General features: G+C 39.8%; 3 protein-coding genes, 1 long non-coding RNA gene and 3 other non-coding genes across 7 annotated transcripts; 3 read left to right on the top strand and 4 right to left on the bottom strand.

Annotated features, from left to right (window-relative positions):
• The first annotated feature begins 19,350 nt into the window (after positions 1–19,350).
• LOC140814925 (small nucleolar RNA R71) lies at positions 19,351–19,456 on the top strand. The gene has a single exon (XR_012114208.1). It is a non-coding gene; the product is annotated as a small nucleolar RNA R71 (small nucleolar RNA).
• A 19,965-nt stretch (positions 19,457–39,421) lies between these two features.
• LOC140814918 (small nucleolar RNA R71) lies at positions 39,422–39,527 on the top strand. Its single transcript, XR_012114206.1, has one exon. It is a non-coding gene; the product is annotated as a small nucleolar RNA R71 (small nucleolar RNA).
• Positions 39,528–47,074: 7,547 nt separating this feature from the next.
• On the bottom strand, positions 47,075–48,433 carry LOC140811951 (uncharacterized). The gene is made up of 3 exons (XR_012113572.1): positions 48,299–48,433; positions 47,846–47,979; positions 47,075–47,249 (listed from the first exon to the last, which is right to left on the bottom strand). It is a non-coding gene; the product is annotated as an uncharacterized lncRNA (long non-coding RNA).
• Positions 48,434–59,480: 11,047 nt separating this feature from the next.
• LOC140815029 (small nucleolar RNA R71) lies at positions 59,481–59,586 on the top strand. The gene has a single exon (XR_012114242.1). It is a non-coding gene; the product is annotated as a small nucleolar RNA R71 (small nucleolar RNA).
• Positions 59,587–67,180: 7,594 nt separating this feature from the next.
• On the bottom strand, positions 67,181–82,295 carry LOC140811936 (uncharacterized). The gene is made up of 2 exons (XM_073170069.1): positions 81,133–82,295; positions 67,181–67,307 (listed from the first exon to the last, which is right to left on the bottom strand). Exon 1 carries the CDS (start codon positions 82,148–82,150, stop codon positions 81,362–81,364), a length of 789 nt encoding a protein of 262 aa, XP_073026170.1. The 5' UTR covers positions 82,151–82,295; the 3' UTR covers positions 67,181–67,307; positions 81,133–81,361.
• Positions 80,431–81,351, bottom strand: LOC140811943 (uncharacterized). The gene is made up of 2 exons (XM_073170081.1): positions 80,673–81,351; positions 80,431–80,601 (listed from the first exon to the last, which is right to left on the bottom strand). Exons 1-2 carry the CDS (start codon positions 81,092–81,094, stop codon positions 80,577–80,579), a joined length of 447 nt encoding a protein of 148 aa, XP_073026182.1. The 5' UTR covers positions 81,095–81,351; the 3' UTR covers positions 80,431–80,576.
• Positions 82,296–134,305: 52,010 nt separating the features above from the next.
• Positions 134,306–138,671, bottom strand: LOC140806306 (uncharacterized). Its single transcript, XM_073162889.1, has 6 exons — positions 138,644–138,671; positions 138,391–138,535; positions 136,928–137,021; positions 134,721–134,957; positions 134,561–134,630; positions 134,306–134,463 (listed from the first exon to the last, which is right to left on the bottom strand). The coding sequence occupies exons 1-5, from the start codon at positions 138,669–138,671 to the stop codon at positions 134,601–134,603; spliced, it is 534 nt and encodes a 177-aa protein (XP_073018990.1). The 3' UTR covers positions 134,306–134,463; positions 134,561–134,600.
• Between the last annotated feature and the right edge of the window lie 5,508 nt (positions 138,672–144,179).

Raw genomic sequence — 144,179 nt, 5'->3', positions numbered from 1 at the left:
TAAAAATTGAGTGAGTTATGGCGTTTTTCGTGGGACTGCTCAAACTACGTTATCAGAAAATTATGCGTTGATGTGTTCTTGAAATTTTATGGTTGCAGGCTTCGTTGGAGATCGACGGGTGATCGTTGCTGCGTCTAGGTATGCTTAGTATGATGTTGGGATGTTATTTGATATGTCGTTTAGTGTCGATAGGCACTCGAATGCATTAGAGGTCGTGGGAAACGAGTTGGTGTCAATTGCCACGTTTTTGAATTGTATGTGTTGTAGGGCAGACGTCGTTGATTTGGGTATTGTGCGAAGTTGGTTTGATGTTATGGCATGCTAGGATGGGTCTCGGGGTGTCGGTTCATGGCCCGTACAATTGAGTCTAGAATGATAAGTATTGCATATATTGAAATTTCGTGAGTTTGCACTTCCCGCAAGTACACGGACCCGGACATGGACCTTGGCATGGGGTCCGTGCCTTCGTCTTCTCCTTGGTGCCATTTTTGCGATCCTACACGGACCCTCACACGGACTAAGGCACGGGGTCCGTGCCTTTCCCCTTCTACGCGACAAATTTTACCGAATCTACACGGACCCGGAGCCAGACCTGGGCACGGGGTTCGTGTCCCTTGTTCTTCCCGAGTATTCCTTTTTGCGCACCTACACGGACCCCTACCCGGACCCATGCACGGGGTTCCTGTACTCCATATTTTTGGGAAAATCTTATAGAATGTCTTAAGTTATTTATTGAATTCGGTGGTGAGTACGAATACCTACGTCTAAGTTATGCAAGTTAAGTGTTGAATTCATGATTAATATGTTGCAGCAGCAACCCAAGCGAAATCCAACGAATCTCTCAACGCCAAGTAAGTATGTTGACGTGCAAAAAGAAAATATTTCAAGTTTTTGAGGTATGCAAATTGTCTTGTGACCAAAATACGAATGGGTTTGGAAGTCGGTGAACGTGGCCGAGGACCTCTCCACCCCTTTAAATTATGAACGGGTTTAGATCAGGATTGGAAAGCATTAAATTATGAACGGGGACCAATCCGCCCGTTAAATTATGAAAGGGGATCTCATGTATGTGGCAGTAGATACGTCCCTGTCAGCCAGTTCTGTGGTTTAGTCTGATCAGGAGAATTATGTTATGGGTCACTTGCTTTGAAACATCCTCTACGCAAAATAATGAAGCTATGTATAGTTAAGTATGTTCAAGTATGCAAGCACGTTTAAGAAAAGTTTATGTTGATGGCACGTCTAAGTGTGTATGTACGATGTTCAGTTTTAATATGCGAGTTCAAGTTTTAAGTATGTACGTTCTATTTTAAAGTTGTATATGGATTTTATTACGTAGTACTCGTTATCTCCAGTATACGTGTTGAGTCTTTAGACTCACTAGACTTGATCGATGCAAGTGAGGATGTTTATGAAGAGACAGGAGGTGGGGACCAAGGAGCAGGCTTGGACTGAGCGGAAGGCTAAACCCGAGGACCGCCATGTTTTTAAGTCTTTATGAAAATTTTCGAATACTTTTGCCAAACTCTATTTTAGATCTTTGTTGAGACGTACAGTTCATTTTATCGAATTTTGAATGCTCACGTTTTTATTTAAGAAAATTTTTAATTCTTCCGCAAATTTTAGTGGTAAAAAGTACGGTACGTTACAATCTCTATAGATCCTCTCTGTCCTTGAGCTATCCCATCAATGTCCCGGGTTGCTTGAGATCTGGGCTTCTATGCAGATCTTTGCCCTCTTGGCCCGGATTTATCCATGACACAGGCACTATGCATGGCCCGGAACATCCCGGGGTATCATCACTCGCTACTTAAATAGTCGGGCTAGAGTCATACTCACTGTCCCGATTAGTCTTGTGTGCCCGGTCATGGGACTTCAATAGAAAATTATCAATTCCAGGCTATAAAAGCATCGGTGGCTTCAAATATCCCAGAGATGGGATGAGTTGTCGGGGCCTTAAGTCTCCTGGGCTAGAGATAAATGTCGTGGCCTCATGTCTCTCAGACTTACTGGATGACTAGGGTACGGAGCCCTGGGTCTAATAAATGGTCGAGATGCGAAGCCTTGGGCCGGGAAGCATGTCCCTGGACTTGGGAATGGTCGAGGTGCGGAGCCCCGAGCCAGAGTGTAGTGCCCTAGGCTTAGATAATGGTCAAGGTGCGGAGCCCCGAGCCAGGGTACGGAGCCCTGGACCTATTGAATAACTAGGGTACGGAGCCCTGGGTCTTGGAGTGGTCGAGGTGCGGAGCTCCGAGCCAGGGTACGGGTCCTTGGACTTAGCAGATGACCGAGGTACGGGTCCCCGAGCCAGGGTACGGATCCCTGGACTTAGTGAATGGTCGAGGTGTAGAGCCCCGAGCCAGGGTACGGGTCACTGGACTTAGCAGATGGCCGAGGTACGCGTCCCCGGGCCAGGGTACGGATCCCTGGACTTAATGAGCAACCAGGGTACGGATCCTTGGGTCTTGTAGTGGTCGAGGTGCGGAGCCCTGAGCCAGGGTACGGATCCCTGGACTTAATGAGCAACCAAGGTAAGTGTGGGGACCCGGACTCTAATCATATTCTTAATCATCATTAGGACAATTTAATCAATTATAATAAACAGGGTCTAATTTTATTTTTAAAATACAAATGCGGAAACGTAATGTATTTGATCTAGTATGCATGTCAGTATTAAAGTACAAGTCTTGTACTATATACAATCATTCAAACTAAGGTTTAACAACTAAATATCAAGTATCCAAACCCTATATCTAATCAAGGTCCGTAGTCTCCACTATAATCACGATCTCTCTTCATCTTCTCGACCCCGGTCATGTCCCACCTGTTGCCATACACACATACAAACACGACAACAGCCGAATAACTCCGGTGAGAAATACATCCCGGTATAAATCAACGAAACATGCAATCATATAAACAATATAAAAGCATGTAACAGATATCAGTAACATATATAAAAATCTGAAACATAACCAATATAAAATCGTCAATCAGACTTGTGACTCCACGTCTCAGACTAAACTCAATCCTAGTCTAGGGATCCCGGTTTCCAGACGTTGGTATTCCATATCGAATATCATTGATAGAAGAAACTCCAATTCTATTGAACATCGATATAACCAAACATCCGGTGTCTTGACCTATCCGTCACAGACTCTGGCACTTTCGTCAATTCACTATCTTGTGACAATGTGCCAGTGATGATTCCATCACTATCGGCACTTTCTGTCACAAGATCACTCAACTAATACTCGTCTAATACATGCTTTCTATAAATCAATAGAACAAGCATATTAATTCAAATCAATGCACACAATAACAATAAGTATGTGATTTAGGGAAAGTCAAGTATATCATACTCGAGTCGTTCTCCCAGTACCACATTGACTTATACCTTTCTTTTATTGCAGTTCTGACGACGTTCCCGTCTGGAATTCAAAGTCTGTCAATACACAATCTGGCAATGACAATATCAAATACTACCATATCAATATACCGCTGAAATCAATACTGGATATAATCGAAACTAAATCAAATTCTGTTTCAACGGCATAACTGCACAATCTCAATATCCCCGTCAACTCAGACAACAATAGATATCAATTACAATCCATAACCAATATCCAATACAATCTGTAATCCGTCAATAATCCAAATCTGTCCAATATCAATCAATATAATCTAAAAAATAATAACAATTCCATAATCGATCTATTTCTCAATCTGACTTCGATTTTACGATGTCTAACATGTCAAGAACATCATATATGAATCATATCCTATTCTGGCAATATCATAATTTCAAATAATATCAAAACGTAGTAAAACTTACGTCCAGTTGAAGCCTTCGTCGATAGGAGCACAGTATTGAAGTCGGATTGAAATTCTGACGGACGGATCTTTCGTAAACTTCAAATTTCTAAAATAGAAGGCGTAATGATTTTTCACTTCCTTCCCTCGAAGCTTCTCTCGTTCTTTCTGAATTCTAAGGAGTAAAACGAGCTAATATATGTATACATTGCATGGCAAAGTACGGGTGGCTTCATTCTTTAAGCAACACGTCTCGCGCATATGCGCGACCTAAACTAGCGCATATGCGCGAGACTTACTGGTCTCCGCACCTCTCTTCTCAGCATCTTGCGCATATGCGCGCCCCATCGCCGCGCATATGCGCGAGGTCCTCTGGACATGGCACTATCCTTCTGCATATGCGTGCACACTCTCCGCGCATATGCGCGAGGCCCTCTGCCCATTTCGCGCATGTGCGCGCATCAGTGTCGCGCACATGCGCGAGGGGTACTGTTCCTCGCACACATTCCATGTATTTCCTCGTCTTTCCGGGGTCCGATCCTTTCCGTCCATAATTACAGAAAATTATAAATCAATAATCGCAAATTATCAAATAAAATCCCGGACATTACAGTACGGAGACCTGGGTCTTGGAGTGGTCGAGGTGCGGAGCGTCGAGTCAGGGTATGGGTCCTTGGACTTAGCAGATGGCAGAGGTACGGGTCCCCGGGCCAGGGTACGGATCCCTGGACTTAGTAGATGGCCGAGGTACGGGTCCTCGGGACAGGGTACGGATCCCTGGACTTAGATAATGTGCCGGAGCCTCCTGTCTCCCGGACTTAAGAGAATGTGTCGGGGCCTCGTGTCTCCCGGACGTTTATATAAGTTGCCGGAGCCTCATACCTCTCGGACTTTTATATAAGTTACCGGGGCCTCATACCTCCCGGACTTAAGAGAATGTGTCGGGGCCTCGTGTCTCCCGGACTTTAGAGAATGTGTCGAGGCCTCATGTTTCTCGGACTTAATAAGAATGTGTCGGGGCCTCATGTCTCCCGGACTTTTATATAAGTTTCCGGGGCCTCATACCTCCCGGACTTAAGAGAATGTGCCGGGACCTCATGTCTCCCGGACTTAATAAGAATGTGCTGGGGCCTCATGTCTCCCGGACTTTTATATAAGTTGTCGGGGCCTCATACCTGCCGGACTTAAGAGAATGTGCCCGGGCCTGGTTTCTCCCGGACTTTTATATAAGTTGTCGGGGCGTCATACCTCCCGGACTTAAGAGAATGTTCCGGGGCCTCGTGTCTCCTGGACTTGAGAGAATGTCCCAGGGCCTCCTGTCTCCCGGACTTAATAAGAATGTGCCGGGGCCTCATGTCTCCCGGAATTTAAAAGATTTTGACCTCCTGCTATATTTGTTTTATTAAAAACCAAATTACTAACCTGGAAATACTGAATCCGAATTCACATTTTTGTAGAGTGAAACTTCTCTGGTTGAGCTAAATTAGGTGACTAATATAGCTGTATACTCCTGAGTGCATAGCAAATGCTATTTTATTCCACGCCAATCTGAGATAGCTGTTGAGGTTTGAGCCCATATAAAATCCACATATAATATCTCAGTGCCGAGCTGGTCAGACTTACTTTCGAATGGAAACCGTATCTACGTCTTGAGCTCAATTTCCAACAGACGGCGCCAATGATGCGATCCAGGCAAAATGGATGACTAGGGTACAGGTCCCTGGACTTAATGAATCCCAAATGGAAAATAGAGAACCTGATATTTATAGTAGGAGAAGTAATGATGACCTCGTTCTTCGTAGCTGCCTACTAATTAAGTAGGGCGGCAAGATTGTACCCTATATCGTGATACATCAAATCCTATAGTAGTCACATCCCGCCTGTCTGATTTTGTCAACCATTTAGTGTCAGAGATAGGTCGGCCGCATGCACCCTACTTTGTTGGCGTAATTAAATGTAGCACTCATATCGAAGTGGCCCGGGTAGAATGCTTCTCGGGAATCTCTAAGAGAGCTCGGGAATCCATTAACCTGGTGAGGTTATGTTCCGGGTGTTTCAATGGCCCGGCCTTCTGATGAACCATTGTAAGGTCCAAAATTAAGACGACGTAATCCAACTGCATGCGAATCTAGGAAATTATGAAAAATGAGTAATTAATTGATTATGTGACATATTTGGTTATATGTTAAATGAGATTTTATCATGCATAAAATGGTATTTTTAGGAATATTCAAGTGATGATCGAGGGACGGGGACCGAGGGCTGAAAATGTAAAAAGTTTTTATTTAATAATTATTTTTAAATATTTAAATTACGGTCGATGCTTTTAAGTATTTTTGAAAATATAGGGTTTTGAGGTGATTTTATACGCCGGGATGTAAATTTTATCGGTGTTGGTTTTTCAACTAAAACGCGAGCTTTCACATTTTTAATTAAAGAAAACTTTGTTATTATTTTAATTAATCCTAAATAGACTAATGGGCCTAATTTAATGGCTTATTAGGCCTAAAGTCTAGATTAGGGATTAATTAGTATTTAAAGTGTAAATTAATGGCAAAACCTAGCCTACCTCACAATTAAAAAAAAATCGGCCACTCTCTCCAATATTCTGAAAAACGCTCCACAGCGGCACACCACACACACACCTCACGGCTGCACCTTTTTGGAAGGGTTTTTCGATAGTTTAGCATCAAGCCAAGCTTTTGTGGCGTCCCGTTATTCGTCGTCAACGTATATTCGAGCATACTATACGCAAAGGCACACCTTAATCTCCTTTTCTCATCCATCATATCATAATATTGTTTTAATATTTGCATGTGTGAAGAATACGAATTTCCTTTGCAAAATTTCAGTTTATGGCATGTGCATGAATAAACTCACGTTTCTATGATTCAAATTCGTGTTTTTATTGTAAGGGGCTGCCATGATGTTAAGACTTGATCAAGTGATGTTTTACACGTGGGTAAAGGGTTCTAGACACAGCCGAACACCACCAAAACAAGGAAACAAAGAAAACGAAGTAGAACCGATAATTTTTGCTGTCAAAGTCTTGGGTGATCGGGTTCCATGAAAAAGGGATTTGGCTTGGCCGTGGCTTGGGCCAGGGCGCGGATAGAGTCGGTTAGGGGTCAGGGCTAGAGTCATAACCAAGCTAGGACTCGAGTTAGAGGCTGGGGAAGAGTCCTAGCCTTGCTAGGACTCCACCCGAGAACCCTGCACAGATTAGTGCAGGGTTTGCGCTGCTTCCAGGCGCTTGTGGCTTGGTCTAGGGTTCAAGGGCCGGGTCCAGACATTGCACTAGAGTCCTAGGAAGGTGGATGTGTGATTGGTTCAGGGTCTGGGCTAACGGGAAGGAGACTGGATGCATAATGAGAGTCCTAGCTATAAGGGGAGCTCTCGGCCAGTACATGTGGGACTTGGGGTAGCTCGTTTTTGGCTTTAGGGTGGTTTTCTTGTCAAACTTAGGGACCAGTAGGCTAATCTAAGATGTTGGGCACGTTTTGGCTCGACATAGTTCGGGGGTAACTCGTAAAAAATTAAGAGATGGCTCGGGGTCGAAGTTTAGGTATCAAAGTGAGTTTTAAAATAAAGGAAATTTGGAAAACGGCTCACAGGGGTCGAGTCGTGATCCATAAGGGCTAAAATAATATAAAAAGACTAAATTTAGAATTTAGGAATTTTATATATTAAAGTTTGGTATTTTTCGGGATTAAAACACCGTTAAAACATTTAATTAAAGATAATTGAAAAATTCTAACATTTAAGCCAAATAAAATTATGGAAAAATTCACGTAAGCTTAAATAGTTATTTGGGACATGTTAGAGTCATGAAATCAAGAAAAATTCGAAAACGTAAAATGTCGAGTCCAGGGGTAAAACGGTCTTTTCACACCTAGAAATTTGTAAAGGTCATGGCAGTGCCCGAAATGCTGTTTTTATGAAAATATGATTATTGTTATATGTTTATGAATTTCCCATGATTTAAGTATGATTTTTAAATGTCTAAAGGATTTTACGATTTTAAGAAGACATTTAAAATACATATTGCATGTTTGGTTTCAAAATGAAAATGTAAATATTATTCATGATTTTTATAAAGTGGTGTGAATGAAAAACGTTGAAGGAAGTGAAGTGATTGTGACTAATTCGTTAATAATGGCGGCGTCGTGAGGGTTATGGTCCCAGTGGGAGCCCGACGATCGTGTTTCCATTATTGCAAAGATGAGGTTATGAGGTTTGAGGAAGAATGGGAATATCGTGAGGGGAGAAGGCCCCAGAGGGAGCCCATTTATGGGAGAAGGCCCCAGAGGGAGCCCCGACGATCGTATTTCTATTCAATCATGTTAGGCCAGGGCCCAGTTGACCGGTGAGAGTGTTGCTGGTGTCCCCCGCCGCCCAGTACTGAGGTTTCACGTAGATGTATCCATCGTCATGTCATGTCAGGAAAGTCACAATTAACGATCTGAATTCAACAACGGAAAAAGGAAAAATGTTTATGATCATGTTAAATGTTTATGTCATGTCATGTTGAGGAAAAATTTAAGGATTTATTTATGCATGTCATGAAAATGTTTATGTTTAAAGTTTTATGCATGATGAAAATGTTTACGAAAATGTTTATGTTTATGCATCTTCATGAAAACGATATTTTAAGTAAAATTATTTTTCACCGTTATATGTTGACTGTATTACGTATTACTCGTTATAAAGATTATGGTGTGTTGAGTCTTTAGACTCACTAGGTGTGATGGATGCAGGTGGTATTGAGGGAGGACTTGATGGGTGATACTACTGGACTGAAGGTACACACAACCCGAGGACCAGCGCTACATTTTCCGCATTATGCTTTATGTTTTAAGTTAAAGATTTTTAAGATTATTTATTTATGATTTTGAGAGATTTTTGAGAGGTTTAGTATGGGCTTTACTTTTCAAATTATTGCTTTTTAGGTTGAGCAAAACAGTTGACGATTTCATTTATGACTATTGCAATTGATTTTTAAAATGCTAGTTGGTTGGTATTTTATTTTAAAGGGATAAATATTTTATAAAAATATTTTCATGTGTTATATGTCATGGCCGAAAAAAAAAATTTCTAGTACTTTTAAAGAAATAAAAAAGGCAGACGTTTCAGTTGGTATCAGAGCAAAGGTCCTGTAAAGGGTTGTGCCACCATCAGCGCCAGGAAGATCAGTCATCAATCCTCCATTGTAAGTTTTTCAAGCTTTATGTGATTTAGTGTGTTATTACCTGCATGACGTTATGGATATCATGGTTATGCTACATGTTTATTAGCTTTTGAGTATTTTTGCTATGCTTGCTTAAATTGCTAATTGAGTTAGGATTTGTCACATGATTAGAGAACTTAGATTTAAATGCGTGTTGGTTACGTTATAATTTGGAAAACATTCAGATACAATTCCTCCTAGACGTGCACCCGTTCATGAGAATCAAGCTGAGAATAGTGTTAATCGTCGAGGGAACAGTCAAGGAAATGCACCACCGCCACCACCCCCACCTGGGGATCCTGCTACTCGTGCATTAGAGGGCATGGCTCGTCTTTTCGAGCAACAGTTACATCTGCAGTTACAGCAGATGCAGCAGCAGCCGCCACCTAGGCCACAGCAGGATATCTATGAGCAGTTCCGGAGGCTAGGGCCGAAGGAATTTTCTGGCACCACCGATCCATTTGCTGTTGAGAGTTAGATCCGTTCACTTGAGGTACATTTTCGCTATCTGGACATGGGAGATGCCGACAGGGTGAGGTGTATTACTTATCTCCTTAGGGACGACGCTTCTTTATGGTGAGAAGGAGCCGAGCATGGTGTTGACCTTGCTACACTCACTTGGGCACAGTTCAAGACGAAATTCTACGAGAAATATTTACTGCTGATGTCAGAAGCCGGATAAAGAGGGAATTTATGACTCTCCGTCAGGGAGACATATCTGTTGCTGACTTTGTGAAGAAGTTTGACAGGGGTTGCCACTTTGTGCCCCTTATTGCTGGAGACGCGGAAGAAAAGCTTAGGCATTTCATGGATGGCCTACGACCTACCGTTCGAGATAAAGTTATGATGATGCGCCCGGAGAATTATGCTATGGCAGTTACTTATGCATATCAGGCTGAGCAGTCCTTGAGGGACATTGACTTTGAGTTACAACGTAAGAGGCAACAACATCAGAATAATAATCAGCCTAACAAGAAGTCATATACGGGACCTCCTAGACCTAAAGGGCCTCAAAAGCCCCAAGGTCAAGGCAAGAAGCCAGTGCCACCAAAGCCACAGAATCCGGGAGCACCAAAGCCTGCTGAGAGGCAACCTTGCAAACAGTGCAACCGTTCTCATCTTGGCAAATGCGAATGGGGATCCATAAATGTTTCTTGATCGAGAAAAACTTGCACAGTGAAATCCCCAATAAAATATGATTTTGTATGCTCAAAAATTAATCGCAAGTGCACGATGTCAAGTAATAATATAGTGTACGTGAGTACGAGTATCGTTCCACTGAAGACTGTGTTTTACAATTGTTATTTTCAGTTTATTGAACATTTAGCAACGAAAAGTGGTTTGATTGTTTTATTACTACTAAAATCAAATAAGAATGCAAATAAAAAGATTCAAAATCAAGTAATGAGATATAATTTCTAAAATGGTTGAGTAAAATTCAATGAAAAATGGATTTGTTGGGAATCTCGGTTCACCTACCCCTCGTTAATTTATTAATTCGTTCGATCGTGATCTACGCTTCCGACAGGATTTCCCAATCTATTGAACACACTCTCTCGAGCTATGCCAAACTAATTTCACTCAATGAAGTAATTAAATATCTTTAATTATTTATCACGAGCGAATCACATTTCGATCTATAAAATCCCCTAGTTTTCGACCCTGAGGACTATGACTATCGACACGTATCCAATTTCATATATCTATGTAAATTGTAGATCCGCGGACTATACTACTCGATCCTATCACTCGTTATTCTCTCGAACTCACTCGTGATATGAAAACGTCGTTAAAGTTAGCTATTCTTTAATGACACGATAAAACAGTAGTAAAATCAAGAATAACGCACAATCAAAATATAAATTAATTCGATTCAACGTTCGGGGTAGGATCCCCTTTAATCCCAACAAATAATAAAATTAGCTACTAGAATTCATAGTAAAAATAAATGCAACAATGTTTAAAATGAAAGAAACTAGATTAGAAATACTAGGCGAGACGAAATCTGCGAAGAACGGTGCTCGGAAAACTTCAAATCTTCACTCCAAGCGCAACGTTCTCTCCAAAAGCTTGTGGCGGCTCCCAAAATCAAGTCTGAATATGTCTGAATGACTCCACAAACGTCTCACAGACCTTTCCATTCCAGCCATCCTCCCACTAAGGTAAGAAATCGAGCATGAAATCTTGCCAAAAATAGGTGGCGCTCGGGCGGTAGAAAAGTACCGCTCGAGCGCCACACCTTCTGTAAATCTCCTTGGGAAGTGCCGCATTCGCGCTCGGGCGGTAGAAAACTACCGCTCGAGCGCCGACTATTCTGTATTTTTTCTTTGGGGATCACTGCTCGCGCTCGGGCGGTAGAAAACTACCGTCCGAGCGCCAAACTCTCTGTAAATTTCCTCGGACTTTCAACTCCCGCGCTCGGGCGGTAGAAAACTACCGCTCGAGCGCCGACCTTGCTGCACTTCAGTTTCTTGACTTGGCACTTGGCTCCAATTTTTGGTTTTCCGGCCACTTTTCCTACAAATTCATCATGCCCGAGTGAGATAGGATAAAATGCAAATATTTACTCTAAAATGAACAGAATGTGATTGAAATAAACGATGCACAATGCAAAACACACACAGACTAATGCAATTTAACACGTAAAAACGACACATATCAACCCCCTCATACTAACCTTTTGCTCGCCCTCGAGTAAAATAGGTTAAAGCACGAGATACTAAACAAACTCAACAACCACAAAATTACTCAAACAAGAAATAACTAACACAAGTAAATGTCAATGGTGAGTTAACAACGTTTATGTTAATGCCTCAGTTTACTTTCCCACTACCAATCATAATCAAGTCAAATCGCAACCGAATACTCACTCTCATCTGCACATAAATCTCGACACTAATTTGAACGTGTGTGTGTGTGTCATGATGGGTCTAGTCATTCGTACTTCAAATAGATCAATTATCAAATCATGCGAGTCACTCAATTAACACTTCAATACAAGTCTCACTAGCATGCATCCCCGTGTCCATTTATCACTAGCCATAAATTGAACTTTATTCAACTTTTAAGTGCAGATAATGGTGTCGAAAAGAAGGAAAATAAGCTCAAGTGGCTAAAAGTTGGGAGTACACCGATCATTTTCATTGTGCAATCGTCAAGACTTTTCGTCTGACTTTCCTCGTCTCCTTACATCTCCAACTTTTAGTCTAGGAATAGAATTTCATTCCTTTTATTTTGGCTCCCACTCACCTTACATCTCCTTCTTTCTTCTCTTTTTCTTTTTTTTTTTATTTTTAAAATGCACAATTTTCACACATGTACTCCCTAGGCTAAGAATATAATACTTTGGATTACAGCTGGTTAGGAGTATGACATTTTAATTCAGTGCATTGGAAAGGAGGTAAATGTAAAGTTCAAGGCAAATCAAATTTTCTCAGTCAAGGTCCCAATTAGCAACTTATTTTCACGGGTTTACATGCTAAATCAACTCATAAATGGTGCCTTTCAAGTTAACCACACAAAACTTTCAAATTTCACCATTATTCCTACAAAATTCTAGTCCCCACACATATGTGCTCAAAAAGTTCAAATTTTGTACCAAAATTCATGCTTTAACAATCAAGAGTACCATTCACGAAGTGACCCAATCAATACTTTTGTAAACTATCAATTCAACATCATCATTGGCTCATAAACTATGTCTTCTCACCATAAACGACACCAAACAAAAGAAATGCAACGAAACTAAACCAATTAACTAAACAACCAAAACAATCTACCCCCCTCATACTAGAGTTGTGCAATGCCCTCAGTGCACAAAACGAAACAAACACTAAAAACCAAAAAAACTCATGAATGCAAATGCAACGACAGAATAAGCAAAAAGAATAAAAAGAAAGGGGAAACAGTAAACTCCCCTGGTCAAGAATCGTCGTCGTCGTCGTGCTCGGGTGGTGGCACTCCGGCAGCGTCCCCCTGCTGAGAATAATCATACTGGAACTGGAATGGGGGAGGAGGTAGCGGAGTCGGTGGAATGGTCGACGGGTCAACGCCCCCGTGCACAAGCAAAGAGCACATCATGGAGTCAATGTGCGATAAATGGTCCGTGACGTAAGAGTTGAACTGACTCTGATGCGCTTGGAAGGCGAGATTTTCATCCATCTTGTCATTCTGAGTTCGCCTGCGGGGTTGTGGTGTGCGGCGGCATGGGATGGCAGTGCTAGATCCACCGGCGTCCTCCTCCCGAGGGGGAAATTCACTGATTCGCTTAGCTCGTTTCCGCTGGAGGTCTTCGACACAAATAGGCTTCATGGGCTGCAACCACTCCTCATCATCGCGAAATACGACTCCCGCTCTGGCACACAACTCGGAGATAATGGTGGGGAAGAACAGGCCCACATGACTGTTGTGGGCACTCAGTGTGATTTGTGAATTGATAAGTGTGCCCACGTTGATGGCGTATCCCTCGGTCAAAGCATAAAGCAGCACCGCCCGCTCTTTCTGGACCTCGCTCTTATGCGAGACCGGCATCATTCTCCGAGCCACAAATAAATACCAAAGGGCAACTTCGGCTTTCAAATACTTCTCGTCAAAACAACTCGGTGAGCCGCCCAATGGTTTCCATATTGCTCCCGGATGGCACAATGTGGCGAGAATCGTATCATAATTCGGGTTGGCAACTAATGTCTGGAAGTGGGAGTCGTCAACCTCCGCTGTCCCTAACAGTGCATTTATCGTCACCGAATCATACGGTACATGTTTACCCCTAACAAACACCAAACCATTTCGCCCCTCCGCTGCATTGGCATAAAATTCGCGAACCACAGAGACTACCGCTTCCTTAGGTTGCTCACCAAATTTGTCCCATCCCATTCTTTCCAAACCAACAATAATATCCAAGTATCTGTCCTCCAACTGTCGCCGGACTCCCCTCTCGGCTATTGGGTTGCGGTGAATTTTGGCATGCTCGTATCGAGCCCTAGCCTCCATACTAACAAAACGTGCCCTATCAAATGAGGATGAAGAGGAGGAACCGGGGTTACCTTTTTGCTTCTTGGGGGCCATTGTGTTGGAAGAGTTGAAGGGGAGGACGATGGCCGGAGAAAAAGACCCGATTGATGGACTAGGCGTGTGTTCCTACGAAGAAGATTCGCCTTGCCGAGGTTTGGGGAAGAAATCGACCACCTGCACACAAAAATTGAAGGAGAGAGTGAGGGAGAGTTAGGGATTTTGGGGGTAGGGGCGTGCAGAAATGAAAGGGGGAAGGGGATTCGCGACTTAAAAAGCAGTCGCGCTCGAGCGGTAGAAAACTACCGCTCGAGCGCGAACCTCTCTGGAATTTATTTTCCAGAGTTAAGCGCTCGCGCTCGAGCAGTACAAAAATGCCGCTCGAGCGCCAACCTCTCGGGAAATATTATCCCGAGGTAAGCGTTCGCGCTCGAGCGGTAAAAACTTACCGCCCGAGCGCCGAGTTCTCGGGAAAATTCACTCTTTTTGTTTTCTTTTTTTTTTAAAAAAAAACAACAGTAAAATAAAACATGCTGACACGAAAGAAAAAGAAAATTAAATGAAATGCAAGAGAAGGGAAAGGAAAGTAAGTTCTCAATTTATGGTCGAGAGCTAGACTGTCGGTCTGTCTAGTTCGGCATGTCTTGGAACCGGGTGATTCCAAGTTGTGGCTCAATTGTGCCACCCATGTAGTGCTTCAGGCGCTGGGCATTGACCGTAAATGTCCCATCCTTCCCGTCTTTCAATTCTACAGCTCCCGATGGATATACTTTCGAAATCACAAATGGACCAGACCATCGTGATTTCAACTTTCCGTGAAAAAGTCGCAGCCGGGAGTTGTAGAGTAGGACACTTTCACCTTCTTTGAACTCTCTCGATGATCCGCTTGTCATGGGCCTTCTTCGTCTTTTCCTTGTAGGTTAGTGCGAGATCATATGCTAGATTTCGGAATTCCTCCAACTGATCTAGTTGAAGCAACCGTCGTTCACCTGCATCAGTAAAGTTAAAGTTTAGTGCTTTTGTTGCCCAATATGCGTGATGCTCTAACTCTACAGGTAAGTGACATGCTTTACCAAACAATAATCTGTACGGTGTCGTGCCTATTGGTGTTTTGAAAGCAGTCCTATATGCCCAAAGAGCATCATCTAATCTCACCGACCAATCCTTCCTACTGACACCTACCACTTTCTCCAAAATTCGCTTTATCTCTCGGTTAGACACCTCAACTTGCCCACTCGTCTGAGGGTGATAAGGGGTAGATATTTTATGTGTGACACCATATTTGCTCAAAAGTTTTTCAAAGAGTTTTTTGCAAAAATGCGTGCCACAATCACTAATGATTGCCCGGGGTGTTCCAAATCGGTTAAAAATGTTTTTCTTCAAAAATTTTAAGACCACTTGAGCATCATTAGTGGCGTACGCTTCCGCCTCTACCCACTTAGACACATAATCCACAGCAACCAAGATGTATTTTTTCGTGAAAGAACTAGGAAATGGTCCCATGAAGTCTATCCCCCACACATCAAAAACCTCACATTCAATGATATTATTTAACGGCATTTCATGACGGTTAGAGATGTTACATGACCGCTGGCATTTATCACAATGTAGCACATAAGAACGAGCATCTTTGAAAAGAGTTGGCCAATAAAAGCCACATTCAAGTACCTTGGATGCCGTCCTTGTTGGTCCGAAGTGACCACCTACCTCACGGTCATGGCAATGGTTGAGAATTTGATCAAACTCTTCCTCCGCAACACACCGTCTTATCATGGAATCTGCACAAATTTTAAACAAAAACGGTTCCTCCCAAAAATAGTATTTCACGTCAGAAAAGAATTTCTTTCGTTGATGAAACGATAGGTTTGGTGGAGGTGTGCCTGTGACAAGGAAGTTAGCGAAATTTGCATACCATGGACAATGTTTCATCTCAAACAATTGCTCGTCAGGAAACCAATCATTGATAGCACGATCGACAGAATCATCACAAATAAATTCTAATCTAGACAAGTGATCTGCTACCACATTCTCGACACCCTTCTTATCTCTTATTTCTAAATCAAATTCTTGTAACAATAAAATCCACCGAAGAAGGCGTGGCTTTGCATCTTTCTTAGCAAGCAAGTATTTAAGGGCATAATGATCAGTGAATACAATTACTTTGGACAAAACAAGGTATGAATGAAATTTGTCAAGTGCGAATACTACTGCAAGTAATTCCTTTTCAGTTGTTGCATAATTCAATTGAGCCTCATCTAAAGTCTTACTTGCATAGTAAATTGTGTGAAATACCTTGTTTCGCCGCTGGCCAAGTACGGTCCCTACTGCAGTGTCACTGGCGTCGCACATGATATCGAAGGGCAAGTCCCAATCCGGTGCCACCAAGACAGGAGCCGTCACCAAGCACTCCTTTAAATCCTCGTATGCCTGCAAACAGTTAGAATTAAAATCAAAGAGCATATCTTTCATAAGTAGAGAAGATAGAGGTTTGGCAACTTTAGAAAAATCTTTGATGAACCGCCGATAGAAACCGGCGTGGCCTAAAAAACTTCTAACTCCCTTTACTGAGGCTGGTGGTGGTAGGTTCTTTATGACTTCAATTTTTGCCTTGTCCACCTCAATTCCTTGCTCCTGAAACCTTGTGCCCTAAAACAATCCCCTCTTGTACCATGAAATGGCACTTTTCCCAATTGAGCACCAAGTTCGTCTCCTCACATCTTCTCACAAATGCTGTAAGCACTCATCAAACGTTGCACCAAAGATAGAAAAATCATCCATAAATATTTCAAGAAAGGTTTCAATCATATCATGGAATATAGCAGTCATACAGCGCTGAAATGTAGCAGGTGCATTACAAAGACCAAAAGGCATTCGGCGAAAAGCAAACGTGCCATAAGGACAAGTGAAAGTGGTTTTCTCTTGGTCCTCAGGTGCGATTGTGATTTGATTATATCCCGAATACCCATCTAGAAAGCAATAAAATTCATGCCCCGCTAATCTCTCCAACATTTGATCAATAAAGGGGAAAATGGTCCTTACGGGTGGCATCATTCAACTTCCTATAGTCAATACACACTCTCCACCCCGTAATAGTTCTCGTGGGAATAAGTTCATTCTTTTCATTTGTGATCACCGTAATCCCACCTTTCTTAGGCACACATTGAACCGGACTTACCCAAGCACTATCGGAAATAGGGTAGATAATACCTGAATCGAGAAGCTTAATAGTCTCCGCTTTCACTACCTCTTGCATATTTGGATTTAGTCGTCTTTGAGGTTGCACGAGAGGTGAGTACTTCTCTTCCATCAAGATTTTATGCATGCATATCGATGGACTGATTCCCTTGATGTCTGTCACCTTCAAAGCGAATGCCCTTTTGTGCTCTTTGAGAACTTGCAACAATTTTTCCTCCATAGCATCTGTCAAAACAGCGGAAATAATGACAGGCAATGTGTTATTCTCACCTAGGAATACGTACTTTAAGTGCGGAGGTAAGGGTTTGAGCTCAAGCGTCGGTGGCTCCTCGATGCTCGACTTTGGAGGGATCAAATCTCTGCGTTCTCCTAGGTCCTCCAGTCGCATCTTCATTGGCTTTTTCCATGGATGGTTGGCATTGAGATGTGCCACAATTTCAGTTTTTTCATCGTCCAATTCCTCTTCTCCCAACTCAGTAGTGATAGTGGCCTCCAAAGGGTCCCTAAAAGCATCCTGCAAATAGTGAGAAACAAGAGAATCAAAAGCATCAATTCTAAAACAGCTATCAGAATACAGTGTGTGCTTAAGTGCATTAAAGACATCAAAAGTAATCTCCTCCTCGCCCACTCGCAATCTCAACTTCCCTTCTTGAACATCAATCAGTGCCTTGCCGGTCGCAAGGAATGGTCTCCCCAAAATGAGAGGCATCTCGGTATCCTCCTCCATGTCGAGCACCACGAAATCGGCAGGAAAGATGAATTTGTCCACTTTCACTAGCACGTCCTCAATCACTCCGCGGGGGTACTTGACAGATCTGCCAGCCAGTTGCAAGGACATCCTCGTCGGCTTAGGCTCGCCCAACCCAAGTTTCCTAAACACAGAAAATGGCATCAGATTAATACTTGCACCAAGATCACATAATGCTTTATGAAAAACAACATCACCAATCATGCAAGGAATAGAAAAACTCCCTGGGTCTTTTAGCTTAGGTGGGATTTTGTTTTGCACCAAAGCGGAGCAATTTTCAGTTAAGTTGACTGTCATATGATCCTGCAACTTCCTCTTATTTGCTAAGATATCCTTCAAAAATTTAGCATAACTAGGCATTTGCATTAGAGCATCGACAAAGGGAATATTGATATGCAACTTTTTAAACACCTCGAGAAACTTACCAAATTGTGCATCTAGTTTTGCTTTTTTCAATGCAGCAGGAAAAGGAGGAGGTATAACAATTTTTGGTTGTGTAGTGGGTGCTAGTGTAGGGTTAGAAGACTTACCTTTAGATGTCGCAGTATGCTCGTCTATGGTTTGAGTTTTCTCCTTTTCCTTTGACTCCAAAACTTTCCCACTCTTCAACTCGATGGCCTTCACTTGCTCTCTTGGATTAGTCTCGGTATTACTGGGCAAGGTGCCTGGCTCTCTACTTGCTATCATCTTCGCTAATTGACCAATCTGATTTTCAAGTCCCTTAATCGACGCATCCTGATTTTGAAGTCTAGTTTCAGTGGATGAAATAAACTTAGACATCGTTTGCTCCAATTTGGACTTTTCTTCTCTAGGAGGATCGGATCTGTACATCGGTTGTTTGCCATATTGTTGTCCTCCTTGCGGTCTAGTCTAACTGTTTTGACCGCCCCATGAGAAGTTAGGATGTTGCCTCCACCCAGGATTGTATGTGTTCGAATAAGGGTCATGCCTTGGGCGGTTGTGGACTCCTACTTGATTCATTGGTGCCTCATTTTGCACATAGAATGGATTGTCGTCTTGACAATCCTTCGCATAATGTTCCCCTCCACACTTTTCACAGAATATCGCTTGGAGACGCATCGCCGTGCCACCCACATTCAAGCCGTCTATTTTCCTGTTTAAAGCATCAAGTTGTGCAGTAATAGCAGAAAAATCAGTTACCTGGTGCACTCCTGCACTTCTCCGCTGGTTGTTCCTGTCAGATTGAGGATGATAACTGCTAGCAGCCATCTCCTCCAACAACTCATATCCTTCTTCCGCAGTCTTCCTCAAAAGGTTCCCACACGCAGCAGCATCTATCATAGTACGGTTAGGAGTAAGCAAACCGTAATAAAATGTTTGAACGACTAACCCAAGTGGTAACTCGTGATGTGGGCATCTTCGTAGTAGGTCCTTGAAGCGTTCCCATGCCTCATATAAAGATTCCTGATCGAATTGAGCGAATGTTGTAATGTCTGCCCGCAGCTTCATGGTCTTGGAGGGAGGGAAGTATTTGATGAGGAAAGCTTTCGCCATGTCCTCCCATGTAGCGATCGAAGCTACAGGCAAATAATTTAACCACGCTTTAGCTTTATCACGTAAGGAGAAAGGAAATAAACGCAATCTAACAGCATCATCAGAAACTCCAGTGAATTTAAAAGTATCGCAGATTTCAAGAAAATCCGCGATGTGCGTGTTTGGATCATCCACTGCAGTTCCTTCGAATTGGACTGTGTTCTGAATCATCTGGATTATGGCTGGCTTGATTTCAAAGTGATTTGCCCGCACGATAAGTCTCACAATGCTAGGGCGTGCACCCTCCAAAGAAGGTTGGGCATACTCCAGCATCGGTATGCGGCGTGGAATCTCGACTTGTCTATTTTCACGCTGTTCTTCCTCACGTTCTGGCTCGTGTCTCTCCATCAGTTCTTTAAGCCTCTGTTGTTGTCTTCTCCTGCGGAAGGTTCTTTCAATTTCAGGATCAAACTCAAGCTCCACGTCAAGTGACTTTGGCATGCACTGGAAGAGATATCTTTAATAAAATATGAAGTGTTATCTCAAGAGAAATAAAATAATGCTAAAGAAAATAACTAAAAATAAAATTGTAGATTAACAGTCCCCGGCAACGGCGCCAAAAACTTGATCGAGCAAAACTTGAACAGTGAAATCCCCAATAAAATATGATTTTGTATGCTCAAAAATTAATCGCAAGTGCACGATGTCAAGTAATAATATAGTTTACGTGAGTACGAGTATCGTTCCACTGAAGACTGTGTTTTACAATTCTTATTTTCAGTTTATTGAACATTTAGCAACGAAAAGTGGTTTGATTGTTTTATTACTACTAAAATCAAATAAGAATGCAAATAAAAAGATTCAAAATCAAGTAATGAGATATAATTTCTAAATGGTTGAGTAAAATTCAATGAAAAATGGATTTGTTGGGAATCTCGGTTCACCTACCCCTCGTTAATTTATTAATTCGTTCGATCGTGATCTACGCTTCCGACAGGATTTCCCAATCTATTGAACACACTCTCTCGAGCTATGCCAAACTAATTCCACTCAATGAAGTAATTAAATATCTTTAATTATTTATCACGAGCGAATCGCATTTCGATCTATAAAATCCCTAGTTTTCGACCCTGGGGACTATGACTATCGGCACGTATCCAATTTCATATATCTATGTAAATTGTAGATCCGCGGACTATACTACTCGATCCTATCACTCGTTATTCTCTCGAACTCACTCGTGATATGAAAACGTCGTTAAAGTTAGCTATTCTTTAATGACACGATAAAACAGTAGTAAAATCAAGAATAACGCAAAATCAAAATATAAATTAATTCGATTCAACGTTCGGGGTAGGATCCCCTTTAATCCCAACAAGTAATAAAATTAGCTACTAGAATTCATAGTAAAAATAAATGCAACAATGTTTAAAATGAAAGAAACTAGATTAGAAATACTAGGCGAGACGAAATCTGCGAAGAACGGTGCTCGGAAAACATCAAATCTTCACTCCAAGCGCAACGTTCTCTCCAAAAGCTTGTGGCGGCTCCCAAAATCAAGTCTGAATATGTCTGAATGACTCCACAAACGTCTCACAGACCTTTCCATTCCAGCCATCCTCCCACTAAGGTAAGAAATCGAGCATGAAATCTTGCCAAAAATAGGTGGCGCTCGGGCGGTAGAAAAGTACCGCTCGAGCGCCACACCTTCTGTAAATCTCCTTGGGAAGTGCCGCATTCGCGCTCGGGCGGTAGAAAACTACTGCTCGAGCGCCGACTATTCTGTATTTTCTGGGGATCAGTGCTCGCGCTCGGGCGGTAGAAAACTACCGTCCGAGCGCTAAACTCTCTGTAAATTTCCTCGGACTTTCACCTCCCGCGCTCGGGCGGTAGAAAACTACCGCTCGAGCGCCGACCTTGCTGCACTTCAGTTTCTTGACTTGGCACTTGGCTCCAATTTTTGGTTTTCCGGACCACTTTTCCTGCAAATTCATCATGCCCGAGTGAGATAGGATAAAATGCAAATATTTACTCTAAAATGAACAGAATGTGATTGAAATAAACGATGCACAATGCAAAACACACACTAGACTAATGCAATAAAACATGTAAAAACGACACATATCATTTCTACTGCACGGAGGAGGGAGACATAGCCAATGACTGCCCAAAGAGGAAAGCAGCTACTACGGCCCGAGCTTATGTTATGAATGCCGAGGAAGCCGAGGAAGAGGCAGACACTACACTCATCACAGGTAACCTAGTCATTTAACATTTTTATATTTCTCACTATTGCATGAAATGTTAAATTGGTTATTAGTATGGATTTGGGATCAAGAATCAACCTAGAACAAATTAGGTTGAATGCTCTACTTAGTTGAGCTTAGGTGATGATTTTAGAAACCATAGAGAATGATTTGAATTTTGTGCCTTATTTTATTGTGAAGGATGAAATGATCCCAAAGAAAAATTTTAGGGCCAAAATTAAAGAAAATCATAAAGGGGATTTCGAATTATTGGGGGGCCATTATGCAATTTTCGAAAATTTAAGGGACTTGAATGCAAATATTCGAAATTTAGGAACCTAAGAGCAAATTTCTGAAATCTTAAGGATCAAAATGCAATTTTTGAAACATGAAGGGCTAAATCGGAATTTTGAATAATATAAGGACATAATTGCAATAATTCGAAAATCTTTGGGTCAATTTCGTAAATTTCAAAATTTGAGGGATTAAAGTGCAACTTTTCCCAGAAACGTTTAAGTTCAACACAAAACCTTCATATAATTTTGGGAATTAATGATCCTTAAGATTCAACACGAAAAGATTTAAAGACATTTTTCACCTGCAGGGAGGATCATCATTCTAGGTGTAGCTACCTATGCTTTGCTAGATTCAGGAGCTACACATTCTTTCATATCAGAAACCTTCATCAAAAGACTGAATATTACTCCTCAAGATATGGGTTTGGGTTTCAAAGTTACTATTCCTTCCGGTGATCAAATGCTCACGTCTAAGATTGTCAAGAATCTGGATCTTCGTTTATTCAGAGATGTAGTTCGGGCAGATCTTATTGTACTTCCTATGCCCGAATTTGATATTATACTTGGTATGGACTGGTTATCAGCAAATGGAGCTTCGATTGATTTTCTTCAGCGATCAGTATCTATTAAACCGCCTGGTGGTAAATCCTTTGTCTTTGAGGCGGCGAGAAACAAGCAAATGCCACATATTATCTCTTGTCTGTGTGCGAGGAATCTTATTAAGCGTGGATGCCAAGCATATCTAGCATGTGTCACTACTACGCATGCATCTACCAGTCAGATGTTAGAAGATGTTGATGTGGTGAGAGATTTTCCTAGCGTCTTTCCCGAGGACGTTTCTGGCATTCCACCCGATCGTGAAGTGGAATTCTCTATTGACCTTATGTCGGGCACTGTTCCTATATCTAAAGCACCATACCGTCTAGCACCTGCAGAATTGAAAGATCAAATTCAAGAATTGCTAGAGAAGGGTTTCATTCGCCCTAGTTACTCTCCATGGGGCGCTCCGGTTTTGTTTGTGAAAAAGAAAGATGGTAGCATGCGCCTTTGCATCGATTATCATGAGCTTAATCGGGTTACTATCAAAAATAAGTATCCACTACCAAGAATTGAAGATTTATTTGATCAGTTGCAAGGAGCATCGATATTCTCTAAGATTGATCTGCGATCGGGATACCATCAATTGAAAGTTAAGGAGTCTGATGTTCACAAGACGACATTTCGCACGAGATATGGGCACTATGAGTTTATGGTCATGACATTCGGGTTGACCAATGCGACAGCGATCTTCATGGATCTCATGAATCGCGTATTTCAGCCGTATCTAGATCAGTTTATTATTGTCTTCATTGATGACATTTTGATCTATTCCAAGAGCAGAGAGGAGCATAGTCGCCATTTGAGAACGGCACTGCAAGTACTGCAAGACAGAAAGATTTATGCAAAGTTCAGTAAGTGCGAGTTTTTGCTTGATAGAGTGGCATTCTTAGGCCACATCATTTCTAGTAGTGGGGTGGAAGTTGATCCAAGTAAAGTGGAAGCAGTGAAAGAGTGGCCAATACCGAAAAGTGTCACCGAGATTCGCAGTTTCTTGAGATTAACGGGCTACTATCGCAACTTTATTCAGGGGTTCTCATCTATAGCGGTACCCATGACCGCCTTGACAAAGATAAATGCAAAATTTATTTGGGGAGCCGAATGTCAAGATAGTTTTGACAAGTTGAAGCAAGCCTTGATATCAGCACCAGTGTTATCTACGCCATCAGGGCAAGGGGAGTATGTTCTTTATACCGACGCTTCTAAGCTTGGTTTGGGTGCCGTTCTGATGCAAAACGATCGAGTTATCGCCTATGCGTCAAGACAGTTGAAAATTCATGAAAAGAACAACCCTACTCATGATCTTGAGCTTGCAGCAGTAGTCTTTGCACTGAAGATTTGGAGACATTACCTTTATGGGGAGAAGTGAAAAATATTCACTGACCATAAAAGTTTGAAATACTTCTTCACCCAAAAGGATTTGAATATGAGACAGCGCAGATGGCTCGAATTGGTAAAAGACTATGATTGTGACATTAGCTACCATCCGGAGAAAGCTAATGTAGTGGCAGACGCATTGAGTAGAAAAGCATCAGTTATCACTCATTTATCACTCCAAAGACCGTTGAGTCCGAGATACAGCGGTTTGAGCTTTCAGTGTATGCTAGGGGCGAGGCCCCTAATCTTGACACATTATCAGTGCAGTCGACCTTGAGAGACAGAATCCGTGATGGGCAGTCTACTGATGAGCAGTTGCAAAAGTGGAGAGCTAGAGATGAAGCCAAGGGCTGGAATTCATATTCTGTGAGAGATGGTTTAGTCCGTTATCGAGACCGTCTATGGGTTCCTAGTGACGATTCTTTGAGAGACCTTATTATGAAGGAAGCCCATGACACACCATATTCCATTCACCCGGGCAGTACAAAGATGTATAGGGATTTACAGTTGTTGTATTGGTGGCCAGGCATGAAGAGAGACATTTTGAGATATGTATCCGAGTGCTTGACTTGTCAGCAAGTCAAGGCAGAGCATCAGCGACCAGCAGGAAAATTGAAGCCATTCCCTGTCCCCGAGTGGAAATGGGAGAACATCACTATGGACTTCGTTGTGGGATTGCCTAAGACTGCTAAAGGATCAAATGCCATTTGGGTGATAGTTGATCGTCTTACGAAATCAGCGCATTTTCTGCCTATTAAGACGACATTCACCATGGTTCAGTATGCTGACTTGTATATTCGGGAGATAGTTCGTCTGCATGGGATACCAGTGTCTATTGTTTCTGACAGAGACTCGCGATTCACTTCATCCTTTTGGAAGAGTCTGCATGCAGCAATGGGGACCAAGTTGTTATTCAGTACAACATTCCACCCTCAAAACGATGGTCAGTCAGAAAGAGTTATACAGATTTTGGAAGATCTACTGCGAGCATGTGTTATTGATTTCCAAGGCAGTTGGGAACCAAAGTTACCTCTAGTGGAGTTCAACTACAATAATAGTTTCCAATCATCAATCGGGATGGCTCCTTTTGAGGCACTCTATGGAAGAAAATGTAAATCTCCTATTCATTGGGACGAGGTTGGGGAAAGAAGGGATATTGGTCCAGATGTGAATGAAGAGACAGCTGAGCTTGTGGTAAAAATTCGTGATAGAATGAAGACTGCACAAAGCCGACAGAAGAGTTATGCGGACAAAAGGCGAAGGGACTTAGAGTTTGCAGTGGGTGACCACGTGTTTGTGAAAATAGCACCTATGAAGGGTGTTATGCGCTTTGGCAAGAAAGGCAAGCTTAGTCCGAGATTTATTGGTCCGTTCGAGATTTTGGAGAGGATTGGGACACTAGCTTATAGAGTGGCATTGCCACCCGCACTTTCTGGAGTTCACAATCTGTTCCACGTTTCGATGCTACGAAAGTACATGTCTAACCCGTCACATGTGCTTAATTATGAACCTCTTCAACTAACCCCACATATGACTTATGAGGAAAGACCCGTCCAGATTTTGGCTAAACAAGAAAGACGATTGCGTAATAAAGTCATTCCAATGGTCAAAGTCAAGTGGCTGAATCACTCGGAAGAGGAAGCTACTTGGGAAACCAAGAGAGACTTGAAGAGTCGCTACCCAGATCTATTCGGTAAGTTCTAATTTCGAGGACGAAATTTTATTTAAGGGGGGAGGAATTGTAAGGTCAAAAATTAAGACGACGTAATCCAACTGCATGCGAATCTAGGAAATTATGAAAAATGAGTAATTAATTGATTATGTGACATATTTGGTTATATGCTAAATGAGATTTTATGATGCTTAAAATGGTATTTTTAGAAATATTCAAGTGACGATCGAGGGACGGGGACCGAGGGCTGAAAATGTAAAAAAATTTTATTTATTAAATATTTTTAATTATTTAAATTACGGTCGATGATTTTAAGTATTTTTGTAAATATAGGGTTTTGAGGTGATTTTATACGCCGGGATGTAAATTTTATCGGTGTTGGTTTTTAAACTAAAATGCGAGCTTTTTAGTGACCCGGCTATTAAATTCACATTTTTAATTAAAGAAAACTTTGTTATTATTTTAATTAATCCTAAATAGACTAATGGGCCTAATTTAATGGCTTATTAGGCCTAAAGTCTATATTAGGGATTAATTAGTATTTAAAGTGTAAATTAATGGCAAAACCTTGCCTACCTCACAATTAAAAAAAAAATCGGCCACTCTCTCCAATATTCGGAAAAACACTCCACGGCGGCACACCACACACACACCTGACGGCTGCACCTTTTGGGAAGGGTTTTTCGATAGTTTAGCATCAAGCCAAGCTTTTGTGGCGTCCCGTTCTTCGTCATCAACGTATATTCGAGTTTACTATACGCAAAGGCACACCATAATCTCCTTTTCTCATCCATCATATCATAATATTGTTTTAATATTTGCATGTGTGAAGAATACGAATTTCCTTTGCAAAATTTCAGTTTATGGCATGTGCATGAATAAACTCACGTTTCTATGATTCAAATTCGTGTTTTTATTGTAAGGGGCTGCCATGATGTTAAGACTTGATCAAGTGATGTTTTACACGTGGGTAAAGGGTTCTAGACACAGCCGAACACCACCAAAACAAGGAAACAAAGAAAACGAAGGAGAACCGATAATTTTTGATGTCAAAGTCTTGGGTGATCGGGTTCCATGAAAAAGGGATTTGGATTGGCCGTGGCTTGGGCCAGGGCTCGGATAGAGTCGGTTAGGGGTCAGGGCTAGAGTCCTAACCAAGCTAGGACTCGAGTTAGAGGCTGGGGAAGATTCCTAGCCTTGCTAGGACTCCACCCGAGAACCCTGCTGTGGGGCCCCGGGTCCGATATCTAATACTAATAATTTTAAATGTATCAAACCAAACGATTTAATAAAATACATAATTTCTTGTTCGCAAACTGACATAAAACATCGTAAGAATAATTTAAATGTCTCAAATGTTTGAAATAAAATTTTCAACATGCCAAACTAAAGTAGTGAACCAAAGAAATTCAAACATCATCACATAGCTCCTAAGACCCGAGAATCCCACTCTAACTCGTATCTCCTCGCCTGGAGCTGGACTCTGGCATCCCAAGCCTCGCCTCACCTACCGTCAAGCACATGAAAACAAGAGGTAGCCGACATGCCGGTGAGTATAAACCCAGTATGATACAATCAATAACATATGAGAATTAAAATTTTAAATATCTCATATACAATTCATAAAGATGCAATATAATGCAATGCATGATCAGAAGCTGTGGGCTATCAATAAATCTCAAGATCAAGTGAATCATCTGGTCATAGGGTACCCAATGGAAGAGAATCCACCAACAACATCCACCGACTCATCCGCTCGAGGTGGTGTGTTGTGTTCTACAATCCCAAGACTATGGTGCGCCTATAGAGAGTGTTCAGGCCATAGCAGCGACCTCCGCATACACTATGCCAACTCAACTATAGCCCCATACGTCTAACAAATCAATATATCAAGGCGACTTCCGCCATATCAAATCTGAATCAAAAAGTGGCTCAATATGCAATGTAATTATGCAAATCAATAATCATCATTTCAATATCATAATCAACTCATCTCAATACAACAATCATCATCAAATCACCAATAGTTCATCGAGCCATAGAGTTTTCAATTTAAAATAAAAATGATACTTTTACCTCGTATATTACTGACCGTAACATACCTTTCGAATATGACCAACAAAAGATCAAAATATATTGTTGAGAAGTCTTGAACCCTTGCAGTCTACTCGATTTGCTATCAACCAACTTAGAGTAAATAATCTTGAGCCAACCCAAGTCAATACTTCAACCAAATCTTCAATACATAAATCAAGAATTCATATTACTTATCAATACATAGCACTTTTCGTACAAAATTCATAATTAATTCAATACGGCTTCAAATCAAGATCCGTAGATTTCTTAATCATAATATTCCATAAAAACATTCATTGGATCATTTCATCAAACACATGGAATGTGTGCTAAAAGGTTAGCTCCTCTTCAATTCCATTTTAAATTCAAACCAACACAATCACAACATCTCCAACATCTCTATATCTCAAATATCAATTCAAATATCAATTCTAAACTTCAACCCATTTCCAAACTTTAACAAAAATCGGAAAAACTTACATCCTTGTGAAGCCCGTGATGAGAGGATCACAAATCTAACTTCATTTCATAATTTCCTTCAACAAATCTCCCAATAATTGAAGAAGAAATTATAAGATGGAAGGAAGGAGAGAACCCTAGCTTCTAAACCAATGGAGAGAAAAGAATGAGAAGGAAAATGAGAAGAAAGAGCATCCCACTCGATTTTATGCCTTCCCAAACACCAAAACACGGTTTTTCAATTTGCTGGCCGCTAGGGCGAACCTCTTTTTCTGCTCGGGTGTGTAACTCTCGGCCAGAACACCAAAATTTTCGAACATGGCTCGCTAGGGCGGACATAAATTCCCGCTAGGGCGAGCACACTGCGCACAGGCACTACAAAGATCGCTTCCGAAACGCCTTTTCCCTTCAGAATTAGGAAAAGTGGTAAACTACAAAGTTGTAGCCCTGTGTCTTGGCTTTCATCTCCCAAACTTTCAGCTCATTTGGAGGTCTGAATAAAAAGTTATGCCAATTCTCCCAACATGTGTCATTGTAGGAACGACGGTACGCACAACACACTTCGGGGCGCTTTTGGCTCATCTTCCCCAATGATTTGAACAAAACTCAAAACTGGAAAGTTATAGCCTTATGTCTTATCTTTCTAATGGAAAAGGCCTCACATCAATTGGATCAATATACAAAACATTATGCTAAAAACAACAATGAGATCGCGTGTGAATTGATAATGTGCCAAGACAGTAGTATTGGCGCACAGGCGCGATGATATGCGCGCACATGCGCGAGGACTCCAGGAAGGGTGGCGCACATGCGCGGATTGAGCACGCGCACATACGCGCAGAGTCCAGAAGAGTTGGCGCACATGCGCCGAGTAAGTCGCGCACATGCGCGCAGCATCCAGAGGAGTTGGCGCACATGCGCCGAGGAATTCGCGCACATGCGCGAGCCTGCCGAGGAGTGATGTGCGATGACCAGTAGGTCTCGCGCATATGCGCCGGTAGTGTCGCGCATATGCGCGAGACATGCAGAAGGAAAAATCGACATTTGGCGTTTTCATGTACGTTGGTATATATATATATATATATACATGCAAACCGTACTCAGAAGAAAGAAAATCGAAAATAGAGAGAAACTTTTGATCTTTGAATTTAGAATTCGATTTGTGAGAAATCCGTCCGTTAGAATTTAAATCTGACTTCGGTACCGTGCTCTTAGCAACGCAGACTACAACTGGACGTAAGTTTTACTACGTTTTGACATGTTTTGAAATTATGATGTTGTTAGAATTGAGTACACGTCATATATGTTGTTCTTGACATGTTAGACAGCGTAGAATCGAAGTCAGATTAAGAAACGGACTGAATATGGAATTGTTATGAATTTCAGAATGAAATTGACTAGAATTGATATCAGATTGGTACAGTGGTTAATTGTAAATGATTGGAATTGATATAGACTGATATAATATTATCAGTATCGCGAGATTGTACTGTTGTACTGTCAGAATGTGATTAAACAGAGATGTTGTGATTTGATTAGAATATTGATACAGAATATTGATATTGTCATTGCCGGATAAAGAGGGAATTTATGACTCTCCGTCAGGGAGACATATCTGTTGCTGACTTTGTGAAGAAGTTTGACAGGGGTTGCCACTTTGTGCCCCTTATTGCTGGAGACGCGGAAGAAAAGCTTAGGCATTTCATGGATGGCCTACGACCTACCGTTCGAGATAAAGTTATGATGATGCGCCCGGAGAATTATGCTATGGCAGTTACTTATGCATATCAGGCTGAGCAGTCCTTGAGGGACATTGACTTTGAGTTACAACGTAACAGGCAACAACATCAGAATAATAATCAGCCTAACAAGAAGTCATATACGGGACCTCCTAGACCTAAAGGGCCTCAAAAGCCCCAAGGTCAAGGCAAGAAGCCAGTGCCACCAAAGCCACAGAATCCGGGAGCACCAAAGCCTGCTGAGAGGCAACCTTGCAAGCAGTGCAACCGTTCTCATCTTGGCAAATGCGAATGGGGATCCATAAATGTTTCTTGATCGAGAAAAACTTGCACAGTGAAATCCCCAATAAAAAATGATTTTGAATGCTCAAAAATTAATCACAAGTGCACGATGTCAAGTAATAATATAGTGTACGTGAGTACGAGTATCGTTCCACTGAAGACTGTGTTTCACAATTGTTATTTTCAGTTTATTGAACATTTAGCAACGAAAAGTGGTTTGATTGTTTTATTACTACTAAAATCAAATAAGAATGCAAATAAAAAGATTCAAAATCAAGTAATGAGATATAATTTCTAAAATGGTTGAGTAAAATTCAATGAAAAATGGATTTGTTGGGAATCTCGGTTCACCTACCCCTCGTTAATTTATTAATTCGTTCGATCGTGATCTACGCTTCCGACAGGATTTCCCAATCTATTGAACACACTCTCTCGAGCTATGCCAAACTAATTTCACTTAATGAAGTAATTAAATATCTTTAATTATTTATCACGAGCGAATCACATTTCGATCTATAAAATCCCCTAGTTTTCGACCTTGAGGACTATGACTATCGGCACGTATCCAATTTCATATATCTATGTAAATTGTAGATCCGCGGACTATACTACTCGATCCTATCACTCGTTATTCTCTCGAACTCACTCGTGATATGAAAACGTCGTTAAAGTTAGCTATTCTTTAATGACACGATAAAACAGTAGTAAAATCAAGAATAACGCACAATCAAAATATAAATTAATTCGATTCAACGTTCGGGGTAGGATCCCCTTTAATCCCAACAAATAATAAAATTAGCTACTAGAATTCATAGTAAAAATAAATGCAACAATGTTTAAAATGAAAGAAACTAGATTAGAAACACTAGGCGAGATGAAATCTGCGAAGAACGGTGCTCGGAAAACTTCAAATCTTCACTCCAAGCGCAACGTTCTCTCCAAAAGCTTGTGGCGGCTCCCAAAATCAAGTCTGAATATGTCTGAATGACTCCACAAACGTCTCACAGACCTTTCCATTCCAGCCATCCTCCCACTAAGGTAAGAAATCGAGCATGAAATCTTGCCAAAAATAGGTGGCGCTCGGGCGGTAGAAAAGTACCGCTCGAGCGCCACACCTTCTGTAAATCTCCTTGGGAAGTGCCGCATTCGCGCTCGGGCGGTAGAAAACTACCGCTCGAGCGCCGACTATTCTGTATTTTTTCTTTGGGGATCACTGCTCGCGCTCGGGCGGTAGAAAACTACCGTCCGAGCGCCAAACTCTCTGTAAATTTCCTCGAACTTTCAACTCCCGCGCTCGGGCGGTAGAAAACTACCGCTCGAGCGCCGACCTTGCTGCACTTCAGTTTCTTGACTTGGCACTTGGCTCCAATTTTTGGTTTTCCGGCCACTTTTCCTACAAATTCATCATGCCCGAGTGAGATAGGATAAAATGCAAATATTTACTCTAAAATGAACAGAATGTGATTGAAATAAACGATGCACAATGCAAAACACACACAGACTAATGCAATTTAACACGTAAAAACGACACATATCAACCCCCTCATACTAACCTTTTGCTCGCCCTCAAGTAAAATAGGTTAAAGCACGAGATACTAAACAAACTCAACAACCACAAAATTACTCAAACAAGAAATAACTAACACAAGTAAATGTCAATGGTGAGTTAACAACGTTTATGTTAATGCCTCAGTTTACTTTCCCACTACCAATCATAATCAAGTCAAATCGCAACCGAATACTCACTCTCATCTGCACATAAATCTCGACACTAATTTGAACGTGTGTGTGTGTCATGATGGGTCTAGTCATTCGTACTTCAAATAGATCAATTATCAAATCATGCGAGTCACTCAATTAACACTTCAATACAAGTCTCACTAGCATGCATCCCCGTGTCCATTTATCACTAGCCATAAATTGAACTTTATTCAACTTTTAAGTGCAGATAATGGTGTCGAAAAGAAGGAAAATAAGCTCAAGTGGCTAAAAGTTGGGAGTACACCGATCATTTTCATTGTGCAATCATCAAGACTTTTCGTCTGACTTTCCTCGTCTCCTTACATCTCCAACTTTTAGTCTAGGAATAGAATTTCATTCCTTTTATTTTGGCTCCCACTCACCTTACATCTCCTTCTTTATTCTCTTTTTCTTTTTTTTTATTTTTAAAATGCACAATTTTCACACATGTACTCCCTAGGCTAAGAATATAATACTTTGGATTACAGCTGGTTAGGAGTATGACATTTTAATTCAGTGCATTGGAAAGGAGGTAAATGTAAAGTTCAAGGCAAATCAAATTTTCTCAGTCAAGGTCCCAATTAGCAACTTATTTTCACGGGTTTACATGCTAAATCAACTCATAAATGGTGCCTTTCAAGTTAACCACACAAAACTTTCAAATTTCACCATTATTCCTACAAAATTCTAGTCCCCACACATATGTGCTCAAAAAGTTCAAATTTTGTACCAAAATTCATGCTTTAACAATCAAGAGTACCATTCACGAAGTGACCCAATCAATACTTTTGTAAACTATCAATTCAACATCATCATTGGCTCATAAACTATGTCTTCTCACCATAAACGACACCAAACAAAAGAAATGCAACGAAACTAAACCAATTAACTAAACAACCAAAACAATCTACCCCCCCTCATACTAGAGTTGTGCAATGCCCTCAGTGCACAAAACGAAACAAACACTAAAAACCAAAAAAACTCATGAATGCAAATGCAACGACAGAATAAGCAAAAAAATTAAAAACAAAGGAGAAACAGTAAACTCCCCTGGTCAAGAATCGTCGTCGTCGTCGTGCTCGGGTGGTGGCACTCCGGCAGCGTCCCCCTGCTGAGAATAATCATACTGGAACTGGAATGGGGGAGGAGGTAGCGGAGTCGGTGGAATGGTCGACGGGTCAACGCCTCCGTGCACAAGCAAAGAGCGCATCATGGAGTCAATGTGCGATAAATGGTCCGTGACGTAAGAGTTGAACTGACTCTGATGCGCTTGGAAGGCGAGATTTTCATCCATCTTGTCATTCTGAGTTCGCCTACGGGGTTGTGGTGGGCGGCGGCATGGGATGGCAGTGCTAGATCCACCGGCGTCCTCCTCCCGAGGGGGAAATTCACTGATTCGCTTAGCTCGTTTCCGCTGGAGGTCTTCGACACAAATAGGCTTCATGGGCTGCAACCACTCCTCATCATCGCGAAATACGACTCCCGCTCTGGCACACAACTCGGAGATAATGGTGGGGAAGAACAGGCCCACATGACTGTTGTGGGCACTCAGTGTGATTTGTGAATTGATAAGTGTGCCCACGTTGATGGCGTATCCCTCGGTCAAAGCATAAAGCAGCACCGCCCGCTCTTTCTGGACCTCGCTCTTATGCGAGACCGGCATCATTCTCCGAGCCACAAATAAATACCAAAGGGCAACTTCGGATTTCAAATACTTCTCGTCAAAACAACTCGGTGAGCCGCCCAATGGTTTCCATATTGCTCCCGGATGGCACAATGTGGCGAGAATCGTATCATAATTCGGGTTGGCAACTAATGTCTGGAAGTGGGAGTCGTCAACCTCCGCTGTCCCTAACAGTGCATTTATCGTCACCGAATCATACGGTACATGTTTACCCCTAACAAACACCAAACCATTTCGCCCTTCCGCTGCATTGGCATAAAATTCGCGAACCACAGAGACTACCGCCGCCTTAGGTTGCTCACCGAATTTGTCCCATCCCATTCTTTCCAAACCAACAATAATATCCAAGTATCTGTCCTCCAACTGTCGCCGGACTCCCCTCTCGGCTATTGGGTTGCGGTGAATTTTGGCATGCTCGTATCGAGCCCTAGCCTCCATACTAACAAAACGTGCCCTATCAAATGAGGATGAAGAGGAGGAACCGGGGTTACATTTTTGCTTCTTGGGGGCCATTGTGTTGGAAGAGTTGAAGGGGAGGACGATGGCCGGAGAAAAAGACCCGATTGATGGACTAGACGTGTGTTCCTATGAAGAAGATTCGCCTTGCCGAGGTTTGGGGAAGAAATCGACCACCTGCACACAAAAATTGAAGGAGAGAGTGAGGGAGAGTTAGGGATTTTGGGGGTAGGGGCGTGCAGAAATGAAAGGGGGAAGGGGATTCGCGACTTAAAAAGCAGTCGCGCTCGAGCGGTAGAAAACTACCGCTCGAGCGCGAACCTCTCTGGAATTTATTTTCCAGAGTTAAGCGCTCGCGCTCGAGCAGTACAAAAATGCCGCTCGAGCGCCAACCTCTCGGGAAATATTATCCCGAGGTAAGCGTTCGCGCTCGAGCGGTAAAAACTTACCGCCCGAGCGCCGAGTTCTCGGGAAAATTCACTCTTTTTGTTTTCTTTTTTTTTTTAAAAAAACAACAGTAAAATAAAACATGCTGACACGAAATAAAAAGAAAATTAAATGAAATGCAAGAGAAGGGAAAGGAAAGTAAGTTCTCAATTTATGGTCGAGAGCTAGACTGTCGGTCTGTTTAGTTCGGCATGTCTTGGAACCAGGTGATTCCAAGTTGTGGCTCAATTGTGCCACCCATGTAGTGCTTCAGGCGCTGGGCATTGACCGTAAATGTCCCATCCTTCCCATCTTTCAATTCTACAGCTCCCGATGGATATACTTTCGAAATCACAAATGGACCAGACCATCGTGATTTCAACTTTCCGTGAAAAAGTCGCAGCCGGGAGTTGTAGAGTAGGACACTTTCACCTTCTTTGAACTCTCTCTCGATGATCCGCTTGTCATGGGCCTTCTTCGTCTTTTCCTTGTAGGTTAGTGCGAGATCATATGCTAGATTTCGGAATTCCTCCAACTGATCTAGTTGAAGCAACCGTCGTTCACCTGCATCAGTAAAGTTAAAGTTTAGTGCTTTTGTTGCCCAATATGCGTGATGCTCTAACTCTACAGGTAAGTGACATGCTTTACCAAACAATAATTTGTACGGTGTCGTGCCTATTGGTGTTTTGAAAGCAGTCCTATATGCCCAAAGAGCATCATCTAATCTCACCAACCAATCCTTCCTACTGACACCTACCACTTTCTCCAAAATTCGCTTTATCTCTCGGTTAGACACCTCAACTTGCCCACTCGTCTGAGGGTGATAAGGGGTAGATATTTTATGTGTGACACCATATTTGCTCAAAAGTTTTTCAAAGAGTTTTTTGCAAAAATGCGTGCCACCATCACTAATGATTGCCCGGGGTGTTCCAAATCGGTTAAAAATGTTTTTCTTCAAAAATTTTAAGACCACTTGAGCATCATTAGTGGCGTACGCTTCCGCCTCTACCCACTTAGACACATAATCCACAGCAACCAAGATGTATTTTTTCGTGAAAGAACTAGGAAATGGTCCCATGAAGTCTATCCCCCACACATCAAAAACCTCACATTCAATGATATTATTTAACGGCATTTCATGACGGTTAGAGATGTTACATGACCGCTGGCATTTATCACAATGTAGCACATAAGAACGAGCATCTTTGAAAAGAGTTGGCCAATAAAAGCCACATTCAAGTACCTTGGATGCCGTCCTTGTTGGTCCGAAGTGACCACCTACCTCACGGTCATGGCAATGGTTGAGAATTTGATCAAACTCTTCCTCCGCAACACACCGTCTTATCATGGAATCTGCACAAATTTTAAACAAAAACGGTTCCTCCCAAAAATAGTATTTCACGTCAGAAAAGAATTTCTTTCGTTGATGAAACGATAGGTTTGGTGGAGGTGTGCCTGTGAAAAGGAAGTTAGCGAAATTTGCATACCATGGACAATGTTTCATCTCAAACAATTGCTCGTCAGGAAACCAATCATTGATAGCACGATCGACAGAATCATCACAAATAAATTCTAATCTAGACAAGTGATCTGCTACCACATTCTCGACACCCTTCTTATCTCTTATTTCTAAATCAAATTCTTGTAACAATAAAATCCACCGAAGAAGGCGTGGCTTTGCATCTTTCTTAGCAAGCAAGTATTTAAGGGCATAATGATCAGTGAATACAATTACTTTGGACAAAACAAGGTATGAATGAAATTTGTCAAGTGCGAATACTACTGCAAGTAATTCCTTTTCAGTTGTTGCATAATTCAATTGAGCCTCATCTAAAGTCTTACTTGCATAGTAAATTGTGTGAAATACCTTGTTTCGCCGCTGGCCAGGTACGGCCCCTACTGCAGTGTCACTGGCGTCGCACATGATATCGAAGGGCAAGTCCCAATCCGGTGCCACAAAGACAGGAGCCGTCACCAAGCGCTCCTTTAAATCCTCGTATGCCTGCAAACAGTTAGAATTGAAATCAAAGAGCATATCTTTCATAAGTAGAGAAGATAGAGGTTTGGCAACTTTAGAAAAATCTTTGATGAACCGCCGATAGAAACCGGCGTGGCCTAAAAAACTTCTAACTCCCTTTACTGAGGCTGGTGGTGGTAGGTTCTTTATGACTTCAATTTTTGCCTTGTCCACCTCAATTCCTTGCTCCGAAACCTTGTGCCCTAAAACAATCCCCTCTTGTACCATGAAATGGCACTTTTCCCAATTGAGCACCAAGTTCGTCTCCTCACATCTTCTCAACACGGATCTCAAATGATGTAAGCACTCATCAAACGTTGCACCAAAGATAGAAAAATCATCCATAAATATTTCAAGAAAGGTTTCAATCATATCATGGAATATAGCAGTCATACAGCGCTGAAATGTAGCAGGTGCATTACAAAGACCAAAAGGCATTCGGCCAAAAGCAAACGTGCCATAAGGACAAGTGAAGGTGGTTTTCTCTTGGTCCTCAGGTGCGATTGTGATTTGATTATATCCCGAATACCCATCTAGAAAGCAATAAAATTCATGCCCCGCTAATCTCTCCAACATTTGATCAATAAAGGGGAAAATGGTCCTTACGGGTGGCATCATTCAACTTCCTATAGTCAATACACACTCTCCACCCCGTAATAGTTCTCGTGGGAATAAGTTCATTCTTTTCATTTGTGATCACCGTAATCCCACCTTTCTTAGGCACACATTGAACCGGACTTACCCAAGCACTATCGGAAATAGGGTAGATAATACCTGAATCGAGAAGCTTAATAGTCTCCGCTTTCACTACCTCTTGCATCTTTGGATTTAGTCGTCTTTGAGGTTGCACGAGAGGTGAGTACTTCTCTTACATCAAGATTTTATGCATGCATATCGATGGACTGATTCCCTTGATGTCTGTCACCTTCAAAGCGAATGCTCTTTTGTGCTCTTTGAGAACTTGCAACAATTTTTCCTCCATAGCATCTGTCAAAACAGCGGAAATAATGACAGGCAATGTGTTATTCTCACCTAGGAATACGTACTTTAAGTGCGGAGGTAAGGGTTTGAGCTCAAGCGTCGGTGGCTCCTCGATGCTCGACTTTGGAGGGATCAAATCTCTGCGTTCTCCTAGGTCCTCCAGTCGCATCTTCATTGGCTTTATCCATGGATGGTTAGCATTGAGATGTGCCACAATTTCAGTTTTTTCATCGTCCAATTCCTCTTCTCCCAACTCAGTAGTGATAGTGGCCTCCAAAGGGTCCCTAAAAGCATCCTGCACATAGTGAGAAACAAGAGAGTCAAAAGCATCAATTCTAAAACAGCTATCAGAATACAGTGTGTGCTTAAGTGCATTAAAGACATCAAAAGTAATCTCCTCCTCGCCCACTCGCAATCTCAACTTCCTTTCTTGAACATCAATCAGTGCCTTGCCGGTCGCAAGGAATGGTCTCCCCAAAATGAGAGGCATCTCGGTATCCTCCTCCATGTCGAGCACCACGAAATCGGCAGGAAAGATGAATTTGTCCACTTTCACTAGCACGTCCTCAATCACTCCGCGGGGGTACTTGACAGATCTGTCAGCCAGTTGCAAGGACATCCTCGTCGGCTTAGGCTCGCCCAACCCAAGTTTCCTAAACACAGAAAATGACATCAGATTAATACTTGCACCAAGATCACATAATGTTTTATGAAAAACAACATCACCAATCATGCAAGGAATAGAAAAACTCCCTGGGTCTTTTAGCTTAGGTGGGATTTTGTTTTGCACCAAAGCGGAGCAATTTTCAGTTAAGTTGACTGTCATATGATCCTGCAACTTCCTCTTATTTGCTAAGATATCCTTCAAAAATTTAGCATAACTAGGCATTTGCATTAGAGCATCGGCAAAGGGAATATTGATATGCAACTTTTTAAACACCTCGAGAAACTTACCAAATTGTGCATCTAGTTTTGATTTTTTCAATGCAGCAGGAAAAGGAGGAGGTATAACAATTTTTGGTTGTGTAGTGGGTGCTAGTGTAGGGTTAGAAGACTTACCTTTAGATGTCGCAGTATGCTCGTCTATGGTTTGAGTTTTTTCCTTTTCCTTTGACTCCAAAACTTTCCCACTCTTCAACTCGATGGCCTTCACTTGCTCTCTTGGATTAGTCTCGGTATTACTGGGCAAGGTGCCTGGCTCTCTACTTGCTATCATCTTCGCTAATTGACCAATCTGATTTTCAAGTCCCTTAATCGACGCATCCTGATTTTGAAGTCTAGTTTCAGTGGATGAAATAAATATAGACATCGTTTGCTCCAATTTGGACTTTTCTTCTCTAGGAGGATCGGATCTGTACATCGGTTGTTTGCCATATTGTTGTCCTCCTTGCGGTCTAGTCTGACTGTTTTGACCGCCCCATGAGAAGTTAGGATGTTGCCTCCACCCAGGATTGTATGTGTTCGAATAAGGGTCATGCCTTGGGTGGTTGTGGACTCCTACTTGATTCACTGGTGCCTCATTTTGCACATAGAATGGATTGTCGTCTTGACAATCCTTCGCATAATGTTCCCCTCCACACTTTTCACAGAATATCTCTTGGAGATGCATCGCCGTGCCACCCACATTCAAGCCGTCTATTTTCCTGTTTAAAGCATCAAGTTGTGCAGTAATAGCAGAAAAATCAGTTACCTGGTGCACTCCTGCACTTCTCCGCTGGTTGTTCCTGTCAGATTGAGGATGATAACTGCTAGCAGCCATCTCCTCCAATAACTCATATCCTTCTTCCGCAGTCTTCCTCAAAAGGTTCCCACACGCAGCAGCATCTATCATAGTACGGTTAGGAGTAAGCAAACCGTAATAAAATGTTTGAACGACTAACCCAAGTGGTAACTCGTGATGTGGGCATCTTCGTATTAGGTCCTTGAAGCATTCCCATGCCTCATATAAAGATTCCTGATCGAATTGAGCGAATGTTGTAATGTCTGCCCGCAGCTTCATGGTCTTGGAGGGAGGGAAGTATTTGATGAGGAAAGCTTTTGCCATGTCCTCCCATGTAGCGATCGAAGCTACAGGCAAACAATTTAACCACGCTTTAGCTTTATCACGTAAGGAGAAAGGAAATAAACGCAATCTAACAGCATCATCAGAAACTCCAGTGAATTTAAAAGTATCGCAGATTTCAAGAAAATCCGCGATGTGCGTGTTTGGATCATCCACTGCAGTTCCTCCGAATTGGACTGTGTTCTGAATCATCTGGATTATGGCTGGCTTGATTTCAAAGTGATTTGCCCGCACGATAGGTCTCACAATGCTAGGGCGTGCACCCTCCAAAGAAGGTTGGGCATCCTCCAGCATCGGTATGCGGCGTGGAATCTCGACTTGTCTATTTTCACGCTTTTCTTCCTCACGTTCTGGCTCGTGTCTCTCCATCAGTTCTTTAAGCCTCTGTTGTTGTCTTCTCCTGCGGAAGGTTCTTTCAATTTCAGGATCAAACTCAAGCTCCATGTCAAGTGACTTTGGCATGCACTGGAAGAGATATCTGTAATAAAATATGAAGTGTTATCTCAAGAGAAATAAAATAATGCTAAAGAAAATAACTAAAAATAAAATTGTAGATTAACAGTCCCCGGCAACGGCGCCAAAAACTTGATCGAGCAAAACTTGCACAGTCAAATCCCCAATAAAATATGATTTTGTATGCTCAAAAATTAATCGCAAGTGCACGATGTCAAGTAATAATATAGTTTACGTGAGTACGAGTATCGTTCCACTGAAGACTGTGTTTTACAATTGTTATTTTCAGTTTATTGAACATTTAGCAACGAAAAGTAGTTTGATTGTTTTATTACTACTAAAATCAAATAAGAATGCAAATAAAAAGATTCAAAATCAAGTAATGAGATATAATTTCTAAATGGTTGAGTAAAATTCAATGAAAAATGGATTTGTTGGGAATCTCGGTTCACCTACCCCTCGTTAATTTATTAATTTGTTCGATCGTGATCTACGCTTCCGACAGGATTTCCCAATCTATTGAACACACTCTCTCGAGCTATGCCAAACTAATTCCACTCAATGAAGTAATTAAATATCTTTAATTATTTATCACGAGCGAATCGCATTTCGGTCTATAAAATCCTCTAGTTTTCGACCCTGGGGACTATGACTATCGGCACATATCCAATTTCATATATCTATGTAAATTGTAGATCCGCGGACTATACTACTCGATCCTATCACTCGTTATTCTCTCGAACTCACTCGTGATATGAAAACGTCGTTAAAGTTAGCTATTCTTTAATGACACGATAAAACAGTAGTAAAATCAAGAATAACGAAAAATCAAAATATAAATTAATTCGATTCAACGTTCGGGGTAGGATCCCCTTTAATCCCAACAAGTAATAAAATTAGCTACTAGAATTCATAGTAAAAATAAATGCAACAATGTTTAAAATGAAAGAAACTAGATTAGAAATACTAGGCGAGACGAAATCTGCGAAGAACGGTGCTCGGAAAACTTCAAATCTTCACTCCAAGCGCAACGTTCTCTCCAAAAGCTTGTGGCGGCTCCCAAAATCAAGTCTGAATATGTCTGAATGACTCCACAAACGTCTCACAGACCTTTCCATTCCAGCCATCCTCCCACTAAGGTAAGAAATCGAGCATGAAATCTTGCCAAAAATAGGTGGCGCTCGGGCGGTAGAAAAGTACCGCTCGAGCGCCACACCTTCTGTAAATCTCCTTGGGAAGTGCCGCATTCGCACTCGGGCGGTATAAAACTACCGCTCGAGCGCCGACTATTCTGTATTTTTTCTCTGGGGATCAGTGCTCGCGCTCGGGCGGTAGAAAACTACCGTCCGAGCGCTAAACTCTCTGTAAATTTCCTCAGACTTTCACCTCCCGCGCTCGGGCGGTAGAAAACTACCGCTCGAGCGCCGACCTTGCTGCACTTCAGTTTCTTGACTTGGCACTTGGCTCCAATTTTTGGTTTTCCGACCACTTTTCCTGCAAATTCATCATGCCCGAGTGAGATAGGATAAAATGCAAATATTTACTCTAAAATGAACAGAATGTGATTGAAATAAACGATGCACAATGCAAAACACACACAGACTAATGCAATAAAACATGTAAAAACGACACATATCATTTCTACTGCACGGAGGAGGGAGACATAGCCAATGACTGCCCAAAGAGGAAAGCAGCTACTACGGCCCGAGCTTATGTTATGAATGCCGAGGAAGCCGAGGAAGAGGCAGACACTACACTCATCACAGGTAACCTAGTCATTTAACATTTTTATATTTCTCACTATTGCATGAAATGTTAAATTGGTTATTAGTATGGATTTGGGATCAAGAATCAACCTAGAACAAATTAGGTTGAATGCTCTACTTAGTTGAGCTTAGGTGATGATTTTAGAAACCATAGAGAATGATTTGAATTTTGTGCCTTATTTTATTGTGAAGGATGAAATGATCCCAAAGAAAAATTTTAGGGCCAAAATTAAAGAAAATCATAAAGGGGATTTCGAATTATTGGGGGGCCATTATGCAATTTTCGAAAATTTAAGGGACTTGAATGCAAATATTCGAAATTTAGGAACCTAAGAGCAAATTTCTGAAATCTTAAGGATCAAAATGCAATTTTTGAAACATGAAGGGCTAAATCGGAATTTTGAATAATATAAGGACATAATTGCAATAATTCGAAAATCTTTGGGTCAATTTCGTAAATTTCAAAATTTGAGGGATTAAAGTGCAACTTTTCCCAGAAACGTTTAAGTTCAACACAAAACCTTCATATAATTTTGGGAATTAATGATCCTTAAGATTCAACACGAAAAGATTTAAAGACATTTTTCACTGCAGGGAGGATCATCATTCTAGGTGTAGCTACCTATGCTTTGCTAGATTCAGGAGCTACACATTCTTTCATATCAGAAACCTTCATCAAAAGACTGAATATTACTCCTCAAGATATGGGTTTGGGTTTCAAAGTTACTATTCCTTCCGGTGATCAAATGCTCACGTCTAAGATTGTCAAGAATCTGGATCTTCGTTTATTCAGAGATGTAGTTCGGGCAGATCTTATTGTACTTCCTATGCCCGAATTTGATATTATACTTGGTATGGACTGGTTATCAGCAAATGGAGCTTCGATTGATTTTCTTCAGCGATCAGTATCTATTAAACCGCCTGGTGGTAAATCCTTTGTCTTTGAGGCGGCGAGAAACAAGCAAATGCCACATATTATCTCTTGTCTGTGTGCGAGGAATCTTATTAAGCGTGGATGCCAAGCATATCTAGCATGTGTCACTACTACGCATGCATCTACCAGTCAGATGTTAGAAGATGTTGATGTGGTGAGAGATTTTCCTAGCGTCTTTCCCGAGGACGTTTCTGGCATTCCACCCGATCGTGAAGTGGAATTCTCTATTGACCTTATGTCGGGCACTGTTCCTATATCTAAAGCACCATACCGTCTAGCACCTGCAGAATTGAAAGATCAAATTCAAGAATTGCTAGAGAAGGGTTTCATTCGCCCTAGTTACTCTCCATGGGGCGCTCCGGTTTTGTTTGTGAAAAAGAAAGATGGTAGCATGCGCCTTTGCATCGATTATCATGAGCTTAATCGGGTTACTATCAAAAATAAGTATCCACTACCAAGAATTGAAGATTTATTTGATCAGTTGCAAGGAGCATCGATATTCTCTAAGATTGATCTGCGATCGGGATACCATCAATTGAAAGTTAAGGAGTCTGATGTTCACAAGACGACATTTCGCACGAGATATGGGCACTATGAGTTTATGGTCATGACATTCGGGTTGACCAATGCGACAGCGATCTTCATGGATCTCATGAATCGCGTATTTCAGCCGTATCTAGATCAGTTTATTATTGTCTTCATTGATGACATTTTGATCTATTCCAAGAGCAGAGAGGAGCATAGTCGCCATTTGAGAACGGCACTGCAAGTACTGCAAGACAGAAAGATTTATGCAAAGTTCAGTAAGTGCGAGTTTTTGCTTGATAGAGTGGCATTCTTAGGCCACATCATTTCTAGTAGTGGGGTGGAAGTTGATCCAAGTAAAGTGGAAGCAGTGAAAGAGTGGCCAATACCGAAAAGTGTCACCGAGATTCGCAGTTTCTTGAGATTAACGGGCTACTATCGCAACTTTATTCAGGGGTTCTCATCTATAGCGGTACCCATGACCGCCTTGACAAAGATAAATGCAAAATTTATTTGGGGAGCCGAATGTCAAGATAGTTTTGACAAGTTGAAGCAAGCCTTGATATCAGCACCAGTGTTATCTACGCCATCAGGGCAAGGGGAGTATGTTCTTTATACCGACGCTTCTAAGCTTGGTTTGGGTGCCGTTCTGATGCAAAACGATCGAGTTATCGCCTATGCGTCAAGACAGTTGAAAATTCATGAAAAGAACAACCCTACTCATGATCTTGAGCTTGCAGCAGTAGTCTTTGCACTGAAGATTTGGAGACATTACCTTTATGGGGAGAAGTGAAAAATATTCACTGACCATAAAAGTTTGAAATACTTCTTCACCCAAAAGGATTTGAATATGAGACAGCGCAGATGGCTCGAATTGGTAAAAGACTATGATTGTGACATTAGCTACCATCCGGAGAAAGCTAATGTAGTGGCAGACGCATTGAGTAGAAAAGCATCAGTTATCACTCATTTATCACTCCAAAGACCGTTGAGTCCGAGATACAGCGGTTTGAGCTTTCAGTGTATGCTAGGGGCGAGGCCCCTAATCTTGACACATTATCAGTGCAGTCGACCTTGAGAGACAGAATCCGTGATGGGCAGTCTACTGATGAGCAGTTGCAAAAGTGGAGAGCTAGAGATGAAGCCAAGGGCTGGAATTCATATTCTGTGAGAGATGGTTTAGTCCGTTATCGAGACCGTCTATGGGTTCCTAGTGACGATTCTTTGAGAGACCTTATTATGAAGGAAGCCCATGACACACCATATTCCATTCACCCGGGCAGTACAAAGATGTATAGGGATTTACAGTTGTTGTATTGGTGGCCAGGCATGAAGAGAGACATTTTGAGATATGTATCCGAGTGCTTGACTTGTCAGCAAGTCAAGGCAGAGCATCAGCGACCAGCAGGAAAATTGAAGCCATTCCCTGTCCCCGAGTGGAAATGGGAGAACATCACTATGGACTTCGTTGTGGGATTGCCTAAGACTGCTAAAGGATCAAATGCCATTTGGGTGATAGTTGATCGTCTTACGAAATCAGCGCATTTTCTGCCTATTAAGACGACATTCACCATGGTTCAGTATGCTGACTTGTATATTCGGGAGATAGTTCGTCTGCATGGGATACCAGTGTCTATTGTTTCTGACAGAGACTCGCGATTCACTTCATCCTTTTGGAAGAGTCTGCATGCAGCAATGGGGACCAAGTTGTTATTCAGTACAACATTCCACCCTCAAAACGATGGTCAGTCAGAAAGAGTTATACAGATTTTGGAAGATCTACTGCGAGCATGTGTTATTGATTTCCAAGGCAGTTGGGAACCAAAGTTACCTCTAGTGGAGTTCAACTACAATAATAGTTTCCAATCATCAATCGGGATGGCTCCTTTTGAGGCACTCTATGGAAGAAAATGTAAATCTCCTATTCATTGGGACGAGGTTGGGGAAAGAAGGGATATTGGTCCAGATGTGAATGAAGAGACAGCTGAGCTTGTGGTAAAAATTCGTGATAGAATGAAGACTGCACAAAGCCGACAGAAGAGTTATGCGGACAAAAGGCGAAGGGACTTAGAGTTTGCAGTGGGTGACCACGTGTTTGTGAAAATAGCACCTATGAAGGGTGTTATGCGCTTTGGCAAGAAAGGCAAGCTTAGTCCGAGATTTATTGGTCCGTTCGAGATTTTGGAGAGGATTGGGACACTAGCTTATAGAGTGGCATTGCCACCCGCACTTTCTGGAGTTCACAATCTGTTCCACGTTTCGATGCTACGAAAGTACATGTCTAACCCGTCACATGTGCTTAATTATGAACCTCTTCAACTAACTCCACATATGACTTATGAGGAAAGACCCGTCCAGATTTTGGCTAGACAAGAAAGACGATTGCGTAATAAAGTCATTCCAATGGTCAAAGTCAAGTGGCTGAATCACTCGGAAGAGGAAGCTACTTGGGAAACCAAGAGAGACTTGAAGAGTCGCTACCCAGATCTATTCGGTAAGTTCTAATTTCGAGGACAAAATTTTATTTAAGGGGGGGAGGAATTGTAAGGTCAAAAATTAAGACGACGTAATCCAACTGCATGCGAATCTAGGAAATTATGAAAATGAGTAATTAATTGATTATGTGACATATTTGGTTATATGCTAAATGAGATTTTATGATGCTTAAAATGGTATTTTTAGAAATATTCAAGTGACGATCGAGGGACGGGGACCGAGGGCTGAAAATGTAAAAAAATTTATTTATTAAATATTTTAATTATTTAAATTACGGTCGATGATTTTAAGTATTTTGTAAATATAGGGTTTGAGGTGATTTTATACGCCGGGATGTAAATTTTATCGGTGTTGGTTTTTCAACTAAAATGCGAGCTTTTTAGTGACCCGGCTATTAAATTCACATTTTTAATTAAAGAAAACTTTGTTATTATTTTAATTAATCCTAAATAGACTAATGGGCCTAATTTAATGGCTTATTAGGCCTAAAGTCTATATTAGGGATTAATTAGTATTTAAAGTGTAAATTAATGGCAAAACCTTGCCTACCTCACAATTAAAAAAAAAATCGGCCACTCTCTCCAATATTCGGAAAAACACTCCACGGCGGCACACCACACACACACCTGACGGCTGCACCTTTTGGGAAGGGTTTTTCGATAGTTTAGCATCAAGCCAAGCTTTTGTGGCGTCCCGTTCTTCGTCGTCAACGTATATTCGAGTTTACTATACGCAAAGGCACACCATAATCTCCTTTTCTCATCCATCATATCATAATATTGTTTTAATATTTGCATGTGTGAAGAATACGAATTTCCTTTGCAAAATTTCAGTTTATGGCATGTGCATGAATAAACTCACGTTTCTATGATTCAAATTCGTGTTTTTATTGTAAGGGGCTGCCATGATGTTAAGACTTGATCAAGTGATGTTTTACACGTGGGTAAAGGGTTCTAGACACAGCCGAACACCACCAAAACAAGGAAACAAAGAAAACGAAGGAGAACCGATAATTTTTGATGTCAAAGTCTTGGGTGATCGGGTTCCATGAAAAAGGGATTTGGATTGGCCGTGGCTTGGGCCAGGGCTCGGATAGAGTCGGTTAGGGGTCAGGGCTAGAGTCCTAACCAAGCTAGGACTCGAGTTAGAGGCTGGGGAAGATTCCTAGCCTTGCTAGGACTCCACCCGAGAACCCTGCTGTGGGGGCCCCGGGTCCGATATCTAATACTAATAATTTTAAATGTATCAAACCAAACGATTTAATAAAATACATAATTTCTTGTTCGCAAACTGACATAAAACATCGTAAGAATAATTTAAATGTCTCAAATGTTTGAAATAAAATTTTCAACATGCCAAACTAAAGTAGTGAACCAAAGAAATTCAAACATCATCACATAGCTCCTAAGACCCGAGAATCCCACTCTAACTCGTATCTCCTCGCCTGGAGCTGGACTCTGGCATCCCAAGCCTCGCCTCACCTACCGTCAAGCACATGAAAACAAGAGGTAGCCGACATGCCGGTGAGTATAAACCCAGTATGATACAATCAATAACATATGAGAATTAAAATTTTAAATATCTCATATACGAATTCATAAAGATGCAATATAATGCAATGCATGATCAGAAGCTGTGGGCTATCAATAAATCTCAAGATCAAGTGAATCATCTGGTCATAGGGTACCCAATGGAAGAGAATCCACCAACAACATCCACCGACTCATCCGCTCGAGGTGGTGTGTTGTGTTCTACAATCCCAAGACTATGGTGCGCCTATAGAGAGTGTTCAGGCCATAGCTGCGACCTCCGCATACACTATGCCAACTCAACTATAGCCCCATACGTCCAACAAATCAATATATCAAGGCGACCTCCGCCATATCAAATCTGAATCAAAAAGTGGCTCAATATGCAATGTAATGATGCAAATCAATAATCATCATTTCAATATCATAATCAACTCATCTCAATACAACAATCATCATCAAATCACCAATAGTTCATCGAGCCATAGAGTTTTCAATTTAAAATAAAAATGATACTTTTACCTCGTATGTTACCGACCGTAACATACCTTTCGAATATTACCAACAAAAGATCAAAATATATTGTTGAGAAGTCTTGAACCCTTGCAGTCTACTCGATTCGCTAACAACCAACTTAGAGTAAATAATCTTGAGCCAACCCAAGTCAATACTTCAACCAAATCTTCAATACATAAATCAAGAATTCATATTACTTATCAATACATAGCACTTTTCGTACAAAATTCATAATTAATTCAATACGGCTTCAAATCAAGATCCGTAGATTTCTTAATCATAATATTCCATAAAACATTCATTGGATCATTTCATCAAACACATGGAATGTGTGCTAAAAGGTTAGCCCTCTTCAATTCCATTTTAAATTCAAACCAACACAATTACAACATCTCCAACATCTCTATATCTCAAATATCAATTCAAATATCAATTCTAAACTTCAAACCCATTTCCAAACTTTAACAAAAATCGGAAAAACTTACATCCTTGTGAAGCCCGTGATGAGAGGATCACAAATCTAACTTCATTTCATAATTTCCTTCAACAAATCTCCCAATAATTGAAGAAGAAATTATAAGATGGAAGGAAGGAGAGAACCCTAGCTTCTAAACCAATGGAGAGAAAAGAATGAGAAGGAAAATGAGAAGAAAGAGCATCCCACTCGATTTTATGCCTTCCCAAACACCAAAACACGCTTTTTCAATTTGCTGGCCGCTAGGGCGAACCTCTTTTTCCGCTCGGGCGCGTGACTCTCGGCCAGAACACCAAAATTTTCGAACATGGCTCGCTAGGGCGGACATAAATTCCCGCTAGGGCGAGCACACTGCGCACAGGCACTACAAAGATCGCTTCCGAAACGCCTTTTCCCTTCAGAATTAGGAAAAGTGGTAAACTACAAAGTTGTAGCCCTGTGTCTTGCCTTTCATCTCCCAAAATTTCAGCTCATTGGAGGTCTGAATAAAAAGTTATGCCAATTCTCCCAACATGTGTCATTGTAGGAACGACGGTACGCACGACACACTTCGGGGCACTTTTGGCTCATCTTCCCCAATGATTGAACAAAACTCAAAACTGGAAAGTTATAGCCTTATGTCTTATCTTTCTAATGGAAAAGGCCTCACATCAATTGGATCAATATACAAAACATTATGCTAAAAACAAACAATGAGATCGCGTGTGAATTGATAATGTGCCAAGACAGTAGTATTGGCGCACAGGCGCGATGATATGCGCGCACATGCGCGAGGACTCCAGGAAGGGTGGCGCACATCGCGGATTGAGCACGCGCACATACGCGCAGAGTCCAGAAGAGTTGGCGCACATGCGCCGAGTAAGTCGCGCACATGCGCGCAGCATCCAGAGGAGTTGGCGCACATGCGCCGAGGAATTCGCGCACATGCGCGAGCCTGCCGAGGAGTGATGTGCGATGACCAGTAGGTCTCGCGCATATGCGCCGGTAGTGTCGCGCATATGCGCGAGACATGCAGAAGGAAAAATCGACATTTGGCGTTTTCATGTACGTTGGTATATATATATATATATATACATGCAAACCGTACTCAGAAGAAAGAAAATCGAAATAGAGAGAAACTTTTGATCTTTGAATTTAGAATTCGATTTGTGAGAAATCCGTCCGTTAGAATTTAAATCTGACTTCGGTACCGTGCTCTTAGCAACGCAGACTACAACTGGACGTAAGTTTTACTACGTTTTGACATGTTTTGAAATTATGATGTTGTTAGAATTGAGTACACGTCATATATGTTGTTCTTGACATGTTAGACAGCGTAGAATCGAAGTCAGATTAAGAAACGGACTGAATATGGAATTGTTATGAATTTCAGAATGAAATTGACTAGAATTGATATCAGATTGGTACAGTGGTTAATTGTAAATGATTGGAATTGATATAGACTGATATAATATTATCAGTATCGCGAGATTGTACTGTTGTACTGTCAGAATGTGATTAAACAAAGAGAGTTGTGATTTGATTAGAATATTGATACAGAATATTGATATGGTCATTGCCGGATAAAGAGGGAATTTAGGACTCTCCGTCAGGGAGACATATCTGTTGCTGACTTTGTGAAGAAGTTTGACAGGGGTTGCCACTTTGTGCCCCTTATTGCTGGAGACGCGGAAGAAAAGCTTAGGCATTTCATGGATGGCCTACGACCTACCGTTCGAGATAAAGTTATGATGATGCGCCCGGAGAATTATGCTATGGCAGTTACTTATGCATATCAGGCTGAGCAGTCCTTGAGGGACATTGACTTTGAGTTACAACGTAAGAGGCAACAACATCAGAATAATAATCAGCCTAACAAGAAGTCATATACGGGACCTCCTAGACCTAAAGGGCCTCAAAAGCCCCAAGGTCAAGGCAAGAAGCCAGGTGCCACCAAAGCCACAGAATCCGGGAGCACCAAAGCCTGCTGAGAGGCAACCTTGCAAACAGTGCAACCGTTCTCATCTTGGCAAATGCGAATGGGGATCCATAAATGTTTCTTGATCGAGAAAAACTTGCACAGTGAAATCCCCAATAAAATATGATTTTGTATGCTCAAAAATTAATCGCAAGTGCACGATGTCAAGTAATAATATAGTGTACGTGAGTACGAGTATCGTTCCACTGAAAACTGTGTTTTACAATTGTTATTTTCAGTTTATTGAACATTTAGCAACGAAAAGTGGTTTGATTGTTTTATTACTACTAAAATCAAATAAGAATGCAAATAAAAAGATTCAAAATCAAGTAATGAGATATAATTTCTAAAATGGTTGAGTAAAATTCAATGAAAAATGGATTTGTTGGGAATCTCGGTTCACCTACCCCTCGTTAATTTATTAATTCGTTCGATCGTGATCTACGCTTCCGACAGGATTTCCCAATCTATTGAACACACTCTCTCGAGCTATGCTAAACCAATTTCACTCAATGAAGTAATTAAATATCTTTAATTATTTATCACGAGCGAATCGCATTTCGATCTATAAAATCCCCTAGTTTTCGACCCTGAGGATTATGACTATCGACACGTATCCAATTTCATATATCTATGTAAATTGTAGATCCGCGGACTATACTACTCGATCCTATCACTCGTTATTCTCTCGAACTCACTCGTGATATGAGAACGTCGTAAAAGTTAGCTATTCTTTATTGACACGATAAAACAGTAGTAAAATCAAGAATAACGCACAATCAAATATAAATTAATTCGATTCAACGTTCGGGGTAGGTTCCCCTTTAATCCCAACAAATAATAAAATTAGCTACTAGAATTCATAGTAAAAATAAATGCAACAATGTTTAAAATGAAAGAAACTAGATTAGAAATACTAGGCGAGACGAAATCTGCGAAGAACGGTGCTCGGAAAACTTCAAATCTTCACTCCAAGCGCAACGTTCTCTCCAAAAGCTTGTGGCGGCTCCCAAAATCAAGTCTGAATATGTCTGAATGACTCCACAAACGTCTCACAGACCTTTCCATTCCAGCCATCCTCCCACAAAGGTAAGAAATCGAGCATGAAATCTTGCCAAAAATAGGTGGCGCTCGGGCGGTAGAAAAGTACCGCTCGAGCGCCACACCTTCTGTAAATCTCCTTGGGAAGTGCCGCATTCGCGCTCGGGCGGTAGAAAACTACCGCTCGAGTGCCGACTATTCTGTATTTTTTCTTTGGGGATCACTGCTCGCGCTCGGGCGGTAGAAAACTACCGTCCGAGCGCCAAACTCTCTGTAAATTTCCTCGGACTTTCAACTCCCGCGCTCGGGCGGTAGAAAACTACCGCTCGAGCGCCGACCTTGCTGCACTTCAGTTTCTTGACTTGGCACTTGGCTCCAATTTTTGGTTTTTCCGGCCACTTTTCCTACAAATTCATCATGCCCGAGTGAGATAGGATAAAATGCAAATATTTACTCTAAAATGAACAGAATGTGATTGAAATAAACGATGCACAATGCAAAACACACACAGACTAATGCAATTTAACACGTAAAAACGACACATATCAACCCCCTCATACTAACCTTTTGCTCGCCCTCGAGTAAAATAGGTTAAAGCACGAGATACTAAACAAACTCAACAACCACAAAATTACTCAAACATGAAATAACTAACACAAGTAAATGTCAATGGTGAGTTAACAACGTTTATGTTAATGCCTCAGTTTACTTTCCCACTACCAATCATAATCAAGTCAAATCGCAACCGAATACTCACTCTCATCTGCACATAAATCTCGACACTAATTTGAACGTGTGTGTGTGTCATGATGGGTCTAGTCATTCGTACTTCAAATAGATCAATTATCAAATCATGCGAGTCACTCAATTAACACTTCAATACAAGTCTCACTAGCATGCATCCCCGTGTCCATTTATCACTAGCCATAAATTGAACTTTATTCAACTTTTAAGTGCAGATAATGGTGTCGAAAAGAAGGAAAATAAGCTCAAGTGGCTAAAAGTTGGGAGTACACCGATCATTTTCATTGTGCAATCGTCAAGACTTTTCGTCTGACTTTCCTCGTCTCCTTACATCTCCAACTTTTAGTCTAGGAATAGAATTTCATTCCTTTTATTTTGGCTCCCACTCACCTTACATCTCCTTCTTTCTTCTCTTTTTATTTTTTTTTTTATTTTTAAAATGCACAATTTTCACACATGTACTCCCTAGGCTAAGAATATAATACTTTGGATTACAGCTGGTTAGGAGTATGACATTTTAATTCAGTGCATTGGAAAGGAGGTAAATGTAAAGTTCAAGGCAAATCAAATTTTCTCAGTCAAGGTCCCAATTAGCAACTTATTTTCACGGGTTTACATGCTAAATCAACTCATAAATGGTGCCTTTCAAGTTAACCACACAAAACTTTCAAATTTCACCATTATTCCTACAAAATTCTAGTCCCCACACATATGTGCTCAAAAAGTTCAAATTTTGTACCAAAATTCATGCTTTAACAATCAAGAGTACCATTCACGAAGTGACCCAATCAATACTTTTGTAAACTATCAATTCAACATCATCATTGGCTCATAAACTATGTCTTCTCACCATAAACGACACCAAACAAAAGAAATGCAACGAAACTAAACCAATTAACTAAACAACCAAAACAATCTACCCCCCTCATACTAGAGTTGTGCAATGCCCTCAGTGCACAAAACGAAACAAACACTAAAAACCAAAAAAACTCATGAATGCAAATGCAACGACAGAATAAGCAAAAAGAATAAAAAGAAAGGGGAAACAGTAAACTCCCCTGGTCAAGAATCGTCGTCGTCGTCGTGCTCGGGTGGTGGCACTCCGGCAGCGTCCCCCTGCTGAGAATAATCATACTGGAACTGGAATGGGGGAGGAGGTAGCGGAGTCGGTGGAATGGTCGACGGGTCAACGCCCCCGTGCACAAGCAAATAGCACATCATGGAGTCAATGTGCGATAAATGGTCCGTGACGTAAGAGTTGAACTGACTCTGATGCGCTTGGAAGGCGAGATTTTCATCCATCTTGTCATTCTGAGTTCGCCTGCGGGGTTGTGGTGTGCGGCGGCATGGGATGGCAGTGCTAGATCCACCGACGTCCTCCTCCCGAGGGGGAAATTCACTGATTCGCTTAGCTCGTTTCCGCTGGAGGTCTTCGACACAAATAGGCTTCATGGGCTGCAACCACTCCTCATCATCGCGAAATACGACTCCCGCTCTGGCACACAACTCGGAGATAATGGTGGGGAAGAACAGGCCCACATGACTGTTGTGGGCACTCAGTGTGATTTGTGAATTGATAAGTGTGCCCACGTTGATGGCGTATCCCTCGGTCAAAGCATAAAGCAGCACCGCCCGCTCTTTCTGGACCTCGCTCTTATGCGAGACCGGCATCATTCTCCGAGCCACAAATAAATACCAAAGGGCAACTTCGGCTTTCAAATACTTCTCGTCAAAACAACTCGGTGAGCCGCCCAATGGTTTCCATATTGCTCCCGGATGGCACAATGTGGCGAGAATCGTATCATAATTCGGGTTGGCAACTAATGTCTGGAAGTGGGAGTCGTCAACCTCCGCTGTCCCTAACAGTGCATTTATCGTCACCGAATCATACGGTACATGTTTACCCCTAACAAACACCAAACCATTTCGCCCCTCCGCTGCATTGGCATAAAATTCGCGAACCACAGAGACTACCGCTTCCTTAGGTTGCTCACCAAATTTGTCCCATCCCATTCTTTCCAAACCAACAATAATATCCAAGTATCTGTCCTCCAACTGTCGCCGGACTCCCCTCTCGGCTATTGGGTTGCGGTGAATTTTGGCATGCTCGTATCGAGCCCTAGCCTCCATACTAACAAAACGTGCCCTATCAAATGAGGATGAAGAGGAGGAACCGGGTTACCTTTTTGCTTCTTGGGGGCCATTGTGTTGGAAGAGTTGAAGGGGAGGACGATGGCCGGAGAAAAAGACCCGATTGATGGACTAGGCATGTGTTCCTACGAAGAAGATTCGCCTTGCCGAGGTTTGGGGAAGAAATCGACCACCTGCACACAAAAATTGAAGGAGAGAGTGAGGGAGAGTTAGGGATTTTGGGGGTAGGGGCGTGCAGAAATGAAAGGGGGAAGGGGATTCGCGACTTAAAAAGCAGTCGCGTTCGAGCGGTAGAAAACTACCGCTCGAGCGCGAACCTCTCTAGAATTTATTTTCCAGAGTTAAGCGCTCGCGCTCGAGCAGTACAAAAATGCCGCTCGAGCGCCAACCTCTCGGGAAATATTATCCCGAGGTAAGCGTTCGCGCTCGAGCGGTAAAAACTTACCGCCCGAGCGCCGAGTTCTCGGGAAAATTCACTCTTTTTGTTTTCTTTTTTTTTTAAAAAAAAACAACAGTAAAATAAAACATGCTGACACGAAAGAAAAAGAAAATTAAATGAAATGCAAGAGAAGGGAAAGGAAAGTAAGTTCTCAATTTATGGTCGAGAGCTAGACTGTCGGTCTGTCTAGTTCGGCATGTCTTGGAACCGGGTGATTCCAAGTTGTGGCTCAATTGTGCCACCCATGTAGTGCTTCAGGCGCTGGGCATTGACCGTAAATGTCCCATCCTTCCCGTCTTTCAATTCTACAGCTCCCGATGGATATACTTTCGAAATCACAAATGGACCAGACCATCGTGATTTCAACTTTCCGTGAAAAAGTCGCAGCCGGGAGTTGTAGAGTAGGACACTTTCACCTTCTTTGAACTCTCTCTCGATGATCCGCTTGTCATGGGCCTTCTTCGTCTTTTCCTTGTAGGTTAGTGCGAGATCATATGCTAGATTTCGGAATTCCTCCAACTGATCTAGTTGAAGCAACCGTCGTTCACCTGCATCAGTAAAGTTAAAGTTTAGTGCTTTTGTTGCCCAATATGCGTGATGCTCTAACTCTACAGGTAAGTGACATGCTTTACCAAACAATAATCTGTACGGTGTCGTGCCTATTGGTGTTTTGAAAGCAGTCCTATATGCCCAAAGAGCATCATCTAATCTCACCGACCAATCCTTCCTACTGACACCTACCACTTTCTCCAAAATTCGCTTTATCTCTCGGTTAGACACCTCAACTTGCCCACTCGTCTGAGGGTGATAAGAGGTAGATATTTTATGTGTGACACCATATTTGCTCAAAAGTTTTTCAAAGAGTTTTTTGCAAAAATGCGTGCCACAATCACTAATGATTGCCCGGGGTGTTCCAAATCGGTTAAAAATGTTTTTCTTCAAAAATTTTAAGACCACTTGAGCATCATTAGTGGCGTACGCTTCCGCCTCTACCCACTTAGACACATAATCCACAGCAACCAAGATGTATTTTTTCGTGAAAGAACTAGGAAATGGTCCCATGAAGTCTATCCCCCACACATCAAAAACCTCACATTCAATGATATTATTTAACGGCATTTCATGACGGTTAGAGATGTTACATGACCGCTGGCATTTATCACAATGTAGCACATAAGAACGAGCATCTTTGAAAAGAGTTAGCCAATAAAAGCCACATTCAAGTACCTTGGATGCCGTCCTTGTTGGTCCGAAGTGACCACCTACCTCACGGTCATGGCAATGGTTGAGAATTTGATCAAACTCTTCCTCCGCAACACACCGTCTTATCATGGAATCTGCACAAATTTTAAACAAAAACGGTTCCTCCCAAAAATAGTATTTCACGTCAGAAAAGAATTTCTTTCGTTGATGAAACGATAGGTTTGGTGGAGGTGTGCCTGTGACAAGGAAGTTAGCGAAATTCGCATACCATGGACAATGTTTCATCTCAAACAATTGCTCGTCAGGAAACCAATCATTGATAGCACGATCGACAGAATCATCACAAATAAATTCTAATCTAGACAAGTGATCTGCTACCACATTCTCGACACCCTTCTTATCTCTTATTTCTAAATCAAATTCTTGTAACAATAAAATCCACCGAAGAAGGCGTGGCTTTGCATCTTTCTTAGCAAGAAAGTATTTAAGGGCATAATGATCAGTGAATACAATTACTTTGGACAAAACAAGGTATGAATGAAATTTGTCAAGTGCGAATACTACTGCAAGTAATTCCTTTTCAGTTGTTGCATAATTCAATTGAGCCTCATCTAAAGTCTTACTTGCATAGTAAATTGTGTGAAATACCTTGTTTCGCCGCTGGCCAAGTACGGCCCCTACTGCAGTGTCACTGGCGTCGCACATGATATCGAAGGGCAAGTCCCAATCCGGTGCCACCAAGACAGGAGCCCTCACCAAGCACTCCTTTAAATCCTCGTATGCCTGCAAACAGTTAGAATTAAAATCAAAGAGCATATCTTTCATAAGTAGAGAAGATAGAGGTTTGGCAACTTTAGAAAAATCTTTGATGAACCGCCGATAGAAACCGGCGTGCACTAAAAAACTTCTAACTCCCTTTACTGAGGCTGGTGGTGGTAGGTTCTTTATGACTTCAATTTTTGCCTTGTCCACCTCAATTCCTTGCTCCGAAACCTTGTGCCCTAAAACAATCCCCTCTTGTACCATGAAATGGCACTTTTCCCAATTGAGCACCAAGTTCGTCTCCTCACATCTTCTCACAAATGCTGTAAGCACTCATCAAACGTTGCACCAAAGATAGAAAAATCATCCATAAATATTTCAAGAAAGGTTTCAATCATATCATGGAATATAGCAGTCATACAGCGCTGAAATGTAGCAGGTGCATTACAAAGACCAAAAGGCATTCGGCGAAAAGCAAACGTGCCATAAGGACAAGTGAAAGTGGTTTTCTCTTGGTCCTCAGGTGCGATTGTGATTTGATTATATCCCGAATACCCATCTAGAAAGCAATAAAATTCATGCCCCGCTAATCTCTCCAACATTTGATCAATAAAGGGGAAAATGGTCCTTACGGGTGGCATCATTCAACTTCCTATAGTCAATACACACTCTCCACCCCGTAATAGTTCTCGTGGGAATAAGTTCATTCTTTTCATTTGTGATCACCGTAATCCCACCTTTCTTAGGCACACATTGAACCGGACTTACCCAAGCACTATCGGAAATAGGGTAGATAATACCTGAATCGAGAAGCTTAATAGTCTCCGCTTTCACTACCTCTTGCATCTTTGGATTTAGTCGTCTTTGAGGTTGCACGAGAGGTGAGTACTTCTCTTCCATCAAGATTTTATGCATGCATATCGATGGACTGATTCCCTTGATGTCTGTCACCTTCAAAGCGAATGCTCTTTTGTGCTCTTTGAGAACTTGCAACAATTTTTCCTCCATAGCATCTGTCAAAACAGCGGAAATAATGACAGGCAATGTGTTATTCTCACCTAGGAATACGTACTTTAAGTGCGGAGGTAAGGGTTTACGCTCAAGCGTCGGTGGCTCCTCGATGCTCGACTTTGGAGGGATCAAATCTCTGCGTTCTCCTAGGTCCTCCAGTCGCATCTTCATTGGCTTTTTCCATGGATGGTTGGCATTGAGATGTGCCACAATTTCAGTTTTTTCATCGTCCAATTCCTCTTCTCCCAACTCAGTAGTGATAGTGGCCTCCAAAGGGTCCCTAAAAGCATCCTGCACATAGTGAGAAACAAGAGAGTCAAAAGCATCAATTCTAAAACAGCTATCAGAATACAGTGTGTGCTTAAGTGCATTAAAGACATCAAAAGTAATCTCCTCCTCGCCCACTCGCAATCTCAACTTCCCTTCTTGAACATCAATCAGTGCCTTGCCGGTCGCAAGGAATGGTCTCCCCAAAATGAGAGGCATCTCGGTATCCTCCTTCATGTCGAGCACCACGAAATCGGCAGGAAAGATGAATTTGTCCACTTTCACTAGCACGTCCTCAATCACTCCGCGGGGGTACTTGACAGATCTGTCAGCCAGTTGCAAGGACATCCTCGTCGGCTTAGGCTCGCCCAACCCAAGTTTCCTAAACACAGAAAATGGCATCAGATTAATAGTTGCACCAAGATCACATAATGCTTTATGAAAAACAACATCACCAATCATGCAAGGAATAGAAAAACTCCCTGGGTCTTTTAGCTTAGGTGGGATTTTGTTTTGCACCAAAGCGGAGCAATTTTCAGTTAAGTTGACTGTCATATGATCTTGCAACTTCCTCTTATTTGCTAAGATATCCTTCAAAAATTTAGCATAACTAGGCATTTGCATTAGAGCATCGGCAAAGGGAATATTGATATGCAACTTTTTAAACACCTCGAGAAACTTACCAAATTGTGCATCTAGTTTTGCTTTTTTCAATGCAGCAGGAAAAGGAGGAGGTATAACAATTTTTGGTTGTGTAGTGGGTGCTAGTGTAGGGTTAGACGTCTTACCTTTAGATGTCGCAGTATGCTCGTCTATGGTTTGAGTTTTCTCCTTTTCCTTTGACTCCAAAACTTTCCCACTCTTCAACTCGATGGCCTTCACTTGCTCTCTTGGATTAGTCTCGGTATTACTGGGCAAGGTTCCTGGCTCTCTACTTGCTATCATCTTCGCTAATTGACCAATCTGATTTTCAAGTCCCTTAATCGACGCATCCTGATTTTGAAGTCTAGTTTCAGTGGATGAAATAAACTTAGACATCGTTTGCTCCAATTTGGACTTTCTTCTCTAGGAGGATCGGATCTGTACATCGGTTGTTTGCCATATTGTTGTCCTCCTTGCGGTCTAGTCTGACTGTTTTGACCGCCCCATGAGAAGTTAGGATGTTGCCTCCACCCAGGATTGTATGTGTTCGAATAAGGGTCATGCCTTGGGCGGTTGTGGACTCCTACTTGATTCACTGTTGCCTCATTTTGCACATAGAATGGATTGTCGTCTTGACAATCCTTCGCATAATGTTCCCCTCCACACTTTTCACAGAATATCTCTTGGTGATGCATCGCCGTGCCACCCACATTCAAGCCGTCTATTTTCCTGTTTAAAGCATCAAGTTGTGCAGTAATAGCAGAAAAATCAGTTACCTGGTGCACTCCTGCACTTCTCCGCTGGTTGTTCCTGTCAGATTGAGGATGATAACTGCTAGCAGCCATCTCCTCCAACAACTCATATCCTTCTTCCGCAGTCTTCCTCAAAAGGTTCCCACACGCAGCAGCATCTATCATAGTACGGTTAGGAGTAAGCAAACCGTAATAAAATGTTTGAACGACTAACCCAAGTGGTAACTCGTGATGTGGGCATCTTCGTATTAGGTCCTTGAAGCGTTCCCATGCCTCATATAAAGATTCCTGATCGAATTGAGCGAATGTTGTAATGTCTGCCCGCATCTTCATGGTCTTGGAGGGAGGGAAGTATTTGATGAGGAAAGCTTTTGCCATGTCCTCCCATGTAGCGATCGAAGCTACAGGCAAACAATTTAACCACGCTTTAGCTTTATCACGTAAGGAGAAAGGAAATAAACGCAATCTAACAGCATCATCAGAAACTCCAGTGAATTTAAAAGTATCGCAGATTTCAAGAAAATCCGCGATGTGCATGTTGGATCATCCACTGCAGTTCCTCCGAATTGGACTGTATTCTGAATCATCTGGATTATGGCTGGCTTGATTTCAAAGTGATTTGCCCGCACGATAGGTCTCACAATGCTAGGGCGTGCACCCTCCAAAGAAGGTTGGGCATCCTCCAGCATCGGTATGCGGCGTGGAATCTCGACTTGTCTATTTTCACGCTTTTCTTCCTCACGTTCTGGCTCGTGTTTCTCCATCAGTTCTTTAAGCCTCTGTTGTTGTCTTCTCCTGCGGAAGGTTCTTTCAATTTCAGGATCAAACTCAAGCTCCATGTCAAGTGACTTTGGCATGCACTGGAAGAGATATCTGTAATAAAATATGAAGTGTTATCTCAAGAGAAATAAAATAATGCTAAAGAAAATAACTAAAAATAAAATTGTAGATTAACAGTACCCGGCAACGGCGCCAAAAACTTGATCGAGAAAAACTTGCACAGTGAAATCCCCAATAAAATATGATTTTGTATGCTCAAAAATTAATCGCAACTGCACGATGTCAAGTAATAATATAGTTTACGTGAGTACGAGTATCGTTCCACTGAAGACTGTGTTTTACAATTGTTTTTTTCAGTTTATTGAACATTTAGCAACGAAAAGTTGTTTGATTGTTTTATTACTACTAAAATCAAATAAGAATGCAAATAAAAAGATTCAAAATCAAGTAATGAGATATAATTTCTAAAATGGTTGAGTAAAATTCAATGAAAAATGGATTTGTTGGGAATCTCGGTTCACCTACCCCTCGTTAATTTATTAATTCGTTCGATCGTGATCTACGCTTCCGACAGGATTTCCCAATCTATTGAACACACTCTCTCGAGCTATGCCAAACTAATTCCACTCAATGAAGTAATTAAATATCTTTAATTATTTATCACGAGCGAATCGCATTTCGATCTATAAAATCCCCTAGTTTTCGACCCTGGGGACTATGACTATCGGCACGTATCCAATTTCATATATCTATGTAAATTGTAGATCCGCGGACTATACTACTCGATCCTATCACTCGTTATTCTCTCGAACTCACTCGTGATATGAAAACGTCGTTAAAGTTAGCTATTCTTTAATGACACGATAAAACAGTAGTAAAATCAAGAATAACGCAAAATCAAAATATAAATTAATTCGATTCAACGTTCGGGGTAGGATCCCCTTTAATCCCAACAAGTAATAAAATTAGCTACTAGAATTCATAGTAAAAATAAATGCAACAATGTTTAAAATGAAAGAAACTAGATTAGAAATACTAGGCGAGACGAAATCTGCGAAGAACGGTGCTCGGAAAACTTCAAATCTTCACTCCAAGCGCAACGTTCTCTCCAAAAGCTTGTGGCGGCTCCCAAAATCAAGTCTGAATATGTCTGAATGACTCCACAAACGTCTCACAGACCTTTCCATTCCAGCCATCCTCCCACTAAGGTAAGAAATCGAGCATGAAATCTTGCCAAAAATAGGTGGCGCTCGGGCGGTAGAAAAGTACCGCTCGAGCGCCACACCTTCTGTAAATCTCCTTGGGAAGTGCCGCATTCGCGCTCGGGCGATAGAAAACTACCGCTCGAGCGCCGACTATTCTGTATTTTTTCTTTGGGGATCACTGCTCGCGCTCGGGCGGTAGAAAACTACCGTCCGAGCGCTAAACTCTATGTAAATTTCCTCGGACTTTCACCTCCCGCGCTCGGGCGGTAGAAAACTACCGCTCGAGCGCCGACCTTGCTGCACTTCAGTTTCTTGACTTGGCACTTGGCTCCAATTTTTGGTTTTCCGGCCACTTTTCCTACAAATTCATCATGCCCGAGTGAGATAGGATAAAATGCAAATATTTACTCTAAAATGAACAGAATGTGATTGAAATAAACGATGCACAATGCAAAACACACATAGACTAATGCAATAAAACATGTAAAAACGACACATATCATTTCTACTGCACGGAGGAGGGAGACATAGCCAATGACTGCCCAAAGAGGAATGCAGCTACTACGGCCCGAGCTTATGTTATGAATGCCGAGGAAGCCGAGGAAGAGGCAGACACTACACTCATCACAGGTAACCTAGTCATTTAACATTTTTATATTTCTCACTATTGCATGAAATGTTAAATTGGTTATTAGTATGGATTTGGGATCAAGAATCAACCTAGAACAAATTAGGTTGAATGCTCTACTTAGTTGAGCTTAGGTGATGATTTTAGAAACCATAGAGAATGATTTGAATTTTGTGCCTTATTTTATTGTGAAGGATGAAATGATCCCAAAGAAAAATTTTAGGGCCAAAATTAAAGAAAATCATAAAGGGGATTTCGAATTATTGGGGGGCCATTATGCAATTTTCGAAAATTTAAGGGACTTGAATGCAAATATTCGAAATTTAGGAACCTAAGAGCAAATTTCTGAAATCTTAAGGATCAAAATGCAATTTTTGAAACATGAAGGGCTAAATCGGAATTTTGAATAATATAAGGACATAATTGCAATAATTCGAAAATCTTTGGGTCAATTTCTTAAATTTCAAAAGTTGAGGGATTAAAGTGCAACTTTTCCCAGAAACGTTTAAGTTCAACACGAAACCTTCATATAATTTTGGGAATTAATGATCCTTAAGATTCAACACGAAAAGATTTAAAGACATTTTTCACCGCAGGGAGGATCATCATTCTAGGTGTAGCTACCTATGCTTTGCTAGATTCAGGAGCTACACATTCTTTCATATCAGAAACCTTCATCAAAAGACTGAATATTACTCCTCAAGATATGGGTTTGGGTTTCAAAGTTACTATTCCTTCCGGTGATCAAATGCTCACGTCTAAGATTGTCAAGAATCTGGAGCTTCGTTTATTCAGAGATGTAGTTCGGGCAGATCTTATTGTACTTCCTATGCCCGAATTTGATATTATACTTGGTATGGACTGGTTATCAGCAAATGGAGCTTCGATTGATTTTCTTCAGCGATCAGTATCTATTAAACCGCCTGGTGGTAAATCCTTTGTCTTTGAGGCGGCGAGAAACAAGAAAATGCCACATATTATCTCTTGTCTGTGTGCGAGGAATCTTATTAAGCGTGGATGCCAAGCATATCTAGCATGTGTCACTACTACGCATGCATCTACCAGTCAGATGTTAGAAGATGTTGATGTTGTGAGAGATTTTCCTAGCGTCTTTCCCGAGGACGTTTCTGGCATTCCACCCGATCGTGAAGTGGAATTCTCTATTGACCTTATGTCGGGCACTGTTCCTATATCTAAAGCACCATACCGTCTAGCACCTGCAGAATTGAAAGATCAAATTCAAGAATTGCTAGAGAAGGGTTTCATTCGCCCTAGTTACTCTCCATGGGGCGCTCCGGTTTTGTTTGTGAAAAAGAAAGATGGTAGCATGCGCCTTTGCATCGATTATTTTGAGCTTAATCAGGTTACTATCAAAAATACGTATCCACTACCAAGAATTGAAGATTTATTTGATCAGTTGCAAGGAGCATCGATATTCTCTAAGATTGATTTTCGATCGGGATACCATCAATTGAAAGTTAAGGAGTCTGATGTTCACAAGACGACATTTCGCACGAGATATGGGCACTATGAGTTTATGGTCATGACATTCGGGTTGACCAATGTGACAGCGATCTTCATGGATCTCATGAATCGCGTATTTCAGCCGTATCTAGATCAGTTTATTATTGTCTTCATTGATGACATTTTGATCTATTCCAAGAGCAGAGAGGAGCATAGTCGCCATTTGAGAACGGCACTGCAAGTACTGCAAGACAGAAAGATTTATGCAAAGTTCAGTAAGTGCGAGTTTTTGCTTGATAGAGTGGCATTCTTAGGCCACATCATTTCTAGTAGTGGGGTGGAAGTTGATCCAAGTAAAGTGGAAGCATTGAAAGAGTGGCCAGTACATAAAAGTGTCACCGAGATTCGCAGTTTCTTGGGATTAACGGGCTTCTACCGCAACTTTATTCAGGGGTTCTCATCTATAGCGGTACCCATGACCGCCTTGACAAAGATAAATGCAAAATTTATTTGGGGAGCCGAATGTCAAGATAGTTTTGACAAGTTGAAGCAAGCCTTGATATCAGCACCAGTGTTATCTATGCCATCAGGGCAAGGGGAGTATGTTCTTTATACCGACGCTTCTAAGCTTGGTTTGGGTGCCGTTCTGATGCAAAACGATCGAGTTATCGCCTATGCGTCAAGACAGTTGAAAATTCATGAAAAGAACAACCCTACTCATGATCTTGAGCTTGCAGCAGTAGTCTTTGCACTGAAGATTTGGAGACATTACCTTTATGGGGAGAAGTGAAAAATATTCACCGACCATAAAAGTTTGAAATACTTCTTCACCCAAAAGGATTTGAATATGAGACAGCGCAGATGGCTCGAATTGGTAAAAGACTATGATTGTGACATTAGCTACCGTCCGGAGAAAGCTAATGTAGTGGCAGACGCATTGAGTAGAAAAGCAGCAGTTATCACTCATTTATCACTCCAAAGACCGTTGAGTCCGAGATACAGCGGTTTGAGCTTTCAGTGTATGCTAGGGGCGAGGCCCCTAATCTTGCCACATTATCAGTGCAGTCGACCTTGAGAGACAGAATCCGTGATGGGCAGTCTACTGATGAGCAGTTGCAAAAGTGGAGAGCTAGAGATGAAGCCAAGGGCTGGAATTCATATTCTGTGAGAGATGGTTTAGTCCGTTATCGAGACCGTCTATGGGTTCCTAGTGACGATTCTTTGAGAGACCTTATTATGAAGGAAGCCCATGACACACCATATTCCATTCACCCGGGCAGTACAAAGGTGTATAGGGATTTACAGTTGTTGTATTGGTGGCCAGGCATGAAGAGAGACATTTTGAGATATGTATCCGAGTGCTTGACTTGTCAGCAAGTCAAGGCAGAGCATCAGCGACCAGCAGGAAAATTGAAGCCACTCCCTGTCCCCGAGTGGAAATGGGAGAACATCACTATGGACTTCGTTGTGGGATTGCCTAAGACTGCTAAAGGATCAAATGCCATTTGGGTGATAGTTGATCGTCTTACGAAATCAGCGCATTTTCTGCCTATTAAGACGACATTCACCATGGTTCAGTATGCTGACTTGTATATTCGGGAGATAGTTCGTCTGCATGGGATACCAGTGTCTATTGTTTCTGACAGAGACGATTCACTTCATCCTTTTGGAAGAGTCTGCATGCAGCAATGGGGACCAAGTTGTTATTCAGTACAACATTCCACCCTCAAAACGATGGTCAGTCAGAAAGAGTTATACAGATTTTGGAAGATCTACTGCGAGCATGTGTTATTGATTTCCAAGGCAGTTGGGAACCAAAGTTACCTCTAGTGGAGTTCAACTACAATAATAGTTTCCAATCATCAATCGGGATGGCTCCTTTTGAGGCACTCTATGGAAGAAAATGTAAATCTCCTATTCATTGGGACGAGGTTGGGGAAAGAAGGGATATTGGTCCAGATGTGAATGAAGAGACAGCTGAGCTTGTGGTAAAAATTCGTGATAGAATGAAGACTGCACAAAGCCGACAGAAGAGTTATGCGGACAAAAGGCGAAGGGACTTAGAGTTTGCAGTGGGTGACCACGTGTTTGTGAAAATAGCACCTCTGAAGGGTGTTATGCGCTTTGGCAAGAAAGGCAAGCTTAGTCCGAGATTTATTGGTCCGTTCGAGATTTTGGAGAGGATTGGGACACTAGCTTATAGAGAGGCATTGCCACCCGCACTTTCTGGAGTTCACAATCTGTTCCACGTTTCGATGCTACGAAAGTACATGTCTAACCCGTCACATGTACTTAATTATGAACCTCTTCAACTAACTCCACATATGACTTATGAGGAAAGACCCGTCCAGATTTTGGCTAGACAAGAAAGACGATTGCGTAATAAAGTCATTCCAATGGTCAAAGTCAAGTGGCTGAATCACTCGGAAGAGGAAGCTACTTGGGAAACCAAGAGAGACTTGAAGAGTCGCTACCCAGATCTATTCGGTAAGTTCTAATTTCTATGACGAAATTTTATTTAAGGGGGGGAGGAATTGTAAGGTCAAAAATTAAGACGACGTAATCCAACTGCATGCGAATCTAGGAAATTATGAAAAATGAGTAATTAATTGATTATGTGACATATTTGGTTATATGCTAAATGAGATTTGATCATGCTTAAAATGGTATTTTTAGAAATATTCAAGTGACGATCGAGGGACGGGGACCGAGGGCTGAAAATGTAAAAAGTTTTATTTATTAATTATTTTTAATTATTTAAATTACGGTCGATGATTTTAAGTATTTTTGTAAATATAGGGTTTTGAGGTGATTTTATACGCCGGGATGTAAATTTTATCGGTGTTGGTTTTTCAACTAAAATGCGAGCTTTTTAGTGACCCGGCTATTAAATTCACATTTTTAATTAAAGAAAACTTTGTTATTATTTTAATTAATCCTAAATAGACTAATGGGCCTAATTTAATGGCTTATTAGGCCTAAAGTCTAGATTAGGGATTAATTAGTATTTAAAGTGTAAATTAATGGCAAAACCTAGCCTACCTCACAATTAAAAAAAAAATCGGCCACTCTCTCCAATATTCGGAAAAACACTCCACGGCGGCACACCACACACACACCTGACGGCTGCACCTTTTGGGAAGGGTTTTTCGATAGTTTAGCATCAAGCCAAGCTTTTGTGGCGTCCCGTTCTTCGTCGTCAACGTATATTCGAGTTTACTATACGCAAAGGCACACCATAATCTCCTTTTCTCATCCATCATATCATAATATTGTTTTAATATTTGCATGTGTGAAGAATACGAATTTCCTTTGCAAAATTTCAGTTTATGGCATGTGCATGAATAAACTCACGTTTCTATGATTCAAATTCGTGTTTTTATTGTAAGGGGCTGCCATGATGTTAAGACTTGATCAAGTGATGTTTTACACGTGGGTAAAGGGTTCTAGACACAGCCGAACACCACCAAAACAAGGAAACAAAGAAAACGAAGGAGAACCGATAATTTTTGATGTCAAAGTCTTGGGTGATCGGGTTCCATGAAAAAGGGATTTGGATTGGCCGTGGCTTGGGCCAGGGCTCGGATAGAGTCGGTTAGGGGTCAGGGCTAGAGTCCTAACCAAGCTAGGACTCGAGTTAGAGGCTGGGGAAGATTCCTAGCCTTGCTAGGACTCCACCCGAGAACCCTGCTGTGGGGCCCCGGGTCCGATATCTAATACTAATAATTTTAAATGTATCAAACCAAACGATTTAATAAAATACATAATTTCTTGTTCGCAAACTGACATAAAACATCGTAAGAATAATTTAAATGTCTCAAATGTTTGAAATAAAATTTTTAACATGCCAAACTAAAGTAGTGAACCAAAGAAATTCAAACATCATCACATAGCTCCTAAGACCCGAGAATCCCACTCTAACTCGTATCTCCTCGCCTGGAGCTGGACTCTGGCATCCCAAGCCTCGCCTCACCTACCGTCAAGCACATGAAAACAAGAGGTAGCCGACATGCCAGTGAGTATAAACCCAGTATGATACAATCAATAACATATGAGAATTAAAATTTTAAATATCTCATATACAATTCATAAAGATGCAATATAATGCAATGCATGATCAGAAACTGTGGGCTATCAATAAATCTCAAGATCAAGTGAATCATCTGGTCATAGGGTACCTGTAATGCCCGAGATTTTATGTCGTGTTAAATTACGATTATAGATTTTTAATCGAGACGATTATGAAAGGGCTAACCGAGACACAAAATGAGATCGCGTGTGAATTGATAATGTGCCAAGACAGTAGTATTGGCGCACAGGCGCGATGATATGCGCGCACATGCGCGAGGACTCCAGGAAGGGTGGCGCACATGCGCGGATTGAGCACGCGCACATACGCGCAGAGTCCAGAAGAGTTGGCGCACATGCGCCGAGTAAGTCGCGCACATGCGCGCAGCATCCAGAGGAGTTGGCGCACATGCGCCGAGGAATTCGCGCAAATGCGCGAGCCTGCCGAGGAGTGATGTGCGATGACCAGTAGGTCTCGCGCATATGCGCCGGTAGTGTCGCGCATATGCGCGAGACATGCAGAAGGAAAAATCGACATTTGGCGTTTTCATGTACGTTGGTATATATATATATATATATACATGCAAACCGTACTCAGAAGAAAGAAAATCGAAAATAGAGAGAAACTTTTGATCTTTGAATTTAGAATTCGATTTGTGAGAAATCCGTCCGTTAGAATTAAAATCCGACTTCGGTACCGTGCTCCTAGCAACGCAGACTACAACTGGACGTAAGTTTTACTACGTTTTGACATGTTTTGAAATTATGATGTTGTTAGAATTGAGTACACGTCATATATGTTGTTCTTGACATGTTAGACAGCGTAGAATCGAAGTCAGATTAAGAAACGGACTGAATATGGAATTGTTATGAATTTCAGATGAAATTGACTAGAATTGATATCAGATTGGTACAGTGGTTAATTGTAAATGATTGGAATGGATATAGACTGATATAATATTATCAGTATCGCGAGATTATACTGTTGTACCGTCAGAATGTGATTAAACAGAGATGTTGTGATTTGATTAGAATATTGATACATAATATTGATATTGTCATTGCCAGATTGAACAGTGACAGACTTCGATTGTATCAGATCGACAGCAAGAAAGGTATAAATTAATGTTGAGTTGGGATTGCACAACTCAAGTTAAGTTTGACTTGAGTTTCCCTAAATCACATACTTTACTTTATTGCATTGATATTTGCAAATTATCAGATTGATATGTGCATGTATTGACTTAGAACAGGGTCAGAGTCCGAGTCTAGGGCTGACAGCCTAGCTAGGGCAGAACCGCCGAGTCTTTCTCAGAACCGATAAGACTCTAGACTTACGGTGTATCGAAGAGCTTTAGATGTAGATCGACTTCTATCTCAGACACTCGATACAGAATACCAAAGTCTAAATTAGATTGGGATCCCTAGATTTGAGATAAGATAAGATTAGATCACGAGTCATTAATTCTTGTAATCAGATTAGATACATGTTTTGATATTCGTTTATGCTTTTATATATGTTCTATATGATTGCATTTAATACATTGTTTATACTGGGATATTTATATCTCACCGGAGTTATCCGGCTGTTGTCTTGTTTGTATGTGTGCATGACAACAGGTGGGACAGGTACAGGGTCACAGAGATGAAGACAGACTGAGATTAGAGTGGTGATACCGGACTTGGACTAGAGCTAGGGTTTGAACACTTGATAGTAGTGGTTGAACCTGAGTATGTATGATTGTATATTTTATCAGATTTATACTTTTATACTGATATGTATAGGAGTTTGATTCCATTACCTTCCGCATTTTAAAAAAAAAATTTAGACCCTGTTTATTATAATTGATTAATTAGTCCCAATCACGATTAAAGAAGATGATTAGCGTCCGGGTCCCCACAACAGGTGGTATTAGAGCGATAGATCCTTTAGATTAAGATAGAAGAGGCTAGTGAGCGGGGTAGATTGAGGTTTTCTTTCCTGCTTTTGAATGCTAGCATGTCTTACTGCTTTATTACATGTTACTTGTTATCTGATTGGATATAGTAATATGTTTTATTGAGATTGGATCAGTATTGATTCTAGATCAGCAGTAAGATGATCAGAGGAGGATTGAAACAGAATTGTGGTATCTGTTACTAATCTATTTGATTATTAGATATGCCTCCGAGACGAGTACCAGAACAGGGAAGTACATCCAATCCTCCAATGGATGTCACACCGACTCCAATGGAAACGTTACTGAAACGATTTCAGTCATTTCATCCGCCGACTTTGAAAGGAACAGAGAATGCTGTGGAATGCGAGAGTTGGCTCGATGATATAAAGATGTTGTTCGAATCCTTGGAGTATACAGATGAGAAGAGGGTGAAATTAATTGGACATCAGCTGCACGATGTTGCCAAAGACTGGTGGATCACAAGAAAGAGAGCCATGGAGCATAGAGGTACGATGATTACCTGGAATATATTTAGAACTGAATTCTATCAACGATTCTTTCCAGTGTCGTACCGGAAGGATAAGGGGGTGGAATTTGCCAATCTAAAGCAAGGACCGATGAACATAGAAGAATACGTGTCCAAGTTCTCCTCCTTGCTGAAATTCGCTCCACATGTGGCTGACAGCGAAGAAGCTACTGCTGATCAGTTCATCAATGGCCTGAACCCCGACATTTTCACATTGGTGAACACAGGACGACCGGATAATTTTACTGATGCCCTGAACAGAGCCAAGGGAGCAGAAGCCGGTCTGATGAGACAGAAAGGGGCTTCATTTGTGCCTCCAGAATCGAGACCACAGCAACCACCTCCCAGATTCGAGGGTAGCAGCAGTAGTGGAGGAAAGAAAGAATTTTTGAAAGCCAGAGGAAAGCAATTCAAGAAATCGGGGAGTAGTTCTTCCAGCTCCGGTGGTTCCAGACTGAGCCAGAGTTACACTGGAGTTTATTGCAAGATTTGCGGAGGAAGACATGCTACTGAGCAATGCCAGGGAGTGACTGGTAGTTGCAATGTCTGTAAACAGCCGGGACACTTTGCTAAAGTGTGTCTCCAGAGAGGTTCCCAAGAGCTCAGGGGGCTGAGTCATGAGGATCAGCAGCACAGACTGAGAGACGATCAGCTGCTGTTCACACATTCCAGCCAGCGCCAGCTCAGTCACAGCAGAGGCCAGGAGGAAGCCAGACAGTTGGGCAGCCTCCGAGACAGCAGGCCAGAGTATTCACTTTGACAGAGGAGCAGGCCCAGGAAGCACCAGATGACGTTGTGGCAGGTAACTGTTCTTTATGTGGTTACTCTGCTTACGTACTGATTGATACCTAGTGCTTCACACACATTTATTTCTGAACGATTTGCATTAAGTCATACTTGCATGTAGAGTCTTTAGCTACTGTAGTGTCTGTTTCTTCTCCATTGGGGATGGGTTTGATATCCGTGAATTCGGTTAATCATTGTGTACTACAGTATGACGGGCATGAGATTGAGTTAGATTGCATTGTACTTGGGTTGTCTGACTTTGATTGTATTATCGGTGTTGATATGCTAACCAAGTACAGAGCGATAGTTGATTGTTTCCACAAGATAGTGAGATTCAGACCAGATATGGCTGAAGAGTGGAATTTTACGGTAAGGGTTCTAGATCGAGAATTCCTTTAGTATCTGTATTATCTATGACTCGATTGTTACAGAAAGGAGCAGAAGGGTTCCTTGTATATTCAGTAGATTTACTGAAGTCGAGTCCAGCATTGGCAGATCTGCCAGTGGTACGAGAGTTTGCTGATGTCTTCCCAGATGAGATCCTGGGATTACCTCCAGTTAGAGAGATAGACTTCAGCATTGAACTGATGCCAGGTACAGTACCGATTTCTAGAGCTCCGTACAGAATGGCACCAGTTGAACTGAAAGAATTGAAAGACCAGCTGGAAGACTTACTGGCCAAGGGGTACATCAGACCAAGTGTGTCTCCTTGGGGAGCTCCAGTACTATTCGTAAGAAAGAAAGATGGTTCGATGAGACTCTGCATCGACTATCGGCAACTGAACAAGGCAACGATAAAGAATAAATATCCTTTGCCTCGCATAGATGATTTATTCGATCAGTTGCAGGGTTCTTCAGTATATTCCAAGATTGATTTAAGATCGGGATATCATCAGCTGAGAGTCAGAGATTCTGATATCTCAAAAACAGCATTCAGAACCAGGTACGGACACTATGAATTTATTGTCATGCCATTTGGTCTGACGAATGCTCCAGCTGTATTCATGGGATTGATGAACCGTGTGTTCCAGAAATATCTCGATGATTTTGTGATTATTTTCATCGATGATATTTTGATTTATTCAAAGAATATGAGTGAGCATGCTGAGCATCTAAGAACTGTGTTGCGAATTCTAAGGACTGAGAAGTTATATGCTAAACTGTCGAAATGTGAGTTTTGGCTAAGACAGGTAGTATTTTTGGGTCATATTATATCTGGAGATGGTATATCAGTTGATCCCAGTAAAGTGGAAGCCGTGATTTCTTGGCCAAGACCGACATCAGTGCCTGAAATTCGCAGTTTCATGGGTTTAGCAGGATATTACCGTCGTTTCATTAAAGATTTCTCGAGTATAGCTAAACCAATTACTCAGCTGACTCAGAAGAATGCTCCATTTGTTTGGTCTGAAGAGTGTGAGACCAGTTTTCTGGAGTTGAAGAAGAGGTTGACCAGTGCACCGGTGTTGACTATTCCCTCCGGTACTGGTGATTTTGTGGTTTATTGCGACGCTTCTCACAGAGGGTTGGGATGTGTGCTGATGCAATGAGGGCATGTTATTGCTTATGCCTCGAGACAGCTTAAACCACATGAGACCCGTTATCCAATTCATGATCTAGAATTGGCAGCCATTGTCTTTGCATTAAAAATATGGCGACATTACCTTTACGGTGAAAAGTTTGAGATATATTCTGATCATAAGAGTTTGAAATATCTGTTTTCACAATCTGAATTGAATATGAGACAACGAAGATGGCTTGATTTGCTTAAAGATTTTGATTGTGAAATTAAATACTATCCAGGAAAGTCTAATGCAGCAGCTGATGCACTGAGTCGAAAGGTATGTTCTTTATCCTTATCGACGATTGGTGTTTCAAATTTGATAGAAGACTGCTGTTTGTCTGGATTAGAATTTGAAACAGATTATAGACCGTTGAGACTTTATACGGTGCAAGTAGAACCAGAGCTGATTAGGAGAATTAAGGCAGCTCAGCGAGGTGATCAGAATGTACAGAAATCAGTATCCATGGTTAGAACAGGACATCGATCAGAATATCAGGTACGTGACAACGTCTTGTATGTGAATAATCGTCTAGTTGTGCCGAATATTTCAGAATTGAGACGACAGATATTGTCAGAAGCGCACAACAGTCGATTCAGTATTCACCCTGGTGGCAGAAAAATGTATAACGATTTGAAAGGACAGTTCTGGTGGAAACAAATGAAAACTGACATCGCCGAATTTGTTTCCAAATGTCTGAATTGCCAGCAGGTGAAGGCAGAAAGAAAGAAACCAGGAGGATTATTACAGAGTTTGTCCATTCCTGAATGGAAATGGGATCATATTTCCATGGATTTTGTGACACAGTTGCCACGTTCCTCCAAAGATTGTGATGCGATTTGGGTCGTGATTGACAGATTGACCAAATCCGCATGTTTTATTCCGTACAAGATGACGTACAGATTTGATCAGATGGCAGAGATCTATGTCAAAGAAGTTGTCAGATTGCATGGAGTGCCGAAGTCGATTGTATCAGATCGTGATCCTCGATTTACTTCGCACTTCTGGCAGAGTTTGCAGCAAGCTCTCGGTACGAAGTTACATCTGAGTACCGCATATCATCCACAGACCGACGGACAATCAGAGCGGGCTATCCAGACATTGGAAGATATGCTGAGAGCAGTAGTGCTAGATTTTGGCACTAATTGGCAAGATGCATTGCCGCTTTGTGAGTTTTCGTACAACAACAGCTATCAGACGAGTATTGAGATGGCACCATTTGAAGCGTTGTACGGAAAGAAATGCAGATCCCTGCTTTATTGGGATGATATCTCTGAAGTTCCTGAGATTGGACCAGATATGATCAGAGATATGACAGAAAAAGTGAAGCTAATTCGAAAGAAAATGAAGGCAGCACAAGACAGACAGGCCAAATACGCCAATGTTCGACGTAGACCGTTGGTATTTGAGGTAGGAGACCGAGTATTTTTGAAGATTTCACCTTTCAGAGGAGTTGTCAGATTTGGCAAGAAAGGGAAACTGTCTCCACGATACATTGGGCCTTATGAGATTCTCGAGAAGATAGGAGATCGTGCTTATCGACTCGTTTTACCGCCTTCATTATCTGGGATACATGATGTCTTTCATGTATCGTTATTAAGGAAGTATCTTCCTGATGCTTCACATGCTATACAACCAGATGAGGCCGAGCTTGATGAATCATTGAGCTATGTTGAAAAACCGATTCAGATTATTGATCGCAAAGAAAAACAGCTCAGAACAAAAATAATTCCACTTGTGAAAGTGCAATGGACTCGTCATGGTGTAGAAGAAGCAACCTGGGAAACAGAATCAGATATGAGACAAGAGTTCCCAGAGTTATTTCGATGATGTAAACTTCTTATACAGTTTTGTATATATACTCCTTGTTGATACGAATGAAATGCCTATGATTTCGAGGACGAAATCGTATCTTAGGGGGGGAGAAATGTAATGCCCGAGATTTTATGTCGTGTTAAATTACGATTATAGATTTTTAATCGAGACGATTATGAAAGGGCTAACCGAGACACAAAATGAGATCGCGTGTGAATTGATAATGTGCCAAGACAGTAGTAGTGGCGCACAGGCGCGATGATATGCGCGCACATGCGCGAGGACTCCAGGAAGGGTGGCGCACATGCGCGGATTGAGCACGCGCACATGCGCGCAGAGTCCAGAAGAGTTGGCGCACATGCGCCGAGTAAGTCGCGCACATGCGCGCAGCATCCAGAGGAGTTGGCGCACATGCGCCGAGGAATTCGCGCACATGCGCGAGCCTGCCGAGGAGTGATGTGCGATGACCAGTAGGTCTCGCGTATATGCGCCGGTAGTGTCGCGCATATGCGCGAGACATGCAGAAGGAAAAATCGACATTTGGCGTTTTCATGTACGTTGGTATATATATATATATATATATATACATGCAAACCGTACTCAGAAGAAAGAAAATCGAAAATAGAGAGAAACTTTTGATCTTTGAATTTAGAATTCGATTTGTGAGAAATCCGTCCGTTAGAATTTAAAACCGACTTCGGTACCGTGCTCCTAGCAACGCAGACTACAACTGGACGTAAGTTTTACTACATTTTGACATGTTTTGAAATTATGATGTTGTTAGAATTGAGTACACGTCATATATGTTGTTCTTGACATGTTAGACAGCGTAGAATCGAAGTCAGATTAAGAAACGGACTGAATATGGAATTGTTATGAATTTCAGAATGAAATTGACTAGAATTGATATCAGATTGGTACAGTGGTTAATTGTAAATGATTGGAATGGATATAGACTGATATAATATTATCAGTATCGCGAGATTGTACTGTTGTACCGTCAGAATGTGATTAAACAGAGATGTTGTGATTTGATTAGAATACTGATACATAATATTGATATTGTCATTGCCAGATTGAACAGTGACAGACTTCGATTGTATCAGATCGACAGCAAGAAAGGTATAAATTAATGTTGAGTTGGGATTGCACAACTCAAGTTAAGTTTGACTTGAGTTTCCCTAAATCACATACTTTACTTTATTGCATTGATATTTGCAGATTATCAGATTGATATGTGCATGTATTGAATTAGAACAGGGTCAGAGTCCGAGTCTAGGGCTGACAGCCTAGCTAGGGCAGAACCGCCGAGTCTTTCTCAGAATCGATAAGACTCTAGACTTACGGTGTATCGAAGAGCTTTAGATGTAGATCGACTTCTATCTCAGACACTCGATACAGAATACCAAAGTCTAAATTAGATTGGGATCCCTAGATTTGAGATAAGATAAGATTAGATCACGAGTCATTAATTCTTGTAATCAGATTAGATACATGTTTTGATATTCGTTTATGCTTTTATATATGTTCTATATGATTGCATTTAATACATTGTTTATACTGGGATATTTATATCTCACCGGAGTTATCCGGCTGTTGTCTTGTTTGTATGTGTGCATGACAACAGGTGGGACAGGTACAGGGTCACAGAGATGAAGACAGACTGAGATTAGAGTGGTGATACCGGACTTGGACTAGAGCTAGGGTTTGAACACTTGATAGTAGTGGTTGAACCTGAGTACGTATGATTGTATATTTTATCAGATTTATACTTTTATACTGATATGTATAGCAGTTTGATTCCATTACCTTCCGCATTTAAAAAAAAAATTTAGACCCTATTTATTATAATTGATTAATTAGTCCCAATCACGATTAAAAAAGATGATTAGCGTCCGAGTCCCCACAGTACACAATGGAAGAGAATCCACCAACAACATCCACCGACTCATCCGGTCGAGGTGGTGTGTTGTGTTCTACAATCCCAAGACTATGGTGCGCCTATAGAGAGTGTTCAGGCCATAGCAGCGACCTCCGCATACACTATGCCAACTCAACTATAGCCCCATACGTCCAACAAATCAATATATCAAGGCGACCTCCGCCATATCAAATCTGAATCAAAAAGTGGCTCAATATGCAATGTAATGATGCAAATCAATAATCATCATTTCAATATCATAATCAACTCATCTCAATACAACAATCATCATCAAATCACCAATAGTTCATCGAGCCATAGAGTTTTCAATTTAAAATAAAAATGATACTTTTACCTCGTAAGTTACCGACCGTAACATACCTTTCGAATATTACCAACAAAAGATCAAAATATATTGTTGAGAAGTCTTGAACCCTTGCAGTCTACTCGATTCGCTATCAACCAACTTAGAGTAAATAATCTTGAGCCAACCCAAGTCAATACTTCAATCAAATCTTCAATACATAAATCAAGAATTCAAATTACTTATCAATACATAGCACTTTTCGTACAAAATTCATAATTAATTCAATACGGCTTCAAATCAAGATCCGTAGATTTCTTAATCATAATACTCAATAAAAACATTCATTGGATCATTTCATCAAACACATGGAATGTGTGCTAAAAGGTTAGCTCCTCTTCAATTCCATTTTAAATTCAAACCAACACAATCACAACATCTCCAACATCTCTATATCTCAAATATCAATTCAAATATCAATTCTAAACTTCAACCCATTTCCAAACTTTAACAAAAATCGGAAAAACTTACATCCTTGACAAGCCCGTGATGAGAGGATCACAAATCTAACTTCATTTCATAATTTCCTTCAACAAATCTCCCAATAATTGAAGAAGAAATTATAAGATGGAAGGAAGGAGAGAACCCTAGCTTCTAAACCAATGGAGAGAAAAGAATGAGAAGGAAAATAAGAAGAAAGAGCATCCCACTCGATTTTATGCCTTCCCAAACACCAAAACACGCTTTTTCAATTTGCTGGCCGCTAGGGCGAACCTCTTTTTCCGCTCGGGCGCGTAACTCTCGGCCAGAACACCAAAATTTTCGAACATGGCTCGCTAGGGCGGACATAAATTCCCGCTAGGGCGAGCACACTGCGCACAGGCACTACAAAGATCGCTTCCGAAACGCCTTTTCCCTTCAGAATTAGGAAAAGTGGTAAACTACAAAGTTGTAGCCCTGTGTCTTTGCTTTCATCTCCCAAAATTTCAGCTCATTTGGAGGTCTGAATAAAAAGTTATGCCAATTCTCCCAACATGTGTCATTGTAGGAACGACGGTACGCACGACACACTTCGGGGCGCTTTTGGCTCATCTTCCCCAATGATTTTAACAAAACTCAAAACTGGAAAGTTATAGCTTTATGTCTTATCTTTCTAATGTAAAAGGCCTCACATCAATTGGATCAATATACAAAACATTATGCTAAAAACCACAACTACTGCCACATTTTTCATACCGTTTTTGCACGTCCATTACCTATTTAGCTCAAATTCAACCTTTGATTCTACCCACCCATTATCTATTCCATTCTATAACATCATTATCATTCATACCATAATGTAAAGCCAAGAACCATCCCAACTACTGTCATATTATATCAAAATTCGGGCATTACAATTCCTCCACTCTAAAAATAGATTTCGTCCTCGAAATCAATGATCTCTTTCAAGTCTAACATATAATAATCAATACTGAAATTAAAACCGAGAATAGAAGCGTACTTCATTTGAATAACTCTGGATATTTATGTCTCATTTTATCTTCTAATTCCCAAGTTGCCTCTTCGACACCATGTCTGTTCCACTGTACTTTAATCAACGGTATCAATTTATTTCTGAGTTGTTTATCTTTTCTGTCTAGAATCTGAATCGGTCTCTCAATGTAGCTCAAAGTCTGATCTAACTCAACCTCATCGGGTGGAAGTACATGAGAAGGATCTGGATGATATTTCCTCAACATAGACACATGAAAAACATCATGAACACCTGATAATGCAGAAGGAAGAGCTAATCTATAAGCCAAATCACCAACACGTTCCAAAATCTCATACGGACCTATGAATCTCGGTGATAATTTACCATTCTTTCCAAATCTAATTGTACCACGGAAAGGAGTATTTTTAGAAAAACTCTGTCACCCTTCTCAAAAATCAACGGCCGTCTCCTGATGTTCGCATACTTAGCCTGCCTATCCTGAGCAGCTCTCATACGACTCTGAATCAATTTCACTTTCTTTGTCATATCTTTTATCATATCAGGTCCTACAATTGGTGCTTCAGATAAATCGTCCCAATACAGAGGAGATCGACACTTCCTGCCATATAATGCTTCAAATGGTGACATTCCAATGCTCACTTGATAACTATTGTTATAAGAAAACTCGACAAGTGGTAATGAATCCTGCCAACTAATACCAAAATCCATCACTACAGCTCTCAGCATATCCTCTAATGTCTGAATAGTACGTTCTGACTGTCCGTCTGTCTGAGGATGATATGCTGTACTCAAATGCAAACGAGTACCAAGGGCCTCTTGTAAACTCTGCCAAAAATGAGAAGAAAATCTGGGATCACGATCTGATACAATTGACTTAGGAACACCATGCAATCTCAAAACTTCTCTGATGTACAATCTGGCCATCTGATCATGCCAATACGTCATCTGATAAGGAATAAAACATGAAGACTTGGTTAATCTGTCAACGATAACCCAAATTGAATCACAACCCCTCGACGACCTCGACAATTTCGTGACAAAGTCCATGGTGATATGGTCCCACTTCCATTCTGAAACTTTAAGGCTATGCAAAAGACCTCCTGGTCGCTTTCTTTCTGCTTTCACTTGTTGGCAATTCAAACAATGAGATACAAGTTCTGCTATGTCAGATTTCATTCTTTTCCACCAAAATTGTTTCTTCAAGTCATTGTACATCTTTTTACTTCCAGGGTGTACACTGAACTTACTGCAATGAGCATCACGCAAAATCTGCATCCTCAACTCTGAAATATCAGGAACTACAATACGATCATTCACAAACAAAATACCCTCATTACTGACCTGAAATTCTGATTGATGTCCTGATTTGACAAGTTCAACTGATTTCTGAATGCTTTGATCTAACCTTTGTGCATCTTTAATTTTTACAAACAACTCGGGCACTGCCTGAATCATAAATACTCTTACAGGTTGAGTATTTACCACAAAATCCAAACCAGAAAGACAACATTCTTCTACTAGATCAGATACACTGCTAGTGATCAAAGACATATTACATACTTTTCTGCTCAAAGCATCGGCTGCTGCATTAGACTTTCCTGGATAATATTTTATTTCGCAATCATAATCTTTCAACAAATCTAACCAACGCCTCTGTCTCATGTTCAACTCTGCTTGTGAAAAGAGGTATTTCAAACTCTTATGATCAGTGAATATCTCAAATTTCTCACCATACAAGTAGTTTCGCCAAATCTTTAGCGCAAAAACCACTGCTGCTAGTTCCAAGTCATGCACTGGGTATCTAGACTCATGTGGCTTCAACTATCTTGAAGCATAGGCAACAACACGACCATGTTGCATTAATACACAACCCAATCCTTGAAGTGAAGCATCAGTGTGCACTGTAAATCCTCCTACACCTGATGGAATAGTTAGAACTGGAGCACTGGTCAATCTCTTCTTAAGTTCAACAAAACTATTCTCACATGCCGATGACCAAATAAATGGTGCATTCTTTTGTGTCAGTTGGGTAATTGGCCTTGAAATCTGTGAGAATCCTTCAATAAATCTGCGATAATATCCTGCCAAACCCATAAAACTACGTACCTCAGGAGCTGATGTCGGTCTAGACCAATTGATGACTGCCTCAACTTTACTTGGATCAACTGATATACCTGCACTTGAAATCACATGTCCAAGGAAAACCACTCTATCCAACCAAAACTCGCATTTGGATAATTTAGCATACAACTTTTCAGTTCTCAAAATTTGCAAAACAGCTCTCAAGTGCTCGGCATACTCAGATTCAGATTTTGAATAAATAAGAATATCATCAATGAAGATCACAACAAATTGATCTATATACCGTTGAAACACACGGTTCATCAAATCCATAAATACCGCAGGTGCATTGGTCAACCCAAAAGGCATAACCAAAAATTCAAAATGCACATACCTGGTACGAAAAGCAAGTCTTAGGCACATCTGCCTCTCTAACTCTTAACTGATGATATCCAGATCTCAAATCAATCTTAGAATATACTGAAGAACCCTGCAACTGGTCAAAGAGATCATCAATCCTTGGCAAAGGATACTTATTCTTTATTGTGGATTTATTCAACTGTCTATAATCGACACAAAGCCTCATAGACCCATCTTTCTTCTTTACAAATAGAACCGGAGCACCCCAAGGTGAAACACTTGGTCTTATATATCCTTTAGCCAATAGATCCTCAAGTTGTTCCTTTAGTTCCTTCAGTTCAATTGGCGCCATCCTATAAGGAGCTCTAGAAATAGGCTGTGTACCTGGCATCAACTCAATGTTGAACTCAACCTCTCGGACTGGAGGAAATCCTGGAATCTCATCTGGAAATACATCTGAAAATTCACTAACAATTGGAATATCTGCCAATTTAGGTACTCACCTTGAAATATCAATCGCATAAACCAAGAAACATTCGGCTCCTTTCTGCAACAAACGAGTCATGGACAAAACAGATATCAAAGGAATCTTAGCTCGAGAACCCTTACCATAGAACGTCCAGTGATCTGTCATATCAGGTCTAAACTTAACAACCTTCTGAAAACAATCTACAGTAGCCCTGTATCTTGTCAACATGTCAATGCCAACTATGCAGTCAAAATCAGACATCTCCAATACAATACAATCAAGCTCAATAACATTATCCTCATAACGAAATTCACAACTATTTATCATTTCAGCTGACCTCATCACTTTGCCCAATGGAGTAGAAATAGATAATGTAGATGATAATGGCATAGATTGCAACGAATGCAATGTGACAAAGTGCTCAGCTATGAAAGTATGTGATGCACCAGTATCCATCAAAACATAAGCAGGATAACCTGAGAGAAAACAATTACCTGCAATGACATTATCTGGAGCATTATGTGCCTCATCCTCAGTGAGTGCAAAAACTCGAGCCTGTTGTCTAGGTGGTTGTCCTACCCTGTGGCTACCACTCTGTTTGTTCTGATCTGTCCGGTTTGATTGCTGATAAGAATGAACTGTAGGGGTCTGACGATTCTGGTGAGGTGTCTGTCTCGATGATCCCCCACTCTGAGATATTTCACTGCCACGATTAGGACACACTCAAGAATAGTGTCCCACCTGGTTACACAAGTGGCAAGCTCCTGAGATTCCTCTACACTGATCGGTATAATGTCTACCACCACACTGACCACAAGTCGGGGCTGAATAACCAGGACTCTGAACTGAACCAGACTGTCTCGATCCACTTGAACTCGAAAAATTACTGCCATGTCTCTTAAATTGCTTCCCTCTAGCCTTGAACTGCTCTCTAATGTTTCCACTGTTACCGCCACTATTACCTTGTCTGAACTGCTGTCTGAACTGTGGCTGTTGGGGTCGTTGCGAATACTGAAAACCTCTCTGCCTAATGATTCCAGTTTCAGCTCCCTTGGCTCGATCAAGAGCCTCAGCAAAAGTGTTAGGCCTTCCAGTATTAACCAGGGTAAAGATATCAGGATTAAGACCATTTATGAAGTGATCGGCCTTAGCTTCTTCATCGGATGCTACATGAGGAGCAAATCTCAGTAAATTCGAGAACTTAGCAACATAGTCCTCAATATTCAGATTTCCCTGCTTTAAATTTGCAAACTCGGCCCCCCTATCTTTCCTGTAAGAGGTAGGAAAGAAACGCTGATAAAATTCAGATTTAAAAATATCCCAGGTGACAATCGTACCTCGACCCTCTAAAGCTTCCTTTGTCATGATCCACCAACTCTTAGCAACATCCAATAACTGATGAACAACTAATTTGATTCTACGATCATCTGGATACTCAAGAGATTCAAATAACTGATCCATATTCTCCAACCAGTTCTCACACTCTAATGCATTCTCTGTACCCTTCATCATCGGTGGGTGCAAAGACTAAAATCTGGCTAACAGTATCTCCATCTGAGTCGGAGTTATATCCATCTGAGTATGAGTAGCACTACCCTGATCTTGTGCCACTGGTATGTCCTGTCTAGGTCTACCACGACCTCTACCTCGAGTAGCCATGTCTGATATAAAATAGATCAAACACATATAAAATCACAATATCATAATCATCTCAATCTTGTAACAATCATCTCTGGCTCTTGAGACTCAACAATCTCAAAAATCTCGAATAAAGCTCAACAATATAATATCTCAATTTAAATCATGTATTTCAAATCATAGCACAATGAAAATGCTAACAAATATATCACATGATCAAACAATTCAAACTGACTCAATCTACCCTGTTCCCAAATATCTTACGCTCTGATACAACCTAATGTGGGGCCCCAGGTCCGATATCTAATACTAATAATTTTAAATGTATCAAACCAAACGATTTAATAAAATACATAATTTCTTGTTCACAAACTGACATAAAACATCGTAAGAATAATTTAAATGTCTCAAATGTTTGAAATAAAATTTTCAACATGCCAAACTAAAGTAGTGAACCAAAGAAATTCAAACATCATCACATAGCTCCTAAGACCCGAGAATCCCACTCTAACTCGAATCTCCTCGCCTGGAGCTGGACTCTGGCATCCCAAGCCTCGCCTCACCTACCGTCAAGCACATGAAAACAAGAGGTAGCCGACAAGCCAGTGAGTATAAACCCAGTATGATACAATCAATAACATATGAGAATTAAAATTTTAAATATCTCATATACAATTCATAAAGATGCAATATAATGCAATGCATGATCAGAAGTTGTGGGCTATCAATAAATCTCAAGATCAAGTGAATCATCTGGTCATAGGGTACCCAATGGAAGAGAATCCACCAACAACATCCACCGACTCATCCGCTCGAGGTGGTGTGTTGTGTTCTACAATCCCAAGACTATGGTGCGCCTATAGAGAGTGTTCAGGCCATAGCAGCGACCTCCGCATACACTATGCCAACTCAACTATAGCCCCATACGTCCAACAAATCAATATATCAAGGCGACCTCCGCCATATCAAATCTGAATCAAAAAGTGGCTCAATATGCAATGTAATTATGCAAATCAATAATCATCATTTCAATATCATAATCAACTCATCTCAATACAACAATCATCATCAAATCACCAATAGTTCATCGAGCCATAGAGTTTTCAATTTAAAATAAAAATGATACTTTTACCTCGTATGTTACCGACCGTAACATACCTTTCGAATATGACCAACAAAAGATCAAAATATATTGTTGAGAATTCTTGAACCCTTGCAGAACCCTTGCAGTCTACTCGATTCGCTATCAACCAACTTAGAGTAAATAATCTTGAGCCAACCCAAGTCAATACTTCAACCAAATCTTCAATACATAAATCAAGAATTCATATTACTTATCAATACATAGCACTTTTCGTACAAAATTCATAATTAATTCAATACGGCTTCAAATCAAGATCCGTAGATTTCTTAATCATAATATTCCATAAAAACATTCATTGGATCATTTCATCAAACACATGGAATGTGTGCTAAAAGGTTAGCTCCTCTTCAATTCCATTTTAAATTCAAACCAACACAATCACAACATCTCCAACATCTCTATATCTCAAATATCAATTCAAATATCAATTCTAAACTTCAACCCATTTCCAAACTTTAACAAAAATCGGAAAAACTTACATCCTTGACAAGCCCGTGATGAGAGGATCACAAATCTAACTTCATTTCATAATTTCCTTCAACAAATCTCCCAATAATTGAAGAAGAATTTATAAGATGGAAGGAAGGAGAGAACCCTAGCTTCTAAACCAATGGAGAGAAAAGAATGAGAAGGAAAATGAGAAGAAAGAGCATCCCACTCGATTTTATGCCTTCCCAAACACCAAAACACGCTTTTTCAATTTGCTGGCCGCTAGGGCGAACCTCTTTTTCCGCTCGGGCGTGTAACTCTCGGCCAGAACACCAAAATTTTCGAACATGGCTCGCTAGGGCGGACATAAATTCCCGCTAGGGCGAGCACACTGCGCACAGGCACTACAAAGATCGCTTCCGAAACGCCTTTTCCCTTCAGAATTAGGAAAAGTGGTAAACTACAAAGTTGTAGCCCTGTGTCTTGGCTTTCATCTCCCAAAATTTCAGCTCATTTGGAGATCTGAATAAAAAGTTATGCCAATTCTCCCAACATGTGTCATTATAGGAACGACGGTACGCACAACACACTTCGGGGCGCTTTTGGCTCATCTTCCCCAATGATTTGAACAAAACTCAAAACTGGAAAGTTATAGCCTTATGTCTTATCTTTCTAATGGAAAAGGCCTCACATCAATTGGATCAATATACAAAACATTATGCTAAAAACAACAACTACTGCCACATTTTTCATACCGTTTCTGCACGTCCATTACCTATTTAGCTCAAATTCAACCTTTGATTCTACCCACCCATTATCTATTCCATTCTATAACATCATTATCATTCATACCATAACGTAAAGCCAAGAACCATCCCAACTACTGTCATATTATATCAAAATTCGGGCATTACACTGCACAGATTAGTGTAGGGTTTGCGCTGCTTCCAGGCGCTTGTGGCTTGGTCTAGGGTTCAAGGGCCGGGTCCAGGCATTGCACTAGAGTCCTAGGAATGTGGGTGTGTGATTGGTTCAGGGTCTGGGCTCACGGAAAGGAGACTGGATGCATAATGAGAGTCCTAGCTATAAGTATTATTCATGTGTGATTTTACGATTTTAAGAAGACATTTAAAATACATATTGCATGTTTGGTTTCAAAATGAAAATGTAAATATTATTCATGATTTTTATAAAGTGGTGTGAATGAAAAACGTTGAAGGAAGTGAAGTGATTGTTACTAATTCGTTAATAATGGCGACGTCATGAGGGTTATGGTCCCAGTGGGAGCCTGACGATCGTGTTTCCATTATTGCGAATATGAGGTTATGAGGTTTGAGGAAGAATGGGAATACCGTGAGGGGAGAAGGCCCCTGAGAGAGCCCATTTATGGGAGAAGGCCCCAGAGGGAGTCCCAACGATCGTATTTCTATTCGATCATGTTAGGCCAGGGCCCAGTTGACCGGTGAGAGTGTTGCTGGTGTCCCCTCCGCCCAGTACTGAGGTTTTACGTAGATGGATCCATCGTCATGTCATGTCATATTAGGAAAGTCACAATTAACGATCTGAATTCAACAACGGAAAAAGGAAAAATGTTTGTGATCATTTTAAATGTTTATGTCATGTCATGTTGAGGAAAAAGTTAAGGATTTATTTATGCATGTCATGAAAATGTTTATGTTTAAAGTTGTATGCATCATGAAAATGTTTACGAAAATGTTTATGTTTATGCATCTTCATGAAAACGATATTTTAAGTAAAATTATTTTTCACCGTTATATGTTGACTGTATTACGTATTACTCGTTATAAAGATTATGGTGTGTTGAGTCTTTAGACTCACTAGGTGTGATGGATGCAGGTGGTATTGAGGGAGGACTTGATGGGTGATACTACTGAACTGAAGGTGCACACAACCCGAGGACCAGTGCTACATTTTCCGCATTATGCTTTATGTTTTAAGTTAAAGATTTTTAAGATTATTTATTTATACTTTTGAGAGATTTTTGAGAGGTTTAGTATGTGCTTTACTTTTCAAATTATTGCTTTTTAGATTGGCAAAGCAGTTGACGATTTCATTTATGACTATTGCACTTGATTTTTAAAATGCTAGTTGGTTGGTATTTTATTTTAAAGTGGTAAAATATTTTATAAAAATATTTTCATGTGTTATATGTCATGGTCGAAAAAAAAATATATTTCTAGTACTTTTAAAGCAATAAAAAGGGCAGACGTTTCAACCATCTCCATAGATCCTCCCTGTCCTTGAGCTATCCCTTCAATGTCCCGTGTTGCTTGAGATCCGGCCTTCTGTGCAGATCTTGCCCTCTTGGCCCGGATTTATCCATGACCCGGGCACTATGCATGGCCCGGGACATCCTGAGGCATCAAAGATAAATGTTCGGTATTTTTATCAAAGAAAAAATTAAATTTACTGTTTAAACTCCGTTTGATATGTGTGATGAGATAAGTAAATGATTAGTAATTAGAGTGATTAAAAAAATGAGAGATATTGATTAATAGTATGGTGGGATAATAACATGGTGTTTGGTATGATTTTAAAATAATAGATTAAATTTTATTATAATGATCAGTATGCCCCAAATGCTAATTAAATATATATTCTTAAAATAATTCGATAGATAATTAAATATGTATAATTATAATTTACATTTATTAAAATTAATTTAAATCCATAAACAAAATAAATTAGAATTTAATAAATATCATTGTCATAAAAGAATTAATTAACGAGATTAAAATTTTTAAAAGTTTGATTTAATATAGATTTGTATTATAATTTATTTTCTTTAAAACTATTGAAAATAATAAAAATATATGAAATTAATTTATAAAAAATATAATAAAAATTTATATATTATATTAATTAATAAATTTTCACATTATTTTCATAATATATTGAAAAAAACAATTCAAAGGCATTATGATCAATATACAATCTTATCATGCACCATTCAAAAATTATACATTATCACACCTTTTTAGGAGGGATATTTAATCACACAAATAACATGAATAATGCGGTCTTTCAATCATAATCAAGGACTTGCAGACTAAATAAAAAATAAACCAAACGCGAAATAAGGGATGATTATTTATCATTCCTTTATCATGGCTATCAAACATAGAAGTTATAAATTTTTAAAAAGTGATTATTTAATATCATACTGTATATACTACATTTTTAATTTTTTTTATTAGCATGAAACTCGCGGTCACTTTTTTCGGTGTGCATTATGTAAAATTTCGGTTATACGTTAGCCTGAAAACTATGCTAGCAAAGTAAACAATATTGGACACACCTATTCGACAAATTCTCCTGAGAAATTTTATATTTTTATTTTTAAAATTCGAAGTTGATTTTTTTTTTTTTTACATTTTTATTGTACATAAAATTTCCAAAATTTGTTTATTTTTTTAAAAAAACTATTACTTAAATTCATGCAAATTTGAATTTGAGTTTTGGTTTTTAATTTTTTTTTTTTTATATAGCAAGAATACCTATAAAAAATCGATTGTACACAAACAATATAAAGACCAAAATTAATAAGAAAAAAATAACGTTAAAGATGGTAAAACACATATTGTTAATATCGGGAGATAGATTAAAAGGGTTTAGAATTAACAATATGAAAAAAATCTCAAAATAATTTGGTTGAATTAGCAAATATTGTATTGTAATTTTTGTCCGTTGGACATCAATAAACTAACAGTGGGACAATGCACGTAAATATGCTCACTAAATCGATTTGAACTATATAAATGAAAAGGCTCAGTATCAGTTAGCCTACAAAGTTGAAATAATGTAAATGCACATAAATTTTTTTGGATGCTCTGAGATTTAAACAACTTCTACGTCACCTCTATTCTTTGATTTCTGAAAAAATTCTATTAGAAGACTTTGACTATTACAAGTAATTTTCAACAAATTATTTCAACAGAGTTTATTACTGTCCTACTGAAACTTCTAATTAATTCAAAATTTAAATAATCTAATAAGTAATACTTTTTCCTATCACTTACGGGTATTTTTGAGCAAAGTACACTAGCACAAATGATTCTTAATGATTTGATAATAAGAATCAAGAATGTGATTCAAAGCACAGTACAATCATTTTGACTTTGAAAACTTTGACGGCAGAATAAGTCTCGTGAACAGGAAAAGTTCGGAGAGAGAGTGAGTGTCCACACAATTGATCTATTTAAAGACACTTCTTCTAATGTTGGGTTTTTTTTAAAAATAATTCAAATTTTAAAATTAATTTCAAAAGTAATTTAAAAAAAAAAAACGTTTTCAAAAATACCCTAATCCGCGCTTACGAAGCGCGGACGCTGCCCACGTGGAGCAGCGTCCGTGCTTAGTAAGCGCGGACATTGCAAACGTGAAACAGCGTCCGTGCTTACGAAGCGCGGATGGTTATTGCGACGGTAAAAACCGTCGCTCCGTTTCGCGACGGAAAAACCGTTGCTCAAATCCGTCGCTAATATTTGGTATTTTCTTTATCACCGAATACTGCACGCTCATAATAGTATTAACAGCATGTACATGTACGCAGCGGGTTTATTTCACCCTACCTTGTGAGGCACTGCCCCCATGAGGTGATCAAAGGTCCATATTTAAACACACATACACACCATGAAGTGATCAAAGGCCCAGATTTAATCACCATGTAAAATCAATGGCTGAGATCCTGTGAGGGCACTGCCCCCACAGGTAGCATCTACTCTACCTACGCGGCGGATAATCTTGAACTTTCAACGGCTTGTATCTTTGCAGCATGCAATGTGTGCTGCGGAAAAAGAATTTGCGCGCTACGAAAAATCGTTTTTGTTGCAATGAAGACATTAAATAAAAACAGAGAAAATTCATCACGAAATAAGTTTTTTCATAAACCTCTACTATTCAACCTGGTTTTGCAGTGAGTCAGGGATGACTGACACCTTATAAAATTTATTGACATTATTTTGTAATACACATAATAAATATTAATTAAATAACTTTTCTGATTTTTACATAATTTACTTATGATCGTGTTTTATTTTTTATTTCAAAATAATAGTCTTTTGTGTACATTATAAAGAGATTTTGTAAATAAAATCACAACCCATTTGGATAAATATACTGATGAAACAATTATTGTTATCATTCAAATGTATCAAACACGTTGTGAATATGGATTTACACGAAATTACTGAATTTTTTCAAAAAAATATTTCTCATTAATTTTATTGAATGTGATTTAAAAATACATTTCTATCACATATTAAAAAATAATAATATATAGTTTTTCGAAAATTTAAGAATTAAATATATATTAAGGTTGGTGGTCAACATCAATACACTAAACACGATATGCATCATGTCATTGCTTTAAGCTAACACAATCTTAAATTTTGAGATATGATAGTGATTAATAGCCAAAAAATTAACCTACATGCGTTGTATTTAAGAAAGTTTTTTAAAATTAGCGAAAAATAGTTTTATTTTTATATTTTTTTTTCAATTTAAATATTTTTTTATTTTCACTAATTTTTTATAATATTATCCAGCGGATCACATGCTGTTAATAAGAATTAGCGACGGTAAAGTCCGTCGCGAAACGGAGCGACAGTTTTTAAACCGTCGCTGATTCCATTTTAGCGACGGTTGTTTAAAACCGTCGCTAAATGAATTGTAGCGACGGTTTTGTTATATAGTCTGTCGCTAATTTCCGTCGCAATAACCATCCGCGCTTCGTAAGCACGGACGCTGCTCCACGTTTGCAGCTGCTCACGTATTTTTGAAAACATTTTTTTTTTTAAATTACTTTTGAAATTAATTTTAAAATTTGAATTATTTTTAAAAAAAACCCTCTAATGTTCTACTTTTCGAATAAGATAGCTGGCTCCAAATATAGCAAACGTTCTGACATGTCACTATCCTTTCTCTTATAGTCTTTCTTAAATCACCAAAATTTAATTGATCAAACAATTTTCTCGTGATAAAAAAATATGCACGATATATCAGAAAATTTGAATTAATTAATATCTGAAAGACTGAAGTAACTACATAGTTCTACTAAACTAAAATTGAATAGTCATTATTTCTTGAGATGCTCTCGATGACTTCCAGAATTATGTTTACGGACTCTGTGGGAGGCTCAATGGAGTCGGATGGCTTAGAGCTAGTTGAGAATTCTTGCTGGAAAATTTTGATGGCTTCCTCATGACAGAATCACCCTCATGAACTGATTTCTACTTTTTTCTTATGTGTTTACCCCTTTTTTCCACACCAAGGAACTTCAAAATATCAATCATTGAAGTCAGTTTTGTTCTTACAATATCGCGGTATTTTAAGAAAGTTGAGTATTAACTTAATCAATATTTGAAGACGACTGAAAGTGGCTTCTTTGAATTTGTCCACCGAGATGGTTGCAGTAGCAGCCTGCACTTTCTTTATTGATTCCAGTTTCATGAATATGTCAGAGACACTTTAGGAGAGTAAATACCTTTCCTAATTTATAATCTTGTTCTTGAACTGATCTAGCATAATATATTAGTGTAGCTGATTGTGATCTAAAGTAAATAAATTTCGGGTGATGAAAGTTAGACTAGAACTTGTATCATCTAGAGATAATTCAGCTGGGATTTCTAACTCTAGATACTGCATAATTCCTGGAACCTTTTTAGATCTAGCTAGTAGGTGGGGGAGTGATGGTCGATGAAAGATTCGATACCCGACTAGGTGATGAAGGGCCTTGTAGAGGCCCGTATTTCATATTCGTTATTTTGCGGAATTATTAAAAAATTTCCTCTTTAAATAAATAGCGTGCATCATTTATAAAATAAACTGATAAATAGATTTAGCTTAAAAATAACAGCGGAAGTAAATATTGTGTTTCAAAACAACAACTTAAAAATAATTCAACATGATAAAACTGAGTTTGAACATAAAATGTGAATAAACTGAAACATGGGGTCCTCGGGTTCCTACTACTGCTGACCCAAGCTAGCTCACTAGTCCCCGCCCTCAGTCTCGACCTCATCAATACCTACAACAATCAAATTTAATGAGTCTAAAGACTCTCCATGTATATATCGTGAATAACATGATATCATAAAATTTCGTGTAACGTAAAAATATCGTATCGTAAAGCGTAAATGAAAATCATGTCATGAGTAATTATAAATTCGTGCATATATGAAAGTCATACATAAAAGCTTTGCTCGATAGAGCTTTGTCATAACATATCATATCATAATTTTTTGTAGAGATAATGTTTCTACGCAATTGGCCCGTAACATAACATGAGTGTCTGATCAGACTAATCCACAGTATATTGGGCGGTATAGATCACCACAGCCCTTGGACTATATGTCCGTACCCATACATGAATATGAACCTGTCGTAAGTCACCGGGTAGAGATCCCATAAACGTGAGGTGGCCACAAGACATATCGCATATATCTAAAAAATAAACATTTTATATTTTATGCACGTAATATAATTTATAACCTTGTTTTTACCGAATGAGTTGGATCGTTTCCAGGCTCGCTGCGACCTAATCCTAACATAAGAACATGCAAATAGTCTCAACTTGACCAACACTTCATAAACGAACCAAAAAACGAGGCAATTACGCCCAACAACTTAGTATCCAACCATGGCTTCGTACCAATCCGAACCAACATTGAACCATCGTTTATCCATGATTAAAATACACCTAAAATGATGGAAAATATATACCTAGGCCTGTAATACACGAAAAATGTTAATGGAGGCCAAAATCATGAAATGCTCTTTCGAGAGTCATTTTGGCACATAGCACCGTAAATTCTCGTACGACTTCTAAACTCCAAATCACAAACGGCAAAAACATGACCTTCCTAACTCATTGAGGTACTGTCCAGTCCAAGGCCATAGGCTAAAAGTCAACCAAGAACTCGAACACCACCTCTGAACCGAATCTGTGCTGCTGTCATAACACAGTGGCAGCAGTTGTGATTGTTTGATCATTTTTTGAAACCAATGGCCAGTGAGGCTTGAACAACCGACCAAAGTCTCTTACCAACATCCTAAGGCATTGCTTGAACCATGGCTAAGGGCTATAGGCCAAACATAATCCAAGCAAATCCCTAGAAAAGTCTGCTGTTTTGAATCGTTCCAATGGCCATATAATTGACCAAGTCTCGATCTAGACATAATGAAATGTTGTATGAACTATGGCTATGGGCTAGAATCCAACCACAATCCACCCAACACCACGGAGCCGAAGCTTCACTCACGCAGGGAATAAAACAATCGAAGGGGCACTTGTGTTGTTGTTTAAAAATTTTGAGGTATCCGTGAACGAAGTCTTTAAAGGCCGTCTTGGTCACGTCCTAGACATGCTAAGGGAATGTTCTAACTATGGTTACAGGCCTTAGACCAACCAAGATTGGAACCCTCGCCTTAGACAAACAAGAATCAAGAATCGAGACTCAAACTCGCAACTATGGAAGAAGTTGCTGTCAAGTCTCTGCCTTGCGTGCATGGGCTGGAACCAATGAACCAACATAACTCTAACCCACCCTAGTACATGCCTAGATTCAGCTTGGAGCACTTGGAACCGATCGACTCCTTGTAATCATCAAAAACACACAAACCGTGAAGCGCAAAGAAGTGGCTGAGAAGGGCTGTGCAGTTTTTATGAAATGTTGCTGTCATGTTTCGGTTTTGCTATTAAAATCATGAACATGTGATGTTTTAAAATACCTATAGGACTTGATTGAAGAGCAAAAAACAATATAAACATGCCTGAGATTTTAGTTTTGAAGAAAACAAACAACACGACGAACACGGCGTGGTGGAGACGGGGTTTTCTTTCTTATTTTTCTTCTCTTTCTCTTGTTGCTACTCACGATTTCAGCAGCTGTTTTCTACTGATATTTTTGAAGGAATGGGTGTGGAGAATGATTAGGAAGTGAAGGGGAAGGTTGCAAGTTAAGTGGGTCAAGAATGCATTAAAAAGGAAGTTGCATAAGAGGAGGTGGAATGGTAAAGGAAATGTTTCATTTTCCTTCTAGTCTTGAACGAAATGAGTGGGGGAATTGGGGAGTGTGATGACCGAAATTTTAAGTCTAGATGCAAGGTGAAATATTGCTTAATTCATGAATTTTAAATTCTTAAAGTTTTAATCACCCATTATATATTTTAGTGACTTAATAAATTGAATTAGGATATCAATTTCTTGCACGACATAGCTTAGTCTAAAATTTAATTAACAAATAGGTAGGTTATAATTTCTTTAATATTTTAGGCCTAGATTAATTTATTCCAATTGGTTACATATTTTAATTTAGGCTTTTAATTAATTATTTGACATAAAAGAACTTATTTACTAACTTAAATCCACTTAATCTAAATAAATCTTAAAACCTTCTTTATCATTAAAATAAATTATTCATTGGCTTAAATTAAATTTAGGTTTATTTTCTTATTATTAAATTTTATCTCAATACTCCAACTCCAGTCCGGCCTCATGTAATTAACCGAAAAGATAAAACTAAACTTCTGCGATTAAAAATAAATGATAATGACATAAAAAATTTTAAAATGCCTTAAACACTCCATAAATATAAAAGAAATCATTTTTAATTTAAATAATAGTAATTATGTATGGCTTATACGTAGTCAGATTTATCGGGTTCTACAACTCTCTCCTCTTAAAAAGAAATTTTGTCCTCGAAATTAAAACTTACCGAATAACTTGGGATACCGACTCCTCATTTCTGGCTCAGAGTCCCACGTAGCTTACTCCTCTGAATGATTAAGCCATTTGACTTTCACTAGCTTCACCAGTTTGTTCAGAAGCTTCTTCTCCTGTCTGTCTAAGATTTGCACTGGTCTTTCTTCGTAAGACAGGTTCGGAGTGAGCTGCAACGGTTCGAAATTCAAGACATGCGAAGGATTCGCCATATACTTCCTCAGCATAGAGACGTGGAACACATTTTGTACTCCGAACAGATTCGACGGAAGAGCAATACGATAAGCTAACGTCCCAACCCTGTCGAGGATCTCAAATGGTCCGATGAATCTCGGACTAAGCTTTCCTTTCTTCCCGAACCGCATGACACATTTCTTAGGTGCTATCTTCACCAAAACATGGTCGCCAACGACAAACTATAGATCTCTCCTCCTCTGATCCGCATAACTCTTCTGTCGATTCTGAGCAGTCCTCAACCTATCACGTATCCTGATTACTACATCGGTATTCTGCTGAATAATATTCGGACCCAATTCTGATCTCTCCCCTACTTCATCCCAATGAATAGGCGATCTGCACTTATGGCCGTACAGTGCTTCATACGAAGCCATACTTATAGACGACTGAAAACTGTTGTTATAGGTGAACTCTACCAATGGCAACTTCTACTCCTAACTCCCTGAGAAATCGATGACACATGCACGGAGAAGATCCTCCAAACTTTGGATAACTCTCTCTGACTGACCATCCGTCTGTGGATGGAAGGCTGTGCTAAACAACAACTTCGTACTCACAGCTGAATGCAGAGTCTTCCAAAAAGGAGGAAGTGAATCTAAGATCTCGGTCAGACACTATAGAAACGGGAATACCATGAAGTCTGACTATCTCTCGGATATACAACTCGGCATACTGAATCATGGTGAAAGTCATCTTAATAGGTAAGAAGTGCGCTGACTTGGTAAGACGATCAACAATCACCCAGATAGCATTTGACCCTCTGGCTGACTTCGGCAAGCCTACCAAGAAGTCCATGGTAATATTCTCCCACTTCCACTCGGGAATAGGAAGAGGCTTGAGCAAGCCTGCTGGTCTCTAATGTTCCGCTTTCACTAGCTGGCACGTCAGACACTCGGATACAAAACGTCTGATATCCTTCTTCATTCCGGGCCACCAATACAACAACTTCAGGCTTTGTACATCTTCGTACTCCCAGGATGAATAGAGTACGGCGACATGTGGGTCTCAGATAAAATATCTGCTCGAATAGAACTGCCGCTAGGAACCCACATCCTTCTCGATATCTCACAATACCGTCCTTAACTGTATACAAAATACTAGCCCTTGGCTTGATCTCTCTGCCTCCACTTCGCCAACTGCTCATCTGCTGACTATCCACTGCGAATACGGTCTAGAAGAGAAGACTGAATCGTCAAAGTAGATAAACGGGGAACTCTACCTCGAGGATATGTCTCTAGATCAAACCTCTACATTTCAAACTGAAGAGGTTTCAGAATTGCCATATGAGCCATCACAGCGACTTTTCTGCTCAATGCATCCGCAACTACATTAGCCTTGCCCAGGTGGTAGCTAATGTCACAGTCATAGTCCTTCACTAGCTCCAACCAACGCCTCTGACGCATATTCAGCTCTTTCCGTGTAAAGAAGTACTTGAGGCCTTTATGGTCGGTAAAGATCTGGTACTTCTCTCCGTACAAATAATGCCTCCAAATCTTCAAGGCAAAAACTATGGCTGCCAACTCTAGATCGTGGGTAGGGTAATTCTTCTCATGGATTTTCAACTGGCGAGAAGCATACGTTATCACCTTCCCATGCTGCATCAACACTGTGCCTAAACCGAGCTTCGAAGCATCGGTATACAAAACAAAGTCTCCGGGCCCTGACGGCATGGCCAATACTGGTGCTGAGATAAGAGCTTGCTTCAAAGTATCGAAGCCCTTCTGACACTCATCGCTCCACACAAATTTTGCATTCTTCTTTGTCAACGACGTGAGTGGAACTGCGATAGAGGAGAATCCATGAATAAACTTCTGATAATATCCTGCTAGCCCAAGGAAACTACGGATCTCTGATGCATTCTGTGGTACAACCCAATCTCTGACTGCTGCAACTTTCACTGGGTCTACCTCGATACCGCTGCTAGAAACGATGTGGCCTAAGAATGCCACCTTCTCTAACCAGAACTCGCACTAACTGAACTTTGCGAACATCTTGTGCTTCTGTAAGGTCTGCAGAACTCCGGTCAGATGTCTGTTGTTTTCCTCATGATTCTTTGAGTAGGCGAGAATTTCGTCTATGAATACTATCACGAACTGATCAAGGTACGGCTGAAAACGCGATTCATGAGATCCATGAAGATTTCTGGCGCATTCGTCAAACCGAACGGCATCACAAGGAACTCGAAGTGGCCATAACGAGTCCTAAAAGCAGTCTTGAGAATAGCGGCATCTTGCACCCTCAACTGGTGATAACCAGAACGTAGATCAATCTTCGAGAATACGTACTGAAGCTCCCTGCAACTGATCAAATAAATCTTCAATCCTCGGGAGTGGGTATTTGTTCTTTACTCTAACCCTGTTCAACTCACGGTAATCAATGCAGAGCCTCATCGAACCATCATTCTTCTTCACAAATAAGACTGGCGCGCCCCATGGTGAAAAACTCGGGCGAATGAACTCCTTGTCGAGAAGTTCCTGAATCTGCTTCTTGAGTTCTGCCATCTCTGTCGGTGCTAATCGGTACGGTGTTTTTGATATCGGTGTCATACCTGGCATAAGCTCAATAGAAAACTCCACCTCTTTCACAGGTGGCATACCAGAGACGTCGTCAGGAAAAAAGTCTAAAAAATCCCTAACAATTGGGACATCGGAGGCTGACTGACTGGGTGCTTCGGGAACAGATACAAAAGTCGCTTAAAACACTTGACACCCTCTATGCATGAGCTTCCTAGCCTGGACACAAGATATCATATGCAATAAATGAAAGTACCTGTCTGGCTCGAATAAGAACTGCTCTCTCCCAAGCGGTCGGACTAGCACAGATTTCCGCTGGAAATCAATCAAACCCTGTTCTTTAACAGCCAGTCCATCCCCAGAATGATGTCAAACTCTGGCATCGGCAGTATGATCAGATCCGCATAGACAAGATTACCATGAAGTTCGAGGTCTATGTCTCGGACCATATTAGTAGATGTCAGCTCCTCTCCAGAAGGCAGTACTACTGAATATGCTATGTCTAGCTCGATGGTCTTAACCTTGAGGAAATTTGCAAAGGTCTCCGAAATGAACGAGTGAGTAGCCCCTGAATCTATCAAGGCATTCGTAGCTGAACCAGCTATAAAAATTCTCCCTGAAAGGTTGGAACAGCAAGCTGAACCCAATAATTACAAGAACTAAACTTATAGACATGCGAAGGTCGAAGTTCTCCTAACCTAAATTCTCGAAAATAACACTGATTAGAACATGCAATCCTATCACAATTCCTAAGTTCAAGATCTCAACCCAAAACATTAAATTCCAAATACAAACTTAAAGCTTTAAGATACCTGTCATGAGCATTGTCTCTGGGTTCGTCTCCGCTGCATGGAGGGCAAAAACTCTGCCTTGGGTAGGCAGACTCCCTTGAGGGTACTCCTTCAGTAAGTGGTCAGGACTACCACACTTGTAGCACTTCCTCTAACCATATCTACAAACTCCAATATGGCGGCGTGAGCACTTGGCACAGACTGGATACTCTGGGGCTCTCGGGACTACAGGTCCCTGCTGCTACTGTCCTCTGTTCTTGGGTGGGCCGTGGAAAGGCTTCTTACTCTGATGTTGCTGATGAGGAGGGCGGTGCGGCGCTTGGACTGGTCGCTTGCCCTGGCGATCTCTCTCAATATCATTCTGATCCTGCTCTACTGCTAGAGCTCTGGAGACACCGACACCATAGGTAGTAGGGCCAGCCACCCTAATAGCACGACGCAAGATCGGCCATAGACCATCCAGAAAATCCCTCAACTTAGCTCCGGAATTGTTTGCAATCAGGGGTATAAAATGGCAATCCCTCTCAAACTTACGGATAAACTCCGTAACTGTCATGTCTCCCTGCCTCAGGGTCATAAACTCCCTGGTCAACCTGGAACTCACCTCGTCAGTAAAATATTTAGAGTAGAATACCTCTATAAAGCCTGTCCAACTCAGAGTAGCCAAATTCAAGGCTACAGATGCTCCTTCCCACCACAAGCGGGCGTCTCCTCCAAACAGATAGGTCGCACAACAAACCCTATACTCATCTCCAAGCTCCATGACTTCGAAGATAACCACAAGGGACGTAATCCAGCCCTTGGAAATCATAGGATCTGTCGTCCCTGAGAACTCCTTCGGTCTCATCTTCATGAACAGTTCATAAGTAGCCTCAGGCCCCGTCTGCCTGGCTACCCCAGCATTGTTCTCCGCAAACTGTGCGAAGAACTGAGTCATTCCGGCTAACATCTGGGCGTTCATGTCTGGTGGAGGGGATGGTGGTAAATCTCTCTCTTGCCTATGATCCTCACCGTCTTCATGACGATGCTCATCATCTCTCATGCGCTCAGGAATGCGTCTAGGAGGCATACTGTTCCATACATACAACTCATACGTAACCAACATGCATAATTCCATTATTTCTTTAAATTTAAATAAATACTGCATAATCATAATCTTGACATAAAACATTTCATGAAAACATGCTGTCAAAATATTTCATGCTTTAAACGAAATGCGTAAACGTAAAACTTATAGACCGAAGACGTGAATTCGTGAGCTTCTCGAGATCAGTAATAGTACAACCCTTTACAAGAACATAGGCTCTGATACCAACTATAGAGGCCCGTATTTCGTATTCGTAATTTTGCGGAATTATTAAAAATTTCCTCTTTAAATAAATAACGTGCATCATTTATAAAATAAACTGATAAATATATTTAGCTTAAAAGTAACAGCGGAAGTAAATATTGTGTTTCAAAACAACAACTTAAAAATAATTCAACATGATAAAACTGAGTTTGAACATAAAATGTGAATAAATTTAAACATGAGGTCCTCGGGTTCCTACTACTGCTGACCCAAGCTAGCTCACTGGTCCCCGCCCTCAGTCTCGACCTCATCAGTACCTACAACAATCAAGTCTAGTGAGTCTAAAGACTCAGCATGCATATATCGTGAATAACAAGTAAATATATCATAAAATTTCGTGTAACGTAAAAATATAGTATCGTAAAGCGTAAGGTGAAAATCATGTCATGAATAACTATAAATTCGTGCATATCTGAAAGTCATACGTAAAATATTTGCTCGATAGAGCTCTGTTATAACATATCATATCGTAATTTTTTGTAGAGATAATGTTTCTACACAAGTGGCCCGTAACATAGCATGCGGGTCTGATCAGACTAAACCACATTATACTAGGCGGTATAGATCACCACAGCCCTTGGACTGGATGTCCGTACCCATACATGAACTGGTCGTATGTCACCAGGTAGAGATCCCATAAGCGTGAGGTCGCCACAAGACATATCGCATATATCTCAAAAATAAAAATTTTATATTTTATGAACGTAATATAATTTATAACCTTGTTTTTACCGAATGAGTTGGATCATTCCGAGGCTCGCTGCGACCTAATCCTAACATGAGAACATGCAAATAGTCTCAACTTGACCAACACTTCATAACCGAACCAAAAAACGAGGCAATTACGCCCAACAACTTAGTATCCACCCATGGCTTTGTACCAACCCGAACCAACATTGAACCATCGTTTAGCCATGATTAAAATACACCTAAAATGATGGAAAATATATACCTAGGGCTGTAATACATGAAAAATGTGAATGGAGGCCAAAATCATGAAACGCTCTTTTCAGAGTCATTTTGGCACATTGCACCGTAAATTCTCGTACGACTTCTAAACTTAACCAAATCACAAACGGCCAAAGAAATGACCTTCCTAACTCATTGAGGTACTGTCCAGTCCAAGGCCATAGGATAAAAGCTAACCAAGAACTCGAACACCACCTCTGAACCGAAGCCGTCCTGCTGTCATAACACAGTGGCAGCAGCTGTGATTGTTTTATAATTTTATGAAACCAATGGCCATTGGGGCTTGAACCACCGACCAAAGTCTCTTACCAACATCCAAAGGAATGGCTTGAACCATGGCTAAGGGCCATAGTCCAACCAAAATCCAAGCAAATCCCTAGGACAACACAAAGCTCAAACCGAGATCACCTAAAATTTCGGTACAGTGGTGTATCGAAAAGTCTGCTGTTTTGCATCGTTCCAATGACCATATAATCTACCAAGGCTCGATCTAGACATAATGAAGTGTTGTATGAACTATGGCTATGGGCTAGAAGCCAACCACAATCCACCCAACACCAAGGAGCCGAAGCTTCACTCACGCAGGGAATAAAAAAATAGAAGGGGCACTTGTGTTGTTGTTTAAAAATTTTGAGGTATCCATGAACCAAGTCTTGAAAGGCCATCTTGGTCACATCCTAGACATGTTAAGGGAATGTTCTAACTATGGTTACAGGCCTTAGACCAACCAAGATTGGAACCCTCGCCTTAGACAAACAAGAATCAAGAATCGAGACTCAAACTCGCAACTATGGAAGAAGTTGCTGTCAAGTCTCTGCCTTGCGTGCATGGGTTGGAACCAATGAACCAAAATAACTCTAACCCACCCTAGTACATGCCTAGATGCAGCTTGGAGCACTTGGAACCGATCGACTCCTTGTAATCATCAAAAACACACAAACCGTGAAGCGCAAAGAAGTGGCCGAGAAGGGCTGTGCAGTTTTTATGAAATGTTGCTGTCATGTTTCGGTTTTGCTATTAAAATCATGAACATGTGATGTTTTAAAATACCTATAGGACTTGATTGAAGAGCAGAAAACAATATAAACATGCCTGAGATTTTAGTTTTGAAGAAAACAAACAACACGACGAACACGGCGTGGTGGAGACGGAGTTTTCTTTTTTATTTTTCTCCTCTTTCTCTTGTTGCTACTCACAATTTCAGCAGCTGTTTTCTACTGATATTTTCGAAGGAATGGGTGTGGAGAATGCTTAGGAAGTGAAGGGGAAGGTTGCAAGTTAAGTGGGTCAAGAATGCATTAAAAAGGAAGTTGCATAAGAGGAGGTGGAATGGTAAAGGAAATGTTTCATTTTCCTTCTAGTCTTGAACGAAATGAGTGGGGGAATTGGGGAGTGTGATGACCGAAATTTTAAGTCTAGATGCAAGGTGAAATATTGCTTAATTCATGAATTTTAAATTCTTAAAGTTTTAATCACCCATTATATATTTTAGTGACTTAATAAATTAAATTAGGATATCAATTTCTTGCACGACATGGCTTAGTCTAAAAGTTAATTAACAAATAGGTAGGTTATAATTTCTTTAATATTTTAGGCCTAGATTAATTTATTCCAATTGGTTACATATTTTAATTTAGGCTTTTAATTAATTATTTGACATAAAAGAACTTATTTACTAACTTAAATCCACTTAATCTAAATAAATCTTAAAACCTTATTTATCATTAAAATAAATTATTCATTGGCTTAAATTAAATTTAGGTTTATTTTCTTATTATTAAATTTTATCTCAATACTCCAACTCCAGTCCGACCTCGTGTAATTAACCGAAAAGATAAAACTAAACTTATGCGATTAAAAATAAATGATCATGACTTAACAAATTTTAAAATGCCTTAAACACTCCATAAAAATAAAAAAAATCATTTTTAATTTAAATAATAGTAATTATGCATGGCTTATACGTAATCTGATTTACCGGGTTCTACAGGCCTTCCTGGTCAAAAAACAAAATTGGCTCGGCCTGGTCAAGAAACAAAATTGGCTCGGCTTGACAAACTTCTTCAATTCCAGCACTATCTAGCATAGTCACCACTTGTTCAATCATCTCAACTTTCAGTACTATCACATCTATCTCAGGAATGACTAAAATCGGCATAAGCATGGTTGTTTTAGTCAACACTTCATCTTTTGACAAAAATTAACTATTCTTCCTGCACAGCAGCCTGTTGCACGATTTCTGGAATATCAAGCTGCTCAATTATATAAGAGAACGGATGCAGTTAACCTAATACTTCATCAAGATTTTGTTGTGCATTGAATGCACAACTTCATCCAAATTTGCGGAGATACTTTTTAACGGGAGGAGAGGCAACTGCTTCTGATTCTTGAGGAGGTGGAGTCATCAAAGATTCAGGGGGTACACCGCCTGAAGACTCAAAACTTGGGTTCAGTGGAGATGCTTCGACAGGTTTTTGAATTAAAGAGGAGGGATGACGAGATGATTTTTGAATTGACTGTGAGACTTGTGAGCCTGAATGATCAGCTGTGGGTTCAGCTCGATTCCTTGAGGATGGCTGACTTGACTTATCAGTAGCTTTATTCTTTACAGCCGATAGAGTTTGTATGAACAAATCATGTTCATTTTCCCACACTCTCAATATCATATATAGAGACAAGAGATTCATGTAGAGACAAGAGATCCATGTCCAACTAATTCAATAATTCAATATCATCGAATGTAGTTGGACACTGAGGATTATAATTATGCCTTTTTTTCTTCACAACATGGTTAGTTTCTTAATCCTCATTGATGCGATCCTGGTGAAATGGGTGAGCCGAGTCGGGTGCTCACGTGATCTTCTATCAATAATGTTGTTCAGAAAAATGAGCACAGTAGATGGATCTGTGAGCTATAGCTTCAACTGTGACCTGCAGACAAGGAGCTGAACTCGTGAATGGGCGCCGGAGGGGTGTCCGACGTGGCCACTCCGATGCTTAAGTCAGTAGGTTGAAGACAAAAAACACAAGCTATATATGTGAGAATATATGTGTGTTTGGGAGTTCAAAGATTTAGGGCCCCCTTAAATGATATGCATATCTGCTATTTATAGGAAGGAAAATCAAGGATTACCTCGATTTGCGTGTACACCTACCACTCATAGCTTTTGATGTTGACTTCCTGTCAAGCCACCCTCCTATCCCATCGTGTCACATCAATAGGATTCTGTCAGCCACGTTTCTCGAGACAAGATCTTATCTTCTGAACCACTCGAGTGTGGCACTGTTATCGAGGTGCCCGGGTAGAATGCCTCCCGGGAGATTTATACAAGAGCCCAGGCCTATGACTGCCCGGAGAGTAGAGCATGTGCTTGCACCTGCCCGACTCCAAAAGAATCTATTTGCAAACTCACTCGGATTTGGGAATCTATTTGATATTACGGATCATCCATGACCCGGGCTCTTACGGGTGTATCATCACACATCCCTTAAATAGTCGGGCTAGAGTCATACTTGCTGTCCCGATCAGTCATGCTTGGATCCCCAAAGAGATAATCAATTTTGTTCTTTAAAAGCATCGGGGGCTTCATGTCTCCCAGAAATGAGATGAAAAGCCGGGTCTCGTGTCTCAAGGACTTGAGATAAGATGTCGGGGCCTCGTGCCTCCCGGGCTTTGCATAAGATGCCGGTGCCTCCTGTCTCCCGGACTTAAGAATGGTCGAGGTGCGGAGCCCCGAGCTAGGTTTGAGAACCTTGGGCTTATAAATAAGGTGCGGAGCCTTAGGCCAGAGCATGTCCCGAGACCTGGGAATGGTCGAAGTGCGGAGCCCCGAGCCAGGTTTGAGAACCCAGGGCTTATAAATAACCAAGGTGCGGAGCCTTGGGCCGGGGAGCATGTCTCGGGACTTGGGAATGGTCGAGGTGCGGAGCCCCGAGCAAGGTTGAGAACCCTGGGCTTATAAATAACCAAGGTGTGGAGCCTCGGGCCGGGGAGCATGTCCCGGGACTTGGGAATGGTTGAGGTGCGGAGCCCCGAGCCAGGTTTTAGAACCCTGGGCTTATAAATAACCAAGGTACGGAGCCTTGGGCCGGGGAGCATGTCCCAGGACTTGGGAGTGGTCGAGTTACGGAGCCCCGAGCCAGGTTTGAGAACCCTGCGCTTATAAATAACCAAGGTGCGGAGCCTTGGGCCGGGGAGCATGTCCCGGGACTTGGGAGTGGTCGAGGTGTGGAGCCCCGAGCCTGGTTTGAGAACCCTAGGCTTATAAATAACAAAGGTGTGGAGCCTTGGTCGGGGGAGCATGTCCCGTGACTTGGGAGTGGTCGAGGTTCAGAGCTCCGAGCCAGGTTTGAGAACCCTGGGCTTATAAATAACCAAGGTGCGGAGCCTTGGCCTTCATGAATGGTCGAGGTACGGAGCCCCAAGCCAGGGTACGGAGCCCTGGACTTTGCAGATGACTGGGGTACGGGTCCCTAGACTTAATAAATAACCAGGGTGCGGAGCCCTGGCCTTCATGAATGGTCGAGGTACGGAGCCTCGAGCCAGGGTGCGGAGCCCTGGACTTTGTAGATGACTGGGGTATGGGTCCCCAGGCCAGGGTCCGGGTCCCTGGACTTAATAAATAACCAGTGTGCCGAGCCCTGGCCTTCATTAATGGTCGAGGTACGGAGCCCCGAGTTAGGGTACGGAGCTCTGGACTTTGTAGATGACTCGGGTACGGGTCCCCAGGCCAGGGTACTGGTCCCTGGACTTAATAAATAACCAGGGTGCGGAACCCTGGCCTTCATGAATGGTCAAGGTACGGAGGCCCGAGCTAGGGTACGAAGCCCTGGACTTTCTAGATGACTGGAGTACGGGTCCCTAGGCCAAGGCACGGGTCCCTGGACTTAATAAAAATGTGCCGGGACCTCGTATCTCCCGGAATTTAGAGAATGTGCCGGGGCCTCATGTCTCTCGGACTTAAGATAATGTGTCGGGGCCTCATGTCTCCCGGACTTAAGATAAGGTGTTGGGGCCTCATACCTCCCGGACTTTAAATAAGAGTGCCGGGGTCTCATGTCTCCTGGACTTACAAGAATGTGCCGGGGCCTCATGTGTCCCGAACTTAAAATATTTTGCTTCTCCTGCTGTATTAGTTTTATTAAAAACCAAATCACTAACCTGGAAATATTGAATCCGAATTCATTTTCGGTAGAGTGAAACTTCTCTGGTTGAGCTAAATTAGGTGGCTAATATAGCTGTATGCTGTTGAGTGCATAGCAAACATTCTTCCATGCCAATCCGGGATAGCTGTTGAGCTTTTGAGCCCATATAAAATCCACATATAAGATCTGAATGCCGAGCTGGTTGAACTTGTATGTTTTCCAAGCAAAGTTGGGCTTACTGTGGTGCCGAGCAAGGTCGAACTTACTTTGAATGGAAACCATATCTACGTCTAGAGCTCAATTTCCCACAGACGGCGCCAATGATGCGATCCTGGTGAAATGGGTGAGCTGGGTCGGGTGCTCCACCGGATCTGCTATCAATAATGTTGTTCAGGGAAATGAGCACAGTAGATGGATTTGTGAGCTATGGCTTCCACTGTGACCTGCAGACAAGGAGATGAACTCGTGAATGGGTGCTAGAGAGGTGTCCGGCGTGGCCACTCCGATGCTTAAGTCAGCAGTTTGAAGACAAAGAACACAAGCTATATATGTGATAATATATGTGTGCTTGGGAGTTCAAAGATTTAGGGCCCCCTTAAATGATATGCATACCTGCTATTTATAGGAACGAAAATCAAGGATTACCTCGATTTACGCGTACACCTACCACTCATAGCCTTTGATGTTGACTTCCTGTCAAGCCACCCTATTTTCACATCGTGTCACATCAATAGGATTTTGTCAGGCACGTTTCTCGTGACAAGATTTTATCTTCCGAACCACTCGTGTGCGGCACTGTCATCGAGGTGCCTGGGTAGAATGCCTCCCGGGAGATTTATACAAGAGCCCGGGCCTATGACTGCCCGGAGAGTAGAGCATGGGCTTGCACCTGCCCGACTCCAGAAGAATCCATCTGCAGACTCACTCGGATTTCGGAATCCATTTGATATTCCGGATCATCCATGACCCGGGCTCTTACGGGGGTATCATCACTCATCATATCATATAGATACTGCTGTCTCTGAATTTCTTACAAGATCATTGGGCCTTGGTTCTTCAGATGCTCTTCTCCAAACTTATGTATCTGTGCAAATAATTTTTGTTTTTTAGCTTCTTCAGGTGGGTGACTGTCCGGATCCAACCATTCATCAAATTATTTGATCTCTTCCTCAAAATATTCATTAAATTAATCCAGCAGCAGGTCAATTTTAGTGTGAACCGTAGAAAATGGTTCATCTTTCTCATACACAACCTTTTCTTTCCCTTTGCTAGAGCCCAACTGCTTGGTTAACTTGGAATCCAATTCTATTCTGGTTGTCTCAATGTAATTATTGATAATAAGTCTGTTTCTCCATGGAGCTGGAGGTGGTACTGACATGCTGATGACCCTTGAAGGAGCTGGTACAACAACAACTTTGGCCTTTGATGCCATAGTCTTTTCAGTATCCTTTGGATCAGTTGGCTTCTGAGTAGCGTTACAACCACTATAACAAATTTTTCAACAGTATTTGTTCCACCAGGAACATGGGATACTGGGGCTTGAGCAATTGGCTTCGGAATCAGTGGACTCAAATCTTGCTTTGTTTTGGATGTTCTGGAATTCTTGGGGAAAGGAGGAGGACTAGCTGCCTCATAAACACTCGATTGAAGCATCAACTTTCTCTTTGGCTTGGGAGCAAGAGTCATGATTACTCTTTTTCTCAGCTGACTTCATCACAATAGCAATTTCCTCTCCTATCTCCTTCTTAATAGTTAGCAAGGCAGCATGAGATATGTTTAAGACTTGTCCTTTAGGCATCAATGCAATAACATTATAAGCGCTGAGATTCTTGAACTTATGGAGGGTAACTGGATCGCTTAGTCGTAAACCAACATCTTCGAACAATATGCTGATTGGAATGGAAAAACCACGAGATTGCTTCTCCGAATTAATCTTGGCCTTTAGAGTCTGAAAGAGAACTGTTGACAAATTTACCATGATCTATGCAGTAACATCAGCCATGACCATTGACCAGAAACTTTTCAATGGTAAAAGAATCAAAAGAACCAGTCTTAACTAAAATCAGCTTGGCTACAACATCATCAAGTAGAAAATGTAACTTTCAACTCATCCAGACCTAACTGAGGAACTGCACAGAAATCAATTATCCTTTTAGTAAGTGATACTCACGGGAAATTTAGGGTCCGATTTTAGCAAGTGTCACTAGTCCAGATGAAGGTTTTGAAATTACCCTAAGCCTGAAATCACAAATAAGATCGTTAGGAGGGGACCAGGAGGATGTCCTGACGTAGCCCTTCCGACGCTCAAGTCAGAGACTGAGGATATATGGGGGGGAGCAGCTAAGGGTGCTGCTGAAAGCAATATAGTGAATGAATCAACTGAACACTCAAACCTGGTATTTATAGGAGGATACCTGGGCCCTTGATGGGTTTGTCTTCCATTTGGACTAGGGATGTGCCAAGGGTAGTGGGCCCATCCATGGGGTATCACCAGTCTCCACCTCCCGAGTCGAACTGAATCGTAGGTTCAAAGTTCGATTAGTTGTGTTGTCCTTGATTTATCGGCGACTAGGACGTACCGTAATAGAAAAATTTATTTCGTTTGTCGTTAACGAACGATGTTTGCCGCTGCGAAAATTACGAGGATCGACCTGGCCGGTCAGGTCGTGGGGATCGACCTGGCCGATCAGGTCGTGGGGATCGACCTGTCCGGTCAGGTCGTGGGGGTGTGGGGGCAACGAAGGGTGAGGCCGTGCATTTTTCCTACCGTTCGCCAATCTTCGAAGATTTGGAAACAAATAAAATCATAATCCTGCTCTGAAAGGAAAAGATATCAAATAAAATCGCAATCTTGGTAAGATTTGGGCTCCCCCTATAAATAGAGTTCCTCCCCTACTTCAATTTCACTTCTCCCTTACAATTTCATCACCTCGCTTTCACCGTCTTACGTACCCTCGCCATCGTCGCCTCACCCTCGCCGCCGTCGCCTCACCCTCGCCGCCACCGCGCATACACCGCCCCTGCTGCGCGCACGCCCTCGTCGCTACCCGCTCGTCGCTCGTCCCCCTACGTGCACGCTCGCCACGCAAGCTCACCCAGCGCCTACCGAGCGCCCAAGCCAGTGCTCGCCCCCGCGCGAGCACGCCGAGCGCCCCACATGCTCGCCCCTCGCCGTGCCTGAGCGCCGCTCCTGCTCGCCCACGCTCGCCCCCGCGCGAGCTCGCCCAGCGCCTGCCGAGCGCCCCACCTGCTCGCCCCTCGCCGTGCCTGAGCGCCACACCTGCTCGCCCACGCTCGCCCTCGCACGAGCTCGCTCGGCGCCTGCCGAGCGCCCAAGCCAGTGCTCGCCCTAGCCTCCGATCGCCCCCGCACGAGCCCGCCCAGCGCCTGCCAAGGGCCCCACCTGCTTGCCCCTCGCCGTGCCTGAGCGCCGCAACTGCTCGCCCCCATGAGAGCTCTCCCAGCGCCTGCAGAATGCCCAAGCAAGTGCTCGCCGCGCGCCACGCCTCGTAAAGTGCTCGCCCTCGTCCTGCACGAGTCCGCCACACGCCGCCCACCACATGCTCGTCTCGCTCCGTTGTGCCACGCTCACCCGAGGGCCGGGTGCTAGCCCTCGTCACTCTCGCCCGAACGCACAGCGCCATGCTCGCCCGAGCTCCTTGACAGCGCACGCTCTCCCGAGCATCCCGAGCTCGCCCTCTGCCGCGCATCTGCTCTTGCGCACGTCTGGCTCGTTCTACTGGTCTTATTCCACGAGTCATTTTCCGGATCAGCTTTCTCTCCTATCTTTTTAATTACCCTTAGTGCCCATGTCTTCATTTGATTCTGAGTTTAGTTCCTCGAGCGACCCTGAGAGGTTTAGCGAGTCTAGAAAGCCTAGCAGGTCTAGTAGGTCCAGCGAGTCTAGCAAGGATAGGACTTCCCTAGCTGATCCTGATTTTACCCCTGATTCTCACGAGTTTATCTTTGATGTTATTAAACCACAAGGGCTAATAAAATATCCAACCCTCCTTCTCTTCTACTAGGCGATGTAACAGGAAGATAAAAATTCAACGTCACCACCATCTAACTCCTCTGCTAGGTGATACCTTAGCAGGAAAATAAAAATTCGACGCCTCCACCCTCAAACTCCTCTGCTAGGTGATACCTTAGCAGGAAAATAAAAATTCCACGCCACCACCCACTAACTCCTTTGCTAGGTGGTACCTTAGCAGGAAAATAAAATTTCAACGCCACCACCCACTAACTCCTCTGCTAGGTGATACCTTAGCAGGAAAATAAAAAATTTAACATCCCCACCCTCTAACTCCTCTGCTAGGTGATACCTTGGCAGGAAAATAAAATTGCAACACCTCCACCCTCTAACTCCTCTGCTAGGTGATACCTTAGCAGGAAAATAAAAATTCAACATCTTCACCCTCTATCTCCTCTGCTAGGTGATACCTTAGCAGGAAAATAAAGAATGCAACACGTCCACTCTCCAACTCCTCTGCTAGGTGATACCTTTACAAGAAAATAAAAATTCAACATCCCCACCCTCTAACTCCTCTGTTAGGTGATACCTTAGCAGGAAAATAAAAAATGCAACACCTCCACCCTCTAACTCCTCTGCTAGGTGATACCTTAACAGTAAAATAAAAGTTCAACATCCCCACCCTCTAACTCCTCTGCTAGGTGATGCTTTAGAAGGAAAATAAAAAATGCAACACCTCCACCCTCTAACTCCTCTGTTAGGTGATATCTTAGCAGGAAAATAAAAATTTTCTTCTACACTCTGCTCCTCTACTAGGCGACGTCTTAGTAGGAAAATAAAATTTTTCTTCTACACGCTGCTCCTCTACTAGGCGATGCCTTTGTAGGAAAATAAGATTTTTCTTCTACACGTTGCTCCTCTACTAGGCCATGCCTTAGTAGGAAAATAAGATTTTTCTTCTACACGCTGCTCCTCTACAAGGCGATGTCTTAGTAGGAAAATAAGATTTTTATCACCTCATAATATAACAACATTCACATTCATTAACTGAAACGGAGAACTTGATTTTATTGAATTCCAATGGATTACATAGGAAAATTCAGAAAACAAAATACATCAACGATAGAATCAAGCATAATACTTCCTAAGGTGATAAGCGTTCCAGGGCCTCTTCAATGCCTTGCCTTGCGCGTTCTCCAAGTAATAGGCTCCAGGGTTTAGCTTCTCGATAACTTTGAAGGGGACTTCCCACTTTGGGTCCAACTTTCCTCTCTGCTCTTCTTGCACCTTCCTCAGGACCAAGCCACCCACCTGGAAGTTTCTTTGAATGAATCTTCGATTATAAGACTGTGCAATACGGTTCTTATAAGCTTCCTGGCAGCCTCTCTCTTTCCTTCCAAAAGATCAAGTTCAGTAGCGCGTTTCGCGTCATTGTCCTCGTCATAAAACACTACCCTCGCCGATTCCTACCCGATCTCAGCCGGGAGCACTTCTTCATTACCGTAAACCAAAATGAAAGGAGTTTCTTTGGTTCCTTCTCTCGGAGTGGTTCGGTATGCCCACAAGACACTTTGTAGCTCATCTACCCAATTGCCCTTATCTTTGCCAAGTCGAACCTTTAGACCCTGCACTATTGTCCGATTAGTCACCTCCACCTGACCGTTACTCTGCGGGTAAGCTACAGAGGTCAAGACTTGTTGGATCTTCATCTCTTTACACCAAGCTTGGATCTTGGCCCCTTGGAACTGTCTCCCATTATCAGATATCAGTTTCCTAGGTACTCCGTATCTGCATACTATACTCTTCCACAAGAACTTCAGGACGTCATTCTCAGTGATTCTGGCCAAAGGCTCTGCTTCTACCCATTTTGAAAAATAGTCAACTGCTACCAATAGGAACTTCTTCTGAGCAGGAGCTATAGGAAAAGGCCCCACAATATCTATCCCCCACTGGTCAAAAGGACAGGCGGCTATGATAGCCTTCATTGCTGCGGCCGGCCGGTGATGCAACCGGGCATGGCATTGACAACTATCGCAAGACATCACTAACTCTTGAGCATCATGCAGCACGGAGGGAAAATAATAACCTGCATGCAGCACTTTTCTCGCCAACGCATAAGCCCCTAAATGATTTCCACAACATCCCTCGTGAACTTCTTGGAGCACATAATCAGCCTCTTGGTAACTCAAGCACCGAAGAAGCGGCCCTGCAAAAGATGTTCTATACAACACTTCTCCGATCATCACATAACGCGAACACTTTGCCTTCAACTCACGAACTTCGCAAGGGTTATCAGGAAGCTTTCCCTCTTTCAGGTAATCAATTATGCCAGTCCTCCAATCCTCTTCTTCTTGCTCAACTGCAGGTAAACTCGTGTGAGGTGTGAGCTCAACCTGAAATACCACATCTCTAGTCTTCCAACTTCCCATCGTTCCAGCCATTTTGGATAGAGTGTCTGCAGTTTCATTTTCTTTCCTCGGAATCTGTTCAAATGTAATCTCTGTTAATTTCTCTCTGATTCTGTCCACTTCTCGAGCATACTCAATAAGTTTCTCATCTTTCACATCATACATCCCCTTCATCTGTTGTGCTACCAACTGTGAGTCAGAAAAAATAAGTATCCGGGTAGCTCCCATATTTATGGATGCTCGAAGTCCTGCCAACACAGCCTCATACTCTGCCTCATTATTGGATGCTCGAAAGTCCAACCTTACAGCCAACTTCACTTCCTCCCCAGCTGGTGAAATCAGTACTTCTCCAACCCCACTTCCATCCTTCGACGAGGAACCATCCACATACACCTTCCAAGGGTCTTCATTATCCTGATGCACAGTCTCAGCCAGAAAATCGGCTTAGGCTTGTGCTTTAATAGTTGTTCTCAGCTCATATTGGATGTCATATTCTCCCAACTCCATAGTCCACTTAACCAGGCGGCCGGACGTATCAGAATGAGTGAGGATTCTGCCCAACGGACTGTTAGTAATCACCACAATTGGATGAGATAGGAAATAGGGTCTTAAGCATCTCGCTGTCATCACTAAAGCCAAAGCCAATTTTTCCAACCTTGAGTATCTGATCTCTGCCCCCTTGAGTGCATGCGAAACATAATAGACCGGCTGTTGAGTCGACCCCTCCAACTTGACAAGGACCGAACTCACAGCTTCCTCGGTGGCAGATAAATATACCCACAAAGGCTCACCTGCAGCCGGTTTGGCCAGGACAGGAAGCTCAGCAAGGTATTTTTTCAAATCTTCAAACGCTTTCTCGCAGGCTGGATCCCATTCAAATTTTTTCGCCTTTCTCAAAGTCCGGAAGAACGGTAAGCTTCTGTGGGCGGATCTCGAGATAAAACGTGCCAAGGCAACAATCCTCCCTGTCAATTGCTGAACATCTTTGGCCCCCGGGGAGAGACCATATCTTGGATAGCTTGAACTTTCTCGGGGTTAGCTTCAATCCCCCTCTCTGTCACCATATCACCCAGAAACTTTCCACTCTTCACCCCAAATACACACTTTTTAGGATTCAACTTCAGATTATAAGACCAGAGGGTGGAAAAGGTCTCCACTAAGTCAGGTACTAGCTGGGTTGAATCCTTAGACTAAAATACGAGCTTTTTGGCAACCCGGCTAATAAATTCACAAATTTATTTTTACAAAAACTTTGTTATTATTTTATTTAAATCCTAATTAGACTGATGGGCTTAATTTAATGGTTTGATAGGCCTAAGCCTAGTTAGCAAACTAATTAGCTATTTAAAACTATTTAGCACATAGAAAACCCTACACTTTGCAATTGAAACTCACGTCTCCCTCTCCCTATATTTTGAAATTCTCTCCCAACCAATCTACACACACACGGCACACATACATATCACATTCAAGGGGTTTTTCGAAGGTTCAAGGGAAAACAAAGCCTAGGTCTCGCCCCGTTCTTCGTCGTCAACGGTTTTTCGTGTGTATATAACGCAAAGGCACACCATACATATCCTTTTTCTCATCCATCATATCATAATATTATTTAAATAAAGTATGCATGAAGAACTTGAAGCCACTTTTCTGTATTTTCGAAATATTGCACTTATAAGTTTAGAATTCATGATTTTTGGATGCAATAAATTGTTCAGGCATCTTAAGGGGCTGCCATGATGTCAAGTTATGTTTAAGCAAAGATTTTATTTGATTTAGAGCCACACACAACTCACCAAACTCACCACAGGAACAAGCAAAAAAAACTATAACTGTGAAGTTGCTGTCAAAGGGTTTGGGGTGATCGGGTTTCATGAGGGTTTCGGCTGGCATGGTCTTGGCTTGGTTCAAGGCTCGGCCAGGGGCTATCAAGGGTCAGGGCGAAAGTCCTAGCCAAGCTAGGACTCGAGTAGGGGCCGGGGAAAGAGTCCTAGCCATGCTAGGACTCTACCCGAGAAGCAGCGGCAGTTTGCGTGCAAGGGTGCGCAGCTTGCTGGGAGGGAAGGGCTCAGTCCAAGGCTTAGTGGCTGGGCTAGGGAGAGTCCTAGAGGTCTTAGGGAAGTGAACAACGTGTTGGTACAGGGTCTGGGCACGTTGGTTAGGTCCTAGACTCAAGAAGTTAGAGTCCTACCGCCTTAAGGATTCTCGGCCAGCATAGGGGTGACTTGGGGTTACTCGTTTTTGGGTTTGGCTTGGGCTTCTTAGTGGTCTAAGGGTCCAGTAGGGTACTTTAGGATGTTGGTCAAGTTTTGGATCAACATTGTTCGAGGATGACTCGTGAAAATCGAAAGTTGGTTTGGGGTCGAAGTTTAGGTGTCATATTAGGGTTTTTAACTAGAATAAATTGAAAAACGGCTCACGGGGGTCAAGTTTTGGTTCATAAGGGATAAAATAATATAAAGAGACTGAATTTTGAATTTAGGAATTTTATATTAAAGTTTGGGATTTTTCGGAATTAAAACACCGTCAAAACAATTATTTAAAGATTAAGTTAAAAGTCCTCGATTTAAGCTAAATAAAAATATGGAAAAATTCATGTAGACTTAACTAATTATTTGGGACATGTTAGAGTCAATGAATTGAAGAAAATGTCAAAAACGGGAAATTTTACGTCTAGGGGTAAAACAGTCTTTTCACACCTAAAAATTAGTAAAGGTCATGGAAGTGCCCTAAATGATGTTTTTATGATATTATGATTATTTTTAAATGTTTATGAAATGTTCTTGATTAAATTATGATTTTTAAATGTCTATGGGATTTTTGTGAATTAAGGAAGACATTTAAAAGACATGTTGCATGCTTGGTTTCAAAAACAAAATTATATGTAATGCATGATTTTTATAAAGTGATGAGAATAAGAAACGTTGAAGAAAGTGAAGTAATTGTGACTATTACGTGGTTACATTGGAGATATCGCGAGGGTTATGGTCCAAGTGAGAGCCTGACTATCGTACTTCTATTTTAACCATTGAGGATATGAGGATATAAGGTTTGAGTTAAGATTGGGAATATCGTGAGGGGAGAAGGCCCCAGAGAGAGCCCACTTATGGGAGAAGGCCCCAGAGGGAGGCCCGACAATCGTATTTCTATTCGAAAGAGGATAGGCCAAGGCTCAGTTGATCGGTGAGAGTGTCGCAGATGTTCCCGCCGCCCAGTACTATGGTTTCATGTAGATGGATCCATCTATTTTTGAGGTTTATGTCATGTTGAGGAAAGTCACAATTAACGATCTGAATTCAACAAAGGAAAAGGAAAAGGAAAAGGAAAAATGTTTATGATCATGAAAAGGGTTTTATGTCATGTTGAGGAAAAAGGAAAAAGTTAAAGTTTATGTTTGCATGTCATGAAAAAATTTATTTTTACGTAAAAGTATTTTCACTGTTGCATGTGGTTTTATATGTATTATTTGTTATAAAGATTATGGTGTGTTGAGTCTTTAGACTCACTAGGTGTGATGGATGCAGGTGAGGTTGAGGTAGGTCTTGACATATGATTTGACTGGGCTGAAGGCGCACACAACCCGAGGACCAGCGCTTCTACTTTTTCCGCATTTACGATTTATGATTCATGATTTACGTTAAAGATTTTAAGTCTATTTATTTATGTTTTGAGAGATTTTTGAGAGATTTAGTATGGACTATACTTTTCAAACTTATTGCTTTTTAGTTTGGGTAAAACAGTTGATGTAATGCCCGGAACACTGATTGACATTTTTGAATTGATAGATATGTTATGGAAAATATATATAGAGATCAGATGTAAGAAATGAAGAAGTTTGGCATGAAACCTAGAATTTTGAAGGAATGGCCGAAGCCATACCGCACCTGCACTGCATTTCCTACCGCCCTCGCGGTGCATGGACAGAAAATGAGAGTTTTTATTCGAGGCAATACCGCACCCGCACTCAGGAAGGTACCGCACCCGCGGTTGATGTCCAGTAGGATAGGAAATTTTATTCGAAGCAAGACCGCACCCGCGGTCGTCGAATTCAGAAAATGAAAGGCATGCCGTGGGCACAGCGCACCCGCGGTGAAGAGTGACCGCACCCGCGGTGCTGCATGCGAGAAATCCACCTTCACTCCTTATGTTGACACATGGCATGGTATATATACACTTGGTATATGATTCATTCTTTCTCATTTCAGAGACAAGAGAACCGAGAGAATCCAAGGGAGAAGACTTCACTTCCTTTTGATCTTAGACTTGTAATTTTGAATGAATTACCTATCCAAATTGTGAACCAAGTAGAGATTTGTATTCCTCTCCTCAAGAGCTTCAAAAGGATGTGAGTATTGCTCACTTTCAGCTTGTTTTGAAATATACATTTTGGGGAAAATTAGATATGATGGTTAGTATGTGTTCTTGATATGTTGAGCATAGTATATTCGCAACCAGATCGAAAAACGGATTTGTTATCCGATTGTTATGAATTTTTAGCATGGTATATTGTGTTCTTGAGGAGTATGAATTGTTGAGATGTGGTTATGATAAGAATTATGAGTTATGAGATTGATTTTGTGGTGTTGATATGACCGGTATCGAATAATTACGCAGTTATGCTATCAATTTATACCGAGACTGATTATTGATTGATACAAGAGTTACTTTGAATTGTATCTTGATAGATTATATCTATATATTTCCATTTCAGAGTTGATATTGTCAGATTCGGCATTGAGACTTTGACTACGACATATTGTTCGACACGAAAGGTATAATTCATGTTTTGTTTGGGGAAGACACAACTCAAATGAGATTCAATTTGAGTTTCCCAACAAAATCACATACTAGATTTATTGTTTATCTCTTTGATATGATTTAGATTTGTTTATAGATTTATATTCAAATCTCTTGATATGATCATGCTTGTCTATAGATTTATCTCAATGTTTGTTTATAGATTTATATTCAAATCTCTTGATATGATCATGCTTGTCTATAGATTTATATTCAAACATTGAGATAGGAGAGTCATTGACAGATTTGTCAAACTAGACGTTCGGTGTATCGACGCATAGGAGCAGACTTCCTCCGATTGTAGACATTCGATACAGACACGACCGAAGTCTAGGAGTAAGACGTACAGTTACCCCGATTGGGAGGGTAGGTAACAGACAGTGACGTCTTATTCACCCAGGGATCCCTAGAGTAGAGTCGAGTTGAGTCAAGACATGATTTGATTTGCATTGCATGCTAATATGGATTGGTTTCATAGACTATGGAACCCCTTTATTATTGCTTTCATGCATGATTCATGATTTTATGTTAGCATGTATACATGTTTTATACTGGGAGTGTTCTCACTGGAGTTTCCGGCTGTTGTTATGTCTGTATGTGTGCATAACAACAGGTGGGGCAGGATCTGGGTCACGACAGAGATGAGTTCGAGATAGCGTGGTGACTACGGGCGCAGAAGACGACTAGTGGCTCTTAGCTAGACTTGTATTATTTGTAGTTATGGTTTGTATTAAACATTACACTAGTTTGGATTGATGTATTAGAATGAGACATGTATTTTATATTGTGAAATAAAACATAGAACTCTCTTGTGCTTGATTTATAAACATTAGAATTAATGTTAAAAACCGTAAAATTTGACCCACATTTTCTTACAGATCCATTTAATCCCAGACAGAATTGAGTTAGAGCCCGGGTCCCCACAGTTGACGATTTCATTTTTATGACTATTTCACTTGATTTTTAAAATGCTAGTTGGATGATGTTTTAGTTTAAAGGGTAAAATATTTTATAAAAATATTTTCATGTGTTATATGTCATGGCCGAAAATTGAGTGGAAAAAAAAATTTCTAGTACTTTTAAAGCAATAAAAAAGTGCAGATGTTTCAGTACTAATGCTGTCACAGAAGATCGGTTAAACTTTTTCATCAACTCCATAGTTCTTAAATTTTTGTTCAATCCATAGTAGCTCCCAACAGCTAGGTATTAAGCTTCAGCCGTGGATTTTGCAATTTATATATGTTTCTTGCTGAACTAGGATATCAGTCGATCTCCAAAGAATGGGCAAGTTCCACTCATGTTTTTCCTATGAAGCTTACATCATGCATATAATGCATTTGAGTATCCAACTAAACTGAAAGATGAGTCTTTAGGATATTAGAGGCCTACATTATGTGTAATGCACATGGGCTGTTCCCGATTGGGCTTGAGTCCCCTCACGGTTATCCCATTACCCATTACTCATAGAACTTCTCCAGCCCAGGCACTGGAGCTTTTACCTTCCCAGGATTAGAACCCAAGACCTCCTGAACTTATATAGATCTTGGCAGCAATCCTGGTACCAGTTGATCTACTGGAGCTAGTATTGATGCCAAGATCTATATAAGTTCAGGAGGTCTTGGGTTCTAATTCTGGGAAGGTAAAAGCTCCAGTGCCTGGGCTGGAGAAGTTCTATGAGTAATGGGTAATGGGATAACCGTGAGGGGACCCAAGCCCAATCGGGAACAGCCCATGTGCATTACATTATGAGTTTCTTTTAAATATTTAAGTATTCTTTTAGTAGCTTAATAATGTGATTGGTTGGGATCAGACTCAAAAAGTTCGCTGATACATACTACAAACATAATATTCAATCGGCTGACTATTATGTATAACAAAGAATCTATAAGACCCCGATATATTGTTACCTTGACTGAAATTACCTAGTCATATTTGTCTAGTTTAACTGATGAACTTATGGGGGTTGCTGCAGTTTAGCATGTATCCATTCTAATTTTTTTCAGCAACTCTTTTGTATCCTTCACTTGATTAATAAAAATCCCCGATTTTAGTTGCTTCACTTGTAAGCCCAAAAAGAATCTTAGTTCTCCAATTAGGCTCGTCTCAAACTTATCTTGCATCATCTTTGCAAACTTCTCGCACAATTTTGGGTTTGTTGAACTAAAAATAATATCATAAAAATAAATCTGGACTAACAATGTATGATCATTCTTAAAAAATTTAACATATTTTTTTTATCAACGGAACCAATTGTAAAATCATGATCCAAAAAGAATTGTGATAGAGTATTATACCAAGAACATGGTGCTTTTTTAACCCATACAAAGCTTTATTTAATCTAACACATGATTTGGTAAGGGAAATGTTTAACAAAACCTGGAGGCCGATCCACATAAAATTCTTCTTGTAGTAGGATTTTTAAGAAAGCATTTTTAACATCAATCTGAAACACTTTAAAATTTATGTAATCAGCATAAGCAAGAAATATTTTGATTGTCTCTAATATAGCCACTGTTGCAAATGTTTAATAGAAACCTATGACTTCTACTTGCCTAAAGCCTTGAGCAACTAATTTTTTTTAATTCCTAAATACAATTTTTCTCGTTCAGTTTGTTTCTAAAGACACACCGAGTTCCTATGACTGACTGATGGGTAGGATAAGAACTAAATACAAAACTTTATTTTTATCCATCTAATTTAGTTTATCATGCATAGTTTCTATCCAACTGCTATCCATTAAAGATTCATCTATTTTCTTATGTTCTAATTGAAAAATAAAAGCACATACAAGATTTCATTAATAATTTATTAACTAGTTCTAAGAGGTACTGAAGGGTTACTAATCACCAATGATGGTGGATGAGTCTTACTCCATTGTAGCATGTCCTGAGAGGATTGCTATCAGTGTTTTTAAGAATAAGATTAGTTTGGTTCTCTCAGTTAGTTTCCCCTTAGCTTAGATGTCATCAAGCCGGTTCATTTCAGTTTGGTTCAAATCTATTTCGTTATCAGACAAATCCTTTTGTTACTCAATAATATGTGGCTGATCGATCTGGAATCTCTGGTTAAGGTGACCGAGAATCGTCTTGTTCATAGTAACCTCATCTTAAATTTCGTCTTCACATGCATCTAATCTCATTTCTTATATTAGCAAGGTTAGTTTGATCATTTTCAATTCAGTCTTGTAGTTCTCAAAAACTAGTACACGTAAACCCCATGCATGATTGAAATAATTAATTTTATTTGATTAATGAATTAAGCAATGCATTCAATGTGTTAAATTATTTTATATATATATATATATATATATATATATATATATATATATATATATAAATATATATAGTTTATAATGCATTTTATTATATTTAAGATGGGTTCATGAGTTTTAGTTTTCAGACGAATATTCGATTCTGAATCGAGAAAAGAGACTGGAGACGATTAAGATGTTACAAAATTTTAAGTTATATTTTTATTTTAAGTCAAGAAAATAGTAATATAAAGGTTTTATAAAATTTAACATTTAAAGGCTAAAATTAAGTATCGGGTGAAAAAGAAACGTTACGTAATTTAATTAGCAAAATTCGAATAAGAGATTTAAATACGTATACTAGAAACTAAATATTTTAATAATTATTTCATGAATTAACTAATTAAATTAGATAGTATTTAATAAAGGGTACTGGAATTTTAAAATTTTAGGACTATTAATATAAAATTAGAGGAATAATTAGTAATATAAAATTTGAGGGCTTAATTAGTAATTTAAATCTTGATTAAATAACCTAATTACCTAGCCATTACTTTATTTAGATAAGAGGTAGAGTCTTACCCAAATTCTTCGAAACTCATGCACACACACCAAAAACACACACTAAACTCACACACACATTGGCCGAGAGTTTCATCTCCTTGGGCTTGGATTTTTTTTCTCTCAAATTCCTTCCACCAGAAGCTTAAGCCAACCACCACACTACAATCCTTGATTAATTTAGTCACTTTTCAAGCCATTAAATGCATCAATCCATCTCCATTTGGCATCCGTTTTCCCACGGGTTCGTTTGTTGATATTTTGTGCGTTTTAACGTAAAGACATGTATAAACCTTTTTTATGCATCGATCATGTTATATTCTTTATTTTCTTCGAGTTTTGATCGTCGCCTTCGTTGGGCAGTATCTACGGCTTGCTTCCATATGTTTTAGAATGTTTTTAGATGTCATTAGGTGTCCCATGATGGGGCAAGAGACTGCTGGTGCAATATAAAACAGAAAAGCACATAACCTCGCACATAGGGCTAGATCGTGGGTTTCACATTGGGTTCAGTAAAGGGCTGAACCAGGGCTCATGGCTATGCTCTAGGCAAGGTCATAGGGTCCCGGGGTAGGCCTGGTATAGGTTGGTTAGGGGCTTGTTGGATTGTATAGCTGCTGGACTTGGGATTGTGCCATGCGCGCATGGAGGCGGGGCGCAACTTAGGGCTGCTATTTTGTCTTGTTTAAGGGCTGGTGCTTGTGAATGGGCTGGAACGGGCTTGAATAGAGTCTTATGCAATGTCTAAGGTCGAGTCTAGGGTTTGGTTTGGGCTTGGTTCGAGTTAGAATCGATAGATAGTCGTATGGAACACATAAGTGTCACAGCGTCACTCTTCGGGCATCGTTAGTCTATATTGTTTGTTAAGAATGGTATTGGGTTTGGTTATGGTTCGGGGCTGGTTTATGGCCTTGGGAAATATTTTAGGATGTATTATATGCGTGGGTCGAGTCCCAAGTCGATTGGTATGTTCTAAGTAGTTCTATTTAATTTGGGAGTCGTATGTGTTCGAATGCATCTTAGGGGCTGTTTTGGGTATAAATTTTAGTATGTTAGGGCAGCATATCCAAGGACGATCTAACGGGGTTCATGATGTTCTTAAGTATGTATGACGTGCAAAATATTTATTTTGAGGTATGCGGATTGTCTTGTGGCCAAATTATGTAACGGGTTTGGAATCCGGAGAACGTGCCCAGGGACCTCTCCAACCTTTTCAGAGGAATTATGCTATGTTAGGGATCAAATATCCAGCCGAAATTCTTTGGTGATCCCTGCTAGCTTAATAATGTGGTTTAGTTTGATCAAACGATTTTATGTAATGGGCCACTTTCATTGAATAGAACTCTACGCAAAATGATTTACGATTTAAATGATTATGACGAGTATGAAAAATGTGATTTTATGAAAATGTTTATGCAGGAAAGTTGCGTTATATATATTTATTCTTATGTTATGCTATGTACGAGCTATGTTAAAATTGCATGGATTTTTATTACGTATTACTTGTTATTAACGGTTTATGAATGTTGAGTCATTAGGCTCACTAGACTTGATCGAATCAGATGATGTAGTTGAGGAAACGGGAGGCGATGACCAGTGAGCAGGCTCGGACTAATGGTAGTGCAAACCCGAGGACCTTGTAGTTCACGAGTTTTTATTATGTACATTTTAAAAATAATTACTCTACTTTTATTGCACTGGTTTTGGCAACTAGTATGCCAAATTTTTATATTATGTTAGACTTTCTCAAATTATGGTGGATATTATTAACTTGGATTTTTGGTTGTGGTTTTCAAAAGATGGAGATATAATATTAACTTTATTTTAATATAAGTGATGACCGTGAATTATTTTAGGAGTTATATTTATAAAAATTATTTAATAAAAAAATTTTAAAATTTTCGCAAATATTAAAGTAGTAGCATTTTAAGAAACGGTTCGTCATAGTTGGTATCAAAGCGCAAGGTTTCCTGTTATAAAGTTTTGCCACTGCTGGTTGCGAGAAGCTCAAGAAGTCATGCCTCAAGTCTGTAAGTTTTTACGGTTTTAAATGTATTAAGTGCTAAGTACGAGTTTCATTAAGCTGCATGTTTAAGTTTTGAATCATTTTTAGCATGTCATATGATTAGCTCGGTTATGCATGTTGATTATGTGTTGGATCAAATTGTGTAACAATATACCTCCTAGACGTGTTATTGACCGCGAGGGCCATGAGGTTCATGATAAGTAGAGAGCTTCCCCTCCACGTCCACCACTAGACCTTCAGGCTCAGATTCTTGCGGGTATGACTCCGTTCTTTGCGCAATTTGTGAGTAACACTGCTGAGGTGGATAGGAGGACGAGGCCCGAGGCAATGTATGAACAATTCCATAAGATGCACCCTAAGAATTTTTGGGGTACGACTGATCCTATGGTTGCCATTGGATGAATTAAATCCATAAAAGTGATCTTTACATTTATGGAGCTGCAAGATGCTGACAGAGTTAGGTGAACCACTTACTTGCTCAAGGATGATGCTTGATTATGGTGGAAAGGAGCATCTGTGTCGGTGAATTTGTTGGAAACAAAATTACGGCATTTGACAAATCGCCAACTAATTATGCGAACCAACTGAATCCAGTAAATTGAACTCAGCAACTGAATATAGTAAACTGATCTACGCAACTGAAATGCAACTCAGTTATTCTCCTCACCAGCTAATTGCCCAGCAGCTGATTAATTCAGCTTAACACGTCATTAACAACCGACAGATAGTACCACTACTGTGGGGACCCGGACGCTAAAAACTCTGTTATACAGTTCTTCTGATAGATTTGGTTTGATGATTGGTGAGTTCGGGGACGAACTCAGATCTAAGAGGGGGAGAAATGTAATGCCCGAGAATTTAATTACCGTAATCTGGAATGATTTGGATATGATTACTTTAAATGGAGATTAATCTGAAATGATTTATAGAATTAATCGAGATGATTATAGACGGAACGGATCGGACTAATCAATTTCTAAAGAAAAGAACAAAGCTTTTCCCTAAACCCTCGATTTCTTTCCCCCTTTTTCTGAAGATTACGCATGCTGATATATATATATATATCTATACATCTCACGCATTCCAAGAGACAAGTGGCAATTCGACCAATTGCATGCCGCGCGCATATGCGTGCATAAAGCCGCGCATATGCGCCGGCAGTTCTGCCCGGCTGCTACTGCCTATCGCGCATATGCGCCCACTCGCCCGCGCATATGCGCCAAAGCCCCTGGATGTCCCGCGCATGTGCGCGCAATGAAGTCGCGCATGTGCGCGAGACTTTCTGCTCGGCATTCGTTGGCTAGCGCATATGCGCGACACACCTCCGCGCATATGCGCCCAACCTACTGGACCATACGCGCAGGTGCGCATGCTCGCTTCGCGCAGGTGCGCCAACTCTTCGGACGGCTCGCGCATGTGCGCGCTTATCGTCGCGCATATGCGCCGATGCTACTGTCCTTGTACACACATTTCACACCTTTATCATGTGTCCTAGTCCGATCCGTTCCGTCTATAATCATCTCGATTAATTCTATAAATCATTTCAGATTAATCTCCATTTAAAGTAATCATATCCAAATCATTCCAGATTACGGTAATTAAATTCTAGGGCATTACAACTACAGTCTACAACTATTAGTGGGACGCCACATTTAAGAGGTCACAGAGTACGGTTGTCAGAAGAACAACGACGTGGCATATCAACGGATATAATATTCAAACAGCAGTTAATGTTACCGTTGAAATGGAAGCTTATAAATAATTGAAGAAAGCAGCTAAGAAACATATCAACCAACAACGAAATTCGAATATCTTTGAAGCTTGCTGTTACGCTGCAAAATCCTTTACTTGCATTCAAATATCGAAAGCTCTCGCTTATTTGTTCTATCAATAGCATTCAGGCTACACATTTGAGCTTACTAGCACTTTGTAATATCTGCTAATTCCTTAAGTTGTGATAAGTTCAGTCAAGGACTGTAAAAGCGTTTGTGTTCAAGAGTTTCATTTTTGGCAGTGTTAAGTCCAAACTGAAGTGGGTCAGTACAAGTCTTGTATTTGATCAAAATATTTTAGTGGATATTCTATCTTTGTGATAGAAGGGGTGACGTAGGAGTTATTCAAGTCTCTGAACATCCAGAAACAATTGTGTTCTTTTACTTCAGTTATTATATTTCACTTAGATATTCTATCTTTCAGTCAGTTCATATTTCGCAACTGTTTTCTTCAGTTTAACTGATTGTCATTGACCGATGAAGATTTTAAAATCCAACACAGCTGTTGCCATTACTGATGGTGCACCTCATCGTATAGAAAAGCCCAGAGAAGAATGGACGACAGAGGATAAAAGAAAAGCCAATTTGATAATGTGGCAAAGGACATACTATACAAGACACTGGATAAAGTAACCTTCAGCAAAATCAAAATGTGCAAGACAGCCAAAGAGATTTGGGAGAAGCTGATCCAGCTTTGCGAAGGGAATGTTCAAACCAAAGAAAACAAACTTTCTGCTGTTGTTCAGAAGTTTGACAATATCAAATGAGAGTTGGTGAAACGATGCATGAATATGATGAAAGAAACAGCTGCATCATCAATGAATTAAATGCACTTAGAAAAGTTTACACAAACAAAGAAGTTGCATTGAAGGTAATCAGAGGTCTTCCCAAGGGGTGGGACGTGAAGACCATGGCAATGAGGGAATCCAAGATCTGAACAAAGTTGAGCTTCATGATCTATTTGCTGATTTGAAAGCTTACGAGTTTGAGCTGCAAACTCGAGAAGGAGAATCTTCTACTCCAGCAGCCACGACTGCCTTAGCTGCTGTTAGAACAGAACCAAATGGGTCAGTTGAAAAAGCTACTGATCAACTAAGCAATGATGCCATGTCATTGTTCATCAAAAAGTTCGGAATATTTATGAGGAAAAATCATGGGAAATTTTCAGAATAAATATCAAAGAAGCAATTCCAAGGAAGAATCAAACGCTTGCTAAAACTGTGGCAAACCAGGTCACTTCATTGCTGACTGTACCAAACCAAAGAAAGACAGTCAAGGCTCAAGTGAAAGAAGAAAGAAACCATATGAGCACAAAAAGAGATCCAAGGATGATAAGAAGTTCTCTAGGAAGAAGCATGAAGTGCTCTTGGCTGAAGAAAACAAATCAAAATGGGCAGAAACTGACAGCGAGGGGTCAAAACCAGAAACTTCATGCAGTTCCAGTGACAGTGAAGAGGAAGTGAAATGTTTGATGGCTGGTGATATAGAACTGGAGTCCAGCAGTCAACATGTATTTGACTTTAGCTCAACTGATTTTACCAGAGAAGAACTTATTTCAACTCTGCATGATATGGTCAGTGAGTGTCATAAGCTTGCCTTATCATTTGAAAAGGCTAGAGAAAAGAAAACTGATCCTATAGACAATAAGACTAAAACTGATGAATCAGTTGATATGTTGAGTCTGAAAAAGGAGATTGCTGAACTCAATATTGAAATAAGCAAGGATCAATTAATGATTCAAAAGTTAATTCTTGAAAATTCGAAGAAAACTAAGCTTATTCAGGCTTGGAACAAATCATCTGTTGCATTGACTGATATACAGAACTCAGAGAAATCAGTTACTGATAAAACTAGTTTAGGGTTCAGTAACCAAGATGAAATGTCTCCCAAAGATACTCGACCAAAACTGAATATAGATAAAAGGAAATACACACTTTGTCAAATCAGTTATGGTACAAGAACAACCGGAGCCAAGTAAACTGGTTGAACAGCCAACTGAAAGTATGAACAAGGGCAAAAGATGTGGTATTGGTTATAGTCCAAAACTACTAACTGATTCACGCAGTCAGCCACCAAAAAGCTTTAGCAAAAATTATTCAAATCGCTACTCCAATTACTACAACAGGAAGCCAGTTCAGAAAAGATACTGGCTGAACAATCAGTTGAAAAAGGACAAATAACATGTTGTATCTTCTGCGCACTATACACCAAGCACACACAGATCGGGAAAGAACATCTGGAATACAGCAACTGGACGGTTAGTTAGACTGATCCAAGTATGGATTCCTAAAGGACTAATCAATCTTGGACCCAAATAGAAAAAGGGTATCAGAATCTTATCTTGTGTGTGATTGCAGGTAACAGGAACAAGCATTGAATCAATATGTTACTTGGATAGTGGATGCTCGCGACACATGACAGGAGAGTCAAACTTGTTATCTCAACTGGTTAAGTACACTGGACCAAACATCAGTTTTGGAGATAATTCCAAAGGTAAAACTGTGGGTAATGGTAAGCTTATCCATGGTAACTTTATCATTAATGATGTTTATTAGTTGAAAATCTCAAGTATAATCTGATTAGCATTAGTTAATTATGCGATAATGGATTCTCAGTTCAATTTGACAAACATTCTTGTTCAGTCAAATGCTCAACTAATGAGGTCATCCTAACTGGCAAACGGTGTGGAAATACATACAAAGTTAGTTGGAATGATCAACCTTATGCACCAGTATGTTTAGTTTCTTCAAAATTTTCTCAAAACTGGTGTGGCATAAGAGATTAAACCACCTGAATTTCAAATCTATTGCATATCTGAGTAACCACGATCTTGTCACTGGTTTGCCCAAAATGGATTTTATCAAAGACAAAATTTGTCCAGCATGTCAGTTTGGTAAACAAGTAAAATCTTCTTTTAAAAACAAGGGTCGTAAATCATCTTCCCGATGCTTAGAGCTGTTGCACATGGATCTATTTGGTCCAATACCGGTCATGAGCTTAGGGTGAATGAAATACACCTGGGTGGTTGTAGACGATTTTTCAAGATTTACTTGGGCTATTTTTCTCAAGACAAAAGACCAAACTGCTGCACAAATGATCAAGCTTTTCAAAAGATTATTAAATGAAAATTAGTTGGTATTGATAGAATCAGATCCGATCGAGGAACTGAATTCATCAATCAAATGCTTTCAAATTTTTTAGAAAATACTGGAATTAAGCATGCGCTCTCAGCAGCTAGAACTCCTCAGCAAAATGGTGTAGCTGAGAGAAGAAATCGGACTCTTAAAGAAGCTGCTAGAACAATTCTTGCTGATTCGGGTATTTCTCAAAGATTTTGGGCAGAGGCAGTAAACATCGCGTGTTATACTCAGAACAGATCAATGATTAATAAGAATCATATGAAAACACCTTATGAGATCTGGCATGGAAGAAAGAGTGTGGTTTCATAATTCAAAATATTCGGCTGCAGATGTTTCATTCTTGACAATAGCAAAAATTATTTAAAAACTTTTGATGCAAAATCTGCAGAGGGAATATTTCTTGGATATTCTTCGGTGAGCAAAGCTTATAGAGTTTTTAATAAAAACTCTTTGAATGTTGAAGAATCTATCCATGATGTTTTTGAAGAAACTGTACTAACTGATAAGCCAACTGATCCAGTTGAGCTAGTGGATAGATTTACAGAAATCAGTTTGGAGGATGATGAAGAAGAAGACAATCATATCAATCAAAACAACCTCCAAACACCTGAACTAGAAGTATTAGATCAACCAGCTGAACCAGAAGATGTTCCTAACGATCAGTTGATAGAGCAAACAAATGATATTCAGTTACCAACTGAAACCGCTCCAACTGAAACTCAAAACATTCAGTTGCCCACAGAAGCAGTTGCTGACTTAGAAGCAATAAACGCTGAACTCAGATGGAATAAATCACATCCTCTAGAATTGGTGATAGGTAATCCATCTGATCCGGTGAGAACAAGAAATCAGATACTCAATCTATTTATTCACTCAGCTTTTGTATCACAACTGGAACCAAAAAAAGCTGATGAAGCTCTTATTGATCCAAACTGGATAAATGCAATGCAAGAAGAGCTAAATCAGTTCATCCATAACAATTTCTAGAACCTAGTTCCAAGACCAGTTTCAAAAACTGTTATAGGTACAAAATGAATTTTGAGGAACAAACTGAACGAAGATGGTTCAGGTGTGCGCAACAAAGAAAAGCTAGTAGCACAAGGTTATAGGCAAGAAGAAGGAATTGACTACGATGAGACATATGCATCAGTTGCAAGACTGGAGGCAATCAGAATATTCCTTGTCTATGCTTCATTCAAAAACTTCAAAGTCTACCAAATGGACGTAAAGAGTGCATTTCTGAATGGCCAGTTGTAGGAAGAATTCTACGTTGAACAACCTCCAGGTTTTATCAATCATCACCTTCCTGATCATGTCTACCATTTGAACAAAGCCTTATATAATCTTAATCAAGCTCCAAGAGCTTGGTATGACACTCTTTCAAAATTTCTAACTGATCACGATTTTTCTGTAGGATCAGTTGACAAGACTTTGTTCAAATTCTCCAAGAATGATCATATTCTACTCGTTCAAATTTATGTTGATTACATCATTTTTGGGTCAACTAACCCCAAATTATGCGAGAAATTTGCTAAGTTGATGCAGGAGAAATTTGAAATGAGCATGATGGGTGAACTGACATTCTTTCTTAGTTTACAAGTGAAGCAACTGGAGTCGGGTACTTTCATTAGTCAAACTAAATACACAAAGGAATTACTAAAGAAGTTTGGCATGGAATCGTATTCAGCTGCAAATACTCCCATGAGTTCATCAGTAAAAATGGACACAGATCAAGGGGAAATATCAGTTGAAACGACATTTTACATAGGTTTAATAGGTTCATTATTGTACCTAAATGCTAGTCGTTCAGATATTGTATTTTCTGTTTGTATGTGTGCTAGATTTCAGGCAAATCCTATGCAATCACATTTTACAGCTGCCAAGCGTATTCTAAAATATCTAAAAGGCACAAAAAATGTTGGGTTATGGTATTCTAAAGATTCATCTTTCAATTTAGTTGGATATTCAGATGCAGATTATGCAGGATGTAATCTTGATCGTAAAAGTACAAGTGGATCATGTCAGTTTCTAGGAGGCAGAATGATCTCTTGGTTCAACAAGAAGCAAACATCCAAAGCAACTTCCACAACTGAGGCAGAATACCTTGCTGCTGGAAGCTGTTGTGCTCAACTGCTCTGGGTTCAGCAACAATTGAGAGATTATGGAATTGACGAAAAAGAATCACCCATATTTTGTGACAATACAAGCACGATTGCTATTACCTACAATCTAGTTTTTCACTCCAGGACCAAGCACATAGATGTCAGGCATCACTTCATCAGAGATCATGCCTTGAAGAAGGACATCAGACTGGAATATGTTTCAACTGATCAGCAAGCAGCTGATATCTTCACCAAACAATTGGCTGAGACTAAGTTTTCTCATTTTCGCAATATACTTGGATTAATTGATTTATCTTAATTTTTATCCATTAATTTTTATCGATTAATCTTTACCAGTAATCTTGCTTATGAGTTATTTGTCAGTTGATGAAATTGAAAACAAATACATGAAAATAAAAGAAAGAGATAAATTGAAATGACATTTTATTCATCTGAAGAAATCATCATGGATTACAGTGTACAATTCTTCCTGAACAAAAGCTCTCCACTTGCTCATCCATTGAATTAAATCTCTAGTGGAAGTCTTATGGAAGTTGTCAGACTCAGCCATATACTCTAGGATTCTCTTCTCCTTATAGAGCATCGGCTGATAATCTCTGTCATACTAGAAAATATTCACCGTATGTGCCACGTGCAGGCGCTCCCGGTATTTCTCCAGTTTCTCCACCAGGACGGGAGTGGTAGCCATCTCATTCTCCCAAAGTAACCGGAGTTCTTGCAAATCCTCCCAGCAGCGAAGGATTTGATGGAAGACTTCTTCTTCTATTGTCTCTTTCCTTTTCTCCAGTGCAGCTCGCATAAATTCTTCAGCCATATCCGGAGCCTTTGAACTGCTTGCATCTGCCATTTTAGCTGTTGAATTTATTTTTGCTGATATATTTGCAACTAACTGTTCTACTCCTATTTATAGACCAGGATAAGGAAGATGAAAGGATAATGTCATTACAGCAGAAGCTTACACTACTAAGCATCAGGATAATTTAAATTAATCTTGCTTATATTCTCGTAATTTTTATATGCATCTATTAAGGGGGAATATTGGTTTTAAGAGGCTAACTGAGAAGACAAATGTTAGTCAACTCTCAACTGAAACGATACAGTCTTACAACTGATCGTTCAGTTGGGTATTTCAATAATCTTCTCCTATAAGTTAACTAATTAACCATATTATATTCCAAATCAAGTGACGTGACTGTCTGCTATTCATGATGAATCTTATCGTAAAACGTGGACGCTTATTAACCGATTAAATTGTACACACGCTTACAGCACACGTACACTTGTTCTCATTCAAAATTTTCAAATGGACTAACACGTGTCCAGAATTTGAATAGTCACGCACATAAGTACCTTTCCCCGCTTAATTTTAGTTTCTTCTTACGCGTACATCAATTTTCAAGAAAAAACTCATACATTCCGAGCTTGTGTCTTGTGAAATTTCAGGTCTTCTTAATCTCAGAAATGGCAAATCAAATTCCGGCACACTTATTGAATGCTATGGCTATCAATTTTGAGTCCGCTCTATCAATTGGAGAAGCTGATGTGAAGAATGTCTTTCTGAAGCTAGAATCAGCAGGGTTGAAAACTTTCTTAGGGCAATTCTTTTAAGAGATCTATCCGAAGGAACTTCAAGATTTCTTGAAACGTCTGCTTATTCGTTTCCTTAAAACGTGCTAGAAATTTTTTTTTCTCCTTAATCTCCATAATTAAAAATATACATATATATAAATACTTTAAAATATCTTGTCACCATTTTAAAAATAAACATCCAACTACCATTTAAAAATCCAAAGGAGAATAGTTTAAATCGTAAAATCGTCAAATGTTTTACCAAACTTAAAAAAACATTATTTGAAAAATATAGCCCATACTATAACCTCTCAAAAATCTCTCGTAACATAAATAAAAGACGTAAAAATATCTTTAACATAACTTAAAATCCTAAATTATATATTATTGCGGAAAACTAGCGTCGGTCCTCGGGTTATATGCACCTTCAGTCCAGCAAAGTCAACCATCAAGACCTCCATTAACATTATCATAATCACCTGCATCAATCACACCTAGTGAGTCTAAAGACTCAACATGTCATATCCTTGATAACGAGTAATACGTAATACAGTTAACATATAACAGTGAAAAATATTTGTACATTAAAATATCGTTTTCATGAAGACGCATAAACTTAAAACATAACATTTTCGTAAACATTTTCATGATGCATAAAAACATTTTCATAAAAACATAAACATTTTCATATTCATATCCATATTCATATCGACATATTCATGTCCTCATATTCATATTCATATTAACATATTCATATTCATGTCCGTGTATGTTGAATTCAGATCGTGATTGTGACTCGTATTCTTAAACGTATTGGGCGATGGATCCATCTAAAGAAAACCACAGTACTGGGCGGCGGGGACACCAGCAACACTCTCACCGGTCAACTGGGCCTTGGCCTACGTATTAACATATTCGTATTCGTATCACGTATTCGTATTCGTATCCGAATCCAAGGAAACACGATCGTCGGGCTCCCACTGGGACCATAACCCTCACGATATTTCCAACATATTCAGTAGTCACAATCCCTTCACGTCCTTCAACATGTTATCATCACTTAATAAAAATATGCATATAATATCATTTTTATTTTGAAACCAAGCATGCAACATATCCTTTAAATGTCCAATTTAAATCATAAAAAAAACCATAGACATATTAAAAATCATAACTTAACATATTAAAAATCATAAACATCCATGAACTTTTTTAAAAATCATATTTCAACATATAAAAATTCATAAACATGTGAAATAATCATATTAACATATAAAACAGCAAATAGGGCACTGCCATGACGTTTACTAATTTCTAGGTATAAAAAGACCGTTTTACCCCTGGACGTAAAATTTCCCGTTTGACATTTCTTAATTTTATTGACTCTAACATGTCCCAAATAATTATTTAAGCCTACATGAATTTTCTCATATTTTTATTTAGCTTAATTCGATGACTTTTAAATTAATCTTTAAATAGACGTATTACTGTATTTTAACCACGAATTAAACCAAAACTTAATATAAAATTCCCAAATTCAAAACTTAGACTTCTAATAATTATTTAAGCTTAAACCTACTTTTTCATAATTTTATAAAGCTTAAATCTAGGTGTTTCCTGATTCGTTTTTAAACTTAGACATACTTCTCAGTTTTGACTCGTATGGACTTGAAACTTTACCAAACTTGAACCAAAGCTTTATAACACCTAAATAACCCATATACAACCAAATTCCAGCCCATTAAGTCCCTTGACCATGCCTAGAAAGCTACTGAATTTTTCTGCACAAGAGTCCTAGTCCTAATATGATTCGAACCTAGGCTAGCTTCGCCTCCAACCCTTAACCACCATGTCCAGCCTCTACCCATCCCTCCTATGCAGCCCAATTAAGTCTAGTGGATCCTCCCTAACCGCATCTAGCAGCCGTGACCCTCAAAGACTCCTAGTCGAAGAGTCCTTTCCTCTAAGGAGTCTACTTTCGTTTTTATTCCTTCCCTATTTTTTTCAGCCTTTAAACATACACCTAGGAACCCTTAAACATGTGTAAAAATATCCCTTCAAGTATCCCTACCATGGCAGCCCCTTTGTGCATCATTATGAAGAGTTTTAAAAAAGAAAAACTCTTGTTTTGTGCATGTATAACCATAAAAACGAAAATATAAAAGTTGTATTATGTTTTTCATGCAATCATGTATCAAACACATAATATGGTGTGAAAGATGAGTAAAAGGAGAATATGGCGTGCCTTTGCGTAATTTACGCACGAAAATCCATTGACGACGAAGAACGGAGGGACACCTTGGCTTGAACTTTTGCTTGAACCTTCGAAATTTCTTCTTCAAATTAGTGATGGTGTGTACCGTGTGCTATGGTGAGATTGGGAGAGAATTTCAGATTTTTCAAAGTAGTGGGTGGCGTGAATTGTGATTCTAGGGTAGGTTAATTAACATATTATATCCTAATTAGTTTACTAACTAGGCTTTAGGCATATTAAGCCATTAAATTGGACTCATTAGTCTAATTAGGACATAAATAAAATTTAACCAAAGTTTTTGTTTAAATAAATTTGTGAATTTATTAGCCGAGTTGCCAAAACGTTTATATTTTTGTTGAAAATCCAACACCGATAAAAATTTACGTCCCGACGTATTAAATTCATCTCACAACCCCTCATTTTCAAAAATACTAAAAAGCATCAATCATATTTTAAAAAAAATTATTTATTAAAAACATTTTCTATTTTTGAGCCCTTGGTTTCCGTTCCTCGATCGCAACTCGAATAACCTTTAAAAATACATTTTAATGCAACCATGTAGAAAAATATATTTTAAACATGCAATTATGCACAACATAATTAATCCATGCAATTAAAATATTTAATTAAAATACAAGATAATTTAATAATTGCATGCATGTGGTTTGCGTGGACTTTTAAATTTTCGGGACGTTACAATCTTCCCCCCCTTTAAATTGAATTTCGTCCTCGAAATTCTCTTATCTTTCAGACTTAATTCTAGTATCCCAATTAAATTTTCCTTCTAAATCCTTATTTGAAATTTCGCAACTTAAAACGACCCATTATGACTTAATGTTGTTACTATTATAACCCCGAATTTCAATTTTTCTTACGATTCTCAATATTAAAAAGATGGATGACCATAATTATCTTATATTATTTCTATTATATTATACCAAAAATATTAATCAACCTAACAATTTCAATCTTAAAGTCCCAAATGCATCTGCTAACGCTTAGAATTTCAAGCCTAATATCGATTCATTCTTAAATACCCTTGATTAACATTCCTTATAACGTTATAACTTAAGATATCCCAATGTTCTAAATATCCTTACGAGCCCAAATCATCAAAAATTCTTAGTACCTACAAGAATAAATGCTTATGGTGACATTCATAAATGTCATCATATTCAATATTTATTGACATTTAAGTTTTAGTGACACCTCCAACAAATGTCCTCTATTCCAATGTCGTCTTAACCTTCCTGACACTTTTTAATATCATTATAAGATGTTAATGACAATTTCATAAGTGTTACTAATTATTCATATAATGACAATTTTAAATGTCAGGAAAACTCATGTTTTAAAGACATCTATATATGTCTTGTTATTATGGCAATAATGACAAATTTATATGTAAGTTAAAATCATTTATAATAAACATCAAAAGTGTTGTGTATATTATTTAAAGTGACAAAAAAAATGTCATTAATGATATGTTATAAGGTTAATTTAAAATGTCTCATTATGTAATCTGTAATGACACTTACAAATGTCTTCTATACTAGTATATAAGAACATTGAAAATTGTCAATAATAGTTGTTTATAATGACCTTTTGAATTGTCTCCATATGAGTTTTACAATGACATTTTTTCTGTACATGATTAAATGTTCTATTATGACATAAAAAATGTCATATTTTATGAAATGTCATCGATTTTCAATATTTTCATGATATAATATTCAATTATATAACAAATTAACATAAATTCAAATACAAAATTTTAAAATAGAAATTAAATTGCTAATCAATAATTGTCACTAATTTTGCAATCATTAATATATAAGACCCCGAAAAACATCTATACCCCAACAAATGTACCAAATTTATTTAGTTTAAGAACTAGCAAACAATTAAGTTTTCTAAAGCAAAACATAAGCAAACTTGTGACGCGTCTTCATTCTTCAACCATCTCATCTTAATCAAAATCCAATATTCTTGTCACCTACAATAAAAATTCATATATTTGTATGAATGAAATAAAATTAAAGAAGCACAAAATAAAGAGATTAGAATTTAATTCAAACTAGTGAATATCATACCAAATGATAAATTGAAAAATTATTATTTCTCCAAATGCACCTAGTAGAAATCTTCCTCATTAACTGTCAACTGCAAATATAATTGATATTGGTTTAAAAAGATACTAACATGACGGACATAACAATAAATACTAGTTAATTAAAAAGTTGAATATCATACCAAATGACAAGGCCAAGCTATCATTCCTCCAAGTGTATCCCCAACTTTTTGTAAAAGATCATACGGCCTAATCAAACTCTCTTCCCGTTCTAGGACAACTAGAACTTGTATTTCACACCAATTTGGTCCCAACGTCTGTCTTCCTACTTCAGTATTTGGATCCATGCTACGAACTACTCCTTTTGCCACAATTTTCGTCGAATCAAATAGACTTTTTATTGAGACAGAACATCCAATCTACGTGAAAGAGCAAAAGAGAAGGTTTTGATAAAAACAATTATAAAATACAATCATCAACAACCATTATGCTAATGAGTATGTCCAGCTAGCCAGAAAACAAAAAAGCATAAAGAAACATCATTCAAATTAGTTAACTCATAACAGCAAATATACATGTAATATATATTCTCAACCAAAATATACTATCTAAATCAATAAATGGCTAACTCGAGATAATTATAAGCTCACACAAAATATAGCTTACAAAAAAGCAAACTTCAACTCATTATGCCACATCAAATAATAAATAATATCAAAATAAACAAAAGGAAAACCAACATCTGGATGCATCTCATTATGAACAAATCCACATAGAAGGGAATTCCATGTCGCTAGGTTCTTATGGCACATCTCACTAAACACTCTAATGGCGGAACCAACATCTGTGCAGTTGTAATAAAAGTCAACAAGCGTGTTCCCTACAAACAAATCAATTGAGAATTCTGTACCGATGTTGAGCTCCATAGCCCACTTCGAATCAAATAACCATGAAATTTCAGTCCCTCATCAAAAGCTCCAAGAGTACGAGCATTATAATGTGTATACACAACTTTGAGTTTTTTGTGGAGGTTAAAAGCGTAAAGATTGGACTAATCTTCCATCAGGTCTAAGCAAACACATTATAACTAGAGAGATGCAAAATATGTATACACAACCTTGAGTTTTTTGTGTAGGATTATAATGTTAAATATTAAATCATTATATCATGTCAAACAATAAATAATAAAACACCGATTATGCATGTAATATATATTCTCAACAAAAATATACTATCTAAATCAATAAATGGCTAACTCGAGATAATTATAATCTCACACAAAACATAGCTTACAAAAAAGCAAACTCCAACTCATTATGCCACATCAAATAATAAATAATATCAAAATAAACAAAATAAAAACCATTTACGCATCTAACGTATATTCTTAAGCCAATGCTTAAATAAACTAATAACTCAATATAATAATAAAGTAATAAAACTAGAAAAAAGACTTTATCATTGGAGATAATGGACTAGTAGAGTATGTTGTATGTTGTATATTGTTGTAATTTGAACCAAGGTTCTGGTTTGGTTGATTGTAGATCTTTGATTCTAACATTGCATCATTTAGAAAATGGGTAATCAAAATATTTGGTGAAAGGTGTTTGTGCTTATGTAAGTGGACATAAAGATACTAAAAATAACTAAGAAAGTGACAGTTCTCCCACGTGGAATTGAATGTGTAGCGGTAGTAGTAAGAAATGTAAGAACATGCTAAAGACTCATATAAAATAGATCGAGTAGATAAAAGGAAGAAGAACTGTAAGAACATGCTAAAGTTCCCCCCTTTGTATCTAAATAATTTTGTGCATTTTGACTTTTGATTTACAAGTTCCATTATTCTACTATTTCAAGTGTAAGATTACAGATAACACTATTGCCTTTATATAATTTATTTTTTGTTGTAACCATTATCTTGATCCTTAAAATAATAATTCTAAAGTCGCAACAGACAATTTTCAAGACATTTAATTCAAATTTCCCCACAAATTCTGCCTTATTTAAGTCTCATTTATATATGTGTGTGTGTGATGTTACAATAGGTTCTGCTATTTTCTTACAGAATTAAACATATGTCGGAAAAACATAAAAGCAAAATGCATGAAATTTAAAAGGAAGGACCTCCTCCTCTCTAAAATTTACGTCAAGAACACCATTAAACATTCACACATTATACATATGCTTTCTTGTCCCTACTGTATTTATGTTCGCTCCCCATTATATATATGTATGCTTTTCTTGTCCCTACTAGATTATAAAATATATTCAATATCATTATTCTAAGCGAGTAAACATCAATCAATCCAAACTCACAAGTTAAATGAGTGAAAAGTCATACACAAAATCTAAACCTCATAACGTCATAAAACGGATAAAAAATACTTACAAGCCAAAGAGAACCAAATGCTATGAGCAAGAGCACTGCTACCAATCCAACAGAGAACAACCAAGAACGCAGCCAAAGAACCCGCCTTTTTGATCTAAATCAATATAATAAAAGGAAAAAATTACAGTGGACAAAAACATGTAATTGAAAATAAGAAACCATGGTAATCTGAGAATATAGAAACAAAGGCCAAGGAAATTTGTACCAGTAAATTACATAATAAGTGGTCAGGTTGTAAATTGTTGAGTTGATGACTTAATCTTTTGACTAGGCTATAGTAGGTGATAAAGGGAAGAAGATTGAAGAGTTAAGTAGCAGTTAGTTGTTGGTTAAAAACAACAAGTATAAAAGAAAATAAAGGCACATATTTCTCTGTATTTTTCATAAAAGGTCTTTACGTTGTACAGAGCATTTTCTTCTGTGAATAAAAGTCTTCTTTCTCCCACAAACTTGTTCTTCCTCTACCGTAATTTTTCTTTGATTGCTATCTATTCTATCTTCATATTGAACATAAATCATTCAGCATAGGAAGAAAACTATATATAAAGCATGTCATCCATCTATCCCCACTACCACCCATCAATTGGAGAAACCTTGCCATCTCCAACGAATTATATCAGAGGGAAACATCAAAAGCATCACAAAAGAGTCAAGTTTAGATCGATTAGGTAAGTAATTCTCAAGTTCCACATCAATCAATCCAAATAGATAAACACATATCAATCTCAGACAAACAATTTTCCTAGATATAACATCTTTAGCAAAAAGCAGGGAGATCGAATTGTCCCTGCTGTATTTTGCCTTTACAGTCTTAAGTCTTTGTGCTTTGCCTCGAAAAAGAGCTTATTCTCACAACTGTGCACGTGTGTGCCAATTCCTAGACATCCCCATATCAAATATGGATTTGAATTTAAAACTTTGCAAGATAACAGAAATACTTCTAGTTAGTAGCGCCTTGTCCACATATATTACACAAGTACTCAATGAAGAATATAGATTCGAATAAATTCAAAAACGCCAGCAAAATGATCCATGTGCAGATTAAAATCATATGAGAAGGAAAGATGAAAACCCAGATTTAAATAATAAAATAAAATGTGAACGATGATGTCTCAGTATTTAGCTAACCGACAAAAGTAAAACACATACAAATTTGCAAAATAATTTTAATAACACCACCAAAAATCATAGAAACAGAAACCTTGCTATATAAAATGAAATCATAAAAAGAATCGAACACTCTTCTAAAATCGAACACTCCTCTATTCTCAATAAATCAATCAAGCGAATCAAATGAATCGAACACTCATATAAAATCGAACTCCTCTTCTAAAATCAAACACTCTTATAAAATCGAACTCCTCTTATAAAATCAAATGAATCGAACTCCTCTTCTCTATGAATCGAACACTCTTAACAAAAAACCGTGACCAAAATCTCTTACAAAACAAGGGATTCGGAACCTTACGGAGATGAGCGGACAAATCTGAAAATGAGAAGCGGCTGGACAAATCTCAAACCGTGACACTAGAAAAAAGAAATAAGAAGGAAGGATTAGCGGCTGAACGAGGGAAAAGAGAAAGGCGCAAGAGATTTGGGAGAAAGTTCCTTTTAATTTAATTTTTTTTTTCCTTTTATTTAATTTTTTTTTTAATTTTTTAATGATAGTGAAAGTGAGAGATTAAAAAATTGGAAATGAGTGGGAAAAATAAGAACTTTTAGTGACATTCATTAAAAACGTCATTATAACATATCTAATTTAATAATTTTTTTATTAAAAATTTTATGTGTAACTAATGTCATGATATGTATGTAATACCGACATTATTTTAAAAATGTCACTAAGAAAATGTCAGTATAGCCATTTTTTCTTGTAGTATATCCGTATTTAACCCATTCCCTTCCCTCTTATTGCTAAACTAGTTCTCAAATTCTTAAACAATTGCAAAATTACTTCTTAATTTCCTCAAAATTTATCCTAATTGGTCCTAATTTCAAAATTCCTACAACTAACCCATAAGTTCTTGGCGTTTTTAATTTTCTTCTATAGGTTTCCCATATCATAATTTCAAAAAATCACTTATTTACCCAAAAATCAATTTCTATAACCAATCTTACCTTACATCAAACTTAAAAATCCCAATTTATATATTTTCTTACTTCCAAAGATAATCGCAGTCCTCGAATAATTATTACTTATGTCTAATTCCCAAAAATTAATTCAACTAGTAACCATGTATCATAAATATTTTCTTAGAAATCTACGTGTCCCAAAGCATTCATAATATTCATGTTTAACTTATAGCCCAAAATGTAGAACGTCGATACTAAAACCCAAAAATCAACATAGTCTAATTCCACCACGAAACCAACATGCGTTAAAATCAAATAATTTTCATTTCGTATCGTATCACGTATAAAAATTCTAAAGCATATAAAACATATGTTACCATAAAGCTATTAAACATGAGACATAACATATAATTCATGTACTTATGCAGGTAACATCATAAATTCATATAAAGCATGTAAAACTTACAAATTTGAGGCTTGACGACTGATCTTCCCTGGCGCTGATGGTGGCACAACCTTTTACAGGACCTTTGCTCTGATACCAACTGAAACGTCTGCTTATTCGTTTCCTTAAAACGTGCTAGAAATTTTTTTTTGCTCCTTAATCTCCATAATTAAAAATATACATATATATATATAAAAAATCCTTTAAAATATCTTGTCACCATTTTAAAAATAAATATCCAACTACCATTTAAAAATCCAAAGGAGAATAGTTTAAATCGTAAAATCGTCAAATGTTTTACCAAACTTAAAAAAACATTATTTGAAAAGTATAGCCCATACTATAATATCTCAAAAATCTCTCATAACATAAATAAAAGACGTAAAAATATCTTTAACATAACTTAAAATCCTAAATTATATATTAGTGCGAAAAACTAGCGTCGGTCCTCGGGTTATGTGCACCTTCAGTCCAGCAAAGTCAACCATCAAGACCTCCATTAACATTATCATAATCACCTGCATCAATCACACCTAGTGAGTCTAAAAACTCAACATGTCATATTCTTGATAACGAGTAATACGTAATACAGTAACATATAACAGTGCTTTAAAATATCGTTTTCATGAAGATGCATAAACTTAAAACATAACATTTTCGTAAACATTTTCATGATGCATAAAAACATTTTCATAAAAACATAAACATATTGATATTCATATCCATATTCATATCAACATATATATGTCCTCATATTCATATTCATGTCCTCATATTCATATTCATATTAGCATATTCATATTCATATTCATGTTTGTGTATGTTGAATTCAGATCGTGATTGTGACTCGTATTCTTAAACTTATTGGGCGATGGATCCATCTAAAGAAAACCACAGTACTGGGCGGCGGGGACACCAGCAACACTCTCACCGGTCAACTGAGCCTTGGCCTACGTATTAACATATTCGTATTCGTATCACGTATTCGTATTCGTATCCGTAATCCAAGGAAACACGATCGTCGGGCTCCCACTGGGACCATAACCCTCACGATATTTCCAACATATTCAGTAGTCACAATCCCTTCACGTCCTTCAACATGTTATCATCATTTATTAAAAATATACATATAATATCATTTTTATTTTGAAACCAAACATGCAACATATCCTTTAAATGTTCAATTTAAATCATAAAAAAAATCATAGACATATTAAAAATCATAACTTAACATATTAAAAATCATAAACATCCATGAACTTTTTTAAAAATCATATTTCAACATATAAAAATTCATAAACATGTGAAATAATCATATTAACATATAAAACAGCAAATAGGGCACTGTCATGACGTTTACTAATTTCTAGGTGTAAAAAGACTGTTTTACCCATGGACGTAAAATTTCCCGTTTGACATTTTCTTAATTTTATTGACTCTAACATGTCCCAAATAATTATTTAAGCCTACATGAATTTTCTCATATTTTTATTTAGCTTAATTCGATGACTTTTAAATTAATCTTTAAATAGATGTATTACTGCGTTTTAACCCCGAGTTAAACCAAAACTTAATATAAAATTCCCAAATTCAAAACTTAGACTTCTAATAATTATTTAAGCTTAACCTACTTTTTCATAATTTTATAAAGCTTAAATCTAGGCGTTTCCTGATTCGTTTTTAAACTTAGACATACTTCTCAGTTTTGACTCGTATGGACTTGAAACTTAACCAAACTTGAACCAAAGCTTAATAACACCTAACTAACCCATATACAACCAAATTCCAGCCCATTAAGTCCCTTGACCATGCCTAGAAAGCTACTGAATTTTTCTGCACAAGAGTCCTAGTCCTAATATGATTCGAACCTAGGCTAGCTTCGCTTCCAACCCTTAACCACTATGTCCAGCCTCTACCCATCCCTCCTATGCAGCCCAATTAAGTCTTGTGGATCCTCCCTAACCGCATCTAGCAGCGTGACCCTCAAAGACTCCTAGTCGAAGAGTCCTTTCCTCTAAGGAGTCTATTTTCGTTTTTATTCCTTCCCTACTTTTTTTCAGCCTTTAAACATACACCTAGGGACCCTTAAACATGTGTAAAAACATCCCTTCAAGTATCCCTACCATGGCAGCCCCTTTGTGCATCATTATGAAGAGTTTTAAAAAAGAAAAACTCTTGTTTTGTGCATGTATAACCATAAAAACGAAAATATAAAAGTTGTATTATGTTTTTCATGCAATCATATATCAAACACATAATATGGTGTGAAAGATGAGTAAAAGGAGAATATGGCGTGCCTTTGCGTAATTTACGCACGAAAATCCGTTGATGACGAAGAACGGAGGGACACCTTGGCTTGAACTTTTGCTTGAACCTTCGAAATTTCTTCTTCAAATTAGTGATGGTGTGTGCCGTGTGCTATGGTGAGATTGGGAGAGAATTTCAAATTTTTCAAAGTAGTGGGTGGCGTGAATTGTGATGCTAGGGGTAGGTTAATTAACATATTATATCCTAATTAGTTTACTAACTAGGCTTTAGGCCTATTAAGCTATTAAATTAGGCCCATTAGTCTAATTAGGACATAAATAAAATTTAACCAAAGTTTTTGTTTAAATAAATTTGTGAATTTATTAGCCGGGTTGCCAAAACGTTTATATTTTGTTGAAAATCCAACACCGATAAAAATTTACGTCCCGACGTATTAAATTCACCTCACAACCCCTCATTTTCAAAAATACTAAAAATCATCAATCATATTTTAAAAACAATTATTTATTAAAAAAAATTCTATTTTTCAGCCATCGGTCTACGTTCCTCGATCGCAACTCGAATAACCTTTAAAAATACATTTTAATGCAACCATGTAGAAAAGTATATTTTAAACATGCAATTATGCACAACATAATTAATCCATGCAATTAAAAAATTTAAATAAAATACAAGATAATTTAATAATTGCATGCATGTGGTTCGTGTGGACCTTTAAATTTTCGGGACGTTACATTTCTACTCAAATAGATTTATCAACTCTGATGGAAGCATCATCTCTACTGTCAACAATCACCTGTTGACCATCTCTAAAGATTCTCTTGGAGAATTATTTTTGCTGCCTTCTGATGGGTTACTACAACTTGCTGATGTCAAAGCATCTGATGTCGAAGAGATGCAAACCTTACTTTCTGCTGATGGACGGAAAATCAAAGTTTCCGATCCAAAAAAGGAACTGAAGCATGAGGTTCAGTTACTGGCCGACATTGTAGCCAAGGGGCTATTGGCAAAGGCAGGATCCTTTGCTGCTTTAACTTTGGAGAAATTTTAAGCTATTACTGTCATCATGGCTGGACGAAGACTCAACTGGAAGCACCTCATTTTCAACATCTTGAAGAATATGTTCTCTTCCACCAAGCAGTCAAAAGGTTTTGCAATACAGCTGAGCTATTTGATGAAAGTCAAATGGTTAGTAACTGATGATTCAGAGAGATTATCTAAATTCAAAGTGTTCAATGCCAAGAATATTTGCCACCAAAAACTAAGTTGGACATCTCTCCTGAAAAATTTATTAAGGTCAAAACAGAGATTGGGACGCAGCAGGCGGCTCCCAAATCAGTTAAGATTGCCAAGACTCTAGCACAGAAGAAGACTTCAAAGCGCAAACTACTTATCAGTGATTCTGATGTAGAGAAGACCCCGTCTCCTCCAATTGTCAAGAAACCACGGACACTGAAAAACAAACCTATTGCTGCAGTTGAAGTCATACCAACTGATAGGGTGATGAAATCAGGAGCTCAACAGCTAATCCAGGCTGTTCCATTGAAGGCAATTCCTACTGAGTCCTCAACTGAGGATCAGTTACCCTTGTTCACCATTCCGCCAAAGAGTAAAATCACTAAATCTAGTGATAAAACCAGACTTGCTGGAGTAAAATCTCCACTTATTAATATTTCTCCTTACTCCCCTTTACCTTTTGCCAGACCAACAGGTGTTGTGCTCAGAGAGAAGATTGATGTCACTACGTCTGGATCAACCATTCCTCATATTTTGACTGACTCCAAGGGCAAAGGTAAAATACAAGAAGAGCCCAGACCTTCAAATGCCATTCAAACTCACATTGATCTAATTTGGCAAGAGGTCAATAAATTTGCTGAAGAGAAGTTCCAAGATTTTGAATAATGGGTAAATTTCAGAGTTTGTGTTTTTGCCAAGGACCTCCACAAAAAATCTAAGCTGAAAAGATTTATTGCTCTAGAAAGAGTAGTGCTGAAGATGGTCAAAGCTTCTTCAATTTATCAAGATTTGCAGAGGAATAGGTATTTCTTTGATCTTTCAAGAGAAAAGAAGTTGCAGTAGATTGTTACTGAGCTTCGGCAAAATTTCAATCCCACAAGTCCAACTGCATTCAATGATAAAGCAGTTTATGCTCAACTGGAAACAGATTTAATTGGACTACAAGCAGAAATTAAACAGTGGGAAATGGATCAAGAACTGATCATCCCAGCATTTTCTCAAGAAATTGTGACTGAAGAACTAGGTGAACAATCAGCTGGAGAGCCTGATAAGGACACTACTGCTACCCTTTCTCAGAAAGCAGATGTCTCCTCATCTTCAATTGCTCCACCTTCATCCTTGTTATCACCTCCTATTGATAATCCCAAGATGTATTCAGAAGCTGAATTGACACTAGCTCATATTGATGAAATTATTCAATTAGTGGTTCAAGAAGCTTCCACCAATGAA

This window comes from Primulina eburnea, chromosome 1 (assembly GCF_022965805.1).
Source record: "Primulina eburnea isolate SZY01 chromosome 1, ASM2296580v1, whole genome shotgun sequence".
NCBI classification, from domain to species: domain Eukaryota; kingdom Viridiplantae; phylum Streptophyta; class Magnoliopsida; order Lamiales; family Gesneriaceae; genus Primulina; species Primulina eburnea.
Note: the sequence above shows the minus strand (reverse complement) of the source record. Positions and strands in the feature narration are given on the sequence as shown.

Coding starts and splice junctions, on each gene's coding strand:
- LOC140811943 (XM_073170081.1), bottom strand. CDS start 81,094: ATGGATACTGGTGCATCACATACTTTCATAGCTGAGCACTTTGTCACA. Junction 80,602..80,672: donor TATGCGATTGATATTTCAAG/GTGAGTACCTAA, acceptor ATGAGATTCCAG/GATTTCCTCCAGTCCGAGAG.
- LOC140811936 (XM_073170069.1), bottom strand. CDS start 82,150: ATGATGAAGGGTACAGAGAATGCATTAGAGTGTGAGAACTGGTTGGAG.
- LOC140806306 (XM_073162889.1), bottom strand. CDS start 138,671: ATGACGTTTTTAATGAATGTCACTAAAA. Junction 138,536..138,643: donor TTTAATGAATGTCACTAAAA/GTTCTTATTTTT, acceptor TTAAATTAAAAG/GAACTTTCTCCCAAATCTCT. Junction 134,631..134,720: donor TAGCTTGGCCTTGTCATTTG/GTATGATATTCA, acceptor TTATATTTGCAG/TTGACAGTTAATGAGGAAGA.